Below are 143852 nucleotides of genomic sequence, written 5' to 3'. Positions count from 1 at the left end.
ACAGAGTGCAGAGTGCAGACCAGTACTCCAGCTCTGGCCACCCACTCCTTTCACGGAATTGCTCCTAACTGGAAGATGTAGGGTAGGAGCTGGTACCAGCGGGAGAGATGTACTCTGCCCTTAATGACACTTGGGTTTTTATTTTAGAATGGAGATGCTGGGGAGAGACATGCACACGTTATGAAACAGACCAAATGCATTAGAGTTTAGCATAAATCAGCCACTGTGAATGGAGAGGAGGGTGGGCTGGCAGCAGCGTCAAACACCGGATGGGACTGTGGGGGACAGAGCAGGAGCTCATTTCCTACGTGCATTTTGGCTGTTAGACCTCTGTGCATGTGTTTTTTAAAAAAGTAGAAAAATAATAGAAAAAAATAGTCAGCACTCACTTTTTGTCTTTAAGTATTAAAATGATTCAAACTGGAAGAAAAAAAGACATCTATGTGGGGTTTTTTTTTTGACACCTGTGTGTTTTTAAAGACATATCGTATATTGCATCATATATTTATATATAATATATATACATACATTTTAGCAGAAAAAGCGTAAGGATGAATCAAATGCTGTCTTAACAGTCAAGGTCAAGACCAGGAAAGGTTCCTCATCCCTCTATCTAGCATCATCATCTTCATCATTATCCATCTTAACTATCACATATAGAAAGGAATATACTTGATATCCATATACCCACCACCAGTAATTAACAGATATTAATCTTTTGCCATATGTGCTTCATAGCTTTTTTTTTTTTTTTAATTTATTTTATTTATTTATTTTTGGCTGTGTTGGGTCTTCGTTGCTGTGCAGGCTTTCTCTAGCTGCAGTGAGCGGGGGCTACTCTTCATTGTGGTGCACGGGCTTCTCATTGTGGTGGCTGCTCTTGTTGCGGAGCACGGGCTTCAGTATTCGTGGAGCACAGGCTTAGTTGCTCCACGGCATGTGGGATCTTCCTAGACCAGGGCTCGAACCCATGTCTCCTGCATTGGCAGGCGGATTCTTAACCACTGTGCCACCAGGGAAGTCCCTCATAGCTTTTTTAAAAAATGTTTCAGCTAAAGCTCCAGCTCTGCACCATCTCTTTCCCATTTGTTCCCAGAGTTAGCCACTATCTTGTTGTTGTTTATTATTCCTATTCCTGTTTTATACTTCTATTATATATGTTCATATCCAGATTCAATATAGTACTATTTTGTGCTTGTGTGTGTGTGTGTACTTAAATAGTATCCCGCTGTTCCTAACCTCTTACAATATTTTTTACACTCAATATTGTTTTGAGGTTGATCTACATCAATACACATAGATCTAGTTCATTTTAATTTCTGTGTGGTTTTAAAGTGTGGAAGTAAAGCTATCTACAGTTTGTTTATCCATTCTACTACTGATGGATATGAGGTTGTTTTCACTTCTTGGGCCATTCTTTAATACATTTCCTGTCTAAAATTTTGTTTGAATTCACAGACTCTCAAGGAAAAAAAATCTGAGAACCATGTTCAAGTAAAAAACAACTTCTTTGCATATTTCTTTTTGTGTGTATATTTGAGAGCAACATGAAAAGTTGAGGTCATTTCATTTTTTTAAAAAAAAGGAAATCTGACACTTTTTCAGTAAACAACTCAAAAGCAAGGTATATAGTTTGGTTCATTTTATGACCAGAAAGGGAGCCATAAGTACTTTCAGTCTCTAAATTACACATTTCTCAATTGTTTTAGGGTTTTCTTGACAAGCCAGCATTGCTCTGATAATCCAAAATCAGAGCCACTTTAATTTTCTTACGTTGTTCGTTTGCTTACTTTCATATACATATATATTATATATATAATTTTTTTTTTTGGCCACGCTGTGCTGCTTGCAGGATCTTAGTACCCTGACCAGGGATCGAACCTGGGTCCACGGCAGTGAAAGAGTAGAGCCCTAACCACTGGACTGCCAGGGAATTCCCTTACTTTTATATATATTTTTAAAATTTATTTATTTTTTATTTATTTATTTTTGGCTGCGTTGGGTCTTTGTTGCTGTGCACAGGCTTTCTCTAGTTGGGGCGAGCAGGGGGCTACTCTTCATTGCGGTGCGTGGGCTTCTCATTGCGGTGTCTCGTCTTTGTTGTGGAGCACGGGCTCTAGGCCCGTGGACTTCAGTAGTTGTGGCATGCAGGCTCAGTAGTTGTGGCTCGTGGGCTCTAGACTGCAGGCTCAGTAGTTGTGGTGCACGGTCTTAGTTGCTCCGCGGCATGTGGGATCTTCCCGGACCAGGGCTCGACCCCGTGTCTCCTGCATTGGCAGGTGGATTCTTAACCACTATGCCACCAGGGAAGCCCTACTTTCATATTTTTAATGTAGATATTCTGCTGTTGCCCAAACACAGTAGGCTCTTAATTGAATACAAATCCTATTTGGTAGGATTTTTCTTGAGCTCTGAGATAAAGGTCCAAACTAATTCTACCCAAGATATAAGGAGAGAGAGTGGTACCCAACCTCACTTTTATTTGACTTGGGTATTGTGTGGTTAATTCACTTCCCACTGGCAATTGTGACCCATGAAATGGCCTCCACCTATCTCGTTAAACCAATTAGACTTGAGGAGGCTGGATTTTATCCTATAAAGAATATTTTAAAAGGGAATAACTTGAGTGTTCTAAGAATACTTAAGAATATTCTTAAACTTTTCTGTAATGCATTTAGAGAAGTGCTTTTTAAAACTGTAGTAATAATGGTTATGAGTGCTACCCACATGCTACAAAGAGAACAGTGTTTTGAAGGAATGGATGTGGTTGCCATTCTCTAATTCATTTAAAGGAATGTTTAAAAACACATGTAATAAAGATGGATATAAGTGTGTTATGTGCATGCTACTTTGACAAGAGTATTATTTCAAGGGGACTGGAGTAACTTGAGAGAGAAGGAATTCAGGAAGATGACTCATAGAGTTTTATGAAGTCCTGGGAGCTCTCCCAGTTGTACGTGCACAGATTTGATCTTAAACAGCATACCATAAACTTTGAGAACTGCACTAAGACATAGACCATCACCCAGGTCCCAGACTGGCCACTGAGTGGCACATTTACGCAGTAGATCTGAATAGCATCACAAGGCTTTGAAAAAAGAACTGGTATTGAAAATACAATCCACAGTAGATTGGTCAGAACTTGTAACCTGAACCAAACTAGGTCAATTACCTCCTAAAACAAAAATATCAGTATTTTTCATAGGATTTAAACAAGATCCAGAGTCTCATAACATAATATTCAAATGTCCAGGATACAATCCAAAATTACATGGCATATGAAGAGCCAGGAAATCTCAATTCACATGGGAAAAAACAATCAACAGACATCAATGCTGAAATGACATAGATGTTGGAATTATCAGAAAAAGACATTGAAGCCACTATTATAAAAATGTCATGAGGGGGACTTCCCTGGAGGTCCAGTGGTTAAGACTCTGTGCTTCCAATGCAGGGGGTGTGAGTTCGATCCCTGGCCAGGGAACTAAGATCCCACATGCCAAAAAAAAAAAAAAAAAAAAGTCATGAATAAGTATGAACACTCTTGAAATGAATGAAAAGATGAAAAGTCTCAGTGAAGAAACAGAAAGTATAAAGAACCAAATGGAAATTTTAGAACTGAAAAATACAATAACCAAAATTTTTTTAAATGACTGGGCTTTGTATTAGTTTCTTATTGCTGCTGTAATAAATTACTACAACTGCAGTGGCTTAAAACAAAACAACCATAGTAACTTAAAGTTCTGAGGGTCAGAAGTCTGAAAGGAATCTTATAAAGTTAAAATCAAGGTGTCAGCAGGGCTGCATTTCTTCTGGGGACTCCAGGGAAAAATACATTTTGTTTTTGCCTTTTCTACCTTCTAGAGGCTGCCTACAGTTCTTGGCTTATGGCAGCCTTCATCTTCAAAGTGCATCCCTCCAACTTCTGCTTCTGCTGTAGATTTCCTGTTTTTTGTCTCTCACATTCCTGTTTCTGTTTTGTAAGGACCCTATGATTACATTGGTCCCACTCAGATAATTCAGAATAATCTCCCTATCTTAAGATCCTTAATTTAATTAACATCTGCAAAATCCCTTTTGCTGTTAAGGCTACATATTCACAGGTTCTTGGGATTAGGAAGTAGACATCTTTTTGGGTGGCCAATCTGTCTACCACAGGCTCAGTAGCAGAATAGAGATGACAGAGGAAAGAGTCAGTGAACTTGAAGATAGATCAATAAAAATTATCCAATCTAAACAACAGAGAGAAAAACGATTGAAAAGATGGGGGGGCAGGGGAAGTCTATGGGAAAATACAAAAAATGTCTAACATTTGTGTCATTAGAGTCCAAGAAAGAGAGGAGAAGGAATGTGATGCAGAAAAAAATATATATTTGAAGAAATAATGGTTGAAGTGCTCAAATTTGATGGAAGATATAAAAGGCTCAGTGAATCCAAAACAGGATAAATTTAAAGAAAGCCCAGCCTAGACACATCATAACAGCTAAAAACTAGAGAAAATGAAAAACATCTTGAAAGCAGCTGCAGAGAATATGATATATTACTTACAAGGGAACAATGAATCAAATGACTGTGGATTTTGCATTAGAAACCATGAAAGCCAGATAGAAGTGGAACAACATTTTTTGAGTACTACAAAGATCATCTAATTTACCTCCTTCGTTTTGTTGATGTGAAAACTGAGGTCTGGAAATATGAAGTGGTTGTCTTGAATCGCAAGACTCTTTGATCCCATATCTTAATATAATGACCATTTTTCCACTGTCACAGTTTTCCTGGCTTTTCTCATGTGTTAATCACAAAATAAAAAAACTTGCCTTAACTAGCTCAAGCAAAAAGAGAAATAATTAAAAGAAGTTGGGGTCTCTCAAGATCAGGAGTGCAAATAAGCATCAAGAATAAATTAAAGTTGAAACGATGGACCTGCTTCATGTTTGTCTTTGTTTTTATCTGCACATTAGCTTCATTGTTCCTTTGAGCTCAGATCATTTTCCCAGTTCACATGACAGAAGACCAGTAGCTGCTGAGTTTACATGTTGGAGGTCCAACCTCGGACTCTCCCTAGGTCCAACTTCCCAAACTACACTGGAAGAGAAAAGTTGTTGGTGTTAGATGTGTACCAAGGACTGTACTGGTCGGGGGGGGGGTGTTTGGGGGGCTGGACAGCATGACCTTGTATAAAATGACTACTTCCATAGTAAACCTGTGAATCAGGGTGGGGGACAGTTTCTAGGAATTGCTTCAGAAAATAAGTGGAATATAGCAGAAACAATACGTTTTCAGTACAAATACCAGCTAATTTTTGTTCTTGGCACACATTTCTCTAGGGCTTCTAACAAAGTGTTCAAAAATATTTTCTGGGTTTACTGACTTTATAAAATCTACTTATGTGTATATTTTGACATTAGTTAAATGAAGTTTTTCAGTTTTCTCTCACTAGAATATTGAAATAAATCTTGTTATAATCAGTACTGCATGGTGTTGGTGAGGAATGCTATTCCTTTCTTCTCACATTTCCACAGAAGGGAGGAAACTTCCATTCCCCATAAGGATATATAGTCTCTGTTTCCTCTCCCATTTCCCCAAGCAAAAAGTGACCTATCCGATGGGTAAGATGTGGAGAATAAGCTCTGAGTCCTCCCTCTTTTGGAGTGGCCAGTCCTCCAGACTCATTCTCAGCTCCCCCATCCCCACAAGGGAGACCTGGAGATGCCCGGCTATGTCAGTGACTGGGTAAGTAAATTCCGTTCAAGGAGGATGTATTGGGAAGTGCATCTGGCTCACATCCAAACCACCATCTCCTACTCAGCTTTTCCAGTAATGAAGCTAATTTTGATCTCTAGCTGTCTGACCCCTATGTCTGCTTTTCCATTAGTTACCTCTTTGCAAATCTTAACATGTAGTTGTTCACTCAGAGAAAATTGTTCTTCTTTCATGGAGTAATATTACCATCTTGGAGCCTTTTGTGATTTGTATAAGACACCTCATATTTTTCACATTCAAATTGGTCATCTTGTCCTATATGGTTTTAGGATTTCATTTCATGCTTAGGAAGGCCATCTATACCTCCAAGTTATAAAATGATGTTCATAGATGGGTCTAAATAGATAGGGCATGTGCTTAATAGATAGTTAAATTTATTAACATTTTGATATCCTGAATTATACATTAAAATCAGCAGGCTCCTGACTTAGAGGATTTGAAATTTTTTTATCTTTAGAAGAAAAAATTCTGTTCCTCTCCAATGTCATAGTCCTCCCCATAGGTTTCTTCACACACACACACACACACACACACACACACACACACACACACGTCAGCATAAAACTTCTCAGAAGCCTTGTAGGGCTCAAAGGTAGCATCGGAAATGCCACGAGTTTCTTCAGCTTCTTTAAGTTGTGCCCTTGAGCAAATACTTTAACACAAATGCTGAAGCAGGGTTTTCTGAACTATCCCAGACAGCAAGTATGGGATCTCATTCTAGGATCTAAAGTTAGATGCTTAAATCATAGGAGATCTGAAATTCTCACTACTCTTTCTGAATCACTTTATACCAACCACTTCTTAAAATTTTTTAACGTCAGAAATATCCTTAGTTTTTATGAAGACATATATAGCACCTGGCTTTTTGTTAAAATACTTCTTATTGTCATATATTTCACAGGTCATACATTTTATGGCATCAAACAATTTTAAACATATACTTTCTGTATTAGAGCTTGCTGCCTCAGCCAAGAATTAGCTGATTAGCTCTTACTGAAACTGTACTGCGTCAAGGTTTCCAATTGGGTAAATAGCTGTACATTTTCCCCTCCTCTCTGCACACTGTCCCATGACATGCCCTGACACTGGCCAAGGCTTGGTGGCAACCAGAAAAAATACTATATTCCATAATAACTGTCATAGTCTTTGTGCCCAAATCTTATTTTGGCAAATGCACCAAGACACATGTAGTCCACAACACCACTGACTCTCTAGGAACTAGCATAGTATCTGACACCAGTGCTTAATAAGTATTCATTTAATGGATATATGAGCGAATGGATTCACAACAGAATTTCTTTAAATTTTCTGTACTCCTATGACATTGAAAATATAGTTTGATTTATTAAATGGGAGTTATACTATTTGTAAGGAACACATCCACAGACCCATGATCATGGCAGTTTCCCAAAATTAATTTCTGGACTACAAATTTGCCTCCAGACTAAGGTTCCAAATTCTTAATTGTGGTCTTCATGGCCCTTCACAGTCTGACCCATTCCTACCTTTCCAGCCTCATTGATCATTGTATTCCTTCAAGAGACCTTCCCAGAAAAACCAAGTTTAAATGTCCCTCTTGGTGCTTTGTATCACCATGTTGCATATCCCCTATATTAATACTATAAAATTTGACTTTTTTGTGTATAGTTTGAGACAGGGGGCCAAACAGAGTTTTTTGCACGTGGATATCCGGTTGTGCTATTCTCCCATTAAATTGTCTTGGCACCATTGTCAAAAATCAATTGACCATAAATGTTAGAGTTTATGTCTGGACTGTCAGTTCTATTATATTGATCTACATTTCTATCCTTATGCAAATACTGTCTTCATTATTATAGCTTTGTAGTAAGTTTTGAAATTGGAAAGTCTAATTCCTCCAACTTCTTTCTTCATTTTCAATATTATTTTGGCTATTCTGAGTTCTTTGCATTTCCGTATAAATTTTAGAATCAGCTTGTCAATTTCTGTGAAAAAAGCCAGCTGGGATTTTGATATGGAGATTGTGTTGGATCCATAGTTAATTGGGGAGTATTGCCATCTTAACAGTATTAAGTCTTCTGTTCCGCCAACATGGAATGTCTTTCCACATATTTAAATTTTCTGTAATGTCTTTCAACAATATTTTCTTTTTTAGTTTTCAGTGTACAAATCTTGCACTTTTGTGTAATTTATTCCTAAATATTTTATTCTTTTCGATGCTATTGTGAATTGAATTGTTTTCTTAATTTCATTTTCAGATTGTTCACTGCTAGTGTATAGAAATACAATTGATTTTTGTATATTGATCTTGTATCCTGCGACTTTGCCGAACTTGTTTATTTAGCTCTAATAGTTTTTTAGTGGATTCCTTAGGATTTTCTAGATATAAGATCATGCCCTCTGTGAATAAAGATAATTTTACTTTTCCTTTCCACTCTAGATGTCTTTTAGTTCTTCTCTTGCTAATGGCCCCAGCTAGAACCACCAGTACGATATCTCTATGATAGCTTTTGGCTGCTCATAGGCCTTCTTTAGTTCCTTGTAAATCTCAGCTGTGTTCCAAATGGTCACATTTGCTGAATTAAGGACCTCTAGACAAGTAAGGTATTCATGAGCTGGCTTTCCAAAGGACTGCTTGATTCTTATGCACGTACTTTCCACAAACACCTATTTTCATATTATATGCATTTCCTCTCCTCGTCAGGAAAAGAAACATTCTTGAAGAACTGTCTTCCTTGTAGAATCAAATTCTATCTTATATTATTTAAAAATTTTTTTTAGCCAGAAGGTCCTATTATTCTATATTTAAATTGACCTATCTTTTCCTCTCTATCTAGATTCCCTAGATTCAGAGTCAGAAGACCTGGCTTTAAGCTTCAGCTCTGCCATCAACTAGCTGTGTGATCTTTGGCAAGTCATTTTCCCCTTGGCTCCTTTTCCTCTTCTGTAAAGTGAGAGTTGAAGTGGATGATATATAAATTCAGGTCCCTTCCCATTCTAATAACCTATCATTTAATAGTTCTAATAATTTAGTGCCGTGTCAGGTGGAAAGAGAACAAGAAATAAGGATTCAATTACTCAGCCATGAAAAGAAACGAAATTGAGCTATTTATAGTGAGGTGGATGGACCTAGAGTCTGTCATACAGAGTGAAGTAAGTCAGAAAGAGAAAAACTTATACCGTATGCTAACATATATATATGGAATCTAAAAAAAAAAAAAAAAGGTTCTGATGAACCTAGGGGCAGGACAGGAATAAAGACACATGTAGAGAATGGACTTGAGAACACGGGGAGGGGGAAGGGTAAGCTGGGACGAAGTGAGAGAGTAGCATTGACATATATACACTACCAAATGTAAAATAGATAGCTAGTGCAAAGCAGCTGCATCGCACGGGGAGATCAGCTCGGTGCTTTGTGACCACCTAGAGGGGTGAGATAGGGAGGGTGGGAGGGAGACTCAAGAGGGAGGGGATATGGGGATATACGTATACGTATAGCTGATTCACTTTGTTATACAGCAGAAACTAACACACCATTGTAAAGCAATTATACTCCAATAAAGATTTTAAAAAGGGCTTCCCTAAGACCTAAATAGACATTTCTCCAAAGAAGAGATACAGGTGGCCAAGAAGCACATGAAAAGCTGCTCAACATCACTAATTATTAGAGAAATGCAAATCAAAACTACAATGAGGTATCACCTCACACCGGTTAGAATGGGCATCATCGGAAAATCTACAAACAACAAATGCTGGAGAGGGTGTGGAGAAAAGGGAACCCTCTTGCACTGTTGGTGGGAATGTAAATTGATACAGCCACTATGGAGAACACTATGGAGTTTCCTTAAAAAACTAAAAATAGAATTACCATATGACCCAGCAATCCCACTACTGGGCATATACCCAGAGAAAACCATAATTCAAAAAGACACATGCACCCCAATGTTCATTGCAGCACTATTTACAATAACCAGGTCATGGAAGCAACCTAAATGCCCATCTACAGACGAATGGAAAAAGAAGTTGTGGTACATATATACAATGCAATATTACTCAGCCGTAAAAAGGAACGAAATTGGGTCATTTGTAGAGACGTGGATGGATATAGAGACTGTCATACAGAGTGAAGTAAGTCAGAAAGAGAAAAACAAATATCGTATATTAACGCATATATGTGGAACCTAGAAGAACGGTACAGATGAACTGGTTTGCAGGGCAGAAATAGAGACACAGATGTAGAGAACAAACGTATGAACACCAAGGGGGGAAAGTGGCAGGGGTGGTGGTGGCGGTGTGATGAATTGGGAGATTGGGATTGACATGTATACACTAATATATATAAAATGGATAACTAATAAGAACCTGCTGTATAAAAAAATAAATAAAATAAAATTCAAAAATTAAAAAAAAAATTTTCAAAAATTCGAAAAAAAAAAAAGGGCTTCCCTGGTGGCGCAGTGGTTAAGAATCCACCTGCCAATGCAGGGCAAACGGGTTCGAGCCCTGGTCCAGGAAGATCCCACATGCTGTGGAGCAACTAAGCCCTTGAGCCACACCTACTGAGCCTGCATGCCACAACTACCGAAGCCCATGTGCCTAGAGCCCGTGCAACAAGAGAAGCCAAGACAATGAGAAGGGGCTTCCCTGGTGGCGCAGTGGTTGAGAATCTGCCTGCCAATGCAGGGGACACGGGTTCGAGCCCTGGTCTGGGAAGATCCCACATGCCGCGGAGCGACTAAGCCCGTGCACCACAACTACTGAGCCTGCGCGTCTGGAGCCTGTGCTCCGCAACGGGAGAGGCCGCGACGGTGAGAGGCCCGCGCACCGCGATGAAGAGTGGCCCCCACTCGCCGCAACTGGAGAAAGCCCTCGCACAGAAACGAAGACCCAACACAGCCAAAAATAAATATAAATAAATTAATTAATTAAAAAAAAAAAAAGACAATGAGAAGCCCGCGCACCGCAACGAAGAGTAGCCCCCACTCGCCACAACTGGAGAAAAGCCCACGCGCAGCAACGAAGACCCAACGCAGCCAAAAATAAATAAATAAATAAAATTTATTAAAAAAAAAATTGAAAAAAAAGAAATAAGGATTCATATGAGATAAAAGTCTAAGCTACCTTTATTCTTTAGTAACCTATTAGTTTACATAGTAAAGGAAGTTTTAAGATAACCTGTTTGGATACAGTTAAGAGAAGCCTAGACCTTTGTTACCAAAGACTCTACTGACATGGCCTGGAGGGCTCAAAACACAGAGAAATGGAAAGCGAAGTTCCTTTGCCCAGGGCACAAACTGGGACCTCAGAAAAGCTGCCAACAGGGATAAAAACTTACTGGTTTCAAATTATCATTCTGTATATAGAGGGATAAAGGCCAATAGCCTTATGGTTGACCTTGGATTTGGGAGTAAGCAGGTGGCAGCAATAAGTATCTGTTTGTCTGAATCCCACCCTAGGTCTAAGCTTGTGGGTGCTTCCCGACAACCAGTGACACCTGGGCAAAACTGAAGGACTCTGTACCTGGTTGGTCCATAAGAAAGAAGTTGAGACTGTAAGATTTGATTTTTTTATTAAGATATTTTACCATTAGAGAATACAAAATTTAAAAACACAGAAAAATAGAAAAAACATACCAAATCCTACCATTTAGTGACAACTACTGTTAATGGCTTGGTGTCTTTTATCTATTGATTGATTCATTGAATATAAATATTACTTAAGGCCTGTGGTGAATGGTGCTAGGCCCTGGGGAGCACTGAGGTCAACACAACAGACACTTTGTTTATCTGCAGCATCTCCTTCCAGTCTCTTCCTGGGCATTTTTTTGTACATGCAGAAACGATTCAAACTTCTCTAAAGTTACAGGAACGGTCTAAAAATATTGTATAAGAAAACTCACTTCCTTAGTTCTATTCATTGTTTTATATACCTTGGACACCTCAACTTGCATTGAATCAGGAAGATGTTATCTCTCTTGTTCTTCTCACTTGTCATGAACTCAAAGGGGTTAAGGTGACTAGGGTGTCAATTAAGAAAAAATATGTTTTGGGAGTAGAATCCTTAGGGGTTTCTCCAGCTCCAGCTCCATCAACTTTCTAATGTTCTCTGAGTCACTTTTTCCTTCGGTGTTTCTGCTTCTAGGTGGAGCGTCCTCTCTCCAAGCAGTCTGTCCTTGCGTCTCCTAACTGGAGGCTACCACTGCTCAGTCTCTGCCCAGCACGGAAGCAGCTCACCTCCAGGGGTCTCAATCCCACCTCTTTCTTCTGTCATTCCTGGTCCTCAAGAGCCCCTGTTGAGCACTGCCCAGGTCCACTTGGCTCTCTGACTGACCCCCTTTGGCGACGGTAGCAGATGCTGTTGGTGTCCATCTGAGACCACCTGCAGCTGCAGTAGACAGTTTCCAACTTGCTGATAGCGCCCCACCCCAAGCACCTGTGTCTTCTCTCTGTGGTTCTCAAAACAGATTCTTCACCATTTTCCTGTTTTCGGAAATCAATTATTTACAAAGTCTTTGCTCCCATGCATGTATGTGCTCTATATGTGTGCTGTTCTTTCAGCAGTGACCTTAGCCAGGGGTGGTGGTGAAAGTGGAAATGTATTGAGGCTAGATTTCTACCCTAGATGCTTTGTGTGTGTGTGTGTGTGTGTGTGTGTGTGTGTGTAAATCAGCTCTTTTTTTTTCCCCTTTCTTTCTTTTTTTTTTTTAATTTGGCCTCACTGCGTGACATGTGTGATCTTAGTTCCCCAACCAGGGATTGAACCTGGGCCCCACAGTGAAAGCACCACGTCCTAATCACTGGACCACCAGAGAATTCCCATCTTTCTTTTTTTAATTAAAAAAAAAAGCACGACTATGGTTAGAAAATGTGTATATCAAGCAGCACACAGACCCATTCAGACTCGTAGTCTCATTCCCCAGAAGCAACAACTATTGCCAAATTTCTGATGTATTCTTCCAGAAATATTCCAAGTATAAAAAGCACAAGTATCTAATATAGATTCCCTTTTTTTTACATAAAGAAGAGTATAATATACACTTTAAATTTCACCATATATATTGGGGTTCACTCCAAATAGAGCTATTTTACTTTTTTTCCCATAAAAGTGTTGTTGTTTGGAAATGCCATAATTTACTTAACCTATCCCTTTTGGACATTTGGGTTGTTTAACTCATTTGCTATCACAAACAACTCTGCTTTGAACATCCTTATATACATATTTTGTATAAGTACACTTTTGTCAACAGTGAAGATTATCAATATCTTGTCTTTTGAAAATTGGTAGGTAACAAAGAATATTTTCTTATTTCAATTTGCATTTCTTATATCTTAAGCTGGATGTTTTTATATGTTTATCAGACTATTGATATTTCTTTTTCAGTAAACTGCCTGTGTTGCAGCAAAAATAGAAATGAAGTTTTCCCTCCTCTGAGAACAAGGAAAATAAAGGGAACAGTGAACAGGCTAGAGAAGAAACATAACCTGGCCTGAAGGAGTTAATCACTCCTTGGTTTACTTTAACTGTCACTAATTTGTAGTAACTAGATTTGTACTTTACAAAGCTAACCTCACTCCCTGACACTATGTAATTTACATTCATCACCTATCACCCCTAACTCTGTGTGAGTTACATCCCGTGCTTCTCACTCCCTATTATGTCCTGGCACTTACATTCTATACGCCCCTGGTAACAAATCACCCCCTATAGTTTTTGCATTTCAGAAACAAAGTCACCAGCGATAAACCAGAGGCAAACGGACACAATTACTAGACTGCCGGACCCCAATTACCAGGCGGCCTGACGCCAGCTATGACTGTTTTGAAATAATGCAAAGGAAAGGAAGAATGCAAGACCTTTGATCCTTATCATATACTCCGGACTTCAAGCCCCACATATAAAATCTTCCCTGTTTTCCAAGGAGTGGAGGCACAGTTCTTGAGGCGCTAGCCTGCTGTGTCTTCCCTTCTGCCTGGCAGAAAAATAAAGCCATCGCTCTTCCTCCAAAATCCCTGTCTCTGTTCGGCCTCGGTGCACAGGGAAGCCGATATTTCGGCAACACCTTTTCCTATTTTTGCCCATTTTCTCAATGATGTGTAAGATAAAAAATTCCTGTGTTAAGATTAGCCCTTTTTTCAATCACCGTCCTACAAATATGTTGTCTTTTGCCTTTTTAACCCAACATTCTTTTCATCCCAAATTTAAAACTTTGTATACAGTCTAATTTATTTCCTTTCTGGCTTCTGGGTTTCGTGTTGCGTTTAGAAAAGCCTTCCTCACTTCAAGTTATTTTGATAATTTATCCTGGTATTTTTCCAGATTCTTTGTTACATTTAAGACTCCAGTCTATCTTGAAATTATTTTAGGATAGCAATCAGCTCTAATATTTGCCTTTTCTAACCGTGGCTCTTTGATCAATGACCCAGCTTCCTGGGAGTTCCAGAACAATCCAGATTTCCCAGATCCTTGGGGATGTGACTGTACCTGGCTTGATACATGGTTGGTTGTGACCTAGGGCCCCCAAGTCCTCTCCTGCTCACTGAGTCCTTGGCCCAGACCCCAGCAGGGAACCTGGGCAGGCCACTCTCACTGGGGCATGTGGGCTCCAGGTGGTCCCACAGTGACCTGGACGTCCATTTGACTGTAGCATGGGCTGTAGCACTTCCTCTGTAAATTCCTCTGGCTCCCTTCCACTCTTCCCTCCCATCCCATCTGTGCACGGCCCTGCCAGCTCTTCTCTGAGGAAATTTGCATCATGCAGCAGCGGGAGGCCTCTTGAAGACTGCTTCACTGAGCCATGGTCTGCTCGGCTGCCCCTGTGCTACTCCTGGCCATGACTCTCCCTCTGGTGGGGTCACCACTTGCCCGAGAGTCCCAGCCTGTGAGTAAGACTGGGGTGAGGGAAGACCGAGGGAAGGTCTGCAGAGGTAACGGCAGGGGCCTCTGGGTGTGAGAGGCAGCAAGATGTGGGATGAAAGGATGGGTGGAGGCGAGAGGGCTGGAGGGAGAGGAAGTAATGTATTTTTAAAAGAGGCTGGTTTGTTATAAGATCTCCGAGAGTTCAGCCTTATTTTTCAGGGTGTGGGGGTAGCTTTTGTTTCTTCGTTTGAATTCCCGTGAACACCAGCGATGCCTGCTGCACTTTGGATAAAGGCTCTTCCAGTCAGGCTTGCAATTTAAAAATGAAAATAAAAACTTCCCAACCTTGGGAACCATTGGCGTAGAGGACAGGAGAGAATCTGAGGAAAGGCAGCAGAGTTAGTTTAGCACTTTATGATTTGTGTTTTCTCCCAGGTGGATATCTCTATCTCTATCTCTAGCCACATCCTTATCTAGATCAGTATCTGTTTTTACACTGATCTCCTCACCCACCCACAATTTTGAGAGAGGGAGGAGTTGGTGAGGAAATAATTTACAGGCACCAGAGACTAAGGTATTGCCTGCTGTTCACCCTCATGGCAATGCCTATGAGGGAATAAAGCCCCCAAGCCTCTGGGCCCCAGGCAGCTCTGCCCAGCGCCCCCAGCCCCCTCTGGAGCTCCAGACCCAGCCATTTCAATTAGCCTGGAGGCCCGGGGATGGGTACATTCAGGAAGGAATTAAGCAAAGCATGTTGACTCTCCAGGGTGTGCCTGGCTCCTGGGTTCAGGTGGGCTTTGCAGGCCTGGGCGGGATCCCCGGGGCTGCATCCCTGCACCTCCTGCCAGAAGCCTGCTTTCCCCTCCTGATGTGCCCGCTTGATTGCAGGCAAAAAGAGGAGCTTCAAAGAGACCAAGTCCTACCAGATTAGCCAGGCTGGCCCCGGAGCGGCTTGGGGAAGAAGGTGTCCCCGGGAGAAATGCGGAGTCAGCTCTCCTCAGAGGTCTCTCCCCTGTGCTCTGTTCCAGGGCCAGGGTCAGGCTGGAGGCGAATCAGGGCAGCAATTGGACCAAGAACGTGGAGCAGGTGGTGAGCGGAGAGACCGGAGGGGGAGGGGGGAGGGGGACGGGGAGCCCGGAACGAGGCAAAGAAAGAAAGAAAGGTCTGGAAGAGGGCACAGCCAGGGGGCAGTGGGGTTAAGAGAGAGACTGGGTCTGGCGCTGGTCACACAGGTCTGAACGCAGTTCTCTAGCTGTGAGGCCTTGAGAAAATCCTTCCTCTTAGAGAGTCTTGCCCAGGTAAGGGGGTCGTTGGGAGGGTGATATGAGATGGCGCATGTGAAGGCACCGTAGCTGCATGAGCAGTGACCACCTTCCTGGGTCCTGTCTGCACCTGGACAGGCTATGGGAGGTGGGACGTGCTCTGCTTCCTGGCGGGGACAGCGAGGTATGGGGCCTAAAGGGCACAGGCCCGTAGCTGCCTCTCCTCTCCAGCTGTCCCCTCTCTCCTGCAGAATCGGTCCTGGTCTCCGTCTATGTACAGCTGTACTTTTCAAGTGAGCGCCGGCCGGCGGCACTATCCAGGCCCCTGACACTCCCTGCCGCCTCGGTTTCCTCTGCCCCAGTAACTCTCACCGGCCTCAGCCTCACAGCAGGTGGGGTGGCGGGAATTCTACTGACCCCTGCTTCTCAGTGGCTCTTAGCTGCTTGCATGGGAAGGGGGTTCAGAGTGCAAGGAGCCCAGCCCTCCCGCAGCCCCCTCGTCTGAGATACTGTGAGCCCCTCCCTATTTCTTGGAGGGTCTGTGTGGCCCAGTTCCTTCCTCACCTCCCATCACACAGACCTCCCCTTCCTGCTCCACGTCCCATCTTCTAAACTTTGGCAGAGGCCTAAGGGGCAGATGACCACGGGCCCGGGCTTCTCCACTGCCACCTCTGATGCCTTTGCCCCACAGGCGCCGCGCTGCTGCTTTGAACTCAGGCTGAGAAGGCAGTGCCTGTGACTTTGGGATTGTCCCCGATACCCAGCCTTAGAGCCTCACAAGCATCAGGCGTTGGGCTTTCCCAGACAGCCTGCTCACTTCTTATCCCCCTTCCCTCTGTCACAGAGTGCGGTGTCACCCACAAGGGGTGTAGCTACTGTGCTTGCCTCTCTGGGTACCAGTGGAACGCCAGCGTCTGCTCCCATCACCGTCCCTGCCAAACCCCCCTCAAGCACCGGCCTTGTGGCTGCCTTGTCTTCGGCCCTGCTGAAGCCGGGTACTGCCAGCTGCTGCCACCTGGTGAGGAGGGCTGGGAACGTGAAAACCAATGGCCCTGAGTGAAAGGAACATTCTCTGTGTTTTTTCCTCTCTGACCCCCGTATCTCTGCCAGCTAGTCCAAGCCCGGTGGCTCCTCTGGGTGAGAGAAAATGCCAGGCATCATAGCAGATCACAGGCCCTGCGCTCGGGACAGGAGGAGGGAGACTCTAATGAACAACAGGGCTCCGAGACAGGTGGACAAAGAGAGGAAGTTCCCTTCCTGGGGGAGGGGGAGTCCTAGGCCAAAAAGCTTCCCCGTTTGGTTCCCACTGGCAGTTAGGGTCTTCCAGGCTGGATTGCGGCAGCCACACTCCTCCAGGGACAAAAGAGAACAGAAAATGTTAGGTGGGGAGGGAGGGAGGAGGGATGGGCTTCAGAAGATGGGGAAGGAAGGAGAGCTTAGCTGCCTCGAGGGCCACAAGTTCCTGCTCCGGGGGTCCTATCTTTTGCCTCCTGCAGTCCCCGCGGCCCTGAGCCTCAGCTCCTGGCTGCAGACGCCTGGTGACACCCTGAACCTGACCCGCCTCACAAGCCAGGAGACCACCAACCTGAACTGGTTCCTGTGGCCCACAGGGAGCCCCAGCCCCATCCTCCTGCAGGCAGGGACACGTGTGTCCTTGACCTCCAGCCGGGACCGGGCTGTCCTCAGCATTGTCAACATCTCCCATAAATGGGCAGGTAGCCCACCTGTCCTTCCCTCCTCCTCTCTCCTCCCCTTCTTTTTTTCCTCTTTTTCCTCTGCTCCCCTCCATCTCCTTCTCCTCCCTCTCCTTCCTTCTTGTCTTTTCTTCTCTTCTTTTCCCTTATCTCCATTTATTCACTCTGGGGAAACTAAGGCTAAGAGGCCCATTGATGTGAAGAATTATAATGAGAGAACGCTGAAAGCGTGGTCTCAATTTCAACTGAGAACAGATGCAGGCTTTTCTTCACGATGTTGAAATGGCAGCGGGTGGTGCAGGAAGGGCATCTACTGCGGGCAGAGAGGTTCACCTTAGGATGCATGGCTACAGGCTAATAACAAAGTGTCAAGATCTCGTCTTCCTCCTAGAAATCCTTTGGGGAACAGGGATCTTTCCTGCTGGGGTTAAGCTGAGGCTGGATGGAGAGGGCAGACCTAGGGGGTGGCTGGGGAAGCAGCAGAGACCTTGTGGCGCAGGTGGGGGCCAAGCGGCCGGGAGGTACAGCAGGTGTGTGTCTGCAGGTGAGTACATATGCTGCTTTGAGGCCCGGGGATTCAGGTGGGAGCTGCACCAGATGGTGAGGGTGCCCCTGCAGGTGACAGACGTGGCTGGGCTCCCAGACCAGCTCTCCATCTCCTGTGCCACCTCCCCTGGCTTCCAGCTGAGCTGCTGCATCCCCAGTGCCCACCTGGGCTACACGGCTTCCTGGAGCCCCAGAGATGGCAACGAAGGTATGGAAAGGGGCTGGTTGGCAGGGCTCAGGAGAAAGGGGGCAGCTAGTTGCCCCCAGGCAGCTGGCTCTCCAGCTCCCTGGAAGCAGAGGCTGCAGTTCAACCTGGGCGTTCGGGGTCCAAGTCCAAATCCGTTTTTACCCCAATTCTGTTCATACAACAATAAGCACATGTGTGTAGACAACTTTTGCATAATGCTTTCATTTACACGATCTCCGTGAACTCACACGATATTATTCTGTGAGGTTCATTTGATGATGGTCTCATTTTACAAACGAGTTCACTGTGGCTTCAGGGCCTGGAACTAGTAAGAGACGCCCAGGGTTCCCTTCCCCCCAAATCCAAGCTCTTCCTTCAGTAGTTTGATGCCCACATACCATTCAGCTCATCTCCACTGCTTCATCCGCTTCTGAAATTGCTAGAAAGACTGCCGAGGCACCTCTCGGACCCCTGGGGTCTCGGTATGTCCCTGGCCCAGTGACCGTTCCCTTCTCTTGTCTCTCCCTCAGCCTCCTTATTCAACACGCCGGACTCCCAGTGCCTTGTGCTGGCTGTTCAGCGCTGCCCTGCAGCCGACACTACGTACACTTGTGACCTGCAAAGCCCGGGACTGAGCCCTCTCAGGGTTGCCGTCTCTGTCACCGTCATCCAGGGTACTTGGGGCTTGGGGTCCAGGTGGCTGACCTCTCACCTGCTTGTCCTGGGAGCTGCTTCCTGATGTCTCCCTGCGCTGGGCAACAGGGCCAGACCCCACACACTGCATGGGTTTCTGCCCAAGGAAAGGCTCGAGCTAGACTGGGTTGCTGAGCCTTCCCTGGTATCATTTTCAGATGGAGACACCACCTGCCCTGAGGACTCTTCAACTATTGTCTGGAACGTCACCAAGTCTGGCCATGTGGCACAGGCCCCGTGTCCCGGGAAGAGGAGGGGCATGGTGAAGAGGCCTTGTAGGCCTGAGGGGGTCTGGGGCCCATCCACAGCAGCTGCACGGACACGGGGCTCCTGGCCTTGCTTCTTAGAGCCCGGGTAAAGCTTCTGACCCTGCTGCCCACGTGCCCCATCCTCCACGACCTATCCCTTCCTCACTCACGACCCAACTTTAGAGTCCTTTCCCCCAGAGACCCAGCCCGAACGGTATTCAGGTTCTTTGAACTGGAGCCCTGGCAGAGCCAGGAAGCAGGTGTGGGCCCCTCAGAGTGGCCAGCGCTCTCATGGCGGGGAGGGTGCAGGTCCCAAACGTTAATCCCAACAAGGGTCTGCTCCACAAAACTTGGTGTCAGTTTCTTCCACGTGGCTCGCTCCCCTCTCTGCTTCCTGCTCCCCTGGGACAGGGCGCGGATGTGGGGAGAAAGGAGCTGGACTTGGGGGGAGGTGGCCCCTCCCTCTTGAGGGCTCGCCCACGCCCACCCCCCTGCTGTCTTATCTGTCTCAGCTGCTGAGGGCAGGCCAGGGCTGGCCTGTGGATGAGGTGCCACAGATCTTGGCTCAGCTGCCGGAGCAGGCAGTGGTGGTGACCTCACCCACCGACTTATTGGCACTGGTGGGCACCATGACAATCCTGGCCAAGGTGGTGGCAGATGCCAGAATACAGCTCAACAGCAGTGCCCTGGAGGTGAGATCCTTGAGCCCCATCAGGGGCCAGCTGGGTAGTGTGGGCTGGAAGCTCTTCACCTCTGGGCATTTCTGTCCCTCTGACATCACCATGGGCTGTCAGATGGCAGACTCTTCTAGAGTCCAAGTGTCTGCTCCTCTGGTCCATTTCTCCTCTTGGATACCAGTCTCCAAGGCCACGGAGTGTGGAGGAGGCCTGATGCTGGGAACACGTGGGAGGTCAGGGAAGGCAGGGAGGGGTGTGGAGACAGGAGTTCAGAGGCGTTCATGCACATGCAGATACGTGGATATGACGTGACTCCCCCCATGCCCACACACAAGGTACCTATGTGGAGATACTCAAACGTACTTGGCTTTGCTGGACTCACCTAAACCAGCTCTCAGTATAGGCCTCAGTTGGTGACCCAGAAGCTGCAACCAAAAGAATAATCAGGGACAATGACACTGCACACCCTCCGTGTCTGGGAATATGCGTCACATGGGGGTGCAGACGTGCAGGTGGCCCTCTACTTCAGAACGCGTGCCCTCTACCTCTGGGCACCATTCCTAGCTTTACGGACCTGTAGGGGTCCCCTTAGGACCTGGGTGGCCTCAAGGGATGGAAGGTGGAGAAGGGTCGTCAGACGGAGGGGTGGGATGTGCGTCAGGAGCCACATACTTGAAGATGCCCCAGCGGTTAGCTGAACAGCCCTCCATTCTTCCTGTCCAGAAAGCCTCCCTTCGCAAGCCTGTCTTCCTCTCCCTCTTTCTCCCCAGCCTTGGGTCTTGTGCTGGACTAGGAAGGGTGGGTTTGGGGTCTGTAGTTCCCAGTGCCCCTGGCTCAGTGCTGTGGGCTCTGGCAGCTAGGCCTCGTCTCTCTGTTGGGTGCTGCAGGCGCTCCTGAGAACCACAGACAAGGTCCTTGACATGGACTCCAGTTCTCTGTGGACCCCGGCCCGGGCCCAGAAGCCCTCGGTGGGCTCCAATCTCCTGCTGGCTGTGGAGACCCTGGCACGCAGCCTGTGCCCACAGGATCAGCCCTTCTCCTTCGTCTTGCCCAACGTGCAGCTGCAGAGCCAGCTCCTCAGGCCCACATTTCCTGCCGACTACAGAGTCTCCTTCCCTACTCAGCCCCCGCTGCAGGCGCAGATTCCCAGGCACTCACTGGCCCCACTGGGCCATAATGGAACCAACGTCAGTGTTACTAGCCTGGTGCTGCGAAAACTGGACCACCTTCTGCCCTCGAACTATGGACAAGGGCTGGGGGACTCCATCTATGCCACTCCTGGGCTGGTCCTCGCCATCTCCATCATGGCAGGTGGCCAGGTCTTCAACCAGGGAGAGGTCATCATGGACTTTGGGGACACAGATGGCAGTCCCCACTGTGTCTTCTGGGACCATGATCTCTTCCAGGGCAAGGGAGGCTGGTCTGAGGCAGGGTGCCAGGTGCAGGCAGCCAGTGCCAGCCCCACCACTCAGTGTATCTGCCGGCACCTCACTGCCTTCTCCATCCTCATGTCTGGACACACGGTTCCAAAAGACCCCACCCTGGAGATGCTGAGTCAGGTGGGCTTGGGGGCCTCCATTCTGGCACTGCTCGTGTGCCTGGGCGTGTACAGGCTGGTGTGGAGATTCGTGGTGCGGAACAAAGTTGCCTATTTACGCCACACGGCTCTGCTCAACGTGGTGCTCTGCCTCCTGGCCGCAGACACCTGCTTCCTAGGAGCCCCACTGCTTCCTCCAGGACCCCACAGTCCGCTCTGCCTGGCCGCTGCCTTCCTCTGTCATTTCCTCTACCTGGCCACCTTTTTCTGGATGCTGGCTCAGGCCCTGATGTTGGCCCACCAGCTGCTCTTCGTCTTCCATCAGCTGTCCAAGCACCGAGTATTCTCCCTGATGGTGTTCCTTGGCTATCTGTGCCCGATGGGGTTTGCAGGTGTCGCTCTGGGCCTCTACTCACCCCGAGGGCAATACCTGGGGGAGGGGGCATGCTGGTTGGACAAGAAGGGAGGAGCGCTCTCCACCCTCGTGGGTCCAGTGGGACCTTCGCTGTCAGAGGGACCCCAGGTGGAGAAGCACCAAGCCCTCCTGGGGGTGATCAAAGCTCTGCTCGTTCTCACACCCATCTTTGGCCTCACCTGGGGGCTGGGTCTGGCCACTCTGCTAGAGGAAGTCTCCATAGTCCCTCACTACGTCTTCACAGTTCTCAACACCTCCCAGGTGGGTGATAAGGTGGTGGCGGCCGTGCTTTTTGCCCTGTTAGACGGCTTAAGTCACTCCCAGTCTCTTCTCAAGGAGGTGTCATGGTGGAGCAGAAGAAATATAGGCTCAGGGATTTTAAAAGGTTTAAGTTTGGATCCCAGTTCCTCCACTGACGAGCTATGTAACTTTGGATAAACCTCTTTGAGTTTTGGCTTTCTTATCTGTAAAATATCTGGATTTGCCATTGAAGTTAGGGAATTGTCAGTACCCTATTCTTCGATATCCATCTGCTTTGTAACCATAACAGTAAGAAAAGCACCTGAGGGGCGTCCCTGGTGGCGCAGTGGTTAAGAATCCGCCTGCCAACGCAGGGGACACGGGTTCGTGCCCTGGTCGGGGAAGATCCCATATGCCGCGGAGCAACTAAGCCCGTGTGCCACAACTACTGAGCCTGCGCTCTAGGGCCCGCAAGCCACAACTACTGAGCCCGTGTGCTGCAACTACTGAAGCCCACGCTCCTAGAGCCCGTGCTCCACAACAAGAGAAGCCACCGCAATCAGAAGCCCGTGCACTGCCCGTGCGCAGCAACGAAGACCCAACACAGCCAATCAATCAATCAATCAATCAATTAAATAAATAATAAATAAATAAATAAAATTTTTTAAAAAAGAAAGAAAAGCACCTGAAATGGATCCTTTGCGCCAAGTGGTGCTGATGTACAGAAAAACTGAGATGGGAAGCCTCAGGATCTGAATTAGACAGGAGGACAGAGGTTGAAGGAAAGAGTTGATTTCAGCTGATTCCTTTCTCCTTGACTAATGGATCCCCATATCCCTCTTTTCAGGGTGTCTTCATCTTATTGTTTGGTTGCCTCATGGACAGGAAGGTGAGTCTGTCCACATCCCCAGGGCTGACTCGCATCCGAAGGCCGGGACTCTGGCTGGCATAACGGCATTCACCTCTCCTGCAGGTGCAAGAGGCATTACGCAAAACACTTCTGCCGCACCCAGCCCCCCAGCTCCCTGGTGAGTTGCTGGCTTCAAATTCTCACTTCTCCCCGCTGAGAGCTGGTCAGAAGTAGATGTTCCATAGCCTTCCCCAGAGGAGATGGGCACAGCTAGAAGCCAAGAGAAGATTGGGGTTTTAGGGCAAGCTCTCCAACAACAGAGAAAGCACCCCAGGCAGAGGACACATTCAGGTTCTTGGGCTCCTGATTATAACCTGGACTCCTGGTGACTCTGGATTGTCCCTTGTTTCTCCCTGAAAATCTGCCTCCAGTTAGCATTTGAAGGGAAAAGGTAGGATCGGAATGCATGGGAGTCACTGTAGCTGGGAGCAAAGTTCCTAGGACTTTTGCTGCCCAGGCAGGAGGGCAGGTGAAAATGTAAAAATGGATACAACCTCGTTAAAGGAGAGCTGGCAATAATAATAATTGCCCTGCAGTTGGGCCTTTCCACCCCTTCCTAGGCCACAAATGAAACCTACATCCCAGAACACAGCGAAGGAGGAAGTTAAGATGCCAGGTGAGAAAGAAGCGTTCTCAGAAGCAGCGTGAGCAGCGCGGAGTGAGGCCGAGTGTACAAAGCGCTTTCCAGCAAAGCTCTAAGAAGAAAACTCCTCTTCATATACCTGTCCCAACCTAAAGGGTGGAAAAAGGACTTCTCCAAGTAGACATTTCTAGAGGGGCTGAAGAAGGTGGAGGCCTCAGAAAGCAGATGGCGTAGCTCCCACTGCTTTTCCCAGAAAGCTGAAGGGAGTGTCACCACCACCAACCCTTGACTCAGTTCACTCTGAAAACTCCTTTTCACACTATCGAATTTTTAATTACCCTGAAAAACCATTGTTTTGAAGGAACTGCCATTGGTGGGTCCGGTGTCCAGAGGAGAGGGTAGCTTGCAGAGGCTTTAGGGCGAGGCTTTAGGGCGAGCTCTTTCACGGGGAAGACAGAAGCTCTGAGTGACCCACAGGCAGAGCTGTGTTCCTTCAAGGGTGTCGAGGGTGTGTCCTTGAATCCAGGGATGGGTCCTGGCCAATGCTCTGAACCCTTTCCGCCTCCCAGAGCTCAGCCCTTGGGAAAGATAGGCTTCTGTTTTCATTAGTCACGCTCATCTCTCTGGCAGCTTACCCGTTCCCCACCTGTGACTATCCAAGCAAGAAAAGTATGAAAAACTAGCTAAAGCTACCTAATGAATAAGGCTGCCTTTGCTGTAAAAATAATCAACAGATATCAAAGTTCAAAATAATTACAAAACTGTCTCAACCAGTTTTTAACTAATCAACTGTTCATGTTACAGATATATTTGATAAAAATGATCTTATTTTAACTATTCAGTGATTTCTTGTCTGATTATTTCTTCTCTATAGCTACAAAGAAAGGATGGCTTAATTGACAGGAACTCTGATCTTCTAAACATTGGAGGCCAAGGGGAGAATTTGGTTCGTTTCTTTTCAAAATTTAGGAAAAGGTGAAGTTAATAGGTCCCTCTTTCTTTAATCTCTATAAATACATTACTATAAAATGTAAGTTTCATAGACATATGCATGCATACAAAAAGTCACTGATATGAGCACATTTGTAAGAATGCGGTATAAATTTTAAAGTAGAGAGAAAGATAACACAGACTGCCAAGAATTAAGAAGAAAAGATGACAAACACTGACATTTAAAAAATGACAGGATCAAGCTAAGACTAGATATAGAGAAGAAATATTTAAGAAAAGCCTTTAGAGGACACCAAGATATCTAGCTGAATTATCTTACGGAATCCACAAGAGGATGCTGACAGGACTCTGAAAAATTTTTGAACTAAATAAATGAAAAAAATCTGACGAATGTTTGTTAATTTAAAAATTCATGGATATTTTTATAAAGTGGAATGAGGATGTTTTCTTTCGAAATAAAAAAGTGATATGCTAACCACATGCCATTGAAAATATTTTTCTTACATACACTATATCTCCACTTAAGGATTTGTGTGAATATTTCAATTGTGTATAAACCAGCTCAAGTATTTCTCTAAATGGATTCAATCATGCTTTCAAATAGAACATACCAACTCACCAGGACAACTGCAATGTCCCTGTGCCTCATACTTGTTCCAGCCCTCACAGGAAGCAGCAGCTACTGGAATCCCGTGGGGGCTTTGCCTTGCTGGTTTCCCTGGCAACAGAGTCAGGTCTCAATGCCACTTTCACTTTTTAAAATATTTATTTATTTTTAAATTAAATTAATTTATTTTTTATACAGCAGGTTCTTATTAGTTATCTACTTTATACATTAGTGTATAAATACACTTTCACTTTATTAACAATTTACAGTCTTGTTTTAATTATAAAATTTTTTTTTGAAAAATTCAAGTAATATAGAATAGAAACAGCAGATTCCTTTCCTGAGTACGCTTCTGTAGATACATGTGTTCTCGTTTTCCTTCTCAAATGACTGCACATACTCAGTGCATGCTCTGCTGCTAAAAGCACACTTGAGAATGGATAAACAAAATGACATTAAGCCTTTGTTCACTTGGCTCTCTCCATAAAAAAAAAAAAAAAAAGGAATGAAAAAGAATGCTCTAGAGGTAAATACAAGAAGGTGAGATATAGCAGCAATTCCATTTCTAAAAAGAAGGCTTAAAGAAATAAGTAAACAAGTGAACAGATAAATGTACAAAGGGTGTGCACTCTAGCGTGTTTACATCCTCAAAAAAGAGGCACTTGGTAAAACAAATTAGGATATATCCATACAAAGGAATGCTATGTGGTCATTAAAAATGATGACATATAGCTACACCCACTAATATGAAAAAATGCTACATAGCTAAGTAAAACAAAAGGGTTCCAGAACACCATTATACCAGGCAATTATGTTCTATATGTCCACATAAATATGTACACATTAAAAAGGAGAGATATCAAAATATAAACAGTGGGTATCTCTACTTGATTTTTCATTTTCTTCTTCTACTCTATATTGTTTGAATTTTTTACGATAAGCATGTATTTTTATATTGGAAAAAAAATGTTTTCAAAAAGTTTTCCTAGGGGCTTCCCTCGTGGCACAGTGGTTAAGAATCCGCCTGCAAACGCAGGGGACACAGGTTCGAGCCCTGGTCCGGGACGATCCCACATGCCGCGGAGCAACTAAGCCCGTGCGCTACAACTACTGAGCCTGTGAGCCACAACTACTGAGCCCGAGTGCCACAACTACTGAAGCCAGTGCGCCTAGAGCCCATGCTCCACAACAAGAGAAACCACCGCAATGAGAAGCCTGCGCACCACAACGAAGAGTAGCCCCCGCTCGACGCAACTAGAGAAAGTCCGTGCACAGCAATGAAGACCCAACGCAGCCAAAAATAAAATAAATTAAAAAAAAATTTTTTCCTAAACATTTTGCATATTTAAAAATAGAATCTTGACAAGCAAAGAAACACAAACAAAATACGCCCTGGTATTTGAGTTTGTACAGAAGGACAGACTATATTAGGCATTCCTGGGGAAGCTGTGAACTCCCTATTTGGAGTTCTGCTTTGGGAATCAATTGATCACTGATGGTTCTTTAAGTGTGGAAGGGATAAGGGCTCCAATTTGAGTACGACATTGAGTACAAACACTGCCAACATGTCTAAATGCTTCTTCTCTTTCACAATAATCTATTTAATAATTTTCAGAATAATATGTCTACTCACTATTTTTGTCCTCCTATCCCCACATTCTCCCATTTCCTCTCCATCAATGATCCCTCTTCATTGAGCAAGCACAATAAACCAGTTCAGAGTCCCCCAAAACCACAGTGGATATAGGCAGAAGGACTCTGAGTCATCCATTAAAATCTGAGAAAGCCCGGGAGACCCTGCTACCGCCTTTTACTCCTCAAGAAAGACCGGAACTGCAGAGGCCTGGAGAAATAAACAAAACTGAGAAAGGATGGGGGAGAAGACAGGCGGAGAAGCAAACAGCTAGGGGCAGGGAAGAGTGGTGGGGAGAGGGTGGGGGAGAAGTTGGGGAGCTGACCTTTTGAAGTTTGAATGAAAGAAGATGAGGGCAAATAAAGGCTCCACTCTCAATTGGATATTTGGTGGAACAGAGGGTCTAATTAAAGTTCTACAATGAAAAGAGAGACACTTTTAAGTTGGGATCTTTAAAAACATAACCAGTTTAAGATATTTAAGAACAAACATCAAGAAGGCGTCTATAATCACCACAGCCAAGGATGATCTTTTGTAGCAGTCATGCTAATGAAAATAACGTGGCTCTCTCTATACATATAAAATGTTTTGAAATAGTACATAACTTTAACCTGTGTGCTCCTCTCCAATCCAATTCCACTGCCCCCTACCTAGAGGTAACTTCTGTTCTGAACGTTTTCCCTTACCTTAAAAAAATTTTTTTTAATTGTGGTAAAATACACATAAAATGTTATTTTAATGATTTTTAAGTATACAGTTCAGTAGTGTTAAGTACATTCACATTGTAGTGCAACCAATCTTCAGAATTCTTTTCATCTTCCAAAACAGAAATCCTGTACCCATTAAACAACCCCGCATCCCCCCTCCCCAAAGCCCTGGCAACCACCATTCTACTGTCTTTATGAATTTGACTGTTTTAAATACCTGGGACAAGTAGAATCATACAGTATTTGTCTTTTTGTGACTGGCTTGTTTTACTTAGCATAATATCCTCAAGGTTCATCCATGTTGTAGCATGTGACAGGATTGCCTTCCTTTTTAAGACTACATAGTATTCTATTGCATGTATATACACATTTTGTTTATCCATTGATCCATCAGTGAACACCTGAGTTGTTTCCAAGTTTTAGTTATTGTGAATAATGCTATTATGAACATGGGTGTATAAATATTTCTGAGACCCTGCTTTCAATGCTTTTGTATATATACTAGACCTGGAATTGCTGGATCATATGGTAATTCTATTGGGTTGGCCAAAACGTGTCTTTGGTTTTAAAGTAAAAATAAAAGACACATTTTTCATTTTCACCAAGAACTTCATTGAGCAACGTATTCACCCTTTTGTTCCACCACCTTCTGCCATTTTTCAGGCAACTTCACAATTCCATCTTCCCAAAACTTTTTATCTTTTTGAGCAAAGAACTGTTCCAGGTGCCTTTTACAGTTTTCCAGGGAATTGAAATTTTTTCCATTAAGAGAATTTTGTAAAGACTGAAATAAATGGAAATCCGAAGGTGCAATGTCTGGTGAATACAGCAGATGAATCAGAACTTCCCAGCCAAGCTGTAACAGTTTTCGCCTGGTCATCAAAGAAACATGCGGTCTTGTATTACCCTGACGGATGATTATGCGTTTTCTGTTGACTAATTCTGGACGCTTTTTGTCAAGTGCTGTTTTCAGTTGGTCTAAATGGGAGAAGTACTTGTTGGAATTAATCGTTTGGTTTTCCGGAAGGAGCTCATAATAGAGGACTCTCTTCCAATCCCACCATAAAAACAACATCTCATTCTTTGGATGAAGCCTGGCCTTTGGTGTGGTTGGTGGTGGTTCATTTCGGTTGCCTGACAATTTCTTCCGTTCCATATTATTGTACAGTATCCACTTTACGTAACTCGTCACAATTTGTTTTATTGATGAAAACAGAATGTTTTCATTATGTTTAAGTAGAAAATCCCATGCGGAAATGTGGTCAAGAAGGTTTTTCTCGCTTAACTTATGTGACACCCAAACATTAAAGTGATTAACATAATCAAACTTGTGCAAATGATTTTCAATGCTTGATTTGGATATTTTGAGTATGTCAGCTATCTCCCGCGTGGTATTGATTGTTCTCAATTAATTTCTCGATTTAATTAATGTCTCAATTTGATCGCTATCAACTTCAACTGGTCTACCCGACCATGGAGCATCGTCCAGCAAGAAACTCCAGCACGAAACTTCTCAAACCACTTTTGACATGTTTGATCAGTCACAGCACCTTCTCCATACACTGCACAAATCTTTTTTTTTTTTGCATTTCAGTTGTGTTTTTACCTTTCCTGAAATAAGCATAATATGCAGAAAATTTTGCTTTTTTCTTCCATCTTCAATACTAAAATGGCTACACAAAAATTCACCAATTTTGATTGTCTTTTTTTAAATGCATGCTGATGTGACAGCTGTCATGTACAATCTGACAAAATTGTTTTGAATGACGTTAAAGACAACTAAGTGCTACTAGAGCCATCTTACAGAAAAAAACCGAACGAACCTTTTGGCCAACCCAATGCCTTTAATTTTTTGAGGACCTGCTATACTATTTCCCATCGCATCTGCACAATTTTACATTCCCATCAACAGTGCACAAAGGTTTCAATTTCTCCATATCCTCACCAACACTTGTCATTTTCAGGTTTTTTAATAGCAGCCATCCTATTGGGTGTGAAGTAGCAGCTCACTGTAGTTTTGATTTGCATTTCCTCAACAGTGACGCTGAACATCTTTTCATGTGCTCATTGGTCATTGTATATCTTCTTTAGAGAAATATCTATTCAAATTATTTGCTCATTTTTATTTTTTTTATAAATTTTATTTATTTATTTTTTTTTTCTGGCTGCGTTGGCTCTTCGCTGCTGCGCGCGGGCTTTTCTCTGGTTGCGGCGAGTGGGGGCCACTCTTCATTGTGGTTCACGGGCTTCTCATTGTGGCAGCTCCTCTCGTTGTGGAGCACGGGCTCTAGGCATGTGGGCTTCAGCAGCTGTGGCACGTGAGCTCAGTAGTTGTGGCTCGTGGGCCCTAGAGCACAGACTCAGCAGTTGTGGCGCATGGGCCTAGCTGCTCTGCAGCACGCAGGATCCTCCTGGACCAGGGATCGAACCCCTGTCCCCTGCACTGGCAGGCGGACCCTCAACCACTGCACCACCAGGGAAGCCCTTTTGCTCATTTTAAAATTGGGTTTTCTAGCTCTTCAGTTGTAGTTCTTTATATATTCTGGATATTAACCCCTTATATGATTTATATTTTCCCCAATTCCATAGGATGCTTTTTCACTGTGTCCTTTGATGTACAGTTTTTAATTTTTATGAACTCCGATTTTTTTCTCTTTCCTGTTCTTTTGGTGTCATATCCAAGAAATCATTGCCAAATCCAGTATCATGAAGCTTTCCCCATTTCCTTCCAAGAGTTTTATAATTTTAGCTTTTATGTTTAGGTCTTTGATCTGTTTTGAGTTAATTTCTGTATATGGTGTAATGCAGGGGTCCAACTTCATTATTTTGCATGTGGATATACAATTTTCCCAACACCATTTGTTGAAAAGACTGTCCTTACCACACTAGTCTTGGCACTCTCCTCGAAAATAATTCAACTGTATGTGAATTTACATCTGGGCTCCTTTTTAAGCTATTAACTAAACCCCAGATTCCACCAGTTTTTTTTTATTAGTGTCCTTATTCTGTTTTAGAATCCAACCCAGGATACTACATTACATTTAGTTCTCGTGTCTCTTTCGCCTCCTCTGGTCTGTGACAGTTTCTCAGTATTCTTTTATTTTTCATGACTTTGATAGTTTTGAGTACTGGTCAAGTATTTTGTAGAATGTCCCTCAATTTAGTTTTGCCTGACGTTTTCTCATGAATCGACTAGGTTATGAGTACTTGGAAAGAATACCACTAAGGTGAAGGGCCCTTTTGATTACCTCATACCAGGAGGTCTGTGATATCCACATGACAGCACCGATAACAACCTTGGTCATTTGGTTAAGCTAGTGTTTGCCAGGTTTCTCCACTGTAAGGTTGCCTTGTTTTCTGTCTTCACACTCTATTTACTGAAATTGAGTCATTAAGTCCAGCCCACACTTAAGAGGGGAAGGGCTTGTTCCACCTCCTGGAGCCTGGGGTCTACACATATTATTAGGCATTCTTCTGTAAGATTTCTCTTTTTTCTTAACTGTTTTGGAAAATATTTTCACCTTGTACGTAGGCATCCTAGAAATGTGCTTAGTTTTGCTTATTTTTAAAACTTTGCTGTGGATGAACATTCGTTATTTACAATATATTGCTATTAGAGAGCGATGCTGCTATCAACACTCTTGTACATGTCTTCTGGTACTCATGTACAAGTTTCTCCAGGAAATATACCCAAGAGCGGAAAAGCTGGATTATAAACCATGTGTCATATTCAAATGTACAAGATAATGCCAGACTGTTTTCCAAAGTGGTTGTATCAATCTACATTCTCACCAGCAGTGTATAAAAAGTTCCTACTGTTCTACATCCTCACTAACGCTTGGTATTCTCAGTCCTGTTCATTTCTGTCAGTCTAGTAGGTATAAAATAATACCTCATCATGATCTTGGTTTGGTTTTTCTTGATTACTAATGAGCATCTTTTCATGTTTATTCTGCATTTGTACATTATTTTCTAAAAAAATACCTGTTAATATCTTTTGCCATATTTTACCATGTTATCTTTCTTCTTTTTTTTTTGGCCTCACCGCACGGCATGTGGGATCTTAGCTCCCCAACCAGGAACTGAACCCGAGCCCCCTGCAGTGGAAGCCCAGAGTCTTAACCACTGGATCACCAGGGCCTATCTTTCTTCTTTTTGATTGACAGGAATTCTGTATACACCCTGGATCCTTTGTAAAATATATCTATATCATATATATCTTGTAAGGTATCGATCATATGCATGATATGATAGAGATATAAAAGATATATTTTTGATAAGATATATATATGCACATCCTTTGTAAGTTATATCTGTATCTTCACCCCATTTGTGGCTTGTCTTTCCACTCTATCATATAAAGAACAAAGGTTCTTATTTCAACATAGGCAAATTTATAGATCTTTTCTTTTATGATAACACTTTAAATGTCTTATTTAAGCAATTCTCCCCGCCCCAACCTAAGGGTCATAGTGGTATTTTTTTTCTAAATTTTAAAAAGTTTTTATCTTTTATATTTAACTTATCTAGAGTTAATACTTGTGATATGTAAATATAATGGTTTGCAGTATTAAAAACTCACATTAGGTGTAATTCACCAATGAAATCATGGGGAAATAAAGCTGGGACTCTCAAATAACCTTTTAAGAGGTTAGCACTTGCTCCCTTGCCCAATCTGTCCCTGAACTAGAGTATGATTCTGATTGCCAGTAACTTTCATAGACCTAAATGAAATTCACACGAATGGTTGCAACTGAGACTTTTTTTTCTGCAATGCACTAGCATACATGTTATTTAATGCAGTTTGGTTGTCAAAAAACTGAGAGAATTTTTAGTATGTTGACCAAATTTTTGAAATTTCTTTACATTTCATTAAACCCGGCAAACAGAAACATCTCCAAACAGTAAAATAAATTTATTTCAATTGGGCACTGGGGAAAAAATGGTGTTATTCTAAAGCAGGACCTTCTTTATGTTCCTAGCAGCTTCATGGTTGACTAAAATGGTTAGAAGTTACAAATGAGTAATCCAAGGCAAAATCTGTCCCTAAGCCAAGAGAACCACCTTTTACCTCTAATAAAACAAGGCAAATGGTTCTCTGATACTTCTCTACTTTATTAAGGTTAACCAACATGGTATTTATATATCTAAACATTTACTGTAAATTTTCAGTGATGTTTAGATTCTGAATTACCTTTCCATAATTAAGTTAAATTTAGGCACATTGGTTTGCATTTTATAGAAAACATTTATCTTTAGGTCACAAATAGGAATGAGCTATAATTTGCAAATGTTACAAAGGTGATTCCAAATCTCAGCTAAATTCTTTCCAAAATTGCAACCACTCATTCAGTCTTTCATAAAAATAGAGACCAAACACAATTGCTTAAACTTATCACTGTTGAGAGATTCTGGTAACTAAGAAATTCCTGAAAGAGTAATAAGCTGTGATTATTGGAAAGCTCAGAACACTGGAAAGGCTTAACTGCAAAGTACTTAACAGAAGGCCACAAATTTTGTTTTCCTAAGAGGAGCTAGGAACTATAAATGTCACTGAGTAGTGCATTGAAATGGCATTGCCTAGGGTGAGTGTTGCACAGAAACTCCAGGTCACCTCTTCTTGATCTATTATTTTGGATAAGCTTCCACTATCATAGCATGGCCCTGTAAAGGAAAAAAAAGTTCAATTAGAGCAGTCAAATGCAATGAATCCAGCCAGTACAGAGGCAGCATAGAACAATGGGAAAAATATAGGCTTTGGAACTTAATCCTGGCTCTGCCATTCAAACACTGTGTGATCTTGGGAAAGTTATTAGCCATTCTGAACCTCAACTTGCTCTCTAAATGGGGTTCATGGTGCCCACTTCAAAGTGTTTTTGTGAGCATCAGATAGCATACAAAGTGTGTATGTATACACACACACACACATACATGTATACACATGTGTATCAGAGTCTATCTAGAAGAGTCTGACTCCTAGTAGATGCTCCGTAAGTGGTTACTATTAAAATAAGCCAGAGGGGCTTTTTTAGCTGCATAAAAATAAACGCAATACAGTGAATCCAACAACAGCCTTCTCTCTCTCCTAGATAAGAAAACTGAGGCTTTGAGAGGTTAAGTTACTCATCCAAATCCACAAAGCTATTAAGTAACAGGGCCAGGACTTGGGGCCAGATGATTCCAAAACCTGGTCTCTTCTTTACTACTCTATGCAGGTGAAGATGATGATTTGAGGTCCCACAAAGGTAAAAAGGTAGAAAATCCCTTTCCTAGTACTAGGCACAGTGCTATATCCAAGTTATCTCCCTAGTTTAAACCTAGTATAGAAATTAATGATTTCATGAGTCTAAATCCTATCTGATAATCATAGTCATTCTATCTTTTGGACTGCTATCAAACTAGTTAATAGCCTAACTAATCTCCCTGCTTCTAGATTCAATTTAATCCCCACAAATATTAAGCAACTATTATTTATAAGGCACCAAGCTGAACACTGTGTGGGTACAAAGTTTTGCTATATGGTCTGTATCCTCAATCTAATATACACTGTACTTCAAAACAAACTGCTAAATACCTTGATACAGGCACAAGCAAACAAAAGAACATGGATGGGAAGGTTTGACTGACTTGGGGTTGTCCTAGAAGGACCCATAATAAGGTAGAATATTCCTTTTCCTGTTTTATTTCAACTGTGTTGTTTTCATGTTCCAAATCTTTTATATTGCACTAGATCAGTGGTTCCCAACGGCAGTGATTTTGCTCCCTCCCCTCCCCAGAGGACATTTAGCAATGTCTGGAGATATTTCTGGTGGTCCCAACTGTGTGTGTATGGCAGGGGGGCGGGGGGGTGGTGGGGAGTGAGGGGGGTGGTTTGCTACTGTTATCTAGTGGGTAGAGACCATGTTAAACACCCTACAACACACAGCACAGTCCCCTCACCCCCAACAAAGAATTATCTGGCCCAAAATGTTACTAGTGCCAAAGCTGAGAAATCCTGATCCACAATGATGGATTCCTCCTTTGATCTAATCATGTTTGTAGCACTCATTTGGCTCTTGAAGAAACAATGCCAAGTTTAATCTAGTTTCTAAGATGCATCATCTCCTTCTTCACTATACTGTAAACTTCTAGAGGTAAGTAATAATACTGGATATTATTCTCTGTTCATCCACAAAAGCATCTAGTATTGTGTTATTAATCCTCTATGTGCTAGGTTAAAAAATTAGGGAACAAACACTCAAAACCAAAGGACATTAACCTCTGTGGACTATGCACTATGTACAATGCTATGCACTAGTTACCTCCCTCGTTTAAACTTGGCATAGAAAGATAAGAGGGAGGGCTCCAGTCCTGATTTACCATGGTTTTCTGTAAATGAAGTTACACAGATTAGAAAATACTTCTGATCGTGAAGTCTAAAATATCCCAACCTAAAAATAACTGATCCCTTGCTTTTTCAAAGTCTCTGAGAAAAAGCCATAAATAAAGGCTTTTAAATGTAAGATGTTTATACTTTTACATATCTTATTCATCTTGGTCGGCAACAGATAGTTTCTGTTATCTGGAGAAAAATCAAATCTGTTTCCAACAGGGTTGGGAAAAAAAAAAGATTACAACCAGCCTTCCTTTTGGATTTTATTCCCACAGTGAAATGCTATAGCAGGTAGGAAGTTTCGTCAGTAACACAAGTAAAGCAGATAGAAAAAAAATCTGTAGAAAAACATAATTTTCCTCAGCTAAATAGCAAAGGGTTATCCAGAGGCAAATTAATTCTCCATTAAGGTATAGTTCAGTTCTCAAGAAAGACTTGGAGAGATTTTATGGATAAGGTCTCATGGTGACTAGATAAATGAATAAAATTTTATTATTAAGGAAGAAAATATATCAAAGTGTGAATAATGATAGTGTCTGATGAGGGGATTATAAGTGATTATAATTTTATTTTCTAAATACTTTTCGTATTTTCATGATTTCCATAAGGAGCATATATAACTTTTATAAACAAAAAACACAAACATTATTTTAGGGAAAAAAAATAACTTGGATTTAAATAGATTCTTCCTTTCAAAGTACTATCAGAATTAAAGTTGTACTCCCTCCCCACAAAAATGGGCTGCTTTTTTCCCGGTTGTCTGTCATCAGAAAAATCACTCTAAGACTGTTTCAAATTAAGCTAAATCAAACATTCTTGGATGAATTTGTTTTGTTTCCAAGAAAATGACTTTCTGGAAGCTCTTATGAAGTTTCTGTGACATACCTGCCCTCCAGCTGCACAGGCGGCAACTAACCCATACTGGCCTCCTTCCTTCTGTAATCTGTTGGCAGCTGCCATGACCAACCGACAGCCAGTGGCTCCAAACGGGTGCCCCAGGGAGAGTGATCCACCCCAGATGTTAAACTTCTCCAAAGGAGGCGATCCAACCTGGCTCCCACAAAAATAGACACAAATATAAAGATGAGTTTACTTAAGAATCAGGCCAGGCTCGTAGTTAACAGGTAGTAATGGCAATAAAGGGAAGTAACTAACTTAAGACAAATCACAAGTTATTTTACTGCAAAAGAAAGAAATTCTAAATCAATTCTGAAAGCCAAGGGCCCATTTATTTTTCATCTAACATCAGAATGGATGAACAAAGACAACCTAAAATTTTGCTTTTATTTTATTTTTTGTTTTTTAACATCTTTATTGGAGTATAATTGCTTTACAATGGTGTGTTAGTTTTTGCTGTATAACAAAGTGAGTCAGCTTTGTGTAAACATATATCCCCACATCTCCTCCCTCTTACGTCTCCCTCCCACCCTCCCTATCCCACCCCTCTAGGTGGACACAAAGCACCGAGCTGATCTCCCTGTGCTGTGCTGCTGCTTCCCACTAGCTATCTATTTTATATTTGGTAGTGCGTATATGTCCATGCCACTCTCTCACTTCGTCCCAGCTTACCCTTTCCCCTCCCCGTCCTCAAGTCCATTCTCTACACCTGCATCTTTATTCCTGTCCTGCCCCTAGGTTCTTCAGACCATTTTTTTTTTCAGATTCCATATGTATGTGTTAGCATATGATATTTGTTTTTCTCTTTCTGACTTACTTCACTCTGTATGACAGACTCTAGGTCCATCCACCTCACTACAAATAACTCAATTTTGTTTCTTTTTATGGCTGAGTAATATTCCATTGTTTATATGTGCCACATCTTCTTTATCCTTGCTTTTATTTTTTTCTAAAGAATTTCCAGGAGGTATTTTTCAACTAAGAAATAAATATATGTAATGAAACACAAAATTCTTCATAAGAAGCAGCAGCTTTCCTCTTCATATTTTTATTAGCAGGTATTAAAGCTCCAAATATTAAAGTGCTTTGGAAATTCAAACTTTTTTTTGGCTATGCTGCACAGCATGCAGGATCTTAATTCCCCAACCAGGGATTGAACCCGCGCCCCCTGCAGTGGAAGTGCAGAGTCTTAACCACTGGACCACCAGGGAAGTTCCTCGAGCATATTTTTAACCAGAAACTTACCTTGGCTTTTCTACCCATGTAGTTTTGTGCAAACCAATCAGAATCCATGGCTTTCAAATTAGCCAAAATCTGACCCTAGAAAGGAAAATAACTCAATAAGGACCTTGTTAGTAATGTCCCTCAAGGCGTTCTTTGAGTTTGTCTAACTTTAAAGCTAAGCAAATCTTGAAATCAGTTTTCAGTGAATATTTCCTAAAGAAACAATCTGGTACTTTTGAAGGGCCTCAAAGTGATAGCTTCAAAAGGTATGTTTTTCAGCACTGTGTGTGTAGCCCTGGGTTCCTCCCATCATGCCCTTCCCAGCAGTATAAGTCAGTACTTCAAATATAAAGCTCCACTCTTGTTTTACTCATATTAAATGATTATAGTCCTTTGATATGTGTCTTTAAAGTGACTTACTGAGAAAGCTTCATGAAATTCAAAAGCATCGATATCATTCATTGTTAATCCTGCCTTTTCTAAAACTTTTGGAGTAGCATATGTTGGTCTGAAAAGAAAAAAATAAGTGATACAATATTAAAACTTTAATTTTTAACCTAAGAGCTCCTTCATATTCCCCAAACTGAGTTCTACATAATTATCAGAGTGTCTTCCACTCACTCACTGATTCTACTGTACAAATATTAAGTGTTGGTGATACAATATTAAACTGAACAGACATGGCCTCTGCCCTTTGCAGTTGATATTCTGGACTCAGAGAAATAGATAATAAGCAAGTAAACAATTAACGAGAAGGACAACTTAATAATGTGAAGAGCTAGAAGAACACAGAGTTCAAAGGGCAGAGCATCAGAAGGGGCGTGGCTAGTTAAAGGACATAATGGAGGCTAGTGAGGGTAGAGACTCGTGAGGGAGGGAGAGGAGTCTAAACATTAGGAGGCTTTTATAAAAAGCTATTCTGAAGACTGTTGCAGAGTGTGTGGCAATATGAAAAAAATGCTTATGACATCTTAATGTAAAACAAGAAAGCAAAATCGTATATATATTGTAATTATAAGTAGAAAAGTATAGGAAAAAGTGGAAAAGACTCTAAAACTATAAAATGATAAAGCAACATAAAAGATTATTATTATTTAAAAAACCCAACTCACAAGCCAATTATGAACTCAGGGCTTAATGTACTTTAAAATCTATGTAAGAAACATTGGTAACCAAATATTTTTCATTATAATCCTAGGATATACACTGCTACCTACCCAAGTAAAAGCTGATCTTTTGGATCCTGAGACACGTACATGAAATCCCTAGGTAAAAAAATAGAGGAGTTAGCTCTAGTACTAAAATAAAGAAACCAGAGGCAATTTATTTGACCACTTACTTTACCTCAAATATGCCTTCGGCTTATAACCCATGGCCAGAGCTTTTTCCTCTGCCAAAATCAGCACTGCAGATGCACCATCGGTCTGAAATGTTGACCGGAACAAAAATGTTAAATTCTGCAGCCCCTCTGGTGGTCTTTCTTCAGCCACCTTCCATGCCCTGTTCCTAAATCTACCAACCAGTGACACTTATACAGTGCCTCCATATAACAAAATCTTTTCATTTTATCCATCGTTAAGTCACAATTCAAACACACACACCGACCCACTTTTGGAAGACGAGGGTAGAAGAGCCTATTCAGAAAGTACCGTAATTATCAAAATGGATGAGGAGAATAGGTAACTCTAGAAATATGTGTTCATGATAAACTAAAAGTTTTTTGCTTTTAGTGCAGAATATGAGGAATTTTATGAATTAAAACAATCTCCAAAAAAATCTCTTGTTTACTGATTTATTTTTACATTTTCTGGACTGTTTCCCAGCTGCTTCCTGCCTGTGGCTTCGAGGTGATTTTCTTCTATTTATAGACTATAACAATGGGAGAAGAAGAAATAGGTAGATAGCTGAGAACATAAGAACCATGGCCTTCCCTCTCTGGACCTACCCCACATGCTTTTTTCCAACTGACAGCTGAGAAGTTGGGGGACAAAGAAGTACCACTCACAAAAGCCCTTTACCATTGCTTCAAAAAAAACAAAAAAAAAAATCCAAAATTCCAAAGGAAAGGAAACTACTCTCTAGATAATTTGCAAAATCAAAACAATTTCTACCACATCAGACCATATTTTTATAACTCAGTAATTTTGAAGAGGCTATGTAGCCACTACTGATAGGCGGGCATGAAGTCTGGAAACACAGGTGACTATACATAATGATATCACATCAATAATATATTCAATGTGCAGTTGTGCAAAATTGCGGTGAATGTGGTACGTTAACAAAATCTCTGAAAATCCATGTATTTGTGATGCATTACCTCTGATGATTCGTGTTTCTGATTTTTGATGAATAAACCTGAACCTTTTGCACACCCCACAAGTAATCAAGGGGGTTCAGATCTGCCAAGAGTGTAACCCATACCATATGGCCCTATCATCCAACTTGGTTTTGGAAATAATCACCTAACCAGCCCTTCACCACTCAGGCTTTACAGAGTGGTACACCATCGTGTTGGAACCACTTCAGGCACCCTTGCCCGAGCTCAAGAGCAGGCATTAAATCATCATTTACCAAAGTCAAATATGTCAAACATTTGCCTATGTTTCTAGACTGTATATCTGGGTAGAGGAGTTACACTGTAAAAGAAACATTGACCAGATGAACTATATCCAGAAGACTACACCCAAGGTAGTAGGAGAAGGGAAACCACATCTCCCAAGCAGAAGCAGAATCAGCAGGGACATTCAATTGAGGAGAAGAAAAAAAACCCAAGCAAGGACATGAAGCTACCTGCATATAAGTAAAATAACAACAACAGAAAACGAGGGTAGATTTATTCCATGATGCTTATAGGAAAGTAATTTGGGGGCCAGCATAAAACATAATTTTCTAACAATCAGAGCTAGGAGAAGTATCTTGTCACTCTCTCTGCCTACTTTCCAAGTCTTACATGACTCCCTGAATTCATATCCTATGTTCCAACCAAGCTTTTCCCCAAAGAGGTCCTTGCTCTCATAACTCCTGATTTTGCATTTGCTGTTCCTTTTGCCTAGAATGCCGTTTATACACTATTTGAATTGGCTTGTACTCGTCCTTCAAGATTCTCTGAGCAAGGGTCACCTCCTCTAAGAAGCCTCTTTGACTCACCCATCTATGTATCTTCCCCAAGAGCCTATGCTTATAGTCTTCACAGCACTTTCTCACTACATTACAATAAGCTGTTCTTTTTATCTCCAGTGCCTAGCGCAGGCAGTCAAAGTTTTTTGACTGCTGAAGTGCCTGAAGGGAACAGCTTTTTGTATCAGAATGGTGACTGGGTCAGGAGACTTCTATGGTTTTAAAAGCTATAATTCTATTTTAATATTATCTTTGTAATGAGGAAGTATATTTTTAAGTCTCTATTCATAATACACACAAATACCTCTATTTCAGGCTTTTCTATTGAGAGTACACAAATATAAAAGATCACTAGTAAACACATATAGCACACATAGTTACCAGAAAAGAAGAATTTGCAGCTGTCACTGTGCCATAGGGCTTGATGAATGCAGGTTTTAGTTTGGCCATTTGCTCCAGGGAGGAAGGACGAATGCCATTATCTTGAGTAACTGTATCTTTTCCTATAAAAATATGAAGTTTTTAACTCTAAGGCACCACAAGCATTATATATCTTCTCCAGAGAAATACACTTTAAAAATTACAAGAACAAATAAAATGTAAACCACAGATATTCACTAAAAAGTAAGCCTTTTATAGTTATCAAGGTATTACCAAATTTGAAAATAAATTCTTAAGACTTCTGGGAAATAATCTAAATGATTTAACATTAGAAAGGATACCCTATTTTCTTAAGATATTCATTCACATTTGGCTCTTCTATACAGAAGAGATATGAGTGAAGAATTTTAAAAACAGGCATGCACATAAGAACTAAAACATATCTGCAAGATCTAAAGGAGACATAAAAACTTCTCTTTTTAAAAGTTTTACCAGGGACTTCCCTGGTGGTCAAGTGGTAAAGAATCCACCTTCTAATGAAGGGGACGCACGTTCCAGCCCTGGTCAGGGAACTAAGATCCCACGTGCCTTGGGGCAACTAAGCCTGTGCACCACAACTACTGAGCTCGCGCGCCTCAACGAGAGAGCCTGTGTGCCGCAAACTACGGGGCCCACGCGCTCTGGAACCCGCGCACCACAACTACAGAGCCCACACACCCTGGAGCATGTGCACCACAACTAGAGAGAAAAAACCCGCACGCCACAACTACAGATAAGCCTGCGCGCCGCAACGAGGAGCCCGCATGCTTCAACAAAGATCCCGCGTGCTGCAACTAAGACCTGACACAGCCGAAAATAAATACATAAGTAAATAATAAAATAAAATCTTAAAAAAAAAAATGTTTACCTACTGTTACAACAAGGATTGAAACTTGAGTCCATGTTTAAGAATAAAGGCTGAGTGTTTTGGAAAGAGAACCATCATATTTACTGGAAAGTCACTCGGGGTCTTTGGAGTTTTAGAAGAAATTCAGAACTCCCTAACAAATATCAAGAGCATTAAGAGCATTCTCCTCTACAAAGTTAAGCAAACTGTTTTACCTGGTACTTTGAAGGGCACGACATCAGAAAGGAGTCCTTCATCCTGTGCCTTTTTGGCCAGGCTGTGTGAGCGCAGTGCATACTCATCCTGTTCCAGCCGAGAAATAGCAAAGGCGGCAGCCAGTCGGTCTGCAGAGTGGCCCATGGTCTCATTGGTGGAGAACTCGGCCACTGCTGGAAGCTGGGAAAGGAGATATTCAGGACCAGGCACACTGTTAACGGGTGCTATACCACACCTAGGGTTATTTGGGAAAGTTAAAGTCTACTATCAATCAAGACCAAGACAAGGGAAGTTCTTTCTGAGCAGGGCATCTCTAAAAAGGGCTTACAAATTCAAATCTTCGAACCACTATTTTTTCTTTCTTTCCATCTGGACCAAATAATTAACCTTTCCCTGTAACTAACAGAATCTGCAACTGCTAGAGCATAACTGAACCCATGCTGTCTTCCCTAAGTCTAAATCTCTGCAATGGGATGCTTCGGCAACACAAGTCTTTATGTAAGTGTTCAGAAGTCTCACCTCGGGTGACAGGAAATTCAATCTGAATTTAGAGATTAAAGACAGTCGCTGACCCAGAGTCTTGGCCTTACTGAGATCCAGCATCATCTTCCTCATTTTCCTTGAATGGCGAATAGGGACGTCAGACATTAACTCTACACCGCCTGCCACGACCACATCACACTGGCCGGAAGCAATCAAGCTGACAGCTACAGGGCACAGGGCACAGGTACATGAGCATCTCTTGTATAGATAAACAGGCCATTGGTAATTTAAGCTCTTTTTCCTTTTTTTACATTTAGGCTTCTTGATTTAAAAATTGTATGATAGTTACTAGCATTGTACAACATGTGTAATTAAGGTTTTTACCTCTTCAGAGGGATTAGGGTAAGGTTTTTAAATGACTAAAAATACATTCAATGCACTGGAGAAAAACAAGTTTCATTCAGGCTGTATGGACATCAACTTCCGGAAGTATCCACTGGACCAACTCTCAAACAAATCGTACTCTAAACCAGAACTTTTGGCATATTTTATATGCTCCCAGCTTAAGTTTCCATAATGACTTTTTTCCTATAAAGAGAATTTCAATTTCTACTAGAAGCTAGAGAAATTCTGGCTTTTAGCTAGAAGGCAGCCCCTTTCCCTCTTTATGGCCACTGGCAAGTACTGTGTCGCTCTACCCAGACCCATGCTGCGTGGAGTGGAGAATGCCCCCATCCCTGCCTCTGGCTTCACCCCCTGCCACCCCTTAGGTGGCAACCTGGCCTTGATGTCACTAAGAGAGCACATCATGACCATATCTTTCACGTTTCCTGTCTTTTCACAATAAGGGTTGATGCTACAAAATGTCCCACAGATTTGCTAAGTTTTTTAGGAGAATTTCTAACTAATTTAAAAAATGCCTAGATGTGGGGGAAAAGTAGAGGAAAAGAGTTGTATCATCTAAAGCAGTGACTTATCACTGTGACAATGGTAGAGGGAGGAAGGCCACAATCTTCGTGGGGGAGTATAATATTAGAATCACCTAACTAAAATCTAGCAGGTTATAAACTTCTCATGCCTCAAATCTAGAAGTATCCCTCCAATAAATAATCCCTGAGATAGCCAGCCACACTATGGATGGAGAAACTACAAGAATGGTTGTGGTCCTCAGGTACGGAGGGCAGGAAAAAGGGCTGAGAACTACTGTCAAAAATCAAAAAATTTAAACATTACCTTATTTTTTGAAACACACAGAGATCATTTATTTCTGTTAAGAGTAGTTTTTAATGATCATATAAAAGACAAAGGAGAACCAACATGTACCCTCTGCGGTCAAAAAAACATACCTGTGGTCATGGCTTGGTTGGAAGAGATGCAAGCCATGGTGACAGTGTGAGCAGGAGTCTTATCAGAGAAGCCAGCTCCGAGGGCAGCCTTGAGGAAACAGAGTGAATGAAATGATCACTTATGAAGGCAGTGCTACATGTAAATGGTGCTTTAAGCAATACTTCACTGTATGGTAAATCAGGAAAGGATTTGAGTTCAATAATCCATAGAGTAATATTTAAAATAAAACTAAGCACATCACAGAAATGGTTTACTAATTTTTCGTCTAGCCGTTAACTGACAAGCACTCTGCCAAGTTCCTTGTAGCCATTTTCTAGTGTGGTATTCAAGCCTACAACAGTCTTGCAGTTCACCTAATTTCTTAGCAATGCTTCTCTCAGAGCTTTAAGGACATTAATATGTAATTTGATTTTAGCTTGTTTAAATTTGCAAGTAAACCTAAAGTAAATCTGCTACATACAGTTGAGGGAATGATGACCTATATCATGGTGTGGGGTTCTCATGACCTATGTTCCTGCAGTTATAAGGCTTAGTAGTAAAGCAAAGTCATCAAACATGAAAATAATTTCTGAAGAACTGACCCCTCATGAACAGATTCCCACACAGGTCCCTGTCTGATTACACGCGTCTCTACTTTCACTGACTGCCTGATATTTCAGACAGCACACCGTGATCCAACGCAGAGAGGAACTGGAAAACACGCCAAACATGCAAGAGTTCAAGTTGATGAAAGAAATTTTGGAAAACTGCCTGAGCCTCAAGTGAGCCTCTGACAAATAAGGGTTAGACCAGTTAACAACTGGAAATGAGAAAACTGGTCAGGATGATGACACAAGAGGTGCTTCAAAAGAGAGTAATTTGAGGGGCCTTGAGAAAAACTGAGGCCCTCCTTTAATCTAAAAATGGACAAGAGGACATCTATTATTTTATTATACTATTTATTGAGTAAATTATGCTGCCAAAAAAACAATGAATGCCTGATTCCATTTTTGTTTCTGTAAAGAACTAATGCATAGGTGCAAAAATAAAATACTTACTTTTATAATATTAAATTTTCACTTTAAAAACAAAGCTCTCAACAGCTCATCTCCCCCCCCACCATCATTTACTATGAAATTCTGGTTCCTATTAAGGGAATTAATTTTTAGTGGCCTTTTTCTCAAACTATTTATCCTCAGAATACAAGATTTTCTATAATTTGGTAAGGTTAACATGTTTCCAAAGCTGAGATTAAAGGGTTCTGTTTCTTAACTGATTTTTACCTTCATACTTATACTACCTATACTAGTTACCACATTTACCACAATCCATAGGGACAGAAATGTGTTACAGTAGTGTACATGCAACATGACCTTACTCTGGTCTTTCCAGTGAGGCCTGATACTAGGTGCCCAACACTTTGTTGAAAACTACCCGCTGGCAACTGCACCTCAGCCTCTCAATGTAAACCAACCCAAAAGGAAGAGAGAGGCAAGTCTCCAAGGGGAAAGGGAGGAGAGCTTCCCAGTGGGGCAAGTGTAAAGGGCACTGAGGTTGTAATGGTCTGATCCTCACGTGGTCCTTTCTAGCCTGTGTCACACCCTTGGCCCCAGATGACTCTCAGGACTGAAGGAACTTTAAATAGAAGTGGCTGCTGGTGAACCTTGTCTACATGTTTCTATTTAAAGCCTGAATAGCTCTCAAGGCAAGCTTAGGCTCTAGATAGTACAATGAGGGGAAAGGAGGAAAATGCCTCTTAGTTAAGTTGGAGAGCAGGGAAGTATGCTGAGGCCTTTCAGTGAAGTCAGGTTCATGGGAACTCAGCAGCAGAAGCCTTTCAGGATTTCATTATTACACTATTAATACAGACAACAGGTGCTTAAAGTTTTCTAGCTGGAAGTCACAGTAGCCTTTAGGTTACAAAACAACTATAGAGAGACATACTTATAACATATCCCCTCAATTTAGCCTTTAGTATTAGTACAGGGCTGGGAGAGGGAATCTACCACATGTCAATCAATAGCTGAGATTTGCATATGGATATAAAATTTCCAGAAAAAAAAGTTATGGCTTTAGTGTTGGGATAGAATAGAAATATAGAGAAAATTGAAACAGATTAAATATTTACTTTTTAAGCGCTCTTATAAGAGTCACTTTGTTTTTTTCAGAATATAAAAGTTGAAAATGTTGATATACTCATGAAGTTGTCATATTTGATACATTTAGAAGGGTGAAGGTCCAGGGAAAAATAAAAAAATCAGGACGGGAAAAAAACCCCTCTTCCTGTTCTTAATTCTTTCCTGCCTCCCTACAATATACAGTAGCTGATTATGGCGGACTTTGGTAACACCAGGCCTTCAGCAGTCTTAACATATACTGATGAGTAAAAAGGGGGGACAAAACAAATACTTTCAGTCCTGCTCATTTCCCCTTCTCTTGGCTGACAGTGGTGAAAGTTACTGCCCTTCCAACTATACTGAACACAATAATATGGCAAGCACAAACCAGAAATAAAGAAAATGCTTAGCACACCGAAATGTGCTTTGGAGCCAACTTTACCCAAATAGCCACTTTTGAATTGAAACAAAGCCCAGAAAATGTTTTTGGACTATTCATCATGTAATGCCTGTAGAACATGCTGCAGAAGTTCCAAGGCCTGTCATTATCTCAGCTGCCCAATAAACACTACATGGAGCTTTGCCAACTAGGGTAAAAGTAAACGCCTGTGAAACAGTTAAAAAAGAAACTGCCCTATGTGTCATCTAGTCAAAGGGAACAAATGAATAAGCAAGGCTACGTCCAACAAAAACCGTGTTATGAAATAAGTTCTTTGTAAAATGTTGAAATTTTAAGTTAGAGGCCACAATATCTAGCATTACTAAAAGTCACATCAGCCATACTTTGCCATAATCTCTATTTTCCTAAGAGAAAACAAACTAAAATATCCCAAACCAGCTTAAATAATTGATTTGATGTATAGTATAAATATATTCTAGTATAGTGTACGTCATTTGATTTATACTATAATTCTTTTAAATATAAAATAATTCAAGTAGTAAAATCACATTTAAGTCAAATATAACTTTAATGAATTTTTAAAACTTTTAAAGAGTAAATTCTATTAATTAAAACTCAAATTGATTCCCCTATCAATCTTTAAACAATATAAAGTTTGTTTTACTCACCTCTCTAGCCACATTGCTTGTTTTCACTTCCTGTATAACTGTGCCGAAGATGATATAATCAACAACATCCTTTGGGACACTGGTCCGATGCAACAAACCCCTGCCAGCAGAAGTCCAAAGCAAAGAAACATTTCATACATTCAAGATAGTGCCATAGATCATCACATAAAGCACTACAGTTAACTTTGGTTAAAAGGTTAACTTTGGATTTAAGAGTAGAGATTGTATCTTTTCCTTAATTTGACAAGCATGTGGCACCTTATCAAATAAATTAAAGTCTAATTTAAAAAGTCAACCTTTGATGCTCAATTGGCAATGAGAAGTTAAATGGGAAGAATCATAAATAATTTGGAATATAATCTATAAAAATTTTAAATCACTATGTTGTACCCCTGAAACTAATATAAGATTATAAATCAACTATACCCCAATAAAAAAATTAAAAAAAAAATAATTTGAAATAGGATAAAACAGATACATAAACCAAAGTTTTCAGTCAAAAATCAAAGAGGGGGCTTCCCTGGTGGTGCAGTGGTTAGGACTCCGAGCTCCCAATGCAGCGGGCCCGGGTTCGATCCCTGGTCAGGGAACTAGATCCCACATGCATGCTGCAACCAAGAGTTCGCATGCAACAACTAAGGAGCCCACCTGCTGCAACTAAGACCTGGTGCAACCAAATAAATAAAAAAATATTTCTTTAAAAAAAGAAGAAAAGAGAAACAAATAGAAAATTAAAGAGTAAAATCCCAGTTATGTTAAATTTAAATTTGAAATATCAATATAAACACAATCTAAATAACATACATTTTTCTAGTTCTGATCACTGATAGAGACTAGAAGCAATAACACTCCAGTAGGAATGAGCACATCTTGAACTCAGACTTGGTTTCTAAATGCCATTTACTAGCAAAGGTATTAACTTTTTTAAAAAAATTAATTAATTAATTATTTTTGGTTGCATTGGGTCTCCGTTGCTGTGTGCGGGCTTTCTCTAGTTGCGGTGAGCGGGGCTACTGTTCGTTGCGGTGCGCAGGCTTCTCACTGCGGTGGCTTCTCTTGTTGCAGAGCACGGGCTCTAGGCACGCGGGTTTCAGTAGTTGTGGCTCGTGGGCTTCAGTAGTTGTGGCTCGCGGGCTCTAGAGTGCAGACTCAGTAGTTGTGGCACACGAGCCTTGTTGCTCCGCAGCATGTGGGACCTTCCCGGACCAGGGCTCGAACCCGTGTCCCCTGCATTGGCAGGTGGGTTCTTAACCACTGCGCCACCAGGGAAGCCCTAAAGGTATTAACTTTTTAAAAAACGACTGAGGCCAGGTCTAAGGCAAGAAAAGTACAAAGTGAACCTCTCTGATCTTTTTTGTGCCAAAAATAAGAAAGCACTCAAAGATTAATGGGATCATAGCAAAAACAGGAACAAGGCTGTACACATTTGACAAAATTCATCAAACTATATACTTAAAAATATGTGCATTTTATTGTATGCAAATTACACTCAAAAAACAATATTATACTAACAAACAAAAGGGCCATAGGAGCCAACTTGAAGGAACTCCCACAGATAAACTATGGGATAATCTGAGCTTCAAAAAGAACAGTGACCAAGCTTGGCTTTAACACAATTAATAAATAAAAATTCGTAAGTCCACATCACTTAAAAAAAAAAAAGGAAAGCTGATCTTTACAGAAAAATACCAACCAATAAATATAGGAGGAATAAAAGAATGATCAAAGTCATAATTTTGTAATCTCTAATGTAATAACTAATCCAGGCAAAAATTATCAATGAATGCTAAGACCATTTGGTCAAAGGTTGTTGGGGAACAAGATGTTTACATGGTGTTAAGATATCACTTTACAGGTGACTTACTAATTGCAAAGGAAAAAAATACACCTTTCAAGAGATCTAGTGGTCTGATCACCATGACCGAGTGGTTAGATTTAACATTACACATCATACGCCTCTTAACATGATGCAATACCCATGCACTTTACCTATGAAGCGTTCTTACCAAAAAATGTTTAACCTGAATCTAATCAAGCTTAGAGATCTAACTTCCAGTTTATAGGAAATTCAGAGGAAAGTTAACTATTACTACGAAGAAACATCCAGAATGTGGGACATTCTACAGGCCAGCTGGCCTGGTCTTTTCAAAAAGTCACTGTCATGGGGGGTGGAGTGGAGGGATGTCCTAAATGAAAAGAGACCAAAGAGACATGTTCATTTGTAATATGAACTTTGACCAGGTCCTGGTTTGGAAAAAAAAAAAATTAAAAGAAAGGACATTCTTGGAACAAGTGAGGGGGATGTGACTATGAACTGGATATTAGAAGTTATCATACAATCATTATCATCTTAGCTATGGTAATGGTATTGTGGATAACAGAGAAGGTCCTCATTCTTAGGAGTACTAGCTGAAGAATTTAAGGCTGAAGTATCAAGATGCCTGAAACAATGTCAAATGCTTCAAACCATATAGCTATAGAAAACATGGCAAAATAATAACACTTATTAATGCTAAGTGAGGGGTATTTAGGTGTTCACTTTCAATTTTATTGTATAGTTGACATTTTTTAATTCAGAAAGTTGAGGAAACACCTGTACATCTCCAGCCTGGGACCATAATCAGAAATAGCACCATTATCAGGAATAGGAAAGTAATCTGGCTTCAGGGAAAAGATAATTTTTATTTTTTACACACTGAGCTTGAGATACCTAAGAAAAGAAGTCAGATTTAGACATTTGGAAGTCCTCTACATAAAAAAATAAAGATTAAGTAGATGAGATTTTTAGGGAAAAGCATGCATACAGAGAAATGCAAAGTTCTAAGGACTAAAACTTACAAAATACCTTTAAAAAAGAGATAGAAGAAGGGATCCAGTTTTTTAAGAAGTAGAAAAGAATCAGTCAGAAAATGGAAGGAAAATCATAATGGTGTAACATGAAGTCAAAGGAAGACAGTTTCAAGTACAGTTGACAGTGTCAAATGCTATAGAAGACAAAGTCATTCAGGTCTGAGAAAAAAATGGTGCGTTTAGTGATTACACAGTCATTATTAAGAGAAGCTTCCAAAGTATAGTTACTGTAGAGCAATGGGAATGGAAGCAATTATGGGATTAAGGAGAATAAATGGATAGTAAGAAAAGAAAAGCAACTGCTGCTTTCATTCATTCTTAAAGGCTGGCAGGAAGAGAACAAACAGAACAAGATGGGCAGAAAGGTGCAAAGAAGGGTTTTTTCAAACTATGAAAGACCTGTAGCTGCTTGAAGACACAAAGGCAAAGCATCAATGAATGATAATGCCTTACATGTTGACTCTCATCAAATTATTCTTCCATCTCAATCTCATGCAACCACATCTAATTTTACATTTTTATTTGGTTTGCACAGGAACCTTCAGGTCTCATTCTAGGCTTTTTGCTAGATAAATAACCACATCCCCATCCCACCAGGGATACCAAAATCTGAGGATGCTCATGTCCCTTAAATAAAACGGCATAGTACAGTTGGTCCTCTGTATACACAGGTTCTGCATCTGTATTTACATAATTTGTTCAGCTATCCTCGTACAGTATGAAGTTTCTAAGATAATCATCAAATATATGTATTGTATTTAGCCTGATCAATGTAGGACTAGCCTTATCAATCTAGCCCTACATTGTTTACAACCGGCAGCTAGCTACAGTACTCATTAAGGAATACTGTCATGCCAAGAAATAGTCAAGCCTACAAAATAAAGGTCGCTGACATTCACCAGCTGCTTGAATTTGTGTAGCACATATGGCTAAAATGAAGAATAAATGAATCTTGTAAAATCTACTAAGTGTTTTTTCTCACCACATAAAAGTTAACATATCTTAGATACGGAAATTCTATTAAACATGCTATTTCAAGTGTAAAAACTGGAGAAAAGTACTTTTAATGAAATAAGAACTAAAATGAAACTGCATTTACTTACGAAAGCGCTGCTCTAGCCAAATCATGTGGCATCAGGTCTTTATATCTGGGGAAAGAAAATAATTTAAACCAAAAGCCTAGAGCTTTAATAAAAAATGTTTTTCATCCTGTTTGAAATACCTAAAGAAATAATCTAACATATGCTGCTATAAATGCACTTAACATCATTCCAAATGAAGAAATAGTGTGACTTTGCTATTTGTCATCCTTAAAAATCTGGCAAGCCTTGACTCCTTTTGAGCTGGCTAAGAATGAACAAGAATCTTGCCCACTGTCTTATTGTTCAGCATAACACATGTTAAATATTTAACATTTAATATTTTATTTAATAAAATATTTTTATGTAAACCCCACCTTTTAAGTTCTCCTTTATTTTATTTTTTAAAAATTCATTATTTATTTTGTGATGTCTCAAGGGATATGAGCAATATATTAGGACTTTTGAGAAAATTTTGTTTTGAAGTAATTTGAGGTTTACAAAGAATTGGAAAGATAGAACAGAGTTCCTGTATACTCTTTACCCTGCTTCCTCTAAAGCTAATCTTACATAACCATGATGTACTTGTCAAAACTAAGAAATTAATACTGGCACAATACAATTCACTAAGCTACTAACTTTATCTGGACCTCACCAGTTTTTCCACTAATGCCCTTTTACTGGTCCGTTCCAGTAAAAGGGCATTATGCATTTTGTTGTCATGCTTCCTTAATCTATGCATTTTGTTGTCATGCTTCTATGCATTTTGTTGTCATGCTTCCTTAATCTCCTCCAATCAGTGACAGTTTCTCAGTCTTTCCTTATCTTTCTTGACCTTGACACTTGGAAGACTGGGGTTATGGATTTGAGGGAAGTGTATCACAGAGGTAAAGTGCCGTCCCATTGCTTCTTATCAGAGTGTACGTGATAGCAACATGACTTATTACTGGTAATGTTAACTTGATCACTTGGTTAAAGCATGGTTTTCTTCACTATTTTTCCCTTTCTGAACTCAATTTGTTAGAAATGAGTCACTACTCTGGCCCTTACTCAAGGGGAGAAGAATTAAGCTCTACTTCCTAGTGGAAAAAGTAACAAAGAAATTATGGACATATGTTAAAATCATCACAGTAGTTAATAAATACTTGAGGGGAGAGAGTTGAGGCTATGCAGTTATCTTGTTTCTTCTTAACATTTCTCACCCACTAATTTTAGCATTCATTCGTAGATCTTGGTTGCAGCAATTATTCCTGTGGTGTTCTAATGGTGATTTATTTATTTATTTTCCTCATTCCTTCTGTATTTATTAACTGAAATTCTTCTTTAAGAAAGATTTGTCCTTTCTCTTTTATTTTTTATTCAATCATTTATTTATATCAGATTGAACTCACAGATATCTGATGTATTCTTTGGGTTATGGTATAATATCATCATAACTTATTAATTAAATTGTTCCAGGTTTTGTCATTGAAAGTTATTTTAGGTTGGTCCTGTCTCTTTTTTTTTTTTTGGCGGAGCCGCATGGCTTGCAAGATCTTAGTTGCCTGACCAGGGATTGAACCCGGGCCCCTGGCAATGGAAGCACCAAGTCCTAACCACTGGACTGCCAGGGAATTCCCAGTCCTGTGTCCTATTGACATGCTCCATTTTTTTTAAGCACTTCTTTACTTTCTGGCACTCCGAAATGCTCCAGGTGCATCTTGTATTTTTTTTTGGCCCAGACCTAGTCATTCTTCTAGGAAGCCTGGTTCCTTCTATTGAAGAATGGGTATTTAGAAACCAAGATGTGGATGTGAACTCTGTTTGTCTATTTAAATTTTAAAAATAAATTCCCTTTAAGTCAAAGATTTAACCATTGGATTATATAAGAATATTCATTCTTTAAATTCCTAAAAATTATAACCTAACAAATCCAAAAATGTTTTTATTTTTACTCTGAATCACAGAAGAATCATCAGTAGTTTTAAAAATCTTTCACAGGTAAAACCAGTTCCCTCAAATTTAGAGCAGAATAACTTGGGAAAAAGTTGTGTGTCAATTTTAAAATGTCTGAACCATAATTAGTTAGCATTTTACAATCTTTATTCTCATGCTCCTATACCCCTCTCTACCAGGATGCCTGATAGACTCCCAAATGTCACTGTTGGAGTGTACTTCTAGGAGTGCTTCCAAAGTGCTTTCTACCTCTAAGAAAAACCTGGTCTTTCAAATATCACTCAAGTTGAAAGCAAAGCTTCTTCAAATTAAACAGAAAAAGATCTTTTTCTACCTAGAAAATGATCTACTATTATAGAAGACTCATTTGTCGCCTCAATCATAAGATTAATAACATGACTTAACTATTTGTCTTCTCTATAAATTCTTCCTTCTATATTATTTTTTGGTCACTTTTGTTCTATACATGAATATTGCCTTAAAATTTTTATTCTTTCTTCTCTATTAACTATATTTTCTTACATTATTCAACGCTCTTCTCTGTGTCACTAAATTACTCATGAACTTTATCTTCTTTCTCAATTAGGATCCTAAATTAAACTAAAACACAATAATAAAACACAACAAAAGGAATAAACCCTATGCTAATGTGCTGAATATCTCAAACTTCACGCAAATACCAATTATCAAAGCAAATGTTTAAATAATGTAAGTAAATAATATAGTTGAGCGTGTTTGTATTTTTTTTAACAGCTAGTAAAACAGTTGGAATCAAACTTCTACACAGCATACAAACAGCCCTTACAAAAAAATGGTCTTCCTAGCCAAGAACTTTCTTCTCTTGATGGAACTTTCTTTTCCTACCCTGTTACTGCTGAGTACAAGGAGGATCCCCTCTCATCACTTCTCTGCTGCTAAAGCTTCAGATTCTTACTCTTACTGCTGTTGTGTCAGTACAGGAAAGTTATAATACTATATTGAGAGAAGAGGGTGAATGAAGAAACTTCACCAGCATTCACTTATATAAGAAAATACTCTCTAGGTTCTAAACTATTGTTTAAAAACGAACGTTTGTGTATGTATGCGTGCGCACACACACACAGGTCTGTATCTTCCACAAACGGTGGCATTATACACACTGCTCTGAACCTTGCTTTTTACACCTAACATATCTTCAAGATCTTCCCATATTAGTACAGAAAGGTCTCGTTATTTTTAGCAGATGGCTGACATTCCCTAGCAATGTTTTTAAGTTAGTAACTGCTAGTTCAAAATACGAACAATAAAACAATCTAAACAGAATAGAACCAATGTTTCATTTAGTTTGCACCTAGTTCCCAAAGTCCATCGTCAACATTTGGACAGCCTGGGCCTCACTTGGGGACAAAAAAGGAGGAGAAAAGTCTAGGGAGAACAGCAGTTTGGTTCTGGGGAACTTGGGGGCTGGTCTAGGATCACTCTTTTTTTTTTTTAATAAATTTATTTATTTATTTATTTATTTATTTTTGGCTGTGTTGGGTCTTCGTTTCTGTGCAAGGGCTTTCTCTAGTTGTGGCGAGCGGGGGCCACTCTTCATCGCGGTGCGCGGGCCTCTCACTATCGCGGCCTCTCCTGTTGCGGAGCACAGGCTTCAGACGCGCAGGCTCAGTAGCTGTAGCTCATGGGCTTAGTTGCTCACGGGCTTAGTTGCTCACGGGCTTAGTTGCTCCGCGGCATGTCGGATCTTCCCAGACCAGGGCTCGAACCCGTGTCCCCTGCATTGGCAGGCAGATTCTTAACCACTGCGCCACCAGGGAAGCCCCCTGGGATCATTCTTATTCCATATATTTGGGGTTGTGCTGTACCAGGGTTTGGACCAGTCCATCAACTCCAATTCTGATAATTTCCAGGAAACCAAAGCCACAGATTAAAGGCCCTTCAGAATGCCCATGGGCCCACATTCTCCATATTCAAACTTCTGAAGAGGCACAGAAACAACGTACAGTACTTATCTTCAGATGAGGAAAGGATATCTCTGTTAGAAGCAAACTATCTGGTCCCACACTAGGTTTTTAAAATATGACTGGTTCAATCTAACACTACATGAGGCTTACTCAGGAGAAAGGATAAAAAACAAATTTTGTCACATTATTTCACCACTGGCTTGACTTATTCTGTATTAATTTCATGAAAATGTTTTTCATATATTAGTCCACTAGCAATAGTATTACCTACTGGGTTACACTGACAAAGATCCCTTTTGAAAGTGCCTTAAAAAAAGGAATAAATAAAGTACATGGGGTGGTGGATGTGTTAACTCGACTGTGGTAATCATTTCACAATGTATATACATATATATATATATATAAAATCATCACATTGAATACCTTAAAAAAAATCACTGTGTACAACCTAAATATATACAGTTTTTATTTGTTAACCACACTTCAATACAGCTGGAGAGAAAAAAGAAAAAGACAGAAAGAAAGAACATGTAACAAAATCATTTCATACTTACGAAGTGCCTGACAGCAAAAATGGAGTGCGGACACCATCCACCACCACAATGTTCCTTATGTTGGGTTTGGCTAAGGTTTGCTTCGATTTCGTCTGGACAGCTTTCAGAGAAAGTTCAAAGAACAATTAACTAAAATATATGAAGTCAGGGATTTCCCTGGCAGTCCAGTGGTTAAGACTTCACCTTCCAATGCAGGGGGTGCGGGTTTGATCCCTGGTCAGGGAGCTACGATCCCACATGCCTCGGGGACAAAAAAAACCCAAAAACATACAACAGAAGCAGTATTCTAACAAATTCGATAAACACTTTAAAAATGGTCCACATCAAAAAAATCTTAAAAAAATAAAATAAAATATACGAAGTCAAATGACTTTTTACATTTTTAAAGACAGACATTCTAAGAAGAATTATATCATTCAATGCCAAGTTGCATTTGTCATTTACCAAACCACTTCAACTAAAAAAAAAAAAAAAAAAAGGATTAAGAAATTAACTAGCATTTACAAATTTCCAAAAAATACTTAAGGTAAATACAGAGATTATACCTAATGATAAGGTTGTTTATGCCATTAACAAATTGTTTTTTGTTTTTTTTTAATCAAATGTTTGACAATCTATTCCACTGAAAGCAACCAATTAAGTCTGCCCTTAATATTAGAAGTTACAATGACTGATATCGTTTAGTCTTCATATAGCTTAATATTCTTGCTTTTCTATGTAGAAATAAAGGCATTTGGTTGGTGACTACTGCCATTCTACAAAAACCCAGCATGCTTCCTGAATTCTGGCTCAATTTGTCTAGTTATTTTCTAACATCAAAAGAGCAACCTTGGGGCTTCCCTGGTGGCGTAGTGGTTAGGAATCCGCCTGCCAATGCAGGGGACATGGGTTCGAGCCCTGGTCCGGGAAGATCCCACATGCTGCGAAGCAACTAAGCCCGTGCGCCACAACTACTGAGCCCGCGCGCCTACAGCCCACGAGCCACGATTACTGAAGCCCGTGCTCTGCAATAAGAGAAGCCACTGCAATGAGAAGCCCGTGCACCGCAACCAAGAGTAGCCCCCACTCACCGCAACTAGAGAAAGCCCGTGCGCAGCAACAAAGACCCAACGCAGCCAAAAATAAACATATAAAATAAATTTTTAAAAAAGAGAGCAACCTTTCTCTAACGTTTTAATTAAAAAATAAAACATGAACATATCCTGGTGGTTAAAAGAAAAATAAACATAACTAAAATATGGAGAGTAAAACTAAAGTTCCCTCTTTATGTCCTCTGCTGCCATGTAATTTCCTTCCCAGAGGTAGATACTGCTAATTTGGTGTATATACTTTACCACTTTTTTTCTTTTTATGCATGTACATAAACACACTTGTGTATTATGTTTACTTTTCTGACTTAACAATATAGCTGGAAGATCTCTGTGTTTGTGTATCTACATGTGTCTCATTCTTTTCTTATTGCTGTTAATGTTGAAATTCATCTCCTATCATCACTCTTTCATTACCAGAGAAAGAGAAAAATCCTAAAGAATTGGGAATAAAATTTTAACAATCACCTTACCACACACACTTATGTCATAGAGAGCTATTTATGATAAATATCTACAACCAACTTTAAGAAAATAGTAGTGAAAGCTAAGAGTCATGATAAAATGGGGTACAAAGATTCTCCTCGCAGCTCTAACTGGTTGGTGAAGGAGATAAAGGCACGTGGAGATTATCAAGGAGTCTGTAGCAAAAACAAGCATGTGGTGCTAACGGCCAAAATAAAGGCAGTATCATTGTGAATGGAAAGGAAGGGACCAATACAAGAGATTTTATAAAGAAAGACTATGTATTTTGGTGACCAATCAGATATGGAAAGAAAGGAAAACAGGATTATAAAGGAAGCTTAGAGACTAAGAAAACCTAGCTAGTCTACACAGAGTAAGAACTGGTTTTGGAAGAAAAGTGACCTCAATTTTAAACACGCTAACTTTGAGGTGATGGAGAGACACCCAGGTGGATATGTCCATTTGACAGAGAGCTAGAAATGCAAAACTAAAGCTCCAAAGAGAAGTGAGGTGTAGCTGGGAGAGCCATGATATATATGCATTTTAGAATACAGAAGAGGCAGATGCCCCCTTGGTCTTGCCTGCCACTCCCTTACGTTGTACTCAATAAATCTCGCTTTCTACCCTCACTTCTGGCTTGGTAAATTCTTTTACCACCCACGTTGCCAGCCCCATCGCCGCACTCTGTGGCATTTTGATGGCCCGTACAGGGACCAGACCGCTCTCTCCTCTCTCTGCCTTTTCTGATCCGTCTTCCAACAGGTAGTGATCGGCCTACTGACTCGGGGCAAATGGCCACGTCTACTCCTTGGTGGGACCCAAAGGCCTCCAGGACGAGACTCCAACTTGCTGTTGTCCTAAGGGGTACATTCTGGAAATGGTCTTTTCTCCTCTTCAACACTGCCGATGGTCTGAGGTCCCTGGAGACCGGGGGATTGCGCATCCTGGCCAAGGCAACTCTTCAGCGGACCTAAAACCCAGTCCCATACCGACCAACCATCCCTGCCTAATCGGGTGGCAGTGTCCTTTGGCCCTAGCCTTGGTACTCCTCACTTCCAACGCCTGGTGCAGTCGGCAGCAGCGGCTTGGCGAATCCAGGCATGCTGTGAGATTCCCCTTCTCTTTCCATCCTCCCTTGAGGACCGTCCATCCTGATCCACCAACATTTCCAGATACTTCAAGTGAGTCACTACAAAAACGATTTCATTCCATCAAGCCACAAATGGTGACAAGACAAGGACTCCGCAACCTCTAGAATCAATATAGTTGACTACTCTTGAACAGGCCTCCCCAAATTTCTATTCACACACTATCCCACAGCCCCATGGCTGATCAGCAAAGCCAACCGGGACCCCACATCGCCCCTTCTCAGCAGAAGTAGCATGAGATGATGTTGTCACCCAGATGTCAGTGATTTGACTTTGCTGATCTGTTAGGGGGAAATGTGGAGCTTAACAACAGAACAGCCATCTTAGGCTGGGGAGGTCCTTCCAAGATAAGACAATCACACCCTCCCCCAATGGAAATTACCAACGGTCGCAAGCAGTTGGTATACCAGGAAGATTGAGCTATGACACACGCAGCCCTAACCACCATATGGGTAGAACATTAACCCAAGGGTGACCAAAAGGGACCAAAAAGAAGCCCAGTTTCTCTTCCCCCAGGGAAGACCCCCTCTTGGTCTCGCCCGCTGCTCCCTTGCAGTGTACTCAATAAATCTCGCTTTCTACCCTCCAAAAAAAAAAACCAGAAGAAAAGCAGAGACATATTTTGCAGTGCCTACTCACCCATAGCCCCCTCTAAATGGAGCTGCCCTGCTTAGAGTCCCTGCAAAGGGGCAATCATAGACGTCATGCCCCTAAGCCCACACCCAAAGCTGGTTAGATTCAGGGTGGGTACTACCTGACTACCTGAAGTCAATCCATAGAGTGGCCAACCAGTAACCCATGTCATCTACCTACAAGTGATAAGCTGCATCTGATTCTCTCTCACAGGAATCTAAGCAAAGCATGGAGAAAAATACCAATTAGTTGAAGCTGAAAAGATGCCATGAGGAAGAACCAGGGTGATAATAAACTGAAATTATTTTTAAGTAAGAGTTATGGGGCAGCAAAAACCCTGAGTGAGCAAAGAAGCCAGCAAGAGGAGTGAAGAAGAATATAAAGAGAAGCAGGAAGGCCAGGAAAGTGACACACCATGTGGCCATGACTGAAACAAAGTGGCTGCCCCTAGAGCTGCTTGGTTCCTAATGCCTCCCTAGCTGTAGTACTCAAGCCCTCTTATCCTTAACTTGAGTGGGCCCCTTAGTCACAATAAAAGACACTTGGTTTTGTGATCTCCCCACATTTAGAGGGCAGAGAGAAAATGTGGGACAGAGGGTAAACTTGAGAGGTAGTAGGAGACTGAGGAGAAAACAGTGCATGAAAGCAAAGGCAGGAGAGTATCAAGGAGCAGAGGATGGTCAAATATTTCAACACTCAAGGAGAATGAGGACTGAAAAAAGGCCACTAAGTTTGAAGATTTGCAGATTACTTGTGACTGACCTTGGAGAGAATAAAGTGATGAGAGGAAAAGTCAGATGACATACCATCACATCATTCCACTTTTTTTTTTTTTTTTAAATAAATTTATTTATTTATTTATTTTTGGCTGTGTTGGGTCTTCGTTTCTGTACGAGGGCTTTCTCTAGTTGTGGCAAGCGGGAGCCACTCTTCATCGCGGTGCGCGGGCCTCTCACTGTCGCGGCCTCTCTTGCTGCGAAGCACAGGCTCCAGACGCGCAGGCTCAGTAGTTGTGGCTCACGGGCCCAGTTGCTCCGTGGCATGTGGGATCTTCCCAGACCAGGGCAAGAACCCATGTCCCCTGCATTGGCAGGCAGATTCTCAACCACTGCGCCACCAGGGAAGCCCCATCATTCCACTTTTAAAGAACTGACCGCATGTTCCTTTTACACACTTTCAGATAAAATTCAAATTCCTAACTCTTCTAACAAATTCCTTGCTTTACTTCGTTCCAACTGAATGATCCAAAAACGTTCTCCACCACTTCTCAACATGTAGCAAGATGAGCAAGCCCCCAGTCCCTCACAGCCTTGACTTCATTTCACACCCCTTGCCTTCATTCATATACCCTCCCATCTGAGTGGCTCCTTTCTGTCCATCTAATCCTTACTTACCCTTAAGGCCTAGTTCACATTCCACCTCCTAAATAAAGCCTTCCCTGATAACTACAGCTACCTGTAGTTCTGCCTCTTAACTTCTATGGCAACCTATGGGGCAAAAATTGGCCAAACAATTTAGCATATTATAAAGTAATTAAAGTAACACTAGAAGTCACATTTAAAAATAATATTCATTATATATTGAACAGTCATCCAAAGGACTCTAATTCTGTTTTATGTGCACACTGGCTCCTAATCACATCAGAATTTTCTCAAAGGCTCTTTTTTATATATTCCACAGTGCTATGGGCACTCAGTAGCAATGTAGTATAAGAATCTGAATAGGGGGTTAAAATATCTGGGGTCTAGTCCCTGCTCTGCCAAAAATTTCTTATTTGCAAATATGGGAGCTAGATTAGATGACCTCAAGCACTCCCCCCAACTCCAAACCTAGGATTCTATGGCTGACATATACATTCTGTATTTCACATACACAATTAAAATCAAAGCAGAGGGCTTCCATGGTGGCGCAGTGGTTAAGAATCCGCCTGCCAAAAAAAAAAAAAAGAATCCGCCTGCCAATGCAGGGGACACAGGTTCGATCCCTGGCCCAGGAAGATCCCACATGCCACGGAGCAACTAAGCCCGTGTGCCACAACTACTGGGCCTGCGCTTAGAGCCCGTGAGCCACAACTACTGAGCCCACATGCCACAACTTCTGAAGCCCACGTGCCTAGAGCCTGTGCTCCGCAGCGAGAAGCCACCACAATGAGAAGCCCACGCGCCGCAATGAAGAGTAGCCCCCGCTTGCCGCAACCAGAGAAAAGCCCGCGCACAGCAACGAAGACCCAACGCAGCCAAAAATAAATAAATAAATAAATAAATAAACAAAAAAAACCCTTCATTTAAAAAAAAAAATCAGTCAAAGCAGAGAGAAGACATGCCATGTATTATACCATTGTTTTATATATATATACATGTCTGTGGATATAGATATATAAACAGATGGTCCTTGACTTTCCATGGTTCAACTTATGAATTTTTAACTTTAGGATGGTGCAAAAGCAATACACATTCAGTAGAAACCATACTTTGAATTCTGAATTTTCATTTTTTCCCCAGGCTAGCAATAAGTGGTATGATACTCTCTCATGATGCTGGGCAGCAGTGAGCCATAGCTCCCAGTCAGTCACACAATCACAGGGGTAAACAACCAATACACTTACAACCATTCTATACTCATACAACCATTCTGTTTTTCACTTTCAGTACAATATTCAATAAATTACATGACATTCAATACTTTATTATAAAATAGGCCTGTGTTAGATGATTTTGCCCAATGTGTTCTGAGCACGTTTAAGGTAGGCTAGGCTAAGCTATGATGTTTGGTAGATTAGATGTACTAAATGCATTTTTGACTTACAGTATATTCTTTTTTTTTTTTTTAACAATCTTATTCATTTATTTATTTATTTTTGGCTGCATTGGGTCTTCGTTGCTGAGCATGGGCGTTTCTCTAGTGACAAGCGGGGGCTACTCTTTGTTGTGGTGCGCAGGCTTCTCATTGCAGTGGCTTCTCTTGTTGCAGAGCACAGGCTCTAGGTGCATGGGCTTCAGTAGTTGTGGCACGCGGGCTCAGTAGTTATGGTTTGCAGGCTCTAAAGCGCAGGCTCAGTAGTTGTGGCGCACAGGCATAGCTGCTCCGCGGCAGGTGGGATCTTCCCGGACCAAGGATCAAACCCGTGTCCCCTGCATTGGCAGGCGGATTCTTAACCACTGCGCCACCAGGGAAGTCCTGACTTACAATATTTTCAACTTATGATGGATTTGTCAGGATGTAACCCTATTGTAAGTCAAGGAAGATGCATAGTAATATATAGCCATTGAATAAGTCAAAATTTCCATCAGACACATTTCCAGTCAATCTGATGACTGGAAACATCAGTAAACCTGTATCCCTCTATTCTAATTACTTCGTCCTAACAGCACCGTCAAGCATATTCACATGAAATTCAAGAGGAATTAGTTACAAAATTATTGCAACCTAAAACCTGTTCAGCAGGGGTACATTCCCACTCCCTCCCCTCAAATCAGCTGGTAACATTCCTTTGTCTTATCATGTGCCCTCTTGCACCACTATCACCATCAACGTTAACACAAATCGCTAGGACAGTGTTAGACACCAGGGACTCTAAAATGCTTAAGTCTCAGAAGGGCTCACAACACAGTTGGGGAGACAGAAACACAAAACACTTTAAGAGCAATATAAAGAAGAATACTCTATATGCCAGAAAAATGCCTTCCCTCTGTTGGTATTCAATGTGACCTTCTTCCGGTTGGCAGAAAATCAGATCTATTTGTCTGACTGCAAAGTCCTGGGTGAACATTAGAATTAGGGAAAAGGTGAAATGAGATAGAAAGGAATTATTCTTTGTGAGCCTATACAAATCTATATTCTAATTAGAATTTAGAGGCCACAGAAAGTATATTTGTGACATGACAACGTGAAACTTTTCTAGGTGAGATTAGGCAACAGACCCCTGACAATATACTTACGTAAAACAATATAAAAATATCATCTTGTATATATATATATATATATATATATATATATATATATATATATATATTTTTTTTTTTTTTTTGCCGAGCCACGCGATATGCGGGATCTTAATTCCCCAACCAGAGATCGAACCCATACCCCCCTGCGGTGGAAGCACAGAGTCCTAACCACTGGACCTCCAGGGAATTCCCATCTTGTACTTATACTGAGTTTACAGTTTTCAAAGTGCTGTGAGATATCTTCATAACTACTTGAGGTTAACAAGACTAAAATTATTATTCTTTTTTAGATAAAGAAACTAAAGCACAGGGAAGTAAAGTGATCGGTTCAAGGCCAAACTGCCCAGAAAGAAGTAGAACTGGAACAGAGCAGAGGTCTTCTGAATTCTAGTAAGACGCTTTTTCTATTAAGTTATTATTCAAGTAGAAACACCATAATAAAACCAAAATCAGAAGTCATAGTCAATATAGGACCCAGGCAAGGAGAGCCTGTCTGGGCGTTTTTAGCACTGGCCAGTGAAGATACATACCTACAGTAGGTTCTGCAAAAGTATGTATTCAACAGTGAAGAAGTCTTTACCAAGGGTCTAAAAGACCATATAAAATCAACAAATTTCCTTCCTTTTTCATTTCATATTGACTAAATAACCTTCTGTTATTAACTGGCTCCACAGTCACACCTATTTCATGTATGCATCCCCTTGCACATGGACTAAGAAGATATTCATTAACAGAGAAGCCTGTCACTGAAAGTTTAAAAAGTTACCTTTTGGCTCCACAGCAGTCTCCAGACTGTTTGTAAGCTAATCATCTCTAGGACTGACAGCCAGTAGCTGATTAAACTGACCAGTAAGGTTCATGGAACCTCCGTGACTCCATCAAGCTCCACATCCCAGAAAGCAGCCTCCTGTCAACATCTTTGAGCCCACCCTACACCATGTACTATCGTTACTGATTGGTCCTATATTGTTTTAATTTAAAGGCAACAGTGATGTTCACGTTGCTCATAAAAAGGGAGAGTTAGCAAACTAGTTTTGGTTTTTATTCAAAATTCACAAATTTAGATTCTAGAATCTAACTCTTAAATCAGACTTTTTTTTTTTTTTTACAAATTACTGTACCTGCGGCAGCTCGTAACTGGGAGGAACAGCTCAGAGGTCTCATAGCTGGAAGACAAAATAAAGTGTTTACAAAAAGCAGTACAATTCCATGTCTGTGCAAGATGCTTACACAACCAAATCTAATCTTAAAAAGAAAGAACAAATGAAACTTACAAAATCTGAGGGCCCATTGTGATGTACTGGGAAGATTTTTAAAAGTGTAAGTCAAGAGGGAAGTCATTCTTAAATCTAAAAAGAGAAGAACAAAAAGACTTTCTGGGTTATTTGAACAATTTGTAGCTTAGAGTGTAGTCTATGATCTCTGATATCTCATCCATGACTACTATAAAATACTTTAAAATTTACTCTATTACCAACTACCCTTCCTCTAATAATATAATAGCTATACTGACATAGTATGCAAACCACTAATCTAAGCATTAACCCGTCTAATCCTCACAAGGACCTATGAAGTACGCATGATTATTACACCCTTTGTAAGAGAAACGGAGGCATACAGGGATTGAAAGACTAGTAAGAGGCAGAGCTGTGATTTGAAGTCAGATAGTCTAGCTCCAGAGTTTATGCTTTTCTCTAGGGCCAAAGGAGTAGAGACTGCTGGACATGATCATGAAGCCACCAATGTGAACTTCCTCATTTTGATGGTTGTATTGTGATTATGCAGAATGCCTTGTGGAATGTTTGTATTTGAAGGGGATACACACTAAAGTATTCAGAGACAGTGCAGTATCACATCTTAACTGCTGTAAGAAAAAAAAGTTCATACACTGCACTTGCTACTTTTTTATAAGCTTGATATTATTTCAAAATAATAAAAATATAAACCCCTCTATATTAAAAAATATATAAAATATATTAAATACTTCCCTAAATTCCCCAAAATGAGTTCCTACAAATCAGTAAGAAAAAAATTGGCAAAGGATATGAACAAACTGTTCACAGAAATAGAAATATCAATACAAATGGCTCTTAGATACATAAAAAGATGTTCAATCTCATTCATAAGGGAAATACAAATTAAAACTGCACAGAGGTATAATATTTGACTTAAAGGTCTGATATTCATTATGTGGTAGTCTGCACACACAGGCTCTCTCATATACTGCTGCTGAGGGTGTAAACTGATGCACCTCCACAGATGCATCACTACGGAGGGCAATTTGGCAATTACTGTAACTGTCAAAAAACTACAACTGCACCTAACTTTTGATCAGTAATTCCACTTCCCTGAATTTTTATTTATATAGTTGGTCTGTGTAAACAAAAGAATATATCAGAAATGATGAGATGTCACTTTTGAGATTAGGCTGTTAAGAGATCCTGCAGCTCCTGTCTTGGTCTGTCTCTCAGATCACTCGGTCTAGGGGAAGCCAGCTGGCACCTCAGGAGCAGCCCGATGAAGAGGCTCTGGTGATGAGGAACTGACGCCTCCTGCCAACAGCCATGTGACTGAGCTTGGAAGTGAATCCTCTAGCACAGACAAGCTTTCAGATGACTACAGCCCTGGCCAGCATTCTGACTGCAACCTCATGAGAAAGTCGAGGTCAGAACGACCCAGCTAATTTGCCCCCAAATTCCTGACCCTCAGAAACTGTATGAGATAATAAGTTTTTACTGTTTTAAGCTGCTAAATTTTGGAGTAATTTGTTACACAGCAACAGCCAATATAAAAGCCTTGTTTAACTTTTCTTAGGTCTTCGTTGACTAAAAAGAGATGCCCTGTGGCTTCCAAAAAGAAAAAAAAAATCACATTTACCAAATATATGGTTTGGAAAGAGATGGAGGAGTCCAACCTATAGGCTTACCAGCCTAGGTATACTCAAGGGACTCTGGCCAGGGAGACACAAATTGGCCCATGCAATGGGCACCACTTTTCCAGAAGCTACATTTGATGCCACTTGAGTCTGGAATATAAATCCCCATAAGTAAAGTTCCTCTTGAAATAAAATTCATGAAACTAGTCAAGAAAATATTGATTGAAAAAAAGGGGGAACTTGCTCTAACAGATATCAAGACTTTCTATAAAGTACCAGTAATTAAACAGTTCAATTCTGGCACAGGAATAAATTAAACTAATCAGCAGAACAGGATGTAGCAAGTTCAGAAGCATACTCATGTGTATGAGAATTTAGTATGTAATAAAGATAACATTTCAAATAAGTGGGAGAAAGATGAATTACTCAATAGATTTGTTGGGAAAATGGCTAACCATTTGAAAAAAAATTAGATCCATAGCTCACACTATAAGTACAAATTACAGATGCATTAATCTAAATATATATTTTTCTAACTTACTACAAGAATATATCAGAGAATATTTTTATAATCTTGGGGAAAGGCTTCCAACATATGGTATAAAACCCAGAGGCCATAATGGAAAAGAATAACTAAAAGAACTGATTAAATAAGCATTTAAAATATCTACATAGCAAAAGACACTAAAATAAAGTTAAAAGGCAAACAATAGATTCAGAGAAAATATTTGTAACATGGAAAACAAAGGGTTAAATCCCATACTCCATAAAGAACTTCTACAAATTACAGGAAATAGAGAAACAATAATGGAATCTGTGGTTTTCACCCCAATATCCATTTCACCCCATTATGCAGTTGCCACATGTGGTTTACATGGGACTGAATCCAGCTCAACTCCAGGGTTTAAACCAGTCAGAATAATCCCATTCTCTTTGGCTTAGGCAACCAAGGCCTAAAATAATCGTGCATGGTATTGCCTTGACCACTGGTATCGATTTAGGGATAGTCTTAGTCAGTCTGACATTCAAGTCTTCTGCCTGGAATTCTGGAACACACATCTTTCCTTCTGAGGCTTGGCATGGCTAGAGCAGTTTGCAAACATGATAAAAGCTAGTGTAAAGGTAGAGCTGGTCTCAAAGGAGGACAGAGCTGAAAATTCAGAAAAAAGAAACTAGAGCCCTGATTGAATCATATCTGAAACCCACCCTCCCACTGTGTTTTTCTGTTCTGTGAGTCAACAAATCCCCTTTATTGAGCCAATTTAAGTTTAATTTTCTGTTATTTGCAGCTGAAAGGCTCCTTCCTGAAACATGACCAAAAGGAAAAATGAGCAAATGAGCAATTCACAGAAGAAATAAAAATGTCAAATAAATAAAAATTTAAATGTTCAACCTCACTAACAATAAAAATTTTTTTTAATTAAAAGAAGGTCATTTTGGGGTTATTAAGTGGCAAAAATTAAAAATATGGTTAGCACACAATTCTAGTGAGAATGGATCTATTTAAGCACTTCCATATACAGTTGATAAAAGTATAATTGGTAAGGCCTTTTTGGAAGGCAATTTTTAGTTCTCTCTCAGATTCTGAACTGTGAATTTCTGAGCCTAGTAATTCTTCTTATTGGTCTTTAAGCAACAGAAATATTCAAGTTGTATATGTAGCAATCATAGATCTCTAGCCAATAGAAATACTCAAGATGTAGATGCACATATCAGGAAATGGTTAAATAAATTATAGTATTACAAACATACCATGGAATACTGTTCAGCAGTTTGTAAAGAAAAATGAAACATAATGACATACATGTATATACTGACATGGAAAGATGTCCACAACATATATTAAATGAAAAAGCAGGCTGCAGAATAATATATATATAGTAAGACTCCATTTTATGACAGAAAGAGATGAAAATCCATAAAGCTCAATCTATATATGGAAGAGATAAAGAGGGACTTTCATTTTATATTCTTCTGTCTTCTTAAAATTTTTTTTACAAAGAGCATCTTATTTTTAATGTACAGTATAATTCTAGTTTTATAGAAAATCTGCATATACTAATATCATTATAGATAGATAAAAAACATTAAAATGCATTAAAAAAGTCCAGAAAAATACACAGCAAATGCTAACAGTAGTTATCTTTGGGTGGTGGAATTATTGGTATATTTATTTTCTTTAGACTTCCTGTAGTTTCTGGAAAAAAAATTAAATAGAATATACATCCCATCAAAAATTAATAAAAAGTAGAGAGAGATTTCAAAAGAAAGAAGGACTAAGCAAAATATGACCTAGTTATTGTCATCTGCTTTAAGCTTTAGGAAATACATTTTGACTCAAGGATTTGGGGAGCCTGGGTAGGCTTGAGTAGGGTGTGAAACTATAGAAAGATGCATGAAGTTGCAGGAACCTGGGAGCAAGTAACATGAAGAAGGGACTAAACAAGTAATGAAAGCAAGATGGAGTGGCTCTAACAGCTCATTATTACAGTATCATTAAGACACAATCCACAATATCCTTAAGAGCACAAACACTAAAGGCAAACTGCCCAATCCAAATCCTGGCTGTACCCTAGTTGTATGACCTTAAGGAAGCTACTTAATTTGCAAAAAGGATTCTTGATGACCTCCAAAGGCCATTTTCTTTCTCTGTTTTAGGAGTAAGATGTAGATAATTCATCTGTAAGATGAACCTGTAAACTGTAGATAATTAAAGTACCTCCTTCATAGGTTGTTGTGAGGTATATATATATATATATATATATATATATATATATATATAGCACTTAGAACAGTGCCTGATACATAGTAAGGGTTATACATGTGTTTGCTATTAATTCTAGTGGGTGATGGTATAAATGTATTTAGTTCCCCTTTATGTAAGACACAGTGAGAAGCATAACATTTCTGCCCTTGATGGAGCTTATGATTTTGCTCAGAATACAGGAAACAAAAAAGTCAAGAGCCAAAAGGGTGACCTAAATCAGGGGATGGCAAACTTCAACCCATGGGCCTCTAGCTAACAATAGATTTTACATTTTTAAAAGGTTGTAGAGCAAAACAAAACAAAGAATATGTGACAGAGATCAATGTGGGTTGTGAAACCTAAACTATTCACTATCTGGCCCTTTACAGAAAAAGTTTGCCACTCTTGATCTAAACAGTAAGTGCTACACCGAATTAGATGCAGCAAGAGCATTATGTGGGCAGGAGGCAAGCTTTGAACTGTAAAAACCTTGTGAGATGGAGGGCCTTTGGAGGTCATCAAGAATCCTTTCTGCAAATTAAGAGATCACTGCTCATGCAGTTTCTGCTTAAGGTGCTCACAGTGATGGGGGATTCACTATTTGACTTGAACTTTAAACAGAAACCTCTCTTCTTTCTTTCCATACTCCTCAATTCAGTCTCAGCTTCCCTGCCATTTCTCCCTGCCTCTTCCTTCTCCCTCTCCTGCGGAACAGTCAATCTGGTGAACAGTGGGACTTAGATTTACGGCCGAATCCTGGCTCTGCCACCTACCAGAAAATTTACATAATCTCCGAGCCTCCCAAACTTCACCTACAAAATGCAAATAACAATTTTGGGATCGTGAAGATTAAATGAGATGGCGGTGAAAGGGCCTAGAGGGCCCTCAACATTACTTTTTGTAGTCAATCACTTGATTCCAGGACTCAAGCCTATCTTTCCCGCACAAAAACAGCTTTCAGGCAATGCAGAGTTCTTGACTAGAAGTTAGCAGACCTCTAGTCCTATTTCTACCACCTGTGGCCATGGGTAAACTCACTCACCCTGATTCATGGGCTTCACCGATAAAGTGAAGGGGATGAATGACCAGATGATCTCCGGGTCCCCTCTGGATTAGAAAATAATCTTGAGCCCTGGATCTCGGGGCGGGACACAGGCATGTCTCAGCTCCTCCCACATTCGAGTTCCGAAAAAGCCACACGACCGAGACCCACCCTCGGTAACATAAAAGGGGTAAACCCCGGGCCCTGTACCGAGTCTCTACTGCCGCCGGCCTGGCTCCAAGCAAAGCAGGTGAAACAACAACACTGGAACACAGGCCAGCGCTTTAAACCGACACAAACACAAGCCAACAGTTCGTTAACATGCGGTGATAAGTTAAAAGACACAGGCGACACCGCTGCTCTGAGCTGCAGACCGAAGGCTAGGCCAAATTACTGCCCAAATTGCACTGGTACGGGAGACCCCCATTGAGAAGCTTCCTTCCGCTCCCTCGAACTCCACTGCTCCAGGGCCCAGGGAGAGGAGGCGGCCGCGGGCGTAGTAGGTGGGAAAGGAAGTGCGGACCTTGCCGGGGAAAGGCCAGGTGGAAAGCCGAGCGCACGCGCCTTCTCACCTTAGCTCGCGTGGGCTCAGACTCCTGCTGCCGGCAAGGTTTGGACCCGAGCGACTGGACCCGACTGGACCAAGGGGCGGGCCCTGCCTAGAAAGGACCCTTCACCCTTCCCACCGGCTCCGCAGGCTTCGCAGGCCTTCCGGGCTGCCCTCCGGCTGCCTGACTGGAAAATCCGGACCTCTGTCCCCCTCCTCCCTGACCTTCCTTCCTCCCCGCGGAGAAGGTGTCCTTTCCGCCCTGTTAGCCAGAAGCGAAGGGCGAGGTTAAGGAACCGGCGGCAGCTCGCCATAGCGGTTTTAGTCAGGCAGTACATCGGGCGCCTGGCCAGAGCCAGGCTACGGAAAGAAAAGTCCTCTGCTTGGCTCCCCCGACTTGAAGCGCCTTCCACTTTCGTCCTCTCTTGCTGAAGATGGTGGCTTTCCGGGCAGTTGGCAGCCTCAGCCGCTTCACTGCTTCCAGGATGCTCCGCTGCCCAGGTGAGGCCTGGTTGAGGGCGCCCAGCAGCCCCGGGCAGAACTCCTACGGAGACCGAGCTTCCCCGGAGCCTCGTCTCCCCATCGCTGCCACCTCCCTGCCCCGGCCCAGGGTCCCAGCCCTGGATAAGGGGGAGGGATGCTGCTCTGGGATCCGGTCTCTTGTTCCCTGGCGCAGGGACTGACATTTCCTCTCTCATGAGTCCTGCAGCGATTTCGGGCTCCGTAAGCCCTAACGTTTCTGAGCCCTGTCCTCCCGGTCTGGCACTTTCCGCTGGTCTCCTCTTATTTCCTTTAATGATGGCCTTGAGCCTGTTCCTACGAGATTGGGAGGACTAGGAGGACTAGGACAGGCCAGTCTGTCACATCTTTGTGGCTCCATTGCACCTTGCCTGTAACAAGAGGCATCTTAAAACCTTCTTGTATGAAATTAACCAGCCTTGCAAATTACTGCCATTCCCTGGCTCTTTTCCACAAAACCTTTTTTGTACCTATTACCACACTTCAATAGGAAGCTCAACTCTTGCAGTTCCAATAATCCCACTATGAACGTATAATATATAGATTTTCAAGGGGCAGGTTCTGCAATTTGCTAGAAGAAGCATTTTTTTAAAAAAATACGGAGATACCCTCTTTCTTAAGGAGCAAGATGTTAGATAATTTTACAACTATTTCTACCCTTGTTTCTGACGATACCCAGTTAGCTTGCATTAGCTATATTGTCTTTTTGTCTTCAAACTGGCAGTGAAAGAGTTAAAGTGGGTGACTGGAAAATCAAGCATTTTCCTTCCATCTCAAATCTTTAAGGTGAAATGTGACTTTTTATTGCATGTTGTACTTAATATCGGTTACTTAATTAGAAGTATAATTTATAATATGCCTTCCTCCTTCTGAACCCCCGGTGTAATACCGTATGCTGTTTTTGGAAGAGTGCCTGGAATCTCCCTTTACTGTAAGGGACTAATTTCGAATGACTGAATCTCTTCTGCTTTCTTATTTCGACCAGTGTTTTTAGTCTCCACAGGACTGCTTTGTGTGTGTGTGCGCGCGCGTCAATCATAAGATTACAGAAAATTGAAATGCTGTAAAGACTGGGGAAAGGGATTAAGAAAAAAAGAATCACCCATTCCCTTACTACTCACATACCTACTGTTAGCATTTGGTCATGTGACCTGACAGTTTGTCTATTTTCCACATTTTTGGTTTAACACTTTAAAAATATCAAATGTATATTTTTGAGCTTCCCCTCCATTGATTTTAAGGTAATGCCATTAAAAGCATTAAATTTGGAGTCTGACTTCTGGGTTTGAATCTAGCTCTGCCTTTTACCCTCTGGTGACCTTACCCTTTGGTGACCTTGGGCAAGTAATTTCTATGTCTGTTTTCTCATTTGTGAAATGGGGAGTAATACCACCTTGTGAGCTTTAAAGGAGTTATTTTAGGTGTAAAGCAGTTTTTCGTGGAGTAAGTGCTACTATTAACGTTAATAAACGTTAGCTGTTACAACTCTTTCCTGCCCTGAAGAACTATGATTCTATTGATACAGATCTGAGACTTTTTTAAAGTAATTTTTACATTTTACATGTCATAAAAGGTTACAAGCCTAGTTTTTCTATGTTTTTTTATAGAAATATATATACACACATGTGTGTATATATTTTGCATTGTGTTTTAACCTATAAGAAAATATGGCTTGGGGAGGGAGGGATAAATTGGGAGACTGGGATTGACATATACACACTACCATATATAAAATAGATAACTAATAAGAACCTACTGTATAGCACAGGGAAAGTCTACTCAATACTCTGTAATGACCTATATGGGAATAAAATCTAAAAAAGAGTGGATATATGTATATGTATATCTGATTCACTTTGCTGTACAGCAGAAACTAACACAACATGGTAAATCAACTATACTCCAATAAAAATTAATTTTAAAAATTAAAAAAATATGGCTTATTATAGCTATTGCTCCTTTTAGTAGCAATGTATAAATTTTGAAAAAAAGTCTAGAAAGTGAATTTAAAATTACCTGCACACCTGGATTGCCATTTAGACTCAACAGACTAACCCTAACCCTAACCCTAACTGAAAGTCTATGCCAAGGCATTGCCAAACATTTAATGAGATTATGACGTTTAATGATGGATGATTAAAATCTCTTGATGCTGCTTTGTATTTCTTGAAGTTTTAACCCATTCCTGCCTGAGTGCTATAATTCTTAGTATGACTATCAAATGAAAATCACATCTTGACCAAAATATCTTGTTTAATTCCCACTCTTACTCTAAATCCAAATTCCTGATTACCTAAGTGGTAGAATAATTTCACAGGAAATGAATTGGAGGCAAATACCTTAGTAGACGGTGTATATTTAATTTTGACTCTCACTTCTTTAATCCTGTCCCTTCCCCCGGTACTGAATATTGAGAAAAGCTGTTGATTGTTACAACCAAAGTAACACTTTCATATTTGAAATTTGTGTTAGCATAATCCAGCTCTCTGCACTGCTGTAGTCTTCCGTCTTGTAGGTATCTTCTCAAGTTAAATTATTTAAATGATTACAGAGTAGGCCAGAGGTTTCTCTCTCTTTTGCTGGCACAGGAAATATAGGCTGAAGTTCACCCAGCTGCTCTACAGCAGGGGTCCCCAACCCCTGGGGCTGCAGGCCGGTACCGCCTGAACCATCCCCCACCCCACGCCCCCACCGGTCCGTAGAAAAATTGTCTTCCATGAAACCGGTCCCTGGTGCCCAAAAGGTTGGGGACCGCTGCTCTAAAGTGAGCTCTCCTAATTAGGAAGTGAGTAAGGCTGGATTCCAAAAGCAAAGCTACCGTGTACTTCAACTTGCTTTAGTTGACTGTGGTTTGAAATTGTTTTCCAGACATGTTTGTACATTTGCTGTTTTTCTCTGTTTCTTGTCTCTATTGATTTAGAGGAGGTTTTGTGTATGTCTATATGGGGGGGGAAGGTAGGTTAGTGGATGAGAGTTTATGGTTTATAAGCTAATGAGCTCAAACCTGTTGTCTCAAATATTTGGTCTTCAGAATTACAACCCACGTCCAAGCCCCATCACCTGCTCTGTTTTCTTTTTTCCTTAGGCACTTATCTTCTAACATATTTATTTCCATATTTATGTTTCTTGTTTTTTATCTGTCTTTCCACCCCATCTTCTCCCACCCTGCATTCCTGATCAGTTCCTTCTCACTAATTCAGTTTACCCTGTTCTAGCTAGAATTGCCTATTATCTGGCTCCCCTCCCACAGAATTTCTACTTTATAGGGAAACTCCTTTCTATGCCAGGCCTGTTTTCACCTCCTCCACAAAGACAGGGATTTTTGTCTTTCTGTTCACTCTAGGCCACACTAGATTTTTGTTGTGGAATAAATGACTATGAGATGATGTTGGAGGAGATTACAGTTTAGTTGGGGGAAACACCTGCTACAGATGCAGCGATTAGAGAACAAAACAGTGAGTAATAAAGATAAAAATTTGGGCAGGGAAGGCAAAGATCCTTGTAGACAGAATCTCAAGATAAGGCTTTGTGGAGCCGTGATACAGATATAGAAGGAAGAGTCACAAATACAGATGACACAGATCTCAAATGATGGAAAAGCAAAGGGAAGTATATCATTAGTGAAGTAGAGGCACTGGAGATTGAGGAGATGTCTGGCTTCTCTTATCTTAATTTACTTTGGTGTAGGACTTTGACTTATAGGTACTTTTATAATCATTACATCACTTTTACTCTGTCTTTATAAGGACACTGAAATGCTCTGAGAGACTTGTACATGGTCATACAACTAGTAAATAATAAACTTGGCGGTCGAACCCAAGGCTTTGGACTCTCGGGTCCTTTGTCTTTGCACCATAAGGGCTGACTTGGATTGCTTAAAGAAAAAAAATGCAGACAGAACCAGCGATCACCCCACTCTGGTTCTGGTGCCATCTACAGTTTTTTTTTTAATAGTATGTTGTTTTGCCTTTGAAAGCAGTATAAAGCTGCTTTTTTCTGTGCCTTCGCTTCCCCTCCTTTAAAGAACTGCAGGATAAAGAGAAACACGGAGCCTCTAAAGCCCCTTGATTTTATTTTTCATGACACTGGAAAGTCCATCTCTCCATAGAAATGCAAGAGGACCTGGCTGGAGAACATGCTTGAGATATATTTGGAATACATTTGGAACTAACATTATGGATTGCTTTGTAGATTACTTATTTCTTAGTGTATTTGTTTCCTATTGTGGCCCTAAATTTCCACAAACTTAGTGTCTGAAACAATAGAAATTTATTATCTTACAGTTATGGATGTCAGAAATGAGTCTCACTGGGTTAAAATCAAAGGTGTTGGCAGGGCTGTGTTCATTCTGGATGCTCTAAGGGAAAATCCATTTCGTTGCCTTTTCTAGCTTCCAGAGGCTGCCTGCATTCCTTGACTTCTTCAAAGCCAGCAAAATGAGTTCTCATGCTGCCATCTCTGGTTCTTTTGCCTTTTCTCCTCCTTTGTAATTTCATGGGGTGTACCTGAATAATCCAGGCTAATCGCCCTGTATTAAGGTCAGCTAATTAGCCACCTTAATTCCATTTGCAGCCTTTATTTCCCTTTGCCATATAACCTAACATACTCGGTTTCTGGGGACATGGGCATCCTTGAGAGGCCATTCTTCCACCTACCACATTTAGTATCCAGATAATCATTTGACCTGATAATTGAAACAAAAAGATACAGCAGTGGTCACAATAATGGCTTAGAACACTTTGTTTTGTTGTGGTTGTTATAAAGTCCAGTTTTGTTATGTATAGCAGGTACTGTGGAAATTCTGTTTTGTAAAATAATTAATTTTGAAATACCTTTTTCTTGCAGGTTATATTTGCCGCAACTTTACAAAGTCCTCTGCTTTGCTGAGTAAGTTTAACTTCTCGTTGATATGCTTACATTGCTTTTTATACTTATTTAGCAATAAACATGTTTACAAATAAATTTTCCTTCTCTTTTTAGCCAGAACCCATATTAACTATGGAGTCAAAGGGGACGTAGCAGTTATTCGAATTAACTCACCCAATTCAAAGGTACCTAATTTAACTTGCTGCAGTTTATTTCTACTCACTACATTCATTAATCCAGTCCTGAATGGCAAAGAAATAAATCCACCAATTTGGCAGTAACCTTATCACATGAACTTACAGTTTTGATAGAGTTTGAGAAATTGCCCAAGGAATGCAGTTTTCTGCAGCAGAGGTCCTTGTTTAAGAATTCCTCCTAGTTGACTCTAGGTGTCAGATTAACATCAAGGATTAATAAAACTAGCCTTTTGTTACACTGTAGAATGATAAGGTGGTTTATTAGATAAGAAGCAAAGTATAAGCTTTGTTTATAAGAATTAAAACTGACCTACCCATCTTAAGTATGAGGTTATTAAATCAGCTTCGTTAACCTGCCTGACATAAGTCATTATTCATAGTAAGTTGGCTGAGTTAGATGTCGTTTAGTTTCCTACGGGACCTGAATGACTCGGTGCAGTTCATATGTTAGAAATCAAGTTCTGTTCAAAGTGGAGCTTCATTTGTTTTTGGCAACTTCAAAAAAGCATGCAGCATTAATCCAGTCTTTTGCCAAGAAGAGCTTTATTGCAGGAGCTCATGCTTTTCCCTCACCTAAAGTTGGTGTAAAGATTTCATATTTCAGAAATCTTATTACCAGAGGCCTCAATGAAGTAGGAGGACCTAGATGGAAGCAATTAACAACTATCACAAATTAAGGAAAGTAAGAGCCAGTCCCCCTCACTAGAGTAAATCTTAGCATTTACTGAGCAATGATTCAAACTTAAGATATTTTTTGTAAGTTGACCATTTTTCCTGAACACAAAAATAACACATGCCTATAGTAGAACATTTTAAAGCAATAAAGAGGAGAATAACAATCATTCATACTCCAAACCCAAAGATAACCACTTTTAACATTTAATCCAGTTTCAACAAATAATATTCTAAAAATTAAGATCATACTATATGTCTAATTTTGATTTCTTTTTTTCCTTAACATTATACAAATTTTTTCCATGCTGATAAATGTTTGTAGACTTAATTATAGCCTGCATATGATTGAAACTTAGGAATATGACCTCCTCAGGAATACAAGTTCCTCCTTTAAGTAGAACTATTTTTAGAGAGAGGGGTGCTTACAGTTGGCCAAAGCACCTGAATAGACAGCTGCTGGGTTGTTTGTTTGTTTGTTTCCCTGTCTCTTTCTTTTAACTGTATATTTCTTCTGGATAAACGTATTTCCTATAATCAAAATAGCATTTGATGGTGATTTGCACATCTGTTACTTCGAATTTAAACCCTTAGATTTATATGTATTTCCCTTTGGTAGGTGAATACTCTGGGTCAAGAACTGCATTCAGAGTTCATAGAAGTAATGAATGAAGTCTGGTCTAGCAATCACATCAGAAGTGCTGTCCTTATCTCATCAAAGCCAGGGTGCTTCATTGCAGGTGCCGATCTCAAGTAAGTTTTAGGAAATTTGAAGTCATCTTTTATCTTGGCTAATGGTATGTTTTTTAGGCCTAATCATTTCTCATTTTAAAAGAAGGTAGAAGTAAATTTTCTCTGCAAGTTTTTTTAAAGTTATTTTCATGAGTATAATAAAGTTAATAAAAAAGAGGGACTTGTTGCTTAAACCTTATAAGACTGAATACAGCCTTTCTTTAAAGAAGTTGAAGTAGTAGTTCAAGGAGCAATATTTGAGTAGAATGAAAATAAACTAACAATGAGATGCCCTTTTTTTTCATCCACCAGACCAGCAAACATTTAAAAGTTTGAAAATATCATATTAGCAAGGACTTGGGAAAATGAGAAAGTTAAATATTACTAGTAGGAATGCAAATTGGTATAGCCAATTTGGAGAGTAATTTGATAAAATTTAGTAAAACTGAAAATGCACGTATCATATAATCAAGTGATACCTCTTCTAGGTATATATGCTAGAGAAATCCCACCCTTTGGTTTTAAGGACACATGCATGCATAGGGATGTTCAGTCCTGTGTAGTTTAAAATAGTGAAGAATTTGAAACAAGCTAAACATCAGTCATGAGGGAAATAGATAAGTAAATGTGGAATATTCACAAGATAAAATACTACAGAAACAATTCAAAGAAACTAACTAGATCTACAGCATAATGGTAGAACTCAAAAACATAATGTTAAGTTAAAAAAAAAAGGAAGTTGCAGAATGTTTGATACTGTATATAGTTTATATAAACATTTTAAAACCATACATGAAATACTTCTCTGTATTATTTATGGATACAAATATGTAGTTGGTTTGAAGAATACACTACAAACATACGAAAATGGTTGTTTCAGGGTAAATGAATTTGCTGGTAGAACTTCAGGAGGTCAAAGGCTACTTTACCAATACAGCTAATATTTTCTTTTTTTTTCAATGATATAATGTACGTATATATAACTTCTTTAAAATTCTTTAAAGCAAAAGTAAGGAGGAGAGATAATACCTTAATATTAGTTTACTGGGTTAAAATGTTAATGGTTGTTAATTCTGTCAAAATATGGGTATTTGTTATATTTGTTACATTACTCTTTGCAGTTTAGGCAATGATAGCCAGCATTATTGGCTTAGTAATTTGTATTTATGGTGTTTGTATATTTTTAAACTTTGTTCAATATTGTATACCCTTCTTTTTTTATGTATAGTAATTAGAAATTCATAAATATTCTGTTTGTTTATGTTTATTTTTTAGAAAAAGCAAAGTTATCTCCATCAAGTGCTTTTTCTTCTAGCTTGGTTATTTAAGCCTAGTAAGACACTGATGTACCTGGTAGTAGCTACCTAAATCCATAGGAAAATACTTGTAGCTTGTGTGAGGCTAGCTGAACAACTCCCAGCATATAAAATGACAGAAAATTAGTTATCTTTGGTCAAAAGTAAAAAATCCACAGCTTAAATGTGTTCAGAAACAGTAAGTAGCAAATGAAACAAACTGAAATTAAAGGACATTGAGGACAACATTATTGTAATAGAAGCCTTTTTTTCTGTCATTTTGATTGATGTTTAATCTGAAAGCTACCTGATAGTGAAAATGTTTAATCTGCTTGTGAAAATATTTACCAGAAGATGATTTTCTCATGTACAGAGCTTTGTAATCTAATGATTTGTTACCAAAACAAACATAAATTATTCAACATGTTTTGTTTCATGTTCTCTGAATCCAGAAATTTAACACTCTTTATAGAGAGATGATGTCACTGATATTAGTGCTATCTGAGACAAAATCATTCTTAAACTTCTGAGTGTTTGAAGATTCACTACCAAATATTGATATATGATAGGATAAGGATATGGTGGATAAAGTATTGAACAAAATAGGTTATGGTTTTATCTTTGGTTTTTTTTGGTTCTCTTCTCTCATGTTTACTGCAGCATGTTAACTGCCTGCACGACCTCTCAAGAGGTAACACAAATATCACAGGAAGCACAGAAAATGTTTGAGAAAGTTGAGAAGTCCACAAAGCCTATTGTGGCTGCCATCAATGGATCCTGCTTAGGAGGAGGACTTGAGGTACAGATTTATTCCAAAGTCATTGAGACAACGGTCCAGCTCATTGTTGGGATTCACCAGCTGCAAACCTTTAGGCTACTATTTTGCCTTAAAAAAAGTTGTTGAGGGAGAATCAGCTTTGTTTTTAGTTATCAAATTTCTGGATAGGTTTTTATCCTTAGTCTCATGGCACAGAGCAAGTGAACCAAAGAGTCATGTTTTCATTTACAAATTGAGAATATTTTGAACTAGATCTCTAAGGTCCCTATCAATTCTAAAAAACCTTGTTCAAGTTTGCAAGGCAAAGATTCAGAAGTGTGATTCATGCTCTTGAGCTACTGAAGTCTAGTTGAGACACATTACGCATAATGTACGTCAAGTGTTTTGTGAGTAGTAAAGATGGTAAATAACACAAGGTTTGAGAGAAGAGGTGCTTACCAAACTGGAGCATGTAAGAAAGAAGGAGGGGAAAAGAAAATAACATTTATTGAACATTTATCACATGCTGAGTTCTAGACACTTTCACGTGTATTAATTAAGGAAACCTGTGTCTGGTCCTAAAAGATAGGCAGAATTTGATTAACCAGAAAGTAGTGGGAAAACATTCCACATGTGGCATGGTGTGAGCAAAGACGAGGATAAACAAAGCCTAATTAGGGCACCATAAGTAGGCCTGCTTGATTGAAGAGTCTTTACATCATGTAGGGCTTCTTAACCTGGGGTGCATATATAATTGTGAGTGCATTTTTCTGTTGAGAGCTTCCATACCTTTCAGCAGATTTTCAAGGAGATCTGCAACCCAAAAAGAGGTTAATAACTTAGAGGAAGGGTATGAAGTAAGGCCAGGAAGGTAAATTGTAGAAAGCATCAAATGCCAGCCTAAGGAATTTCAGTTTATTTTGGGGGCACATTCCTGCTTTATGAGTAATCTTTAGACCCTCACATATCCTAAGATGTTACAAAGTTACATTTTTTAACACTCTAATTTTCTTTCATTTGTTTGAAGCTTGCCATTTCATGCCAATACAGAATAGCAACAAAAGATAAGAAAACAGTACTGGGTTCCCCTGAAGTCTTGCTGGGAATCCTACCAGGAGCGGGAGGCACACAAAGGCTACCCAAAATGGTGAGTTTAAGATACCCATGTGAACTTGAGAACCTTGGTCCTATGTGCCCCTTTAGATCTATTTCCTCTGTACTAAAGGTATAATATGGGTATTCATTGTAAAATTTAGAAACTGGACTTGCCTGGTGGCGCAGTGGTTAAGAATCTGCCTGCCAGTGCAGGGGACACAGGTTCAAGCCCTGGTCCAGGAAGATCCCACATGCCGCGGAGCAACTAAGCCCGTGCACCACAACTACTGAGCCTGTGCTCTAGAGCCTGTGAGTCACAACTACTAAGCCTGCGTGCCACAACTACTGAGCCCACGTGCCACAACTACTGAAGCCCGCGCACGTAGAGCCCGTTCTCCGCAACAAGAGAAGCCACCGCAGTGAGAAGCCTGCGAACCACAACAAAGAGCAACCGCCGCTCGCTGCAACTAGAGAAAGCCCGCGCTCAGCAACAAAGTCCCAACGCAGTCAAAAATAAATAAATAAATAAATAAATAAATAAATAAATAAAAATTGAGAAACCAAATACAATGTGACTATATGGGATCAATAACATTTTATTCCTGATATTTGTTTATTTTTTCAATTCTACTTTTTATTTATTTTTTCAATTCCTTGATCAAAATGATTGATCAGGGTCCTTTGTTAGTCCCTGAAGAAGGGAAGAGATAAATAAGATACATGTCTTGCTTTCTGGAACTTACAGTTTAATTTGTTCCTTCTTTGCACAGTGCAATCTTACCAGTTTTTCAAATCCTTGGGTCTTATTTCATGATAACTGTTAAGACGCAGACCTTTCCCCTGATTTGGATGATCTCACTGTTGTATTCTATAGACCCAAAAGAGGCCCGTCAGGCTTTTGAATTCTTAAGAAGAAGGGAAGGACAGTCAGACCTGGAGGCTGCAGAGCAATCTTAACATCAAACTCGAGGGCCCTCTGAACCTCATAGCCTCTGGCACTGTGGATTCTTCAGGGAAGACAACACTCAGCAGAAATACTCTTTGCAGAGAAGTTGATATGAGTTGGACATAGAAAAATGGGAAAGTTTATGGTACTTGTTTTCTGATAATAAATAGTGTGCATTCCTTCATAGGAATTGCCAAGAGGGTTTACTGAAAGAATGAATAAGCCTATATGTGTATAGAAAATATTACTGTTTCTTTTGTTTTGTTATAGTTGGTTCTTGAATGTTGCTAGAAGCTGTTCTTTTAGCACCTACATACAAAGCCCTAGTTGCGTTCTCTTTTTGTTAAGTCTAAGATCCTTTCTAAAGACATTGTCAAAACTATGAGATTTCTCAGTCTCTACTAATTCCAGTATAGGAATTTTAAATATTTTACAAATGATACAGAAGAAACTCAGAATGACATAAATGTACAATTTTAGGAAACGACATTTTTTTCTCCACTTTATCAATCCATAAGACAGAAATCCTACATATTGAATTAAAAGAAGAGATATAAAGACATTTTTAACTTCAGGCGGAGGTTTCTAAAACTAAACTTTACCTAAATGTGCATCAGTGTATAAAATTTCGTTGATGGATACATAACATAAAAATCTGGTTTGACTTTTCTCATTTTAATATTTATTTTGCTCAGTTGGATGATTTGTAAATTGTAATTGTCACTGATTTTTTTCCACCTTTGCTCTAATCCTTGCTTGTTAGGTGGGTGTGCCTGCTGCTTTTGACATGATGCTGACTGGTAGAGGCATTCGTGCAGACAGAGCAAAGAAAATGGGCCTGGTTGACCAACTGGTAGAACCACTGGGTAAGTGCTAACATGCTTCAGAATTGAACCTTATGAAGTTATTTATTTTCTTAAAGAGTTAATATCTTGAATATTGGTTATAGTGAAACCCAAACACTTAAGAAATGAGTCATTGTTCTGAAGAGTGAAGTTTTCTAAAAATAGCTAATACTAAATCATTTTCAACATCACCCCGATTTCTATTTTACGTTATTTATAATTGGGACATCAGGAGTACAGAATTGAATCGAGTCATTATTTTTGGTTCTTAAGTTACCTGTATCATTATCCATGATAACTATTCTTCAGTTTTTTGTGTCTGTTTTAATAATATAATAAACATGTATGAAACAACCAACCTAAGGATATTAATAATTGACATCTACTAATGTGCTGCTTCCTCCCATACAATTTCCTTGCCTCTTCTCATCCAAGGAAACCACTATTCCAGATTGTATGTTCATCACCCTGTTACATTTCTTAAAAATCAGCATTATTGAGATGTTATTTACATGATAATAAATTTACCAGTGTTTAATGTACAGTTTGCATTTTGACAAATGTATATAGCTATGTAAACACCACCACAATTATACAATAGAACATTTCTAGTATGTACCTTTTTGTGTCTTTCATTTAGCATACTGCTTTTGAGATTCATCCGTGTTGTTATATGTCAGCAATGTATTCCTTCTTGTTGCTGAATGTCATTCCATTGTATAGATAAACCATAATTCGTTTATCCGTTCACCAAATGATAGACATTTGAGGTGTTTCCAATTTGGGGCTATTGTGAATAAAGCTGCTATGAACATTCATTGACAAGTCTTTATGTGGACAAATATTTCATTTCTTTTGGACAAATACTGAAGAGTGGATTGGCTGGACCATACGATAGATGTGCTTAGCTTTTAAGAACCTGTCAAACTGTTTTTCCAAAGTGGTTATACCATTTTACATTCTTACCAGCAGTGTATGAGAGTTCTAGTTACAACCACTTTGCACGCTCAAGTCTTTTTAATTTTAAACATTTCAATAGGAGTGTAGTAATATCTCATTGGGGTTTAATTTGTATTTCCCTAAAGACCAAAGATACCGAACTTATTTCATGTGTTTATTTGCCTTCTGTATATCTTCTGATAAAGTGTTCAAATGTTTTGCCCATTTTGTTTGATTTAGCTGTTTTTCTTATTACTGAGTTTTCAGAGTTCTTTATATATCAGGATATAAGTCCTTTATGAGATTTGTAATTTGCAAATATTTTCTCCCTGTCTGTGGCTTGTCTTTTCATTATCTAAGAGTAGAAATTCTTAATTTTGATGAAGTCCAATGTATCAAAGTCTTCTTTTATGGATCATGGTATTGGTGTTTTAGAAATCTTTTCCTAACAAGATTACAAAGATTTTCTCCTATGCTTTCGTCTGAAAGTTTTGTAGTTTAGCTCTTACATTTTGGTCTGTGCTACTTCAAGTTAATGTTTATGTATGGTGTGAGGCAAAGATTGAGTTGTTGTTGTTGTTGTTTTTGTTGTGTGATTATGAATATCCAAAATGTCCTGGCACAATTTGTTGAGAAGACTCTTCTTTCCCATTGACACCTTGACACCTTGGTGGAAAATTAGTTGACCCTCTGTGTTTGGGTCTATATCTAGGTTTCCCATTTCCAATTATTTATATGTCTTTACTTAAGCCAGTATCACACTGTCTTGATTATTGTGTTTTGTAGTAAATCTTGATATCAGATAGTGTGACCCCACCCTCCACCTTGCTTCTCTTCTTTCAATATCATTTTGCCTATTCTAGTTTCTTTGCATTTACATATGAATTTTAAATCATCTCACCCATATCTACAAAAACATCTGCTAAGATCTTTTTTTTTTTTTTTTTAATTTATTTTTGGCTATGTTGGGTCTTCGTTTCTGTGCGAGGGCTTTCTCTAGTTGCGGCAAACGGGGGCCACTCTTCATCGCGGTGCGCGGGCCTCTCACTATCGCGGCCTCTCTTATTGCTGAGCACAGGCTCCAGACGCGCAGGCTCAGTAGTTGTGGCTCACGGGCCTAGTAGCTCCGCAGCATGTGGGATCTTCCCAGACCAGGGCTCAAACCCGTGTCCCCTGCACTGGCAGGCAGATTCTCAACCACTGCGCCACCAGGGAAGCCCCTGCTAAGATCTTGATTGGGATTCCATTGAATCAATGTATCAATTTGGGGAGAATTGACATTTTAAAAATACTGAGTGTTTTCATTATGAACATAATATAACTTTGTTTACTTAGGTCATCTTTAGTTTCTCTCAGTAGTGTTTTATACTTTTCATTGAACATATCTTGCACACATTTTGTTAAATTTGTACCTAAGTATTTCATGCTTTTGTACCATTATACTTTTTTAACTTTAATTTCTCATTAATTACTAACATATATAGATACAAATGATTTTCGTATGTGGACCTTGTATTCTGTGATTTTGCTAAATTTATTTATTAGTTCTACTAGCTTTTTCTGTAGATTCCTAAGGATTTTCTACATAAATAATCATGTTATCTACAAATAAAGACATTTTGGCTTCTTCCTTTCCCACCTGGTTGGTGTTTCTTTTTCTTGACTTACTGCAGTGGCTAAGATCTTTAGTACAATATTGATTTGAAGTGAAAGCAGATATTATTAACTTGTTCCAATCTTAAGAGAGACATTCACACTGATGCTGTAGGGTGTATAATGTTACGTAGGTTTTTCATATATACCCTTTATCAGATTGCAGATGTACCTTATTTATAGTTTGCTGAGAACGATATTGCTTTTTCTGCATCTAATGAGATGATTGTTTGGGTTTGTCCTTTTAGTTTATTAAGTAAAGTCATTTACATTGATTTTTGACTATTGAATTCATTCCTGGAATAAACTTCACTTGGTTGTGATGTATTATCCTTTTTATAAAGTGCCGGCTGAATCAGCTAAAATTTTGTGAAGGATTTTTATGTCTGGTCATGAGAGATAATGGTCTCAGGAATAATATTTTTTTTCTTGTGATATTTTTGCCTGATGTTGATATCTGGGTAATTCTGACTGCATAAAATGAGTTGGAAATATTTCTTCCTCTTCAATTTTCTGGAAGATTTTTTGTAGAATTGGGATTATTTTTTCCTTAAATCCTTGATAAAATTCACCAGTGAAGTTATATGGACTTGGAGTTTTGCTTCTTGGGAAGGTTATAACCTATGAATTCAATTTCCTTAGTAGATATGGGGCTATTCAGGTTGACTATTTCTTTTTTCTTTTTTTTTTTGGCCTTGCCGCGCGGCTTGCAGGATCTTAGTTCCCTCACCAGGGATTGAACCCAGGCCCCTGGCCATGAAAGCACCGAGTCCTAACCACTGGACCGCCAGGGAATTCCCAGGTTCACTATTTCTTTTTTCTTTCTTTCCTTTTTTCTTTTTTTTAATTGGAGTATAGTTGATATACAATGTTGTGTTAGCTTTGGGTGCACAGCAAAGCAAATCACCATACATATACTTATATCCACTCTTTTTTAGATTCTCTTCCCATACAGGTCACCACAGAGCACTGAGTAGAGTTCCCTGTGCTACACAGCAGCAGGTCCTTGTTAGCTATCCATTCTATACATAGTAGTGCAGGTTCACCATTTCTTTTCTTTTTTTTTTTTTAATTAAAAAAAAAATTTTATTTAATTAATTTTTTTTGCTGTGTTGGGTCTTCGTTGCTGCGCACGGGCTTTCTCTAGTTGCGGTAAGTGGGGCTACTCTTCGTTGAGGTGCACAGGCCTCTCATTGTGGTGGCGTCTCTTGTTGTGGATCACGAGCTCTAGGCGTGCGGGCTTCAGTAGTTGTGGCATGTGGGTTCAGTAGTTGTGGCGCGCAGGCCCAGTAGTTGTGGCGCACAGGCTTAGTTGCTCCGCGGCATGTGAGATCTTCCCGGACCAGAGCTCGAACCCATGTCCCCTGCATTGGCAGGTGGATTCTTAACCACTGCGCCACCAGGGAGGCCCCAGGTTCACCATTTCTTGAGTGAGCTGTAGTTGTTTGTTTTGCAAAGATTTTGTCCATTTCATTTAACTTGACAAATTTATTTCAATAAAGTTGTTCATTTAACTTACCAAATTTATTTCAATAAAGTTGTTCAGGGACTTCCCTGGTGACGCAGGGGATAAGACTCCACGCTCCCAATGCAGGGGGCCTGGGTTCGATCCCTAGTCAGGGAACTAGATCCCACATGCATGCTGCAACTAAGAGTTGGCATGCCACAACTAAGGAGCCTGCCTGCTGCAACTAAGACCTGGCACAACCAAATAAATAAATAAATATTTTTTAAAAAGTTAAAAAAAAAAAATAAAGTTGTTCATAATACTTTATTATTATTCTTTTCATATCTTTACACTCTATAATGATGCTCCTCTTTCATTCCTGATATTGCTAATTTGTGTCTTCTCTTTTTTCCCTGATGAGTCTGGCTAGAAATATATCAGTTTTATTGATCTTTTCTAAGAATCAGCTTTTAATTCCATTGGTTTTGTTTGCTGTTTTATTGATTTCAGCTGTCTTATTATTTATTTCTTTCTGCTTGCTTTTGGATTTAATTTGCTCTTCTTTTTCTAGTTTCTTACATTGATTTTAGGCCTTTCTTCTTTTCTAACATAAGCATTAAAGCTATACATTGGGAATTCTGTGGCGGTTCAGTGTTAGGACTTGGCGCTTTCACTTCTGGGGCCTGGGTTCAATCCCTGGTTGGGAAACTAAGATCCTGCAAGCCACGCGACACAGCCAAAAACAAAAACAAAAACTATACATTTTCTTCTTGGCATTGCTTTATCTGCATGTTTTAATGTTATGTTTTCAATTCCATGAAGGTCAAATATTTTCAGATTTCTCTAATGATTTCTTCTTTGGCCCATGTATAATTTAGAAGTGTGTTGTTTAATTTCCAAATATTTGGGGATGTTTCAGATATCTTTCTGTTACTGATTTCTAGTTGAATTCTGCTGTGATCAGAGTATAGTTGGTCCTTATTATTTGAGGTTCCCTGTCTGTGAATTTGCCTACTCACTAACATGTGTCATAACCCCAAAAATAATACTCGTGGTTCTTTTGCAGTTATTCATGAACACGTACAGAATGGCAAAAGATTCAAGTCTCCCAACGCACATGTTCCCAGCTGAAGTCAAACAAGGCACTGTCTGCCTTCTCATTTCAGCTTTTATAAAACCAACAAGTGTCCTTTCCATGGTCTATTTACTGCCACGTTTTCCTCATTTTGTGCTTTTTGTTTGTGATTTTGCTATTTAATATAGTGAGAGCTAGGAGTGGAAAAGAATTGAGTCAGAGTGAGGGAAAATGTCTTTAAGGTTTCTCTTTACTCCCGCAGTAAGGAGGCCTTAGCAGAGGTACCTGAGGAAGACCTCGGTTGAAGGTCCCATATAAAGAGACTTAGGAATGAAGGCACATGGGCTCGGAATGAAAATGTGTGTAAGAGCATAGCCAGTCAGGGAGACCTGAGTCATTGACTGCAACTCCCATTAAAGACTGCAGTGCGTTGGCTGGGCACCAAGTCTGGTATGGGAAGGACAGCTTTCTCCATGAGGCCTGCAAGGCCTGTAATTGCCTATGCTTGGACCTGAAATATCACATAGGTTTTTGGCTAGGGGCTGGACCCCTCAATTTCTGCAGATAGTCATGTGGCCATAACAGGTATTTATAATTACCTATTTCTACTACCCATTCCATATTTCCTTTGCCCTTAGGAAGTACATCAGCTGGTCATGGTTCTTTGTCTGGTAGGGTGACCTTCATTCCTAAAAGGTCTGGGCCACTAGCAGTCCTGCATGAATTGGGTTGTTGTAATTTTCCACTAACTAATTGTAGGTCACAGTAGCCCTAAGAGACACCCCAAGAGATCTCCCATATTTGAAACGTACTCTCCCTCCCTTACCTTCATTGTAGTAGCAACCCAACTTCCCCTGGTAATCAGGATTAATCACCCCAGCCAGTACAGTAATCCCTTCTCTGCCTGTTTCAGAGGCATGCGGAGCCCAAAGTGGCCAGATGGCCATCTCATCTTCCAGTTCAATAGAATCATTGTTATGTCTCCTGATGGACTTTGGAACTAAATCCTCTAGACCAGCAGAACCTAAGGTTGTCGGACAGAAGCACATTTTTTGTTGGTAGATCACTAGGGGTAGTAGCAGAGCCATCTCTATATGTACTTCTGGATTCCTGGACCCGTGAATCCTTGCTATGGAAGAAACGACACCGTATATTGGAGGTTGATTTAGAGCCTATACAGGATCCTAGATGATACTGCCCTAGCCTTACAAAGTATTACCACCCACCTAGTGCTCTGAGGCTTTAAAAGTCTATTCCACCATTCTATCAATCCAACTGCTTCACGGTGATGGGGCACATGGTGAGATCAGTGCATTTCATGAGCATGGCCCATTGCCACACTCCATTTACTGTGAGGTGAGTTGCTTGATCAGAAGCAGTGTTGTGTGGGATACCGTATGGTGGATAAGGCATTCCATAAGTCCACAAATGGTAGTTTGGGCAGATGCATTGCATGCCAGGAAGGCAAATTCATACCTGCAATAAGTGTCTATTCCAGTAAGAACAGAGTACTGCCCTTTCCATGACGAAAGCAGTGCAGTGTAGTCAATCTGCCAGAATGTTGATCACCTTGGGAGAATCCTGGTATGAGACAATCAGTGTTGGTCTCTGCTGCTGATGGGGCACCGAACAGTGATTGTACCCAGGTTGGCCTTGGTGAGTAGTTGTTGCTAAGCCCACACACAGCTTCCATCCCTGCCATCATGGCCACTTTGTTCATGAGCCCATTGGGCAGTGACAGGGATGACTGGGGAAAGAGGCTGACTGGTATCCACAGGATGGGTTATCTTTTCCGCTCGATCATTAAAATCCTCTTTGAGATCACCCCTTGTTGACCATTCACATAAAACACAAATATTTTCACATTCTTTGCTGAGTTTTCTCTTTCCCAGTCAGCTGGTCCTAGGGAACTTCCATGAGGCCATAGGTGCAGGCTGAGAGAGAGAAGGAGGAGTAAGGGTATTTTGGCCACTTCCTTATGCAACTTGTACCTTTAGGGTCTGCTCAAGCCCAGTCTCATTTATACCACTTCCATTTGATAATGGAGTGCTGTTGCACACACCCAACTTTATAGCTTAGTGGGTTAGACAACATCCATTTCATAACAGGCAGCTCAGATCACATAGTAACTTGTTGGCCCATGGTTAAGCTTAGAGTCTCCACTAAGGCCCAGTAGGAAGCCAAAAGCTGTTTCTCAGCAGGATAGTAATTATTAACAGAGGATGGTAGGGCTTTGCTCCAAATTCCTAAGGATCTGTACTCCGATTCGCCTATAGGGCCTGCCAACGACTCCAGACAGCATCTCTGTCTACCACTGATGCTTCAAGCGCCTTCAGGTCTGAATTGTATGGTCTAAAGAGCAGAACAGCTATTCTTGTCCTGAGCCCAACTCAAAACTAGCAGCCTTTGAGTTACTCAGTAAAGGGGCTAGAGTAGCACATCCAAAAAAGACGTTGCCTCCAAAATCCACTAGGTGTTGTGCCTGTTTTTTGTGGTAGGAGGGGCCAGATGCAACAACTTATCCTTCACCTTAGAAGGAATGTCTCAGCATGCCCCATACCACTGGACCCCTAGAAATTTCACCAAGATGGATATGTCTAGAGTAGTTGGTACTTCCAGCTCACCAGGTCCATTCAGCATAATATCATCAATGTAATGAACTGGCATGGTATCTTGTGGAAGGAAAAGGCAATCAAGGTCCCTGTGGGCTAAATTATGACTTATGTATGTAGAATTGATCACTTCTGAGGTAAGACAGTAAGGGTATATTGCAGGCCTTTCCAGCTGAAAGCAAACTGCTTCTGGTAGTCTTTACCACCAGCTATCAAGGAAAAAAGCACTTTCCAGATCAGCAAATACACAAGAGGTAAAAGGAGATGTGTTAACTTGCTCAAGCAATGAAATTGCATCTGGAATACCAGCTGCAGTTGCCGTTACCACCTGATTAAGTTTACCGTAGTCCACTGTCATTCTGCAGGAGCCATCTGGTTTCTGCACAGGCCAAAAATACGTAAATTGAACGAGGATGCAGTGGGAATCACCACTCCTGCATCTTTCAATTCCTTAATGGTAGCACCAGTCTCTGTAGTCCCTCCAGGAATGCAGTATTACTTTTATTTTACTATTTTTCTGGGTAGAGGCAGTTTTAGTGGCTTTCACTTGGCCTCTCCCACTATAGTAGTCCTTATTCCACAGGTCAAGGAGCTAGTTGCTGAGGATATCTATTTCAATCATGCATTCTGGAAGTAACCAAAGGATGAGTTCAGGAACCCACTAGGCCCACTGAGATAGAACTGAGCTAATAATCCTTTTATCACATGACTTTATAAACCCCTGCCGTGTCTGGTGGATCACAATAACATTTTGAGTCTTTTGGAATTACTGTCAGTTCCAAGCCAGTGTCCAGTAATCCCCCAAAAGTCTGATTATTTCCCTTTCCTCAAGGTAAATGACCATAGAGTCCCTTTGGGGAAGATTAACAGTATAATTCCCTCAAGGAGCTACAACCTCCCCTTTATTCAAGAGGTTCTGGGTCTTTAAACTGGCTCATTTCTGAGAATTGATGAGGGCAATGACTTTCTCTTTCCTTTCGTTTTTTAAAAAAATTTATTTATTTATTTATTTATTTTTGGCCGCGTTGGGTCTTCGTTGCTGCGCGCGGGCTTTGTCTAGTTGTGGGAGCGGGGGCTACTCTTTGTTGCGGTGCTTGGGCTTCTCATTGCAGTGGCTTCCCTTGTGGAGCACGGGCTCTAGGCATGCGGGCTTCAGTAGATGTGGCTCGCAGGCTCTAGAGTGCAGGCTCAGTAGTTGTGGCGCACGGGCTTAGTTGCTCCGCGGCATGTGGCATCTTCCTGGACCAGGGCTCGAACCCATGTTCCCTGCATTGGCAGGCGGATTCTTAACCACTGTGCCACCAGGGATGCCCGATGACTCTCTTTGGTAATTCACGTTATTCTTAGTTTACTAGACCTAGAATTCTTCTGAATCCAGTGGGCCACCCATCATGTGTTTCTTTCCTAGGAATGCCATGATCAGCTAGCCAACGCCATAGGTCTCCACAAGTCAAACTATTCTGATTACTATTTACTTTGGCTCTGCAATCCATTTTGGTAACCATGCCCCATTTGCTTTTGGCAATTGAGTGTTGCTCCTTGGCCCCTGCCACCCCAGAATCCCATTATCCCCACTGCATTTAGGGATCCTAGTTGATGATAGCAGTTCCCACTAATTTCTGACCTACAGAGAGGAGCAACCACAGAGCTCTTCAAGGATGCTGGGACTCCCCTCCTAAATTGATTTCTCTTGGTTGTGGTGAAAGGTGTGTCCTCTGACCCTTCCAGGGGTGCTGAGCAGGTCCAGCATGATAAATCCACACTAACATTCCAGTTTCCTTAAGCCTTTTAATATTTCCTCTACCGTACCACCATGGTTCTGGCATTTCGGCTTCGTTCAGTACTGCTTGTTTTCTATATGTCCCATCTGTTCTTTGTTCCTTTTTTCTTCTTTCTGCTTTCCTCTGGATTAATCTTTTTTTTTTTTTTTTTTTGGGGGGGCCGTGCCACGTGGCATGGGGGATCTTAGTTCCCCGACCAGGGATTGAACCCATCTGCCCTGCAGTGGAAGCGCAGAGTCCTAAACACAAGACTGCCAGGGAATTCCCCCCGGATTAATCATTTTTTATCTTCACTATTGGACTTTTACTTTGCTTTACCCTTTTAATGGTTGCTCTAGGGTTTACAGCATACATCTTTTTTTTTTTTTAATTTATTTATTCTTATTTATTTATTTTTGGCTGCGTTGGGTCTTTGTTGTTGCGCGTGAGCTTTCTCTAGTTGCGGCGAGCGGGGGCTACTGTTCGTTGCAGTACTCTGGCTTCTCATTGGGGTGGCTTCTCTTGTTGCGGAGCATGGGCTCTAGGTGCGCGGGCTTCATTAGTTGTGGCACACGGGCTCAGTAGTTGTGGCTCGCGGGCTCTAGAGCACAGGCTCAGTAGTTGTGGCACATGGGCTTAGCTGCTCCGCGGCATGTGGGATCTTCCCGGACCAGGGCTTGAACCCATATCCCCTGCGTTGGCAGGGGGATTCGTAACCACTGTGCCACCCGGGAAGTCCAGCATACATCTTTAACATGTAATCTGTCTTGATATATCATTTCACATGTAAGGTAGGAACCTTAAAAGGGTATACTTTCATTTCCCCCCATTCTTTTGCTATTCTTGTTATACTTCTGCATGTATTATACATTCCTTAGCATATTACTATTTTTGTTTTAAACGATTATCTTTTAAAGAGATTTTAAAAATGAGACAAGATTCTTTTCTGTTTACTCATATATTTATCATTTTTGGTGCTGTTTATTCTTTGTACAGATCCAAGTTCCCATCTGGCTTGATTTTCCTCCAACCTGAAGAACTTCCTTTAACATGCTCTATAGTGTAGGTCTGCTGGCAGTTAATTCTCTCACTTTTTGATTGTTTGAAAAAGTCTTCATTTTCGAAAGGTATTTTTGATAGGTATAGAATCCCAGATTTCCAGTGTTTTCCTTTTGGTACTTTATAGATATCTACATTGTGTTGTCGCTTGCTTAATTTCTGAGGAAAAGTCTGTTGTCATTTTTTATCTTCGGTCATCCGTATATAATGTGTCTTCTCCACTCCTACCCCAATCCTCCCCAAACTGCTCTCAGGTTTTCCCTTTATTACTGATTTTAGCAATTTATTTATGATGTGCCTTGGTGTGTGTGTGTGTTTTAAATGTTTGCTGTGCATGGGATTCATTGAGCTTCTTAGATAGTGGGCTTGGAGTTTTTATCAAAATTGGAAACTTTTTGGCTATTTCTTTAAATATTTTTCCATCTCCCCTACTGCTTTTCTTTTCTTTGTTGTTGTTGTTGTTCAGGGTGATTTTTTTTTAATTTTTATTTTATATTGGAATATAGTTGATTAACAATGTTGTGTTAGTTTCAGGTATACAGCAAAGTGATTCAGTTATACATATACATGTATCTATTCTTTTTCAAATTCTTTTCCCATTTAGGTTATTACAGAATATTGAGCAAGGTTCCATGTGCTATACAGTAGGTCCTTGTTGGTTATCTATTTTAAATATAGCAGTGTGTACATGTCAATCCCAAACTCCTCATCTGTCCCTCCCACCCTCCCATCCCCCCTGGTAACCATAAGTTCATTCTCTACATCTGTGAGTCTGTTTCTGTTTTGTAAGTAAGTTCATTTGTATCAATTTTTTTTTTTTTAGATTCTGAATACAAGCAATATCGTATGATATTTGTCTTTCCCTGATTTCCCACATCTGTTTGTGTCAATATCATATGATATTTGTCTTTTCCCTGATTTCCCACATCTGTTTGTGTCATCTTTGATTTCTTTCATCAATGTCTTATAGTTTTCAGAGTACAAGTCTTTTGTCTCCTTAGTCCCCTACCCCTTTCCTGAGACTTCAGTCTCACATATTTTAGATCACTTGATATTGTCCCAAAATGAAGCTCTGTTTTTCTTTTTCAGTCTGTTTATATTTCTCTTGCCATGTATTCAAGTTTCCTGATCTTTTTTTCTTCCCAGTATAATTTGCTATTAATCCAATTGCCTATATTTTTTGTTTCAGGTATTGTTTTTTTCTCATATTTAGAAGTAATATTTGATTCACTGTTACATCTTCAATTTCTCTTCATTATGTTTCTGTTTTCCTCTGCCTTCTTTAACATATGGCATGAATTTACAGTAACCTTTCTAACATTGTGTCTGCTTATCCTATCTTTTCATTTCTGCATCTGTTTCTATCGGTCAGTTTGTCTCCTAGCTTTAGGCCATGTTTTTTCTTGCTTCTTTTCATGCCTTTATGTTGGTTCTTTCCCAAGAAAGGAAACTCTCAGGTAGTTTCCTCTCATGCATGTGCAGAATGATACTTCGCCTGAGTTTCAAGGGGCCCCTCTGTAGATCTCTGGAGCTCTCCTTTTGTGTAGCAACTGCTCTCCAGTATTCTTCCATAATTCCAGCATTACATTATGACTTTTGCGGACCCTGTGCACTTTTGTCATTCAGAAGTTTGGGGCTTAGTTCATTTTCTTCCTCCTCCACGGAGGCTGAAAGTAGGGCAAATGTCTTAAGGGGGAGAATGGTTGCATATTGTTGCAGGCTTCTCCCTCTGCTGGGATTTTGTTCCCTACACACCGTAAGACGGCACAAGATCGGCTTTTCAACCTCAGCCACCTCTCGCTCCAGTGTGGCTCTTACCAGCTTTTGATTGAGAGCCTGGTAGGTGTCTGTTTTCATAGCTGTGTGAAAACAGCCTTTGGCTTTTTTGAGTCTTTGTCTCCTGCCTCCAGCAAGTTTGGTATCAGGCTCTGCCTCAAGCGAAAAATCAGGTGCATGTTTTTGGCATGTCCCTCTTTCTATACAAGTACTGCCTGTGCTAAACATTATGACACTATAAGAGATTTCACTCTAGCTTCCAGCCTCTTGCACCACCTTAGAACTTCACAAATGTTCCATGCGGGAAAACTAGCTTTGCGTTTGGTTTCTTCTAGTACTGACTTGTTGTGTGTGACCACCAAAAACTCGGATCATTTCACTTTCCCTCAGTAGCATCCTTCTGCTTGAGCCAAGTCCAATCTTCAGCCCACGCCCAAAAGCATCATGTACCCCCAGGAAAGACAATGTCCAGCAATCATCAGTTCACATTGGACAGGCTCTTCCCTCTCTGGAATTCTGTTCATATAACCTTTGTTGCTTCCACAGCTCTCCAGTGTCTTTACAAATGTGATTTTGCAATTGATTTTTTGTTTTCCAGTTTTGCAGCAGGAAAACAGGCCTCATGAGACATAATACATCCTACTCAGAAGGGGAGGCCAGACTTAAATAGGGCTTAAGACTTGTTTTCTACCAGGAGGAGGTTGTTGCACCTTCGCTCAGTGTGATTTCTCTTTTTGAGTCCATAGTTCATGACATTGCCGCCTACCAGTCTCTAGTCAGACTTAGAAAGCTGCGCTGAAAGTGGGTGCTGGAGCCTTCGGCTTTGGCCTGCCTGGGTTTTGCCCACCTGGGACTGATCCAAGCCTGATTTACATTCCAGTCTGTTGTGTTCATCTTTGCAGGACCAGGAATAAAACCTCCAGAAGAACGGACAATTGAATACCTAGAAGAAGTTGCAATTACTTTTGCTAAAGGACTAGCTGATAAAAAGATCTCTCCAAAGAGAGACAAGGGATTGGTAGAAAGTGAGTGTCATTATTAAAGAACTAAGGCAAAGCTTCTTTCCAGGGAATTTAATTTTATTTTCTATAAATCCGAAATGAGGAAGAGGTAAGTGCATTATTTACTCTTAAGTATAAAGTCAACCTTAAAGGATGCAATAACTCTGCTCTAGGCTCAAGTCCTGGACCTTACACTGGTTAAAGACATTTTTTTAAAACCTTTTATTTTGGAAAATTTTAAATAATACCAAAATAGAATAATGTAACCGTGTAATAAACACCCATGTACCCAACACCAAGCTTTAATATTTATCAACTAATGTTTAAAGAAGTGCTTAGGTTGAAATTTAGATTGTTTATATCAGAGTAAAGAGCAGTTCTTTCAGATAGCTAGAATCACTGCATTTTTATGGAGTTTACAGAACAAACTAACAAGGGAGGCTGGGCTCTTTCCAGTAAGGATCTAAAAGCATTTTACCTTACAGAATTGACATCATATGCCATGAGTATTCCATTTGTCAGGCAACAGATTTACAAAAAGGTGGAAGAAAAAGTACGAAAGCAGACCAAAGGCCTTTATCCTGCACCTCTGAAAATAATTGATGTGAGTCTTTACCCCATACTCCCACATTTCTCATGTGTCTTCCCTTTGTCTAGAGCAGTACTCTTTATTGCCATTCTGCACCATGCTTGCCAGTACTGAAGTTCTTCATGCTGCTATCGAAGTACTTACCAAAAATAACACAAGAGCATAGCAAGCTATGAGGATTTATATAAATGGATATTTGGGGAAAATTAGTGCCAGGCATACTTTTTAGTTGATGAGCTTAAAATTACCAGTTATAAACCAGGAAAGGAACCTATGTCATATCAGTATAACAAAGCCAGTAAAATATTGGACATTAATTAAGAGGTAGTTGAAACAAAATTAATGGCTGTATTCTGTCCTTAGTCAAAACCATTGTCATTACCTAAAATGTCTCATTGACTTTCCATTGCCATAATTATGAAAAAGATGTAATGATATAGAGAAGTTCTGGAAAAGATCAAGGAGGATAATTAAAATGATCACAGAGTTGAAGAAACATCTGTCTAAAGGTAGACTTTAAAATTTATAAAATCTTCAATCTGGAAAGTCCAAGATTAAAAGAGCAATAATTGAAGGCAAGATCAATAATCAAAGATTTCAGAATTGGAGAATGAATTAGTCAACAAGTATATTTTGAGCCGAAGACACCAAAGTATATAAAACATGAAATGTGGTCCCCTACTTCCGTTCACCTCACACAGTCTGGGTTGGGGAGATTAAACACATATATGTGGTAAGGCAGATGGCAGGATGCGGGCGGTATGCAGCTGCATAGGGTTAACGCCAGCTAACTGGGACAGAGGAAGATTGCTAAATTCACTGAGGAGGGAACGATCCCTGAAATTGTTAGAGAATACATGATGAGAAAGCAGTGCCAGGTAGGATGGGCATTTTGAGCAAAGTTACAGAAGCTGGAAAGCATGAGGCTCTTCAGGGAACATCAAATCAGATCAGTTTTTGTAGGAGGATAATGCAGTGTCTTCAGAAAGGCAGACCGAAGGTAGATTTTAAAAGGTAGACAGTAATTAAGAAATTTGACCTTTGTCCTATATAGATCATAGAGAACCGTTTTCATGGCAGTGAGTAAAAATGGATTAGAAAGAGAGACAAAGTAGAGCAATGAACTAGGAAACTATTCTGGTAATTCAGACTTGAAGTTTGAATAAGACCCCGAAATAGAATAGTAAAAGCAAAAATACGAAGGTAGTAAGAGACTTGCCAAAGAGCGTTAGGAGTTAAGGTTTAGAAGTGTTGAGATTAGGTATTCAGGAAATTCAAGCAACAGTAGTTTAGACAGAGAAGTCAATTAAGGATATAGATTGATTTATTTGTTTTTTTGTTTTTTTTTGTTTGTTTTTAATCACCATTAAATTATGGTGATTGAATACAGGGTTATTTCTTTTATACTTGCTATTGTACTTAGGTTAGTACTTACCCCAAATGTTAAATTGAATTTCATGGAGTTCATGATTAATGTGATAAACTAAATGATGTTCCTGAGGAAGAATAAATAGAGGGGGAAATGGGCTGCAAGTGGAACTTTGGGGACCTGCCCACATTTGGAGAACAGGAGAGGAGCTGGAAGAATAATTCAAGCAGGAGGGAAGGGAGTTAAAAGGAAAAGGTAAACCTATTATTGGACTCAGAAAGGGGTGATGACAACTCTTTCTCTAACAAAATAACAGGATTCAAAGGATAAGGAGGTGGAGTTTGAGCCGTGGCACCTCTGTGTTCTTTTCCTATTCTGACTTCTTAATTCTCTTTCCTTCTGTTTTATTTCCTTCCGTTTTATGCTAGGTTGCGCAGTAGCCTCAGAGATGGAGAATTAAGTCAGTCTTAAGCAATAAGGCACTCAATCCTCTTCTCTTTCTCACTCCAGTCTAGACTTTTGACTTACTCTTTGAAGACTAACAGCACTAGCAATTTTTTTCAGTATTACTGTATATCTTGCCAATCCATTCCAACAAGGAACAAGTACTTTATATGTTTTTTAGGTAGTGAAGACTGGGATTGAGCAAGGGAGTGATGCTGGCTATCTCTCTGAATCTCAGGTAAAGTTATTTCCTTTCAGTGTTTTATTATTAGAGACAGAAAAAGCGAGATCCACAATGCTGTGTAAAACTGGAAAAAGGTAAAGTATTCAAAGCCTAGTAAAAAAATGTTTTCTTCCAGTGGTTGTCATTTCTTACGATTAATCTCAGTGAGCAAGTAGGTGCGAAGAAAACCGTAGTAGTCCCCAGATATTTGAACTTGCTCTCAATAATGAGGGTATAACTAGGAAAAGCAGGGGCAGAGTTAGAATCCTTTCAAAAGGAATCATTTGGACTTTTTGTTCTGTAGTTGGGCTGGTTTTGTTGTGATAAAGTGAGTACATTGATACAAAAATATGGTTCTTACTTGTTAGAGCCTGGAGATAAACCTGTGAAGCCCAGCCTCCCTTTGGTGAATTAGGAAATGAAGGGAAATGTTTTGCACCCACTAAGACAAGAAAACAGAGCAACACACGAACCAACCTCACCCCTTCCGCTTCCTAACAAGTTGGTGGTATTGTAGATTTTAGTTGTTTGGGTTGTTTTGAAGTTTTAAGCAATCATTGAAGGATGATTGCTCTTCAATAATAGAATAAAAGATATCTGAAGAGCTCAGGACAAGTTCCAGAGAAAACATTTCTTATACTGGGTTGCTTACTGCAGTGCACTCTGATTAATTCTTCTACATTATCACCAGGTACACATATACATATATACAGAAAGATTGAAGCATATTTCCCAAAATAATTAGCCTGTACACTGTACTCAGTATTTTCTATCTATTCTACTTATCACAACCTGCTAAATTCATGACCACTGATAGATTTCTACCCATGGTTTGAAAATCACTGGTTTATTGAATAGAACCTACTTTGCCAAGATTAGTAGAACATTGTTTCATGTTCTAGTCAGACATGAAGGCAACATTATTAGAGGGATTCCTTCTTTTAAGTGCTGTTTGCAACCATGTAATCGTACCAGTAAATTCTAGTAATATTGATGATGGTGATAGCTAACATTGAGGCCCAGTCATTTTACTAGTGTTTTCATTTACTTCCCACAACAATACTGTAAAATAGGTATTGTTTTTCCCATTTTAAGGATGAAGAAAGCTTCACAACTGGGAAATGGCAGGGCCAGGCTTTAAACTCAGTTCTTTCAAATACAGACTCTAAATCTCGTGCTCTTTCCCACGAAGTTGAGACTTGTTCTCTGTAAGTGTTAAGGTCCTTTTAAAGCGGTAGATATCACATGGGGCAGCCTGCTACCCTGGAAGGAGAACTGGAGCTGGGAGTCATACTGCCTGCGTTCAAGTTCTGTTTCTGCCCCTTTGCGGCAGTGTGGCTTTGAGCAAGGTCAGATTCTGAGCCTCCTCTTCCCAGTCTTTAAAATGAGAGTGGTGGTTGAGATGATTGGTCCATTTTGGCTCTGACACTCTAATTCCATGAAAAAAGTTACCACAACCCCTGGTGTAGAGAATCTGAGAGCTCAGTTATATCCAGAACCTTTCAAAGCAGTAGTTGGAAGTGGTACAGATGAGGAGAGTGAAAGAAAGACGCTCAGCGGGAGACCAACTTCAGCAGCTCAGGACCTGAGGCTTTGCATGTGTTACCTCTGCTCTGCAGAGAAACTGACCCGAAAGAATCCACGTCTCCAAGACTGAGAAGTTCTACCTTTTCTTCTTCCCTTTTTCCAGAAATTTGGAGAGCTTGCAATGACCAAAGAATCAAAAGCCCTGATGGGACTTTACCGTGGTCAGACCCTATGCAAGAAGAATAAATTTGGAGCTCCGCGGAAGGAGGTTAAGTAAGTCAGCTCTATGTAGGAAGCCCCTGTGGATTTCAGCACATGCTACGCTTGTCGATGTCTCTGAAGATCCATAGAGCTAGATTTATGCCTTCAGTCTTGCCCTAAACCTCTTCTGTCCTGAGCACTTTAGATCCCTATTCCTACGAAGGGTTTTTTGGCTTTCAGAGTTCTGCCTGTGCTGAGTTTTCTCCTGACCTCTCTGATGTCTCCTGTAGAGGCATTCTTGTCTCACTATTGATGTCCCCTAGAAATAGGGTTTAGGTTTCCCCTTCCTAAACCAAATACACACACTATGTGCTGTTTAATGACCTTGTCTCTCCCTGTGACTTGACATACCATCTCTGGGAACTCACACTTCTCCCTCATTAAAAAAAGTAAAGCCTCATTCTAGTCATTCAAGTCTTGTCCTTCGTTTAGCTTACAGCCTAAGCGTTTGAGAGTCTACTCACCTGTTTCATATCTATTCTCTTCAGCGAGCCTTTCAGTGTTATGCCGCCTAAATAGCTCTTCAGCATCTTAAGTTTAGTAATGCCCCTAAACTCACCCCCTTGCTCAGTGGTTCTTAACCTGGGCAACGTTGCCACCAGGGGACACTTGCCAATCTCTGGAAACATTTTTGGTTGTCACAGCTGGGGAGGGAGGGATGGTACTGGCATCTGGTGGCCAGAGGCCAGGAGTGCTGCTAAACATCCTACAGCGCACAGGACAGCCCCACAACAAAGAAGTATCCAGTCCAAAATGTCAGTAGTGCTGAGGTTGAGGAACACTGTCTACCTGAATTACAGAGAGGGATTTGTGAAAGCAGCTAATGTTACTACCTTCTCCAACCACTCACCTTTAATGAGATTGCAATCCAAAGCAGGAGAGGAAGTCAATAAGAAGCCCAGGTGAGACAGACAAGATTCTTGCCAAGAGGGCTGATTTCCAAATTAGAATATTAAATACAACCGTAACTGCTTCTCCAGCACACGTGGTGATCGGTATGTCGGGTTGTCTGTGTACCACCTAATGTTGACAATATCTCTCATTCAGTGGGTGAGATAAATTACTTCCACGCTGCAGTGGAATGATGATATGGCCACTTATATCTGCATCTCTTCACACATCCTACAAAAATTACTCTTAAATTTTAAATTGGACTTCCCTGGTGGCACAGTGGTTGAGAGTCCGCCTGCCAGCGCAGGTTACACGGGTTCGAGCCCTGGTCCGGGAAGATCCCACATGCCGCGGAGCAACTAAGCCCGTGCGCCACAACTACTGAGCCTGCACTCTAGAGCCTGCGAGCCACAACTACTGAGCCCATGAGCCACAACTACTGAAGCCTGCATGCCTAAAGCCCGTCCTCCGCAACAAAAGACGTCACTGCAGTGAGAAGCCTGTGCACCGCAACGAAGAGTAGCCCCTGCTCGCTGCAACTAGAGAAAGCCCGCGTGCAGCAACGAAGACCCAACACAGCCATAAATAAATAAATAAATAAATTAATTAATTAAAATTTTTTAAAATTATAAAATGTTTACTCTTAAGCTAATTAGCCACTCCTGACTTCTACTCTGGTCTGCATGTAACTCTTACTGTTATATGCAGATGGCATATAATACCACCTGGAGAAGCTGTTATTGTGTACCAGTACACAGAAAAGACAGGCAGCATGCATGTGAAACTCATGTAAGAAGAAATAAGAAAATGAGACTCAAAATACTTAAGCTTACAAAAATTCTCCCTCCAAAACAACCACAATGCAAAAGAAAACTATAGCAGAATGCTTCCAAACTTGAATTATATATCCTTAAATAAATATTTACAGATACGAAAAGAATCACTTTGAATCAAAAGTTCAAAAACTCAGAATTAAATGGGCAGAAAAACAGGATGATGTAAGAGTTGACCTAACTTGGGAAATAAATTGAAGAAAAGGTAACATCATCTTAGAAATGAGGAATAAATTATAAGGTACACAAGGCAGAATAGGTTGAACCGAAAATTTAATAAAGAATATTGAAGAAAGGGCATCCCCCTTCCTGCTTTCCCAGTTGTCAGTAATAGTTCCACTTCTGTCTCTCTAGGCCTCTTCTCCCTTGCCTCGGATAATAATTTGAATTCCTTATGTATTTTCTCTTTTTATAAATTAATTTTTTATGCAAAGAATGCATTCTTAATCTCCTTTTTTAAAAAACTATTATAAGGAAGTTTGAATACTAGATGAATGTTTTGTGTTTATGATTTGAATGTTTTAATATAAAAGGGATCCTTCAGTATGAATCCTATAATAATCCTTTTTAGTCAGTGGTACGACTTGGAGACTATGTATGTGGGTACATACCAGTTAACTTGTTCCTTTTCATCTTCTACTGAAAGATTGATGACTTCCAATTTTTCGTTATTGTAAACATTGTATGACTGTTCATCACAGCATATCATCTTGTGCATAAGTGCATTTCTCTAGAGTAGATAGTAGAATTACTGGGTCGTAGAAGATGCAGTTTTTGGTTTTAATACATTTGACCTCCTATATAGGGCAAAGTATATACTTCCATCAACCATGCATGAAAGAACAAAATTTTTTATATCCTCACTGTTACTTTTAAAATTTTTGCCAATCTGATGGGGAGAGAATACATTCGTTTTAATTTGCATTTCCCAGATTATTAGGGAAATTGGGCATTTTATTGGCAATTTGTTTTCTTTTTCTGTGAATTGCTTTATATAAACCCCTGTCCATTTTATTGGGTTGTCTTTTTTAATTGATATGTGTGTTCTTTATATTTCCCCAGTAGTAATCCTTTGTCTGCTATACCTGTTACAAATTTCTTCCTCTTCTATGGTTGTCTTAATTTTTGTGGGGTCATTTGTCAAGCAAATTTTTAATTTTGATACAGTAAATACATGAATAATTTTTTCAGCTCCTATTCTTTATGTTTTTCTACCCTATTTTCTCATGTTCTCCAGTTACTTAACACTCACCATATAAAAATGTGTATTATCACAAAGCTGCCTTTGAAAGATACTCCCAGGAATTGAAGTTAGGGTGCCTTTTCAGGTCTTGAATATGATTTTTGAACATTATAATCAGAATTGTTATGAATGAAACAACTCTAATTTAGGTCTACGGTGTTGTAAACTTGGGCTTCTTTTATGAAGGAAGTTGTTCTGAAAATTTTTTTAGTTACTTATGCGAAAATGGCATATTGTTCCAAAACTATGGAAAACTAAAAAGAGTCATCAGACATGATCTCTATCCCTCAAAAAGCTTAGAATTTAGTTGAGGAGACAAAAATGATGTACATGAAGCTGTTCCAAAATACTGTGGGGTAAGCCAAATGGTCCTGACAAGTTCAAGAGGAATTCAGGGGTGGAAAAGGCAGTAATGTGCATGTATGGAGGTGTTTGAGGGAGGGGTAAGGTCTGGAAGCAAAGAAACCATCCAAGAGGCTTTAGAACCAATCCAGGTAAGGGGTGAGAAAGGCACAGATTTCAAGAGAAATGAAAGATGACTGGAAAATGGCAAAATCACTAGCAAGTAAGTAGTTGGAAGAAGAGAGATTAGTCTTTAGGCCTATCACTGCAAGTTGGCTTTTGTTTGAAGAAGAATACTCGCTAATTTAAGCATAATCCATGTTGTTTTGTTTTCAGTGATCTCAGGTATGATTGAAGATCAGTATAATTCTGTCTCCTTGGGTAGACCAGTTCTTTTAGACCTAACGGATTTTTGCATTTAACTTTGAAAATCAGTCATTTATGAAAGATGTCTTTTTATAGGTAAAAATTATTTTAAATACCTTATTGTTGTCCCTGCTTTAGTTGGTTTATTGGATGATGACCTGGGCAATCTCCCACTTTTACTGAATTAATTAAGATTTATACCAAAAGCCATTTCATCCTTTCCTTTCAGGCAGCTCGCCATTCTTGGCGCAGGGCTAATGGGGGCCGGCATCGCCCAGGTCTCCGTGGATAAGGGCCTACAGACTATACTGAAGGATGCTACGCTAGCCGCGCTGGGGCGAGGACAGCAACAAGTGTTCAAAGGGTAAGCCTGCTCTCTGCCTTTGCTGGGAGAGTAGCGTGTGTTTTGGTTTTTGCCGTCACAGTTTCCTTTCTCCTGAACATGATCTGTATTGGATACTCCATAGTTAAGTCTCATTTCCTTTGCTTTTTAGACATGCTAATTCCTTCTTTCACTTTTTTTCTTTTTTTTTTTTTTTTGCGGTTGTTGCAGATAATGTTATTATAAATCATTAACATCATTGGAGTCTGTAGTCTTTGAGTGCAGAAGAGAAAACCTTATCTGTTAGACGTTTTTAAATGCCATATAGTTTATACTTTGGTATCAGACTAGAAAGTCTCATGTTTGTGAATTTTAATTGCTGTATTGTTATAGAATATTGAAGCAGCATGACTGTGTCTATAGAGAGAACTGAGATAAGGATATGAGGAAACGTGTAACTGCATCTTGAAGGTAGGGCTGGGATCAGAACTCATGAACCTCATATTTCTCGACTGGCGTTACTATAGAGAAACAGTTAACTGATTTGGCTCCACAGTATCTGGATCTTATGGACTGTGTCTCCATCTTACTTCTGAATTAATAAACGGGGAATATTATTCTCCCTCCTGCCCGTCCCTCCCTCCTCTCCCCCACCCCACACACATACTGCCTGTTTTGCAGAGGGGAAAAATGGAGCAGCAACTTGGCCAAACTGGGAATTTGTTTCAGCTCATTTCTCTGCTCCAATGTAATAGACTGTCTAAGGCTGGCTGAACTTTGATGGTCTTGCATGTGACTTTTAGTTGAGTTAGTTTTTTTGTTTCTTAAATGGATTATGTAGCTTAAGTGTGTTTTTACCCCTTTTCTGCTCATATATTGCTACCATAATACTGTGCAGGACCTGGCAGTTTTAATCATGTTGGCAGATAGCAACTATCTTAATGTAAGATAGCAAGGCATTGTAGTAAAAGATTCTGACCCCCCAAAATGGCATGTGCTCGATAACACCATTGCCCTGAGACCAGCACGCGAGCGTTCCCAGAGTTTCATACAGTCACCAAAATGAGAATTTGCTCTAAATTAGCTTTTCCCCCTCGATCTCTTTTGGATACAGCTGTCCCGGGTTTCCCTTTTTGCATTAGAAACATCGGGCTCTGGTGAGTGCCCCTCACTGTACTGCTGACTTGGGACATACATATTTCTTGTCCTCTCGGGAATAGTTTCATTAGGCATTAGAATTAGAGCAACTAATAATGTTTTGAACTCTCACAAGAATCTTGCTTGCTGACTGCTGACACGGTTGTCAGAAACCAGGATATTTGAATCCATACTTTGGAGACTTAAACTGACTACTTCTTTGAACTTACCTTGTGGCTTTAATTTTTCTTTTGGTTAAGGAAACTAGTGAATGGGGTGTAGCTTCATTCTTCATTCAGAGGAAAACTCTAGGTCATTTATTGTGAAAGTGCGGTCAGATTAAAACCTAAGAGAGCCTATTTTCCTTGGCAATAAAAAACAATCAGTTAAGTGTCTGAGTAGCAGGAATCCTTCTTAGCTCTTTATGGGGAAGAAGAAACCTTGAGTTAATATTTTATGTAATCAATATGATGTGCTACTAGGTACTGACCAGGAAATGGATTAAGAATATAAGACATAATGCTTGGTCTCTGTCCTCCAGTAGATCACAATTACAGAATAACAAAATGATATGTAAGCAAGTATAAACTCGTGGTCTAGGACCCGTGTTGGCTATTGTAGGTAGAGAATTACTAGAGCTATTGTAGGTAGAGAATTACTAGAGCTGCTCTCTTGTTTGCCATTTTAGTGTTCATGTTTACTCCTCTTGGCAAATTTAACTGTTTTATTAGTGATACCGTTTATGCAGGTTGGGCATGTAGAGGCATCTTTTAGTAGAAAGAATATGGATGTGGGGGTCAACCTGTTTGAACCCTAGGACCCTCCCTTAACTCGCTCTTGGACCACAAGTCCCTCTGAGTCTCCTTGAGCAGCTCAGCTCCCTCAAAATGGGAGCTACCTCACTGAGTTGGTGAAAAACACACAGCACACTATCTGGCCCGTGGACACTCAGTAAATGTTAGTTTCCTGTTCTCCTCCTCTGACTAGGAATGTGTTTTTTTCCTAGACTGAATGATAAAGTGAAGAAGAAAGCACTAACATCATTTGAAAGGGACGCCTTTTTCAGCAACTTGACTGGGCAGCTCGATTACCAGGGTTTTGAAAAGGCTGACATGGTGATTGAAGCTGTTTTTGAGGACCTCAGTCTTAAGCACAAAGTGCTCAAGGAAGTAGAAGCGGTAAGTAAGGGGCCTGCTGTACTGAATCCTAGTGTTGTGAGTGGAGAACACAGAGACAGGGTTTTTTAAAGGAACTATAGGAAACTTGTGGTTCTTTTTATAGGGCCATTCATTCCCAGATGTAAGGGGTTTTGTATGTTTGTTTGTTTGTTGGAGGGGTGAAGTAGAAGAACAGCTTTATTGCTTTGCCAGGCAAAAGGGGACAGAGCAGGCTTGCGCCCCTCAAAACTGTGTCCCCCAAACGTAAGTTTTTATGTGAACCCACGCACACTGTGTATAAAGGTCAAATCAAAGTCCTAAGGAAAGGCAAACGAGTAGCTTATTAACTTAAGCACAGGGTTCATTAGCCTTATATGGGAGTTCAGTCACCCAAACATACAAATAACCTCATGGACTGTAGCCAGACGTCTTGACATTATTGGTTGGCTGCAAGCTATAACTAAACTAATTCAGGTCTAGGCAGCAGAGGAAATAGGGAGAAACAGTTTCTCCAGGCAGGATTCAGATGCTCATTTTGTGGAAATGCTACTCTGGTCTTGAGCCCAAATGCTGTGCATAGTCAACTCTTGAGATGGGATGATATGAACAAAACAAGTACTTGAACTGGGTGGTATGAAGAAAGAGGAAAGAAGGAAAGAAGAGATGGCAGTAATCCAGGCAGGAGGTAGAACCGGGGCCTCGACTAGCCTACAGTTAAACAGAGTGTAGGTTAGTAAATGGTGTAAATAAAATGGCACTGACTTTGCAACATTCTGGGTGTCTTGAGTAGTGGGCTGTACTCCTAAGACTCCCTTCCATGGGAGGACAATCTCTGCTCTACTGAAGACTGAACCTAAGGAGGGTTTAGAAACTAACGACAAGCAACTCACTTTGGGATGGATTCCACTTGTGAAACACACATTCCAAAATCTTTTCTTTAGACAGAGTGTAATGTAGATTCAGCTGAGGGAGTGAATTCAGAAGAGCTGGGTGGGTGTGTGTTCTCTCTGTGCAAGGTGGCACTGCAGCAGAGAAATGGACGCAACGTTCCCAGGGCTTTGGGGGCCCTGCTGGGCCAATGGAAGGTAGACTGAGGGGCGGCAAAAACAGAGCCGTTTACCACTAAAAGAGCATTTGTCACCTGACTGGGTGATGGTATTTGCTTTTGGAAAATCAGGATTTGGGGGTATCTGAGTGTAGAAAAGTTTGTTAGTTTAGCAGTTGGGAAGCCAGTGATCAAGGAAAAGAAAGAGAAAGAAGAGGGATCAGATCAAGAGAAGTGCAGACTATGAACAAATCAATACAGTAGTTCCCATTGAAACATAAAGGTTAAGGGAGAAGAGAAGGGAAAGAAAGAAAGAAAAGAAAAGGGGTTTTATATGTCCGTGAAGTCCATGGACTGGGGGAAAGGGAGGATATTTGGGGAATCAAGAATTTTTGGCAGATAGTAAGAAAAGAATAAGAAGATTATTGCTAAAGGTAAAATCCAAAGTGTTATGTATGTTGTAGTTATTTATGTAACATGTCACAGGCCTTTACCTTTTTAGAGAAGCTAGTGAAATCATCTAAGGTAGGAGATACTCAAAGAAGTTTTTCAGAAAGGGTGGAAAACAGCAAGGTCCAGAACAGATCTGTATTTGGAAAATCGAAGAATTTCAAGTGAAAGACCTTTAGGAGGCCATCAAGTCCATCCTCTTACCTGGCCTCTCCTTTCTTTACAGGAAAATGGTAAAGCTGAATCTACATGTGGTATTCCTCGGGGATTTAAAACTTCACTTCTCTTCCTCTCCACAGAACTAAAGAAACTCACTCCTTTGATATCTTCATAATCCTTGTCTCCAGACCCCTCACTGTCTTGCTTGTCTCCTTTGCTGTCTTCACCATGTCTCAGTGTTCTCTTGGCGTGTGACAAACCACCGCAAAAACAATGACCTTTTCACAGTTCTGCAGTTAGGGCAGGGCTCTGAGAGGCGGCTGGCCCTTAATTCCACGTGGCTTCCCAGTGGGGGCACTCATGGAACTGCATTCAGCTGGATGGGGCACCTCCCTCTCCCTGTGGCCTGTCCTCGCTTAGTGGTCGAGCCAGAGCTTCTCTGCAGCATGGCTGCTGGCTTAAGAGAGCAAGGCAGAAGCCAGTGGACTTCATAAGGCAAGGCCTGGAACTGGCAGAGTCACTTCTGCTACTTTCCATTGGTAAAAGTATTTACCAGCCCAGCTTTAAGAGGAGGGGAAAGAGACTGTGCCTCTGGATGGGAGGAGAGACACACATGTACAAGGAGGGGAAGGACTGTTGCCAGCCATCTTTGGAGACATTGGTTTGTTCTTCATAGAGAATTTTACTACCAACATTAGACACCATACCATTAATAATGCAGCTTGAGACTATGTTAGCTTTCTGATCATCAGGCTCTACTTTTGACTCACATTATACTTTTGATTAAATAAAATCATGGGCTCTTTAACACAAGTTTACTGCCAAGCCAGGTCTTGCCCATTAGGTGCCTACTCAGTTATTTTTTTCTCTTTCTTCTCTTTCATAAAATCTTAATGCAGTACTTTACCTTTATCCTCATTATAATTCATCTTATTTTGCACTCAGTTTTTCAGCATGTTGAATGTATCTTGAATCTTGATTCTCATCTCTGATGTTAGGATTCTGCCTGCCCAGATTTGCACAAATTTGACAGATGTGCCTTCCATGTTTTTCATCCAAGCATCTGAACAAAAATATGAATAAGCTGAGATTGTGGGCAGAATGCTGAGAGAATCTCCATTAGACACTATTCTGCAGGTTGATAAAGCTAATAGTTAATAGTATTCATGCACTGTAGATATAATTATAGTGGTGTACCATTTCTTAGTAACACATGTGTAACATGAAATAGGCATGCACATTATGGTTTGTTCTCTCAAAGGTGAAGGGTGGGCGGGGCCCAAGTGTCACTCATTGGCTTTGCTTTGGACTCCAGTCATCTCCTAGGCCTACATGACACACTCTTAAATGCTCTTCTCCTGCAGGTGATTCCAGATCACTGTGTCTTTGCCAGCAACACATCTGCTCTCCCAATCAACGAAATTGCTGCTATCAGTAAAAGACCTGAGAAGGTAAATTCTGAACAGAGGAAAACCCTGAAATGGTTTACTGCTTCAGGCTCATTGATGAAGGCTTAGAATCTGAGAAGGGACTGGTATGGATTATGAAGTGGATGAGGGTGATGATGTAGTCCCAGAAACTGGGCACAAAAAAGCTAGTACCATGACCAGTGTGAGATGCAGGAACAAGTGAACTACAACTAAAATATACCTTTATAGGTGATTTGCATCCCTAATGGGTATTATTATTCAGGTTCAGACTATAAAACCTACGTTTATTACATTGGGTATTGAAAGATAGACCCGAAAATAAGAAGAGGTGTTCCAAAATAACACTTGAGCTACAGAGCAGACTCTGGTGACTGTCTGGGATGGGTTTGGTTCCAACTCCAGATCCAGGAGTGGAAGATCAGGGGCTGTGGTGGGATGTGTCCACCCCGGTTTGCTTAGAGCTTCTACCCAGGACATGAGAGGGGTGGATGTAGAAGCACTTACAGTGAGTATCTGGAATGATGCCTAGAAATCTATCTTTGGGCTTCTGCTCTCTACCAGGGAAATCAAGTGAAATCATTCAAGGAGAAATAAAACAGTTCGCCTCTCTGGAGGATACCGGTTAGCCTCAGCGAAGCAGAACCAGCCAAAAGTAGGCAGGAAATATAAAAGGCCTTTAAGCAGCTGAAACTGTTAATACAAAGTCCATGTGCTAAAAACACGAAAGTCTTTTTATTCCCATTCTAATAGCTTGCTAACTGAAGGTCATCTTGTTCCCTAGCACGCAGCAGATTTGAAGTGGTGTGGGCCTGATAGAGGCAGGTTCAGTGATGGCAGGAGGAGGTCATGGGGACAAGTGGCAGCTGAGGGAAGACACAAACGCGGAGTAATGGCAGATAGACAGTCTGGCCACGTCGTAATCACTCACAGCAGCTCCTCAGCGCTGGAGGGCAGCAGAGGAGACCCTCTTGCTGTGCCTTGGATGCTAACCTCTCTTCTCCCCCGTGGAGCAGAACGAGCATCACACTTAGCAGTCCTCGCCCCCAGGGACCTTGAGCGGCTTTTAGCACCTGCTTGCCTAGGCCATTCACGTAAGAGTAAGGCCACAGGGGCACAAGTAGGGCGACCAACCCTCCCGGTTTGCCCAGGACACAGGCCCTCCAGTGCTACAACTGAGAAAGTCCCAGCAGTCCAGGACACAGCTGGCCACCTTTTGGCACAGCTTTTTTGAACGATGTCAATTGGTTTTGCTTGGGGTAGTGATTACGTGGGTAGATACACAGTTGTCGGAACTCATCAAACTGAACACTTAAAGATCTGTGCGTTTTATTGTATATAAATTATACATGGTAAAGGCTAATTCCTTTTGCTCAGGAGTACAGTTTGAATCAGGTCCTGTCTTTTTAAGTATTTTAGACATAAGTAGAAGGATAATTTAGAGGTTAGAAGCAACTTTTGGATTGATAAGTTGATGTAACATGCAAGTGACCTGTGTGTTACACAACGGGAAGTGGGCAGGCTGTGGAGACAGGCCGACCTTGATGGCATCCCACTCTGCCATTTACTGACTGACCCTGAGCTACTAATTTTAACCTCCTGATGTCTTTCTTCCTCATCTAGGTCATTAGACTGACTAGTTCACAGAGTTGTAGTGGATTAAATGTAAAGGATAAATGATAAATGTGTTAATGAATAGTGGATAGTAAGCAGTCAGTCAGTGGCAGATATTAGTTAATACCTTATAGCTAAAATGGGGAGTGGAGGCAAAACTATAAATTAATGGATAGACTTCTTTCACAGTTCAGTTGTGAAGACTATCTAATTGTTGGCTTAATGAGGCTGTTCTCAAACTTCAGCATGTATCAGAATCACCTGGAGGGCTTCTTAAACACAGATCTGGGCCCTGCCCCTGGAGTTCCTCATTCAGTAGGTCTGGGGAGGCCCTGAGAATTTGCAGTTCTGACATTCCCAGGTGATGCTAGTGCCGCTGGTCTGGGTACTTGACTTTGAGAGTCACTGGTTGAATGAGCCTTGAGGGAATTTGAGTGTTGAGAAATGTTATTTAAACCCAGTACGGTCGTCCCTGGGTATCCGTGGGGGATTAGTTCCAGGACCACCAGGAGATACCAAAATCCACAGAAGCTCAAGCCCCCTATATAAAATAGTGTAGTACAGTGAATACGGGCAGCCCTCTGTATCCTCAGGTTTCAGATCCAAGGAGTCAGACCAGTTGAATCTGATTCAACCAGTTGGATCTGCGGTTGGTTGAACCTGTGTATGCGAAATCTGTGGATACGAAGGGCCGACAGTATCCTGGTGGTGAGACGCATTGATGTAAAATCCAAATATATCTCTGACGGTCCAGCATAGTAAGTAATTCTTCTGCCTGTCTCCCCCCACACCCCATAAAAAGTGGACCCTCTCACCCAAACCATCAACATCATTAATGTAAATGGAACCCTCATTCATTCTTCCCCAGTAAATCTAATTTGGCCTTTAGCTGCGATTTTGGCATTAACTGTTGGTAGGATCCATTGCCCTTAGTGAAAAGCCCTAGAAGCAGATGGAAGAGAATTCCAGTTAGCTCTCCCCTGAACATACTGGACTTTTAATCAAAGAACCATGGAACCAAACCACTTGACGGTACCAAGCAGTATTCCTGTATTACAACTGCCTTTCTCTGCAGTGCTTTCCTAGCAAAAAAAAGAATGCTATTAGTTTCCCCTCTCAGAGTTCTTAAATCTGTCGGTGTTTTGTCCCCCCTTGCCAGGTGATTGGCATGCACTACTTCTCTCCTGTGGACAAGATGCAGCTGCTGGAGATTATCACAACTCCAAAAACTTCTAAGGACACAACTGCTTCTGCTGTAGAAGTTGGTCTCAAACAGGGGAAGGTCATCATTGTGGTTAAGGTAAGGAGCTGTGTGTCAGAGCAGCAGATTCAGAAAAGTTCTATGAAGCCTCCTTATATTTCCAGGTTTGTTTGTAACTCTTCAGTTTAAATATACCAGCTTTTGATATGATTTCCCCTTGGTGGTCTATGGTATGGACAGTGGTGGACCGCTGAGTCAGGGTCTGGGACATGGCAGGTTCTCCCAGCCATTCCAGACCTTTCAGATGACTGTGAGACTGTCTGCTGTGCTCCTGGATTCAAGCCAGGCTGCCCCTGGCTATGGCTTCCCCTGCAGTTTAATATTAAGGGTTCTGATGGAGATTATAAATCACCTTGAGTTTTGAAATGGCTTCCGGGGGAGAGAGACCGCTTTCAGACCTGGGAAGTGCCCACAACTGAGGGGCCCATGAGCTCATATTCTCTCCCTTGGCAGGACGGACCTGGCTTCTATACCACCAGGTGCCTCGCACCCATGATGTCTGAAGTCATCAGAATTCTCCAGGTTGGTATCGATCTCAGAATGTTTGAGGCATCTTCCACTCTTTAAACTAGTTTTCCAAACTGGTAATGTTAAGGTGAGGAGCAGGCTTCCTTCTAATACACTGACTCCTGGCTCTCCTCCAAGAAGGCCCTTTGGTGCCCTCTCTTTGCACACAGGGCTGGGAAGTCATGGGCTGACACTGCACTAAGATGGGCAGAATTTTAGCTCTGCTCCCTTAGCGTCCTGCCTGCTCCAATAAGCCAAAGGCCTCCGACATGCTCTGTGCGCAGTTTCTGCGTCCCCATCCGGAACGGGGCCCATTTGGTCGGATTGGTGCTACACCTGCTTCTGCTGCACGCAGACCCCTCCAGTGGCCATACAGGTCGGTCACTGGCGGGAAGGGCGTGGCCACTCCTCGCTGGGCTCTTATCAGACCTGGGCATCACAGGACTCTACAGTACTGCTCCTCGGTAACGTCTCTTCTCTCAGCATCGGGAAACTTAGCCCTGTCTGGCGTGGAATCTCGTTATTCTTGAGATCCAGGATTGCAAACAAGAAGGAAATGAGTAATTTGTTCATCTCTAGACTTCCTTAAAATTCTGTAGGTTAGGAAAGGCTCAGACTTTCCCCTTGTGGCTCCCAAGCCTCTTCGTGCTTCCCTGAGTGAAACAGTCCCAGTCCTGGGCCTGGCCAGGCGGCACCCAGAAGAGAAGTGGGTGCTGCACAAGGCCGTTTGTGAGGGCAGCACAAGGAGCCCTTAGGGGAATCTGGGACGGCCTTCCCCTGAGGTCCGGCTTTACTTCCCATCCAGGAAGGAGTTGGCCCTAAGAAGCTGGATTCCCTGACCACAAGCTTTGGCTTTCCTGTGGGCGCTGCTACACTGGTGGATGAAGTTGGCGTGGATGTAGCAAAACACGTAGCAGAAAATCTAGGCAAAGTGTTTGGGGAGCGGTTTGCAGGTGGAAGCCTAGAAGTGCTGAAGCAGATGATAGCCAAGGGCTTCCTGGGTGAGTAGCCGCAAAGAAACGTAACTAGCATCATTCGTGACAGAGTTCCTGAGACCAAAGAGTTGCAGAAGGCCTGCGTGGAAGAGTGTTTTCTAAACATAGAGCCCACTGTCACAGGGAAGTTAAAAATGGTTTCATGACCACCTCTTTCTAGGCTGGGCCTGTAGATTATGGACAAAAGGCAGAACTCTGGCCTCCTGAGGCTCTGCCGTTGACCAGGCTATGCAAGATTGACAGGCATTTCATCCTGCCCAAGGCGTCTACTACACCCGTGATACTGCGGGAGCATTGCGTCCAGGCTTTCCGTGTTGTCTGACCACCTTTGTGGAGGAAGTAAACCTCTAAGTAGAGGATGTAATTGAGGCCCACCAGAGAGGTGGCTTTCTCTCTCGGCAAAGTAGCAACAAAATCAACACTAGGACCTGGGCATCCTAGGGCCTGGTGTTGCATACCTGGACATTAAAACTCACCCACCTGGCCTTTCCTACCCAGATACACAGATTTCCAAGCTCCAGGAAACACAAGCTCTTTTTTCCTTCGCTGCCAACTCTTCTGACAAACACCAATTTCTAGAGTAGGCTAGATCTACAAATTCAGCAATACGGAAAAGAGGCTAGAGCTTTATAACAGACTAGCAGAGAAGAGAACTCTCAGGCCCGGGCTCGGAGAATTTGTTAACTTTCCCTTTTCTTGCTTCTTTTAGGTCGCAAGTCCGGGAAGGGCTTTTACATCTACCAGGAGGGTGTGAAGAATAAGAATTTGAACTCTGACATAGACAGTATTTTGGCAAGTCTGAAGATGCCTTCTCAGCCTGATGTGTAAGTTCATTTGAGGGGCTATTGGTGCAGAAGCGTGTTTCTCACCAGCCCGAAGCTTCTTGGACCCTCTGCCATCATTTTTGTTATGATCACCATACGTGACCAGAGAGAACATTCCTGATGCTTAACACTTTTTGCCCTTCCACATTCCACCTCGTCCTCTACCAGGCCTCAGGGTAAGGACTGCAGCCCAGCCTTGGGAAGACCCCTTGGGAAGCCTTCCCTCTGAGGGTCCCAGAGAGCAACTAGAAGGACGGTTCTCCTAGGCCCGCTCACCCTCCACACTGTTGATTATCATTTGTAATCAGCAGCTGCTGATGTCAGGAGATACCGTCTACCCTGCCGGACCCTGTTCTCAGTGCCCGGTTTCGGGTTAATTAGGGCAAGTAGCCCTCTGCTGTCTTTTTCCAAGGGCAGCACCTTCTCTAGAGTTGGAGGTTCACTAGGGCTGGCCCGGAGCTCCGGCAGCACCAGCCCTCACTCCCGTTCTGCACCGGGGCGCCTGCGTCCTCCCCTTTTACCCTCCGCCTCCCTGAATGTCTCTCCCTGTTGGCAGCTCCTCGGACGAAGACATCCAGTACCGCCTGGTGACCAGATTTGTGAACGAGGCTGTCCTGTGCCTGCAGGAAGGGGTCTTGGCCACGCCTACAGAGGGAGACATCGGCGCGGTCTTTGGGCTTGGCTTCCCCCCCTGTCTTGGAGGTCGGTCTTGCAAGTCGGGAAGGTAGTTCGCTTCATCCTGGAGTTGGTTTCACTTCTCCTTCAACAACGCCCTATTTCTCCTTTTAGGGCCCTTCCGCTTTGTGGATCTGTATGGTGCTCAGAAGATAGTGGACCGGCTCCGGAAGTACGAGGCTGCCTATGGAAAACAGTTCACCCCGTGCCAGCTGCTTATGGACCACGCCAGCAACCCTAACAAGAAGTTCTACCAGTGAGCAGGCCCTGAACCCTGCTCACTCACCCACTAACGCCAACCGCGGCAGCGCTGGTTCTCGACAGAGTGGCATCTAGGTTTATCAGAGTAACCAGAAGGAAAACAAATTCTGGCATTGGGTGTGTGCCTTGATTAAAGTGCCTTCAGCTGTGAGCATCTCTCCCTCCCAGGGAAGTCTGGCTGTGAAGTAGTTTGTACTTCGTGTTGGAAGGTGGAACCCTCTGTGCTCACGAATTTGTAAGCCCCGAGGCCCAGAGTAGCGGCGTCTCTGGAGCCATCCTTGCTGCCTGTTCCTCCCAGGAGACCAGTGGTGGCCAATGGTGGTGAGGGCAGTTCTGCACCCAGCCAAATACTTAACAGTAAAAACCAAACACTATCAGCTTCTCTGCCTGCCTACTGCTTTCTCTTCTGTCTTTGCCCTTGTGGTTTAACCCCCTTTCCTTCAAGGGGTGAGCTGGAATAAAGCCCTGTGCTTTGGGGTAGGAATGTACTGGGGCAGCACCTTAAGAGAGAAACTGCGTTGATGGAAAGTGGGATTTTATGAGCCTAAAGCCTTTTAAACCAACTGTATTTAAATGCTTTGGCTGGGCTTCTGCTTTACAGTGGGGAAGAGGCCCTGGCTAAGCAGAACAGTGGGAGAGGTGTGGAGGGCCAGCATATAAAAGACTCCTTTCCGTTGCACAGTTTTACCCAGTTCTTTTCTTGGTGTGACTCATTCATGTGCGCACCCCAGGATGTTTGTGCAACGTTGGCATTAAGCAGAGGAGGTGACGTTTTCCTGGCCAGTGTATCCTGCACGTCGTGGCTGCCCCAGGGCACAGAAGGTGGACGACGCCTGCACAGCGATCACAGGCATCCCGTGTGACCCACCGCCGCCTCCCCTCTGCTAGAGCCTCCACTCTTCCCCTCCCCCCGCCCTCTGGTGTGGAAAGCTCCTACACTTGTGTTCTGGCAGAAGCATTGCCCAGTCCAGGTAACCAGCTTTGGGCTCCTCACTGGGTCTGGCAGAAGGATCCACGCCGTGTGCGTGCGGAATCATAATTCAAGTCCCATCACGCTGCGCAGTCTCATCTTTGAGATGCCACCAGTCCCTCCTGCCTCTGCTCCAGCCACGAGTGCTTCAGCTGCCCCCCTGGGTGGCTCTGCTGTGGCGACTGGCAGGCGGGAAGCTCAGCTCCAGTTCTCCTCAACACTCACAGCTGGTTGCTAGGAAGCCAGACTCTAAAACCAAGGCATCTCCGAGTTGGGAGTTTTCAGGTGACCCATAGAAGGTAGAGAACTGATCCTCTACACCAAGGCCATTAACAGGCTTCTGGGGGGTGGGGTGGGGGGGTCTGAGCAGCCTCAAGGCAGGTATTTGGACAGGGCAGGAAGTTAAACCTGGGTAGTGGCTTGGAGCTTTGAAGTATGACCTTTCCACTTAGCAGCACTAGGTAGGTGTGAATTATGTTGAAATATTAGTGGGAATTGAGGGTTCTTGTAGTTGAGGGGCTGGTGAGGGGTTTTCAGAAGGGAATGAGGGCCGCTCCACCAGCTGTCTCTGAGGAACAAGTGGGCCGTGTACACACACCGTTTCCGAAGTCCTCTCCTGCCCGCAGGCACTTACATTGTGCCACTCGGTCCCCACGGCCCTCTGAAAGAACACAGCTGACGCCCAGAATTGCACCTGCACTACTCGTCAGTGGTCTAGCATTTATCTCACTAGCCCTTGAGGATTCACTGAGTGATCGGCAAGGAAACCCAACGTCTCAGCATCCCAGTTTCTGTGCTCTACTTCCTGACTCCCCTTCCCTCAGCGCTGAGGCAGCCTGCTTGGGGCACGAGCAACAGCATGGCTTCGCTCCTCTCAAGACAGAAAAACAGAGGAGATGATAAATATCTCGGTAAGGCAGACGAGAAGGCTGATACCCCTGGGCCTGACACTAGGAGAATTAGTGTGCTTCTGGTAGGTGAGACGGGGAAGAGCACAGGGGGTGGGTGGTCGGGCACGACAGCCAACCTTCTCTGGGTGCTGGCAGATCACCGTGCTGGAGATACAGGGCACAAAGACCTGCTTTGAAGCAGGTGAACAAGTGCTCCAGGAGGAAAAAAGGTTTTCCCAAGCCATCATGCTTTCTCTTTCCTCCCCATCCCACCTGTGCCAGTGACAGAAAACCAGGAAAGGACACCATGTGTTTGCCAGGGTCAAGTGATGGGGCAGGAGACGGATGGGAGTGATGGAAGGCCACTTGCCTCAAGAATCAGGGAGCAGCTGCCCTCAATCCACCTGCTCTTCCACAGAGAGCCTTCGTGGACTGGGACCCAACAGGCAGGATGGAGGGCTAGTTGCGGTGAGCTCGCGGCAGAAGCCAGTGCGCTGGAGACATGGGGGAGCATCTGCCTCCCTAACTAGATAAGCAGGTCAAGAGCAGAGCTGTGCTCTTCCAAAGCCATCATCCAAGAACCAGAACCCACAGGTGGAGCCTCTGAGGTGTGGTGGCACAGGCTTGTACTTGATACACCTGTGCTCGGGGCCAGGGACCCAACACACGGCGGAGCAGAGGGGAAAGGAGGGCATCCCCGAAATACAGAAATCGGCACCCCGACTCTGGGGCAGCTAGGCCAAAAGCCCACAGAGCACAGAGGAGAGAGGGCACTTGGGGAATTTGTGCTTAGATCATGGACCATCTTCTTCCCTTGTCTCCAGCCTGCACCTACAAGCTATGAAGTGCGATCTGTCAGTGGAGCTCTGCAGCAAGACGGAGGGGGTTGTTAGGTCACCATGAAGGCCCGCTTTTGAACCCCCGTGGGAATCGCAGCAATGTGTCACCAGGCCCGGGTGTGCACCGGTGCCTCCAGCCCCTTCCCCGCGTACTCTGCACACTGAAAGCCAAGATGCATGCAGGGCTCTGGCCCAGAGGACCCCGTTTCCAAGTGTGTCTCCCCTGGATTCACTCTCCGTGGCTGCTTAGCAGCCTCAGTCTTGGCATAGATTCTTCCTGCAGGCAGGCCCCGCCTCTTGGAGTGCCGTCACCCTGCAGACCCAGGGCTGGCCCCCCAGGGCCTCCGGGCTAAAATTCCAGTTGTGCAGCCCCGAGCTGGGAAGTCAGATCTTGGGCCGCCAGCCTTTGATGAACTGCATGATCTTCTTGACCTGCAGCTTGGTGAGGTGAAAGTCATCTGCCAAGATGTCCTCACTGAGCTGCACGAAGATGCTGCCATCAATGCGCTCTCGGGCAAAGAAGCTCACCACGTCCTCCGAGAGCCCGATGAAACGCAGACTTCGCGAGACCTCCTCCAGGGAGAGTGCAGACAGGTCAGCGGGGGGCTGCCAGGAGGAGGCATCCCGGCCGCCCCAGCCTGTGGCCCCATCCCGGGGACTGGCCGGAGGCCCTTCTAGGCGCCCCTGGGTGAGAAGAAGTCGTGCTCTGCCTGCTTCGGGCCCCTGCAGGGCCACGGGGGACAGGGGGGCGGGGACCTGCCGCAGCACCAAACCTTCAGGCTCAAAGGCCTTGGGGGGTCCAAGTGGCAGAAGGCCAGGCCCAGGCCCAGGAGCCCTCACAGCTCTGGGCTGCTGACAGCGCAGCAGCTCTGGCTCTGGAGAGCTGCCCCGGCCCAGCTCAAAGGGATCAGAGGGCTCCAGGGCGGGTGTCTGGCGCTCAGAGGAAGAGGAGGAGGAGGTGGGACAGGAGGAGGAGGCAGCGGTCGAATAGGCCTGGCCTGGAGGGCCCGGGCCCGGGCCCAGGGAACGAGCGGGGCTGGAGGTAGCCAGGGGACCTGAGCTGGCTGGGGGCCCAGAAGGGGAGGCGGCTGAAGGGCCTGTGGGGTAGGCAGGCCCGGAAAAGGGGTTCAGAGCTCCAAGGGGAGCGAAGCGTTTCTGGGGGTGGGAGGGCTTGAATGGAGGCGGGCAGCTGTGGTAGGTCTTGACGGGGGTGTCGGCCCCCCAGAGAGAGGCAGCTCCACTGCTCAGGGGCTCTACAAGGGCCCGGGAGGCCTGGCTGGGCTGCGTAGTCGAGGGCAGGGGTCCCGGGGGTGGGCGGCTGGGGGACTCGCCCACCTTGCAGTCTCCCCAGGTGCATGGGTAGCAATAGAGGGAGTAGGTATCCGGTGACGGAGAGCCACTGCCACTGCGGGAGCCCGCCCTGTGGGCAAAGAGACGGACACAGATGGAAGGGTAAGCACAGCAAGAGGGAAACGCGACAGGGCCACACACACGACACAGCAAACCACTGCTCCACCAGGTCACAGAGGCCGCTGCTCCGATCTCAGCAGCGCTGGCCTGCACCCCAGCCCCCGAGGCCTGAGGCCCTCTGAGATTGCCCTATTCTTTCTCCCAGCACCCCCCTCCCCAAGAAAAATTAAACTAAACTGAATTACATAGAAAATTTTCAATAGCAAGGAGCACTCCACCCTGTGGCAGGTCCCACTCTGGAGGGAAACAGAGCAACACTCCCAACCAGTTGTCATCACTTAGGAGACGAGCGAACTGAAGCAGGAAGCCCCGGACCCCAGACCCCAGGGCCCCCTCCCTCAGGTACTGCTCAGAACCTCTGAACCCTGGGCCTGAAGTCTTCCTCGTCCTCAGCACTGGCTCCCCTCCCCACCCTCCCCTGCTTCAATCCACCTGAGGAGGCCCAGGACCAAGAGAAGGAAGAGGCTCACCCATCCTGGAGGCCAGAGGAGTAGTAGGAGAGGCTGGAGCTGGGGGAGTGGAGAGGCTGCAGCCTGGGGAAGCGTGGGGGCACCGGGGGGCTGCCCGAGAGCCGGCCATTGGCACTGCCACCTCGGGGGGGCACAGGAGGGGCATTGAGCAGGCGGCACTCCTCCTTCACCTGCAAGCACAGGGCCATGACGCCACCCCGGTCCCCAGGCAGCTGGGCCAGGGCGGCGTCTGGGACTGACACCGCCCCACTTTGCCAAGAGCCTGCCTCGCCTTACACCCCAGCTGCTCACCCACCCACCCACCCGTTCTCGTCTCTCCAGCCCGTTTCATTCATCGAGAGCTGACAACACATACACTGTCTCCTGTGGCCTTGGAAATCCATCTTGAATGTAAGAAAAAATAGAGAAGTAGATAAAAACAATCAGTTAAGTAGACATATTCCCTCCTCAAGGAAAAGGAGAGAAAAAAGAAGAAAAAGGTGTAATGAGGAGAAGAAAGGGAAGGAAAAGGATCTGCCATCTGGATCCCTGCCTTATAGGTCAGACGCTCAAAAGTGGACTCCATGGGATGTTCATAGGTGTTGTCCATAGTCTGTGCACAAGCTCGGTTGGAAAATTCTGTGTTAAACACAGATAAACGGGCTTCCTTCGTGCAGGACCTCTCAGAGCCTTTATTATACCAATACTCTGCGGCTCCAAAGTGACGAGGGGGAAGGCTGGGCATCACAGACTACATTTTCTAAACTTACTTCACCATAGAACCTTCTTTACACTGGACAACTTAAAGGACTCCTTGTTCTGTGGAACCTTCTGGGTAACACTGTTCTAGGCTCATCCCCAATTCTCTGAGGCTGGGGACCTGCTGGCATCTTTGTCCCCACAACTCCCAATGCCACCGTCCCTGGTATCCCTTCCTACAAATGCTCCTGCGTTTCTTTCCTCGTTTTCTCCCCTTTCCCCACCTCGGCCACCCTCTGTCATACACTTCGGGGGCTGGAGACCGAGATGCCAAGACTGGGGCCCAGGAGAACGAGCTTTTCAAGCCCAAACCCTGACCCCTGGCTGGCCACCTCCCTGGAGGATGGGGCCCACAGAGCTCAGAGCCCGGCCTCCCCCCCTCCTCGCCTCCACCGCGTCCACTCACCGCCTCGGATTTGGGAGGCACGGGAGGCGGGGCCGCCTCGGGCTCCAGGCGGGGCGGCCCGGCGGCCCCGAAGGAGATGAGGTCGGGCCCCGGGAGCGGCCGGGTCCTGCCCTCGGCGAGGCCCTCGGCCGCCTGGTGCGTCCACAGCTCCTCGTAGGGGATCTCGGCGGGCGGCGCGGCAGGCTCGGGCGCGCCGGCCCAGTCGGGACTCACGTACTCCTGGTCGCCGTCGCCGGGCGGGCCGGGGCCGGAGGCGGGAGCGCGGGCGGGCCCGAGGGCGCGCGGGGGCGCGGGCAGGCAGAGGCGCGCGCGGCGCGGGCTGGCGCAGTCTTCGGCCAGCTCGGCGGGCGCTTCGCGCACGGCGGTCGAGTACTCGTCTGGGTCGAAGCGCTCGCGGCAGTAGGAGGCGCTGTCGCGCACCAGGCGCTCGACACAAGGGTCCCCGGCCAGCAGGCCCTGCGGTAGCGCGAAGCGCGGCGTGTCGGTGAGCAGCAGGAAGTGCAGCGGCGCCGGGCCCTCGCGGCGCAGCGCCAGCCCCAGCACCACCGTCTTGGAGATGATGCTGACCAGCTTGTAGCAGTGGCCCTCCCGCACCGGGTGCAGGTCGTAGGGGTTGCGCGGCGGCCGGCTGGGCACCAGCACGTTCACTGGGAGCCGCACGCGCTCGATGATGGCGCGCACCGTGTGCTCGCCCTCCTGCATCTGCAGCTCCAGCGGGCTGCGCGTGCTGAAGCGGCCCTGGCACTGGAAGGGCAGGCTCAGGCTCTCATTGGTGCGGTGGTTCATGCAGATGAGGCAGGGCATCTTGCCTTTGATGGGCCTGGCGCCCCCGCTGCCACCCGCGGCCCCCGTGCTCCCCGGGCCGCCGCCACCGCCCACCCCGGCCAGCGCCCCGGCCCGGCCCAGCTTGCGCAGCAGGGTGGTGAAGCGTGAGCGCTCCTTGGTGGTCTTGGCGCACAGGATCTCCGCCTGGCCCATGAGAGTGAGCTCGTCGCCGGCATGCAGCGTGAAGTTGTACACTTCGCTGTCCTCGCTGAACTCACCTGACACCACCTGGGGATCCCAGAAACGGAGGGAGGCCTTAGGGCCCCGGGAAAGCCACCGGGACGGGACCCAGGAGGACAGCGCTCCTCTTGGGGCTTTCCCAGGGCTAAGACCAGATCAAGAGCAGTGGACTGAGGACATTCCATCCTGGAGAGGCCACGTGGTGGCTGTGCAGTCTTCAGTGAGTTACCTCTCGGGACCCTTAGTTACTCTTACTTGGAAGAATTGCTGTAAGGATTAAATAGACTATATGTACAATGAAATACTTTGAAAATACTAAGCATATGGCAACTTTTGTTATCATTTTTTACAATTAGGGCGATAACAATCCTCCACCTATTCAACAAGACTGCTCTGAAGAGAAATGAATTGATGGATAAGCAGAGGGTTTATAAACAGGCAAGAACCACCTGTACATAAGTGGGGGACCATGTGCACTATATGCCCCACAGCTATACTACCACCACCAGTGGCTGAGAGGATGGCTGCCCTGAAAGACTTCGCAGTCAGGGCGTGACCCTCCACACACACTTCCTGCTTCCCCACCTTTTGCAGGAAGCTCCAGGAAGTTCATACACCTAGCCAGAGGCTTTCAAGGGGCTGCCAGAAGCCACACTGTGACACTTTTACCTCTTAGAGCTCAAAGGCCACCCTCCAACCAGGGTCAGGCTTGCCCCCGAGGATAATGGAAACCTGGGGGCACCGTGCCTGGTACAGAAAGGACTAACCTTGACACTGAAGGTGATGGCTTCCATCACAAAGATGCGATCAGGGAAGACGCTGGCCACCTCCTCCACGCTGCTGAAGTACCTCACTGGCTCCCGAACATCCCGGGCCTGCTCCAGGAGCTTGAACTTCCCTGCACAGGAGGGGATGCAGGCTGCTGCTAGGGTGGGCCTGCTTGCTGGCAGCCTAGCCTGTATCCGGAGAGGCCTCATTGTCCCCGCTTCTTGTTCCCCTCATCTCAGCCAGCCTCTCTGTAACTCAGGTGGTCAGAAGGGCAGGTTTACACTAGTGGAAGGAGCTGGTCAGCTGATTCAAGCCTCAGCAGGGAGGTGAGCACAGATTCCTAGCAACTAGAGCCCAGCCCTCACCCAGTGGGCAGCTTGTGGGTGTGTGATAAGGCTAGCAGCTGCCTGCCCAGAGAAACCCAAGTGCAAACTGGCACCCAAACACTTGGACACAGAGCTATCCTTGGACCAAGCGTTAGTGTGGCATTGGGGGTGCTGATTCCTAGCTTGGTCCCAGCCCCACTCTGATTTGCTATGACCCTAGACAAATCCCTTCCCTTCTCTGGGGCTTTGAGTCCTCAGCTGAGGAAGCTGGAGCAGATGCTCTTGGGCCCCGCCTGGATCTGGCATTCTATGTATCTGCGTTGGATTGCTAACCCACACTGATGCAATGGGCAGACCAGGGGCCCACCCCCAGTCTTTGGAGATCCAGGGAGAGCAACTCTGACTCCTAATCTGTTCCCAAATCCTCCTCTGATCCAATATCCAGCCCCACTGTCCCAGAGGCCTCTGATCTGAGCCCAGCAAAGCCTCCTCCCTCGGATGAGGTCTTCCCAACCTGCCGTCCAGGCCTATGTTTTGGCTGGCTCAGCAGATGCCCCCAGCAGACACAGACTTTAAAGAATGATGATAATCCGTAAAGCTGACACCCCTCTGTGTAAACTGTCTAACCTCACTGGCCACACACCTTTTATGTGCCCACCTATGTGAGCACAAAGACAGGCTGTGAGCCACGCTGGCATCTGGACAGATGGCCTCTTCTTAGCCCTCACACAGAAGGAAGAGAGTCTCGTATAAGCTGAGAGAAGGCAAGGCGACTCTAGCGTCTGTAGTGTTGCCGGTGGTTGCTGCAGTCATAGTCCATTCATTTGTTCATTCCACAAACATTCGCGGAGCGCCCACTACGTGCCAGACACTAGCCTTGCCCCGACAGGGGGTGCAAATCTGGGTAAGACAGTCTGCCCACAAGGAAATCCAGATATAGTGTGTGATGGCAGGATGTAACAAATGCTACACCAGACTCATGACAAAAGAGTGAGAAGACCACTGAGTTGGGGGAAATCTGCCTGGCAGTCTGAGGGGATCATAAGAATGAAAAGAGTTTTACAGAATGGACATTCCACATGGAAGAAATAGCATGAGCAAAGACACAGAGTCACGGAAGCAGACTGCCTGCCCAAAGTGGTGAGTGCCTGGAGAGTAGGACTTGAGGGGGGTGATGACAGGGGTGAAGCAGACAGCAACTGGGTTATGAAAGGCTCTGAATGCCATATGGTAGGATTTTATTCCGTAAGAATGAAACCCCCTGGAGTGTTCTGAGCAAGGAAAGACCAAGATCAAAGTTGAACTCTATAAAGATAACAGGGACACCATTCAGGTAAATAACTCAGTAACGAGTTCTGGAAAAGAGCCAGAGCAGCAACTGAGGGGATAGCAAAAATGAGCAGACCAAGAGGTACTTTCGAGGTAGGGAGCCTCATCAGACTGTGGTGACTGATGAGTAGGTGGTGGAGGAAGGGACTCGGGTCACCAGCCTGGTCAGAAATGGAGACGGCAGAGCTGTTAACCAAAACTGGGACCCTGGAAGGAATGAGTTGTGGAGCACCGGCCGAAATGGGGAGGCCAAGTGAGGCCCTGCAGGGGGTGTTCCTAGGGCAGGCGAGCGTGTGGGTGCAGGGCTTGAGGATGCCTAGTCAGAAGTAACAGACAGAAGGTCACCAGCCCACAGGAGGCAGCGTCAGCTGTGGGGCAGGCAAGATAGCTCAGGAAAGAGGAAGAACAGAGGATCTTGACCCTTTGGGGACCCTCTTCCCAGAGAAATCCCACAGTGTACCCCTAGCAGGAACACACAAAAAAGCATTTTGTATACAGTACAGGGGGGCGGTTCTTGGAGCCCCCAAAGCCCAACCAGAAACCCAGATTGAGACACCCACTCCCTAATGCAGAGTATGAAGAGCAGAGGGCCAGGGGCAGAGACTGCAGCATCAACATCTATGAGCTATGAGAACCAAGAAAGAGAGGGGGAAATGCCCAGGAGAAAGCTGGAGAGAACATACCCCACTTCCCATCCCCCATCCTTCCCCAACCACTCTGAGACCCTGGTAGGAAGAGGCCTCGGATGAGCCACAGCCCTAAAGGGCAGCAGGGACAAACTGGGGAGGGGACCGAGCAAGGAACAGTGATCTGCAGGTTAGAAAGCAGGAGTCACAGGTCTGCTACCATCCAAGAAAAGTAGCCCCCATCCCTCACTCAGTCGCCTCCCCCATATCCACACACAAACCCCCCAACCCCAAGCAGCCAGGCAGGGAGAAGTGCCCACTGCCCCCTGTGGGGAGAGCTGGAGCCAAGTCAGGGCTGGAGCCGGGGCGGGGGGGAGGATGTGGCAGGGAAGATCGATGTAACCATGGCAGCCGGCACCACCCCCTCCGCCGCAGCCTGAGCCCAGCACCGGTCATCACTGCCGGGAGGAAGGAAGGCAGACCTCCCGGGGGTGATGCTCTGGCCCCTGGAAGCCTTTTCCTCCCTCTGCAGCCCCACTGGGGGCAGCTTCCTCTCCTGCCTCCCCCTACATAAGACCCGAGGTCCCCTGCGGCTCTAGGGACCTGCCCCACCCTGGCCTGCCCCTCCTCCCTGTCCGTGACTCCCAGAGCACGTATATGCGGCCCCGACCGTCCCTTCCAGCCTGAAGCAGGGTCTTGTTTGTCACCCCTCCCTGCCAGCACCTGACCCATAACAGACGCTCCATAAAGAATGGTGGGTAAATGCACAGACTTGGGAGTCGGACAGACCTGGCTGAATCCCAGCTCTGCCACCTACCACCTGTGTGGCCTTGAGCAAATTATTTAATCCCCATGGGCTTCTGTTTTCCCATCTGTAAAGTGGAAGCATACTACTTGGCTCAAGGGACGCGTCTGCCCGGTGCTCCGCAGGGTCCGCGGCCCGCGCGGGGAGAGGCACCGCGCAGAGGGCAAGGCGGGGAGCTGGCGGGGAGCTGGCGGGGTGGGGGTGGGGGGTCGTCCCGGTGGAGTCCGGTCTCCCCGCCTCCGGGCGGTGGGCCTTGGCCTGGAGACCCGGCTCTCCAGCAGCGGCCCCCACGCCCCTCGCTGCAGGGCATCGCCCTGAGCCCTCCTCCCCTCTCCCTCCCCCGCCTCCCGCGGCTCTCTCCGCGGTCCGCCCCGCCCGCCTGCCCGCGCAATTATTAATTCATTAGGAGGAACCAGCGCTGAGCTGTGCACTCAGAGCTTCCTCATTAACCCGCTGGCGGCCCAGCCCCTCCCCCTCCTAGGGGGGCCTCGGCCACCCAGCCCCCATCCAGGCGGGGCCCGAGCGGCCCACCGGAAAGATGGAGCTGGGGATGCGACACCTCGGCAGGCCAGCTGTCACCCGCCGTACACAAGGGCACCGAAAGAGATGGCGGGAAAAGGCCAGGAGCCCCGTGGACACAGAGTTCCCCAGGAGGCTCTGTACCTTGGTTTCCCGGATTTTTAATGACACAACCGAAATGGCACAGTAAGGCATATTTCTGTCAGTGAAGGCTTTTTCCAATCTTTGCTTTTTTTTTTTTTGCATCGAACCTGTGCCCCCAGCAGTGCAAGCGCCGAGTCTTCACCACTGGACCGCCAGGGAAGTCCCCCAATCTTTGCTTTTTTTATCCCAAGAAGAAGACCTGGGACCTCTCCCTGGACCAAGGCCAGATACCCAGGCTGGGAAGTTTCTAGCTTGGGCAGGCCTCCCCAAGGGCTCCAGGCCAGGTCAGAAAGACACTTGAGACAGTTTCCTCATGTTTAAAATGGGCTGTGGGGCTAAGGAGTACGAGGTGCACAGGGCGCTGTAAAGGGCAGAAGCCCCGTAAAGGGTTTAGTCCTGTCCCACTGGCTCCGGGGAGACCCAGGCAGCGCCAGAAGGGGAACAGCGTACCTGTGAGGAAGGGACGGTGAGCCTTCCCAGCTCAAAGGATTCCAACCTTTGCTGGGGGGTGGGCAGCAGTTAAACACAGAACTGGGCTAACTACTAACTCCTGGAGCTTGGGGTTGCTGTGAGGATGCAATGACAACAACGCTCTGCCCAGTGTCTGAAACGCAGCACGTGTTTAATATGCAGGAGCTGTGGGATCCTGGGCTCACATGGGGGCATCTCTGGGATGCGGTCACCAGACTCGCATCCCTCCCACACAGGGGACAACAGCCCTGCATTCCTGATGTGGCAGCAAGCAAGAGCCCAGGAGTCAAGATACCTGGGTGCTAGCCCTTGCTCTGCTGCTTACCAGCTGTGTGACCCTGGGCAAGTCACTTCCCTTCTTAGGCCCTCTGTTTCATTGTGTGTAAAACGAAAGGGCTGTACTATCCTTTTTTAGCAGCAGAATCTTTTCTTCAAACAAAATCTTTAGGACATCAGCATCATATATATAACAGATAAAAGTAGAAATTCATTGCAGAATCTTATTTAAAAGCCTAAAATTTTAACATTCACTTAAGTCAATCAGTGAAAACAATAAGTTTAACACAACAATTGGGAAAAACAGGATTAGAGCAGGCAGATGCAGCCACATAATCAGCCTGAGCATCCCTTTGTTTCTGAAGTCTTTTGGTTGCACGGTACTGAGAGGATCCTAGCAGGGGATATTCTCATTGAGGGTCTGTGCAAAAAGTGTTAATGAGGCAGAGGTACCACCTGTATGTAATGGTACATACGGAAGGTCTCTAGTCAGGGTTAAGGTTTGATTTGTAGCAGTTTGAGGGTGTGGGTACTTTTTTTTTAACATTAGTTTCAAATCTATTTTAAAATAAAATGGGAATCAAAGGTTTGCAACCAGAAACCCGGGGCTCCACAAAACAGTATGAAAACCACTGGGCCCTAACTCTAACCCTAACCTTAATCACCACCCTGCCAGCCATGACCTTGCTCACTCCTGTGGCTCTAAGGAAAAGCCAGTCACCAACAGTTTCCTCCAAGACCTCCCCACCCCTACCCCCCTGCCTACACCTCCCACCGGCTCTGTGCCATCTGTCCCTGGCTGGGCACACCTGGGTACTGCAGGGGGATGTCAATCTTGGGCCCGATGACATAGTGACCCTCCTCCAGGGTGTGAGCTGTCACCGTTGTCCACTGGCGGCAGGAGTGAATGAGCAGGATGTCTCGCTCACTGACGCCCTCGGCATACTCCCCTGAGAGGGGAAAGGAGGATAGAGGAGGAAGGACAGAAAAGAGAACGTTAGGAGGGGCAGAAAGAATAGGCAGGGTGATCCCCTCACCTCCTCAGCGAGACTCCACCGGGGACAGCTCCCCATGACCCCTGTCAGACCAGCAACGCTCAAGGGACAGGCAGGCTGCCAGCTGTGGCCTCAGGGCTGAATCAGGCCCCCTCTCTCAGGGCTCAGGCTCCCGATGGGGCCCCAGCAACCAGCCCAGCCTCCGTCCTGCATTCATCATGCGATTGGACTGCCTGCTGTCCCAGGCCCTGTGCTGGAGCCAGGGGCTCCCAGCGGATGAGCCCAGCCTCTGCCCTCCAGGAGCCCTTAGGCCCAGGGGGGAGGTGGGACGAGATGTGAACAGAGAATACAGGCCAAGTTTGAGGCGCTGAATGGAGGCTGTCTGAGTTCTCAGAGAAGGGGCAGTAAACTAGCCGAGGGGGAGTGTGGGGCAGGAGGGAGGATGGGAGACAGTGCAGAGCAGCAGACACTTGAGCTGGGCCTCAGAACCACCTGAACTGAGACCAGCAGAATTCTCAGCCCCCGAGTCGGCTCCGCGGCCAGGAAAGGAGGGCCTTGGTGGGGCACAGAGAGGGCCGAGAAGGGGCCGTCCATGGTGAACCCCAGCGCTATGGGTCACTCGGGTCAGGAGAACGGCAGGGCTTACAGGAGCTGATTCCTGGCTCTCTTTGGGCTCTCTTTTCACCCACTGCCACAGACAGTCTCCTGCACACAAGGGACCTCAAAGGAGAGAGGAAAAAGTCTCAGATACCCCCTGATCCCACCTCAGAGAAGCTGCTTCTTGGCTCTCCCTACCTCAGCCCTTCACCCCCCCCCCCCCCAGTCTTTGGAACACAGTGATGAAGGCCAGAGGAAGGGGGTGGATTTAGAAGAGTGATGGGGGCTAGTCCTGGGGGAAGCTGCATGGGGGCCAAGCCGTCGGCAGGGGCCTGGGCCCCAGAGGCTCCAACCCCAGCACCGGTTTCCAGGAGAGCAGAAGGGCGGCCCAGCTTCCAGGAGGCCTCTGAGCCGTCTCCTGGTTGCAGCTGGTGAGCAGGGTGGCGGTGAGGGGTGCCTCCTTCCCAGCCCCCTCAGACGCAACTTAATAAATTTCTGCCCCCCAACCAAATGGGAAATGGTTTACTCTGATGGCTGGGGACTCCCTGAAGTGTGTGCATTTGGTCGGGGGAGGGGAGGATGTGTTCAGGACCTGCAGGAAGGGCCTGGCTTCCACCCTGTGTATGGGGGGGGGAGGGGTGAGCCTTTCTCCTCAATTCCTCACCTGAGGCAGAGGAGGCTTTCCTACTCTGTAACCTCCTCTTAGAGCTCTCCTAAGCCCCAGGCTGCCCTTCCAAGGGATGCAGGCCACAGTCACACAGGACACACACCAACAACCATGGGTCATGGTCACCAGTAGTTGAGCCAGCACAGCCACCTGGCCCACAGTGATAGGGGCTTGCTTATCACCCCAATGACACAACTCAGTCCCATGGTCCCACTAAGGGGCCCCTCCCAAATGCACAGGCACACAGGGACCTTCAAGACTTCAAGACGTACTTTTGATCACATATTCACACTCACAGTTTTGATCACATAAGGTGACCACAGCCATAGCCACCATTGTCACAGACAGACACCAGGCAACTGGGCCATCACACCAGTTGCTCATTCCCATTCATTTACTCCTTCCATAATCTTTGTTAGGCAGGATGCCCTACCTCAAGGAGCCTGCAGCCCAGTAGAAGGACAATAAACTGACCATTACAACGGGTTACAATAGGAGACAAGATAAGGGTGCCAGAGGTGTCAAGGGAGCCCAAAGGAGGCCTGCCAGATTGAGGAGCTCAAAAAGGAACCTCCCGGGGGCGGGGGGGGAGATGCCAAAGAGGATGTGTGGGAAGTGGCCAGGCACAACCTAGGGCCAGCATATTCCATTCACACGCAGACACACACAGCCTTGCTGTTGACATGGGCGGTCTCGGCATCACACGCCGACGATCCGGAAAACAAGACGTTGGACTGCCGGGCAACCGTGCCCGACGGCCCAGGCATAGACGCTCTCACCGAGCCCGCTCCTGGGACACGGTGACGCTCACTGTGCCCACTCCTCGCCGCCGCGGGTCGGAGGAGTGGCTGCTGGCCCCGCGGAGAGGAGAGGAGAGGAGCCTGTGGCCGCGGGCTCCATTAGCATTCAGGGAAGCGAGTGTGCCAACGCGGGCCAAACCCCTATTCTTCTCACACACAAAACCCCCGGCCTGGCTGCCAGCCCCGGCTCCTGCCCCTCCCCCAGCCAAGCAGCCCCTCTTCCCCCAAACGGTCCACTTGCTCGGCGCTGCCTCCGGGCGCCCCTCTCGGGCCCGCAAGCATCAGCAGAGCAGCCCGGGCCCCCGGGCCCCAAGGAGAAGTGGGGCAAGATGTGGGGAGGTCCGGGGGCTCGGGGGCCCGCCCGGCGGGAGGACTCGCTCACTCAGGCCCAGAGGTAGTCTGCCGGCCCCCGGGGACCGGAGGCTGCTCCCCAGGCCGCGAAAGGAGGGTGCGAGAAGGGTCCCAAGAGGGACAGAGCGGGGCTGGGGGGCGGCGGCGGTGGGAAGACAGAGTCCGAGGCCCAAGGGATATGGGAGGATCGAGGTGAGAGGCCGGAAACAAAAGGATGGAAGGGGGGCGCGGCCCGGGCGGGGGTCTGAGGGCGGCGAGGGAAGGGGGTGCACCGACGGGGCGGACTTGGCGGCTCCGCCGCGCTCCGGGCTCCAGCTGGGCCGGAGAACTCTGTCCAGGGCCCGGCCCCAGTCCCTGTCCCAGGTTTCTGTCCCTGTGCCCGTCCGTGGGGCCCAGAAGGAGGCGGCCCCTCAGTTCGTGGGCCCCGGCTCTCCGGGGAGGCGCCCCGGGAGCAGCGCGGGGCCCGCGCCGAGGAGCGGGAGGGCAGGGGCCGCATCCTCACGGCCCCGGGAGAGTCCCCGATGGCCCCGTGGCCCCCCAGTCGCCCTTCCCAACACCCCCGGTACCTGGCCCGAGGCAGGCAAGCGTGGGCAAGCGGCAGCGGCTGACGATGAGGTCGAGCGGGAAGGCGCCCATGCTCCAGCGCAGGCCCGCCAGCCCGGCCGCCAACTTCTCCATGGCATGGGCGTCCCCGGGGCCGCCGTCCCGGGGCCCCGACGGCCAGTCCCGCGCGGCCCGGGCTTCCGCGCCCGCCGCCACCTCCTGGGGCCGCCGCGGCGCTCCCCGCCTGGCGGCCCGGCCGGTGCTGCGGGCGTCACGTGGCCGGCCTCCCAGCGGGGCGCCGGCCCCCGCCCCCCGCCCCTCGCCCCACCCCCCGGCCCGCGCCCGCAGCCGCCGCCAAGGCCCGCCTCCCCGCCCGCCCGGCTCGCCCGCCCCATCCCCGAGCGTCCAGGTGACAGCCGGGGACCGGGACCCCCGGCGGGCGCCAGGAGGGAAAACGTGGACGCGAAGCGGCATCCCCGGGGTCGGCGGTGGGGGTCGGCCTCCCCTTCCCCGCCGAGCGTGTTCGGATCCCCCTTTCCTCGCCCGCTAGTGCCCCGGCCTCCAGGAATCGCCTCCAGTCCCGCTCGGGGTCCTGCTTCACTTCCCAAAGCTTCTGCCGCCGCGATCCCAGCAGCGGTTGCTGCCTTTAGGACGTATATTACTTCCAGCTTCACACATCCTGGCGAGGCCGCCTAATTAACCCCATTTTACTGATGAGCAAACAGACTCAGAGAGGTCAAGTAGCAGCTTGATTTGAAGCTAGGTTTAACTGCAGATCCCACCGCCTTCCCAGCTTGTCGCCGAAGCCTAATACCGCCCCCTCCGCCCCCACTTTCCAAGTTCCCGGCGCCTTCTTACCGATTGTCACCAGTCCGTGAGCCAGATAGCTCCAGCATAGACATAAGCTGGTGCTGAAAGGGCTCCATGGACTCTCGTCCTCAGCCTTGGTGCCCCAGAGAGATCCCCCCTCAACACACACACACAAACGCTCTCTTCGGAGGTGACTGACATCCCACATCAGGTGACCTGAACCCCAAGAGAAACGGCACCAGATAAGATGAACACAACTTCTCAGAGGAAGAGACATTTCAGATCACTGTTCAATCTCCATCTTTTGCAGAGGAAAGAAACGGAGACTCCAAGAGCAGAAATGCTTTGCTCCAAGGTCACACAGCAGGAAAGAAGCAGAGCTGTGACTGGAAGGCAGTTTGTCATCCAAACTGGGACACCTTTGAGAGTGCAGGAGGTGCTAACAGGGATAGGTTTATAGGCATAAACCAGGACAGAGGGTGTAAACCAGGACCAGACCATTCAGTCGCCCTGTGTCTGAGAGAGGCCTCTGAGCCCTGAGGTAGACGCCACATCTGCAGCTTCTAGTTCTCAGTATTGCTGGTTCACCTCAGCCCTAGACCTCAGTTTCCAGCTAAGCCTCTCTATCCCCACCGAGGCATTCACAGGCATTCCATGTCAACAATCACACTTGAACCCGGTCCTCTTTCATTTTCTATCCCAGCTAAGGACATCACCTTTCACCTAGTCCCCCAACCTGGAACTCTTCTTAATCCTTCCATCCAGCTGGTCACCAAGTCCTGGCAGTTCTGCTTCTGCCGTTTGTCGTGTGGCCCTTCCTCCTCTCCAACCTGCTGTCCCAGCCGGACTTCAGTTCCTCCTCTGATCTTTCCTCCAGGCCACACTTCATATTTCATACCAAAACCCGTGTAACTCTGGATTTTGGCTGAGTCAGGGACCACACAGGTGTGAGAAATCAAGCAGAGCTACCTAACTGGTTGGACCCACCCCCTAATTGTTGTAGAATGTTCCAGAGCCTTTCTAGGGCTTTTTAACTGGTGGCAAATCTCCAGGGACCTCTATGTGCACATACATACATCCCTTGATTTGTTCAGGGCTCAAGAGCCATGTAGGAAGGAAGTCAGCTTCACTTTGAGTCAGAACCGCTTAGATCTTTCCTTGGGCTGAGATTGCTGGAAGACAGCTGGCAGCACGGAGAGCACAGGAAGCAGCCCGAGGGAGGAGGGTGCTTAACAGAGAGGCCAGAGGGAGCAGCTGGGTCTGGAAGTGAGAGAGCTGGGGGCCTAGGTGATGTGTGAGGCTGTGTCTGAGCTTCACCCTCTGGGAGAGTCTGTGTGGGGGACAGAGAGGGCTGAGGGGCGGAGGCAAGAGCTGGGTCACTGGGATCCCAACTGCTCTGCTGTGGGTTCCCCCTCTGACAGGGCTGGTGGTGACAAGTAGAAGGGAAGACATACAAGAGGTCAGTTGTCTGAAGGAGGAGGCAGGGAGGGGGGCACGGCCCTGGCAGAGGCCCACTGTTGGTCCAGAGGCCAGGCTGTGGCAGAGTTTGGCCAAGCTGCCCGTGAGTGGGCAGAGTGGTCAATGGAGTAGAAAGATGGTGGAAGTGGCCAGCAGCAGCTCAGGTTATGTGTAAAACCAACCCACTCCACCCCACCTAGAAGGATGGATGGCCTTCTCTGAGCCCATGAACTGGGGGAGGCCAGAGAACATTTGGATAAGCACCTCTGAAAATCCTAGGAAATGTTGTAACCAATTTTTCTTTCAGAAAATTCTAAATGTAAACTAGAGATAATAGTATTATGAATCCCCCTGTACTCATCTCCCAGCTTCAACACTTACCAGCCCACGGCTGATCTTATTTCTGTTTATTTCCCCTCCTTATAGAATTTTTTAAAAAACAGCTTTATTAAGTTATAATTCACATACTATACAATCCATCCATTTAAAATGTACAATTTCGGTGTTTTTAGTATACTCACCATATTGTGCAACCATCACCACGATCTAATTTTCAAACATGTTCATCTTTCCTTAAAAGAAACCCCTACCCATTAGCAGTCAGTCCTTTCCCCAGCCCTCCTCCTATCTGTAAACAATCGCCAGTCTACTTCCTGTCTCTATAAGTTTGTTGATTCCATACATTTTCATACAAATAATAAAATGTGTGGTCTTCTGTGACTGGCTTCTCTCACTTAGCAGAAGTTTCAAGATATACCCATGTTGCAGCATGTATCAGTACTTCATTATTTTTATGGCTGAATAATATTCCAGTGTATGGATAACCACATTTTATTTATTCATTAGTAAGTTGATGGACATTTGGGTTATTTCCACCTTTTTGGCCTCATGAATAATGCTGCTATGAACGTTTGTGTACAAGTTTTTGTGTGGACATATGTTTTCACTTCTCTTCCTTGTGGTGGAATTGCTGAGTCAGATGGTAACTCTATGTTTAACATTTTGAGGAACCGCCAAACGGTTTTTCAAAGTGACTGCACCATTTAACATTGCCACCAGAAACATATTGGGTTGGCCAAAAAGTTCGTTCGGATTTTTCCATTAACATCTTACGGAAAAACCCGAACGAACTTTTTAGCCAACCCAATATGAGAGTTCCAATTTCTCCGCATCCTTGCCAAAGTGTATTGTCTGTCTTTTTAAGTCTAGCCATTCTAGTGGATATGAAGTAGTATTTCATTGTGGTTTTGATTTATATTTTCCTTAACGACTAATGGTTCTGGGTAACTTTTCATGTGCTTATTGGATATTTGTATTTTCTTTGGAGAAATGACTATTCAAATCCTTTGCCTTTATTTGTCTTTTTATTGTTGAGTTGCAAACATTCTTTTTATATTCTGGATATAAGTCCTTTTTCAGAGATATGATTTGTGAATATTTTCTCCCATTTGATGGGTTGTGTTTTCACTTGATGATATTGTGTGCATCACAAAAGTCTTTGCTTTTGATGAAGTCCAATTTATCCATTTTTTTCTTTTGTTGCTTGTGCTTTTGGTGTCATATCTAAGAAAACATTGTCTAACTCAAGGCCACAGAGATTTACTCCTGTATTTTCTTCTAAGAATTTTATAGTTTTAGCTCTTACATTTAGGTCTATGATCTACTTTGAGTTAATTCTTGTGTACAGTGCGAGGTAGGAGTCCAACTTCATTCTTTTGCATATGGATATCCAGGTGTCCCAATGCCATTTGTTGAAAAGGTTATTCTTTCTCCCATTTAATTGTCTTAGCACCCTTGTTAAAGATCAATTGAACATACATGTCCTCATAGAACTTTGAAAAGATCTTAGATATTGCCTCTATAAATATTTCAATATGTATCTCTAAAGATAGGAACCTTTTTTTTTTTTTACAAAATTTAACTGCAGTGATATTACACAACTAACAAACTAACAATATTTTCTTAGTATCATAAAACATGTAGTCAGTGTTCATATTTTCCCAACTGTCTTGTTGGAGAATTTATTTACAATTTATTTAAATCAAGTTCCCAGTAAGATCCATACATTTTTTCCTTGCAATTTTTTTGTAGAAGAAATTGGACTATTTGTCCTGTAGTGTTTCTCACAGTCTAGATTTTGTTGATTCAGTCCCTGTAGGGTAATTTCATTTGTTACTTTGTCTTTTGATTTTCTCTAAATTGGTGGTAGACTGTAGGTAGTAAATCAAATTCAGATGGTTTGAGTTTTGCTTTCTTGGCATTACTATGTTATAGGAGGTGGTGGTCCTTCTGTCAGGAGGCACACAGTGTCAGGTTGTCTCTGTTTCGTGATGTCAGCAGCCACTGTTGATAGTTGCCTAAGTGTCACCTTCCCTTTAAAAACACCTAATTTCCCAAGATAGGACTGACTCATTTTTCTCAGTGTGCACACCACACCACTCCATAGAATGTATTGCGTTGTACTATTAAATACACCTCCCGCATTTTATCTATTCACATGTGATTCTCCACAGGGACTAATATGTATCTGGCTTACAGCAGGCATCAACAGATAAGGCAAAATGGTCCTAGAGCTGAGAGGATGACGTTTGAAGTCCAATGGCTGTACAAGTGACTTAATCTCTTTTCAGTGGTGGCAAGAGCCAACTGTCAAAATTTCAGGAATTTCACAAGTGGGTTATTAAACACAGCTATTATCAAAAATTAAATTATTAAAAGTTACAAATAAACAACTTATATTAAACAACCATAATAAATAATTAAAACTCATTACTTCCTCATTTTATTACATTTTACTATTTTCTATGCTCTAAAGGTTATTTTTGTCTATTGTTTCTGTATGGTGGCAAAACTATATAATGGTGTGCTACTGTTCATCTCTTCCCAACTCTGTGTTCGGTGATGTCATGTTGATAGCTTGAAATTGGCCATAGTGGGATTATGTACACCATGGAAATTGGTAAATGCTATGAATCAGGGTTTTTTTTTGCCTAGAGAGTGGTTATAAAACATTTACCAGTACACCATTGTCTCTCATTGTTAAATGGGGATAAAAATAGTACCCACTTCATGTAAGATGTACATAAAGCACTTGGCACAGTTTCAGATACACATTTTAATAAATGGTGGCCATAAATTTTATTACTTGTATCTCATCTCATCTCTGGACTGGGGAGCTGAGGGAAGCTGTACTTTCATTAGGCATTTCTAAGGCAAATATACCATGGAGTACTACACACTCATTAAAAATTGTGCTATGAAAGTTAATAAACAGAAACCTCATTTAAAATGGAGTCGGGAGGCCAGAGGTGTAAGCTCTCACACCCTACCGTTCCACTGTCAACTGCAGACCCAGCAGGAAGAGACTGTACCTTTGTATCTCTAATGGGAAGAAGGTTACCACTTTACTACCTAGCAGCAGGAAGAATTTCTCCCTGCCAGGAAATAGCCTAGCCATTGAGAGACTGTCACAACTCAGCTAATGAAAAGCCACTACACTCTGAATTCCCAGTTTCCTCCAATGGACTCTTTATTTATAATAGCTCCTCCCAACTCCCCCTTCTCCTCTATAAAAGAGTTTTCTCTCCCTTGTTCTCCAGACTTGCCTGTGGTTCCCTGTAGATTGCATGTCCCAAATTGCAATACTTTTTTTTCTTTTATAAATTTATTTATTTATTTATTTATTTTTGGCTGTGTTGGGTCTTCGTTGCTGCGCACGGGCTTTCTTTCGTTGCCGCGAGCGGGGCAGGCTTCTCATTGCAGTGGCTGCTCTTGTTGCAGAGCATGGGCTCTAGGCGCGTGGGCTTCAGTAGTTGTGGCTCCCTGGCTCTAGAGCACAGGCTCAGTCGTTGTGGTGCACGGGCTTAGTTGCTCCGCAGCATGTGGGATCTTCCCAGACCAGGGATCGAACCCATGTCCCCTGCAATGGCAGGCAGATTCTTAACTGCTGCACCACCAGGGAAGTCCCCCAAATTGCAATTCTTGCCAATTCCTGAATAAACCCATTTTGCAATGAAACAGATGAATTTAATAAGGTTGAAGGTCAATATATATATAAAAATCAACTGCATATTCTATTCTGTTCTTAAATTCATCTATTAGTTTTTATAGCTGTTTCGTAGATTCCTTGGGATTTTCTGTGTACAAGATCATGTTGTCTACAAATAAAGACAGCTTTATTTGATCCTGTCCAATCTGTAGGCCTTTTATTTTGTGTCTAACTGCATTGGCTAGGACCTCCAGTCCTATGTTGAATAGGAGAAGTGGAAGTGGACATCTTTGCCTTGTCTCTGATCTTAGAAGGAAAGTCTTTGGCCTTTCACTATTGAGGACGGTGTTAGTTGTAGGTTTTTTGTAGATGACCTTTATCAGGTTGAGAAGTTCCTTTCTTACCTACTATTTTATTGTTTTCTGTTCATCTCCTCTATTTTTTGTTCCTCTGGTTCTTCCTTCCTTGCCTCTTAAAGAAGTCTATTTCATTTTTTTCTATTGGCTTTTTAGCTATACTTCTTTCCATTTTTTTTTTTTTTTTTTGGTGGTTGTTCCAGGGATTACATTATTCATTCTTAAATTTTCACAGTCTATATAGAGTTAGCAGTATACTAAATATAGAAAACTTGTAACATATAGATCCATTTATCCCTTCTCCAATATACATAGCACTGTATGTATACATTGTATGTATGTACACACATTTACATGTATTTCATTAACCCCACAAGACAATGTTGTCATTTTTAGGTGTAAAGAGTCATACATATTATAATGAAATGAAGAAGAAAAAACAGACCTTTATATTTATCCACATATTTACTTACTGATGCTCTTTATTCCTCTCTGAGGACCCAAGTTTCCATCTGGTATCCTATACCTTCAGCGTGTAGGAGTTCCTTCAGCATTTATTGTACTGCAAATCTGCTGGCAATGAATTCTCTTTTTTTTTTTTTCCTCTTTTATCTGAGAATGTCTATTTTCCCTTTTTTCTGAAGGATGTGTTCATGGGATATAGAATTCTGGGTTGACTTTCTTTTTCTCTCAGCCTTTAGACATATTGTTTCACTTTTATTTGGTAAATAAATAGTTCACTCTCTAGGGGCTTTATTTAGCTGATTTTTTGTATAAAGTCCAGAGTTTATCTTTTTTTAATTTTTCCCCCTGTGAAGGTTGCTTTTATAGGATTTACTCAACCATTACCAGAAGCGGAAGTGCCCCAACCTTATTTTTCTATTAAACTTTTTATTTTGAAAAGAGCTAGACCTATAGAAAGGTTGTAAAAATATTATAACAAACTCCCATGTATCTTTCACCTCGATTCACAATATAATAAGTATTATTGTTTTCTGAGCCATTTGAAAGCAAGTTCAAGACATCATGCTCCTTTGCCCATGAATACTTCAGTATGTGTTTCCTAAGAACTAGGACATTCTCTTACACAGCCACAGTTCAATTATTAAATTCAGGAAATTTAATATTGATACATAATATTCAGTCCACATTCAATTTTTTATCCCAGTATTGTCCTTTATAACATCTTTTCCCATGATTTAATCTAGAATCATGCACTGTATTTAGTTACCGTGTCTCTAAGCTAGAACATTTTCTCAGCCTTTTTTTTTTTTTTTTTTGCTTTTAAGACATTGGTATTTTGAAGAATATAGACCATTTGTTCTGTGGAATGACCAGTTTTGCCTGATGCATCACTGTCAGGAATACTCAGTGCATAATACCAGGAGGCAAGTGACGTCAGTTTGTCCCACTTCTTGTGATGCTAACTTGGATCACTTGGTTCAGGTTGTGTTTGCCAGGTGTCCGCACTATAAAGGCACCTTTTTTCCCTTTGTGATTAACAGAGAATCGGTGGGAAGATGTTTGTGACTGTTCACAACATCCTGTTCCCCAGCACACTTGCACCCAATGATAGCATCCATTGCTGATTCTTGCCTGGGTCAATTATTACTGTGATGTTTACTAAATGGTGATTTTCTAACTCTGTCATTCCTTAAACATGTATTAGTTGGCATTCCACTACAAAGAGGAGCTTGCCCTCAGCCCCTTATTTATTATCAATTCATGAATTCTTTTAAATTCTTTATTTTGATGCTCAAACTGTCCTATATTTGACCAAAGGCAGCATCTTTCAGCTAGTTCCTGTGTGCCATTGGCATGCACCCATAATTCTTTGGAATTTTCCTTACTTTCTGAAACAATAGGATGTTCCAGGGTCATTCTGCCCTTTGCCTGCCCAGCTCTGGAATCAGCCATTTCTTCAAGGACTACTGCTTCCTTTTAGTGATTTGGGGACTGTACTCCCAGCAGCACCATCTGTAGAGTCCAGGTGATAGAGGCTTTTCAGAGTTGAAAACAACTAAGAAGTCTGTGTTGTCCTCTGAAGGAAATATGTCCACGATTCTGTCCACTTGCTACAAAGCTCTGTGGCTGGAACACCATGATCACTTCCCCCTCTGCTAGCAGGCTGGATAGACCAAAGAACAGTCTGGAAGTCTTCTGTTGATGTTTGAAGCACCATATGGATATTGTCACCGTATGTTCTTTTTTTTTGGGCCGAGCCATGCAGCTTGTGGGATCTTAGTTCCCTGACCAGGGATCGAATCCGTGCCCTTGACAGTGAAAGCGTGGAGTCCTAACCACTGGACCACCAGGGAATTCCCATGTCATCGTGTGTTCTTATAAAGGGCTGGGACATTCCTAAGGACATTTTTATTTTTTATTTATTTATTTTAAAGCCATTCACTTTTTTCTTTTTATTTATTTATTTATTTATTTATTTATTTATTTATTTATTTATGGCTGTGTTGGGTCTTCGTTGCTGCGCGCGGGCTTTCTCTAGTTGCGGCGAGCAGGGGCTACTCCTCGTTACAGTGCGCGGGCTTCTCATTGTGGTGGCTTCTCTTGTTGCGGAGCACGGGCTCTAGGCACACGGGCTTCAGTAGCTGTGGCTCGCGGGCTCTAGAGCTCAGGCTCAGTACTTGTGGTCCACGGGCTTAGTTGCTCCACGACATGTGGGATCTTCCTGGACCAGGGCTCGAACTCGTGTCCCCTGCATTGGCAGGCAGATTCTTAACCACTGCACCACAAGGGAAGCCCGACTTTTTTTTTTTTTTTTTTCCGACATTTTAAAAATGAGCTCAATTTGTTGACTTTCAGCCCGCATTTTGTTATCACATAACATTGTGTTAATTTCCTTTTCATAAGTTCTCTACAATTAAGAAGAATTCATTGAAGATGTTCTTTCTTATTTCTGTGGTGTGAACTATAAAGTGTCTTAGAATCCTGCGAAGTAGGAAAGAACCACAGTTTGGTTGACCTTTGTAATTTACCTAATGTAGTTCATTAGGCAAAAAAATGTAGAAAGGAGCCCATTCAAGGGGTGTGTTTTTTTTGCATGTTTATATTTTATCATAAAAGGAGAGAATATTATAGGGATAAAGAGGAATTGGAACCCAATCCTTATCTATAGGTTGTTCCTGAAATGCTCCTTCCAAAAAATAAATAACTCATGAAATATTTATTTCGGGAAGTTAGAATTTTAAGTTTTGGTCAATAGTGAACACAGTAAATCAAACTACACGTCTTATAAGTTGGGTATTTTGTTAGTTGATACACTTTTTTTTCAAGTAAATAATACATGTTTATCCAAAACAAATAAAACATTTTGACTCTAAATAGTATTTTAAATAATATTAGGAAAGAAGTAACAAATAATCAACATGTTTCATTATTTTCATTATTCCATATTTTTCATTTTGTAAAATTTCTTCTAATTAAGCTTCACCAACACTAAGATGTTTTTAAACTGAAGCTTCATTAGCCTTTTCATCTCTTGCTTTTAAATGGTGGTGTTTATGTTCACGACATGATAAGCTTCAGAATCCTTTAAAAATGACTTTATTCAAATTGTTTTCTAAAAAAGAGATTTTGTGCTACTTGTTTTTCATACCATTCAGAACCACAGTTGCCTGAATAAACATTTCAGATGGCCTTGGTATCATCTGGGCCTAAGCGACAGCAAATAACCAAGCAAAACTGTAGAAATTGTCCAACGTCTTTTCTGTGAATCAAGTCAACGAATTAGCTGAGGCTCTTACAGCTTTGCTTTTGTCTGCTGAGACAGATTGTCCAATAATTCCACTGAAATTCCAATCTGAGCAATAAGACAAATAGATCAATGGAAGAGAATAGAGAGCCCAGAAATAGACACAGGCAAATATGGTCAGCTGATCTTTGACAAATGAGCAAAGGCAATTAAATGGTAAAAGAAAGAATAGTCTTTTCAACAAATGGGGCTGGAACAACAGGACATCCACATGCAAAAAAGAGAGAGAGAGAGAATATAGACCCAGACCTTACACCCTTCACAAAAATTAATTCAAAATAGCCCATAGACCTAAATGTAAAATACAACACTATAGAACTCATAGAAGATAACATAGGAGAAAACCTAAGTGACCTTATGTTGGGCGATAACTTTTTAGATGCAACACCAAAAGCGTGATCCAGGAAAGAAAAAACTGGTAGGTTGGACTTCATTAAAATTAAAACCGCTGCTCTGCCCATCTGAGCAATAGAGTCTGGATAATATTCATGGGTCTGAAAGATGTGAGCTTCCTTCTCCAGACTTAAGATCTGACGTTTTGAAGATGGCAACACAACACGGTTGATATTTTTATAACGGGGCAAGTTGACTTATTATAGGTCACAAATTTACCCTTACCACTTGCTTTGCTGCTGTTTTCACCAGTCTTCTTGCCACCAACCAGGCATCAGGGATGGAAGACAGCAACTGAGAGCCCTGGGCTTACTGTCAAGCAAAGAAGCTTCCAGAACTTGTGGGAGAACTCCCACTCAGTCACTCATATAGCGACTGAACAGTTGGTAGGAATGCCTTCTGGGGAAGTTGGATTCTTGACCATGTATGTGAGGGTTTATTTCTGGGCTCTCTATCCTGTTACATTGGTCTGTATGTCTGTCTTTATGCCAAGACCATATTGCTTTGGGGTTTTGTTTTTGTTTTTTACTGAGGTATAATTGACATATAACATTATTAGTTGCAGGTGTATAACATAATGATTCAATATTTGTATACACTATGACATGATCACCACAATAAGTATCATTAACATCCATCACCATACATAGTTACCTATTTTTTTTCTTGTGATGAAGACTTTTAAAGTCTAGTCTCTTAGCAACTTTCAAATATACAATACAGTATTATTAACTGTAGTGACTATGCTGTACATCAACAAAATGAAAATGCAACCTACCAAATGGGAAAAAACATTTGCAAATCATGTATCTGAAAACCCCAAACAACCCAATTTAAAAATTGGCAGAGGATCTGAATATATATTTTTCCAAAGAACACATACAAATGGCCAACAGGTACATGAAAACGTGTTCAACATCACTAATCATCAGGGAAATGCAAATCAAAACCACAGGGAGGTATCACCTCACACCTGTTAGAACTGCTGTTGTAAAAAAGATAAAAAATAACAAGTGTTGGCGAGGATGTGGAGAAAAGAGAACCCCCCGTGCACTGTTGGTGAGAATTTAAATTGGTGCAGTCACTGTGAAAAACAGTATGAAGGTCCCTCAAAATATTTAAAATAGAACTACCATATGATTCAGCAATTCCACATATGGGTATTTATTTGAAAGAAAGAAAAACACTAACTGGAAAAGATATCTATGCCCCCATGTTCGTTACAACATTATTTACAATAGTCAAGACATGGAAACAACCGAAGTGTCCATCGATGGACAAAGAAAATGTGAAATATATATATATATATGATAGACATATATACACACACATACACAATGGCATATTATTCAACCATAAAAAAAGAAGGAAATCCTGCCATTTTCAACAACATGGAGGGTATTATGCTAATTGAAAAATACCATATGATCTCACTTATATGTGGAATCTAAAACAAACAAACAAACAAAAAAACAAATGAAAAAACGAGCTCATAGATACAGAGAACACATTGGTGGTTACCAGAGGCAGGGGGCTGGGGGGGTGGAGTGAAATGAGTGAAGATGGTCGAAAGGTACAAACTTCCAGTTATAAAATAAGTCCGGGGGTGTAATGTACAGCATCATGACTGTGGTTAGTAACACTGTACTGTATATTTGAAAGTTGCTAAGAGAGTAGATCTTAAAAATTCTTATCACAAGGAAAAGAAAATCTGTAACTATGTCTGGTGATGGGTGTTAACTAGACTTATCATAGTGATCGTTTTGCAATATATACATACATTGAATCATTATTTTGTACACCTGAAATGAATATAATGTTATATGTCAATTATACCTTCATTGAAAAAACAGTATGTTGTTTAATTTTCATATATTTGTAAAATTTCCAGTTTCTCTTCTATTATTGATTTCTAGTTTCGTTCCATTGTGGTCAGAGAAGATACTTTTAAATATTTCAATCTTTTAAAATTTATTGGGACTCGTTTCATATAATGCTATTTTATAAATGACCAGAGTCTATTCTATTTGCTTTTTATGTGAGCACTTATTATTACAATATTATGGGAATTTAAATTTTAATAAAAGACATTTAATCAGTTCTAAAAAAAGGACTTGTAAACTCTAGTCAGTTGTGTATAATATACCTCTTTGTGGTGCAGGGTCAAGTCCCATACTCAGTGATGATATTATAGTATACACACGTCTCATATTATTTTCTAAAGTACTGCTCTATTTTTACAACAGATATCAAGGAGTGAAAGTGGCCCTCCATTAGGGCATGGACTTCCAGGGAAGGTAAGTGCCCAGGTATGGGAGTCAGACCCACCTGGGAATGGGCCTGAGTTTTTCTTTCTGCTAGTGTGATTCTGACAATTTACATAATTTGCTGAGCTTGTATTTATTCACTTGCCAAATGCGGACAATAACACATACCTCATGGAGTATGTATCCTAAATCAGGATTAGCTGAAATCAGATTA

At 42.9% G+C, this 143852-nt stretch overlaps 4 protein-coding genes across 7 annotated transcripts; 2 read left to right on the top strand and 2 right to left on the bottom strand.

The window, feature by feature from the left end:
- The first annotated feature begins 14536 nt into the window (after positions 1-14536).
- Positions 14537-23181, top strand: ADGRF3 (adhesion G protein-coupled receptor F3). The gene is given in 13 exon segments (XM_061210863.1): positions 14537-14620; positions 15627-15687; positions 16112-16252; positions 16705-16878; positions 17357-17575; positions 18099-18308; positions 18818-18961; positions 19139-19279; positions 19282-19334; positions 19741-19920; positions 20793-22118; positions 22945-22986; positions 23071-23181. Coding segments are annotated over 13 exon segments (2886 nt in total).
- Positions 23182-32384: 9203 nt separating this feature from the next.
- Positions 32385-69554, bottom strand: HADHB (hydroxyacyl-CoA dehydrogenase trifunctional multienzyme complex subunit beta). 3 transcript variants are annotated; one of them, XM_061168469.1, is made up of 16 exons: positions 68878-68954; positions 63489-63563; positions 63336-63380; positions 54937-55036; positions 50529-50573; positions 46576-46675; positions 43411-43498; positions 42101-42288; positions 41581-41761; positions 40480-40601; positions 38326-38405; positions 38199-38246; positions 37402-37489; positions 37003-37077; positions 35746-35910; positions 32385-33152 (listed from the first exon to the last, which is right to left on the bottom strand). In XM_061168469.1, the coding sequence occupies exons 1-16, from the start codon at positions 68885-68887 to the stop codon at positions 33117-33119; spliced, it is 1446 nt and encodes a 481-aa protein (XP_061024452.1). In that variant the 5' UTR covers positions 68888-68954; the 3' UTR covers positions 32385-33116. The 3 variants fall into 3 exon arrangements, with proteins under 3 accessions (XP_061024452.1, XP_061024451.1, XP_061024450.1); XM_061168468.1 differs by lacking the exons at positions 32385-33152; positions 68878-68954 and adding an exon at positions 69450-69554 and having other exon boundaries at positions 35647-35910; XM_061168467.1 differs by lacking the exon at positions 32385-33152 and having other exon boundaries at positions 35647-35910; positions 68878-68958.
- Positions 69555-69685: 131 nt separating this feature from the next.
- Positions 69686-114969, top strand: HADHA (hydroxyacyl-CoA dehydrogenase trifunctional multienzyme complex subunit alpha). The gene is made up of 20 exons (XM_061168466.1): positions 69686-69925; positions 74789-74830; positions 74924-74994; positions 76298-76431; positions 78366-78504; positions 79490-79609; positions 81267-81369; positions 94572-94694; positions 95156-95274; positions 97254-97310; positions 98986-99095; positions 102988-103122; positions 105224-105395; positions 108393-108479; positions 111229-111369; positions 111784-111852; positions 112643-112838; positions 113542-113656; positions 114213-114358; positions 114446-114969. Exons 1-20 carry the CDS (start codon positions 69859-69861, stop codon positions 114589-114591), a joined length of 2292 nt encoding a protein of 763 aa, XP_061024449.1. The 5' UTR covers positions 69686-69858; the 3' UTR covers positions 114592-114969.
- A 2163-nt stretch (positions 114970-117132) lies between these two features.
- Positions 117133-130779, bottom strand: GAREM2 (GRB2 associated regulator of MAPK1 subtype 2). 2 transcript variants are annotated; one of them, XM_061211026.1, is made up of 6 exons: positions 130621-130779; positions 127454-127594; positions 122148-122278; positions 120376-121428; positions 119232-119401; positions 117133-118711 (listed from the first exon to the last, which is right to left on the bottom strand). In XM_061211026.1, the coding sequence occupies exons 1-6, from the start codon at positions 130730-130732 to the stop codon at positions 117676-117678; spliced, it is 2643 nt and encodes an 880-aa protein (XP_061067009.1). In that variant the 5' UTR covers positions 130733-130779; the 3' UTR covers positions 117133-117675. The 2 variants fall into 2 exon arrangements, with proteins under 2 accessions (XP_061067009.1, XP_061067008.1); XM_061211025.1 differs by lacking the exon at positions 127454-127594.
- Positions 130780-143852: the final 13073 nt, after the last annotated feature.

The sequence above is a fragment of the Eubalaena glacialis genome, chromosome 14, assembly GCF_028564815.1.
Source record: "Eubalaena glacialis isolate mEubGla1 chromosome 14, mEubGla1.1.hap2.+ XY, whole genome shotgun sequence".
NCBI lineage: Eukaryota > Metazoa > Chordata > Mammalia > Artiodactyla > Balaenidae > Eubalaena > Eubalaena glacialis.
This window is presented reverse-complemented; position numbering and strand designations above follow the sequence as displayed.

Bases quoted from the DNA above. Each gene is read 5' to 3' on its own strand.
- HADHB (XM_061168467.1), bottom strand. The intron at 46,676-50,528 runs GTAAGTAAATGC...TTCTGCTGGCAG, and splicing joins TTGGCTAGAGCAGCGCTTTC to GGGTTTGTTGCATCGGACCA. The intron at 37,078-37,401 runs GTAAGTCACTTT...TTTCCTTTCTAG, and splicing joins AATTTCATGAAGCTTTCTCA to GGTCAGATTTTGGCTAATTT.
- HADHA (XM_061168466.1), top strand. From the start codon at position 69,859: ATGGTGGCTTTCCGGGCAGTTGGCAGCCTCAGCCGCTTCACTGCTTCC. The intron at 99,096-102,987 runs GTAAGTCAGCTC...CTTTCCTTTCAG, and splicing joins GCTCCGCGGAAGGAGGTTAA to GCAGCTCGCCATTCTTGGCG. The intron at 111,370-111,783 runs GTAAGGAGCTGT...CTCCCTTGGCAG, and splicing joins AGGTCATCATTGTGGTTAAG to GACGGACCTGGCTTCTATAC.
- GAREM2 (XM_061211026.1), bottom strand. From the start codon at position 130,732: ATGGAGAAGTTGGCGGCCGGGCTGGCGGGCCTGCGCTGGAGCATGGGC. The intron at 127,595-130,620 runs GTACCGGGGGTG...TTCCCCTCTCAG, and splicing joins GCTTGCCTGCCTCGGGCCAG to GGGAGTATGCCGAGGGCGTC. The intron at 119,402-120,375 runs GTGAGTGGACGC...CTGTGCTTGCAG, and splicing joins TGCCTCCCAAATCCGAGGCG to GTGAAGGAGGAGTGCCGCCT.